This window comes from Xenopus tropicalis, chromosome 5 (genome assembly GCF_000004195.4).
Source record: "Xenopus tropicalis strain Nigerian chromosome 5, UCB_Xtro_10.0, whole genome shotgun sequence".
NCBI lineage: Eukaryota > Metazoa > Chordata > Amphibia > Anura > Pipidae > Xenopus > Xenopus tropicalis.
This window is the reverse complement of record NC_030681.2, coordinates 46,701,737-46,845,915: the sequence shown is the minus strand read 5'-3', so window position 1 is coordinate 46,845,915 and position 144,179 is coordinate 46,701,737. Positions and strand designations below refer to the sequence as shown.

The 144,179-nt window shown below is 39.2% G+C and overlaps 3 protein-coding genes and 2 long non-coding RNA genes across 8 annotated transcripts; 2 read left to right on the top strand and 3 right to left on the bottom strand.

Annotated features, from left to right (window-relative positions):
• Positions 1-11,128: 11,128 nt before the first annotated feature.
• LOC116410879 lies at positions 11,129-12,873 on the bottom strand. Its single transcript, XR_004222703.1, has 2 exons — positions 11,853-12,873; positions 11,129-11,742 (listed from the first exon to the last, which is right to left on the bottom strand). It is a non-coding gene; the product is annotated as an uncharacterized LOC116410879 (long non-coding RNA).
• Positions 12,874-13,085: 212 nt separating this feature from the next.
• On the top strand, positions 13,086-22,956 carry LOC100488558 (family with sequence similarity 98 member A). The gene is made up of 8 exons (XM_004914667.4): positions 13,086-13,361; positions 16,146-16,294; positions 17,129-17,263; positions 17,699-17,883; positions 18,104-18,184; positions 19,041-19,157; positions 20,008-20,175; positions 20,750-22,956. Exons 1-8 carry the CDS (start codon positions 13,309-13,311, stop codon positions 21,506-21,508), a joined length of 1,647 nt encoding a protein of 548 aa, XP_004914724.1. The 5' UTR covers positions 13,086-13,308; the 3' UTR covers positions 21,509-22,956.
• Positions 22,957-28,482: 5,526 nt separating this feature from the next.
• On the bottom strand, positions 28,483-80,128 carry rasgrp3 (RAS guanyl releasing protein 3). Of its 2 annotated transcripts, XM_031902401.1 has the most exons (18): positions 80,031-80,128; positions 64,494-64,662; positions 62,503-62,605; positions 61,754-61,816; positions 60,706-60,837; positions 56,834-56,981; positions 55,642-55,815; positions 53,625-53,741; positions 52,471-52,746; positions 48,645-48,722; positions 44,327-44,440; positions 43,612-43,727; positions 41,163-41,310; positions 40,152-40,188; positions 36,498-36,623; positions 34,425-34,795; positions 33,814-33,882; positions 28,483-33,193 (listed from the first exon to the last, which is right to left on the bottom strand). In XM_031902401.1, the coding sequence occupies exons 2-18, from the start codon at positions 64,561-64,563 to the stop codon at positions 33,185-33,187; spliced, it is 2,151 nt and encodes a 716-aa protein (XP_031758261.1). In that variant the 5' UTR covers positions 64,564-64,662; positions 80,031-80,128; the 3' UTR covers positions 28,483-33,184. The 2 variants fall into 2 exon arrangements, with proteins under 2 accessions (XP_031758261.1, XP_012819250.1); XM_012963796.2 differs by lacking the exon at positions 33,814-33,882.
• LOC116410890 lies at positions 78,268-101,044 on the top strand. The gene is made up of 3 exons (XR_004222714.1): positions 78,268-78,560; positions 93,537-93,696; positions 99,494-101,044. It is a non-coding gene; the product is annotated as an uncharacterized LOC116410890 (long non-coding RNA).
• An 8,417-nt stretch (positions 101,045-109,461) lies between these two features.
• Positions 109,462-143,591, bottom strand: heatr5b (HEAT repeat containing 5B). Of its 3 annotated transcripts, none has more exons than XM_012962529.3 (36): positions 143,460-143,591; positions 141,537-141,686; positions 139,954-140,165; positions 139,671-139,779; positions 138,608-138,757; positions 136,478-136,649; positions 135,579-135,736; positions 134,487-134,736; positions 134,048-134,203; positions 133,319-133,569; positions 132,556-132,667; positions 132,280-132,432; positions 131,993-132,092; positions 129,555-129,664; positions 129,222-129,385; positions 128,252-128,427; positions 124,725-124,830; positions 123,793-123,983; positions 123,192-123,351; positions 122,857-123,046; positions 122,557-122,726; positions 121,360-121,504; positions 120,924-121,103; positions 119,645-119,896; positions 119,307-119,488; positions 118,294-118,362; positions 118,032-118,211; positions 116,673-116,910; positions 116,307-116,561; positions 115,664-115,791; positions 114,842-114,986; positions 114,317-114,589; positions 113,730-113,954; positions 111,461-111,612; positions 111,121-111,334; positions 109,462-110,589 (listed from the first exon to the last, which is right to left on the bottom strand). In XM_012962529.3, exons 2-36 carry the CDS (start codon positions 141,660-141,662, stop codon positions 110,285-110,287), a joined length of 6,159 nt encoding a protein of 2,052 aa, XP_012817983.1. In that variant the 5' UTR covers positions 141,663-141,686; positions 143,460-143,591; the 3' UTR covers positions 109,462-110,284. The 3 variants fall into 3 exon arrangements, with proteins under 3 accessions (XP_012817983.1, XP_031757270.1, NP_001090701.1); XM_031901410.1 differs by lacking the exon at positions 143,460-143,591 and adding an exon at positions 143,104-143,378; NM_001097232.1 differs by having other exon boundaries at positions 109,483-110,589; positions 141,537-141,683; positions 143,460-143,540.
• Between the last annotated feature and the right edge of the window lie 588 nt (positions 143,592-144,179).

Sequence of the window (144,179 nt, the reverse complement as noted above, 5' to 3'; positions counted from 1 at the left end):
TTTGGGAATGGGGTGCTATGACTTTTCTAGGGGGTGGGCGGTTAATTGCCCCAGCAGGGGGCAATTAACCGCCCATAGACTTAACATTGAGACCAACTTTGACTGAGTCCCGCACCGTTTTTCGTATACCCATGAATGAGGTGTCAAACCGTGCGGCTTATTCGGGAATGGGGTGATATGACTTTTCTAAGGGGTGGGTGGTTAATTGCCCCAACAGGGGGCAATTAACCACCGTTTGTCGTAGACCCATGAATGAGGTGTCAAACTGTGCGGCTTATTCGGAAATAGGGTGCTATGACTTTTTGTGAGGGGTGGGCAGTTAATTGCCCCAGCAGGGGGCAATTATCCACCCATAGACTTAACATTGAGACCAACTTTGACTGAGTCCCGCACCGTTTGTCGTAGACCCATGAATGAGGTGTCAAACCGTGCGGCTTTTTCGGGAATAGGGTGCTATGACTTTTCTGAGGGGTGGGCGGTTAATTGCCCCAGCAGGGGCATGAGTTTTGCCACGGCAAGCACCACTCACATTTTCTTCAGGAAATGTACCTCTCTAGTTATTATTATTAACATTTATTTATAAAGCGCCAACATATCCCGCAGCGCTGTACAATAAGTGGGTTTCATACATTGGACATACAGAGTAACAAATAAAGCAATCAATAACCGATACAAGAGGTGAAGAGGGTTCTGCCCAAAAGAGCTTACAGTCTACAAGGAGAAAGGGTTGAGACACAAGGTGTGGGAATGGGCATGACCAGAGTTGTGAGAGTTGTGGCACATATACCCGCAGGGGGTAACAGCGCTCAGAGGATATCTCCTGTATTATATACCAGCTGGGCACTTACTGTCAAACCGCCCATAGACTTAACATTGAGACCAACTTTGAGTCCCGCACCGTTTGTCGTAGACCCATGAATGAGGTTTCAAACCGTGCAACTTTTTCGGGAATGGGGTGCTATGACTTTTCTAAAGGGGTGGGCGGTTATTGCCCCAGCAGGGGCACGAATTTTGCCACGGCAATAATAATAACTAGATAGGTACATTTCCTGGCGAAAATGTGAGTGGTGCTTGCCGTGGCAAAACTCGTGCCCCTGCTGGGGCAATTAACCGCCCACCCCTCAGAAAAGTCATAGCACCCCATTCCCGAAAAAGTCGCACGGTTTGAAACCTCATTCATGGGTCTACGACAAACGATGCGGGACTCAGTCAAAGTTGGTCTCAATGTTAAGTCTATGGGTGGATAATTGCCCCCTGCTGGGGCAATTAACTGCCCACACCTCAGAAAAGTCATAGCATCCTATTCCCGAATAAGCCGCACAGTTTGACACCTCATTCATGTGTCTATGACAAACGGTGGTTAATTGCCCCCTGCTGGGGGCAATTAACTGCCCACCCCTCAGAAAAGTCATAGCACCCTATTCCCGAATAAGCCGCACAATTTGACACCTCATTCATGGGTCTACGACAAATGGTGGTTAATTGCCCCCTGCTGGGGCAATTAACTGCCCACCCCTCAGAAAATTCATAGCACCCTATTCCTGAATAAGCCGCACAGTTTGACACCTCCTTCATGGGTTTACGACAAACGGTGGTTAATTGCCCCCTGCTGGGGCAATTAACTGCCCACGCCTCACAAAAGTCATAGCACCCTATTCCCAAATAAGAAGCACGGTTTGAAACCTTATTCATGGGTCTACGACAAACGTTGGTTAATTGCCCCCTGCTGGGGCAATTAACTGCCCACCCCCTAGAAAAGTCATAGCACCCCATTCCCGAAAAAGCCGCACAGTTTGACACCTCATTCATGGGTATATTAACTGCCCACCCCTCACAAAAGTCATAGCACCCTTTTCCCGAATAAGCCGCACGGTTTGACACCTCATTCATGGGTCTACGACAAACAGTGGTTAATTGCTCCCTGCTGGGGCAATTAACTGCCCACCGCTAACAAAAGTCATAGCACCCTATTCCCGAATAAGCCGTACGGTTTGACACCTCATTCATGGGTCTACGACAAACGGTAAATAATTGCCCCCTGCTGGGGCAATTAACCGCCCACCCCCTAGAAAAGGCATAGCACCCCATTCCCGAATAAGCCGCACAGTTTGACACCTCATTCATGGGTCTACGACAAACGGTGGTTAATTGCCCCCTGCTGGGGCAATTAACCGGCCACCCCCTAGAAAAGTCATAGCACCCCATTCCCGAATAAGCCGCACAGTTTGACACCTCATTCATGGGTCTACGACAAACGGTGGTTCATTGCCCCCTGCTGGGGCAATTAACTGCCCACCCCTCACAAAAGTCATAGCACCCTATTCCCAAATAAGCCGCACAGTTTGAAACCTTATTCATGGGTCTACGACAAACGTTGGTTAATTGCCCCCTGCTGGGGCAATTAACTGCCCACCCCCTAGAAAAGTCATAGCACCCCATTCCCGAAAAAGCCGCACAGTTTGACACCTCATTCATGGGTATATTAACTGCCCACCCCTCACAAAAGTCATAGCACCCTTTTCCCGAATAAGCCGCACGGTTTGACACCTCATTCATGGGTCTATGACAAACGGTGGTTAATTGCTCCCTGCTGGGGCAATTAACTGCCCACCGCTCACAAAAGTCATAGCACCCTATTCCCGAATAAGCCGTACGGTTTGACACCTCATTCATGGGTCTACGACAAACGGTGGTTAATTGCTCCCTGCTGGGGCAATTAACCGCCCACCCCCTAGAAAAGTCATAGCACCCCATTCCCGAATAAGCCGCACAGTTTGACACCTCATTCATGGGTATACGACAAACGGTGGTTAATTGCCCCCTGCTGGGGCAATTAACTGCCCACCCCTCACAAAAGTCATAGCACCCTATTCCCAAATAAGCCGCACAGTTTGACACCTCATTCATGGGTATACGACAAACAGTGGTTAATTGCCCCCTGCTGGGGCAATTAACCTCCCACCCCTCAGAAAAGTCATAGCACCCCATTCCCGAATATGCCGCACAGTTTGACACCTCATTCATGGGTCTACGACAAACGGTGGTTAATTGCCCCCTGCTGGGGCAATTAACCGCCCACCCCCTAGAAAAGTAAAAGCACCCCATTCCCGAATAAGCCGCACAGTTTGACACCTCATTTATGGGTGTATGACAAACGGTGGTTAATTGCCCCCTGCTGGGGCAATTAACCTCCCACCCCTCAGAAAAGTCATAGCACCCCATTCCCGAATATGCCGCACAGTTTGACACCTCATTCATGGGTCTACGACAAACGGTGGTTAATTGCCCCCTGCTGGGGCAATTAACCGCCCACCCCCTAGAAAAGTCATAGCACCCTATTCCCGAATAAGCCGCACAGTTTGACACCTCATTCATGGGTCTACGACATACGGTGGTTAATTGCCCCCTGCTGGGGCAATTAACTGCCCACCCCTCACAAAAGTCATAGCACCCTATTCCCGAATAAGCCACACGGTTTGACACCTCATTCATGGGTCTACGACAAACGGTGGTTAATTGCTCCCTGCTGGGGCAATTAACTGCCCACCCCCCACAAAAGTCATTTCACCCTATTCCCGAATAAGCTGCACGGTTTGACACCTCATTCATGGGTCTACGACAAACGGTGGTTAATTGCTCCCTGCTGGGGCAATTAACTGCCCACCCCCCACAAAAGTCATTTCACCCTATTCCCGAATAAGCTGCACGGTTTGACACCTCATTCATGGGTCTACGACAAACGGTGGTTAATTGCTCCCTGCTGGGGCAATTAACTGCCCACCCCCTAGAAAAGTAAAAGCACCCCATTCCCCCCTACTATAACAGCCCCCCTAGTTATATAGGGCTTGGGGCAAGCAGCAGGCTCTAACCCTGAGTGTTTCAGTCAGTCGGTTAGGATACACCAACCGCCAATATGCAGAAGACAAGATTACGAAAAAACATGTTACAAGTGGAAGGAGGAAGGATAGCGAAGTGGTAGAGCGCACGCCCATACATCGCCGGGTGTGGAGTTCGATTCCTGCCCCGTTGGGTTTGGAGTTCGATTCCTACCCCGTAAGGTTTGGAGTTCGAGTCCCGCCCTGGCAGCTGAGCTTCCTTGGGTCTCAAAGCTGATGCCTTAGGTAGGGCATGTATCAGAAATGGTATCAGCATTGAGCCCCATTGATAGAGGCAGACGCCTAAGGGAATTGAACTATGAAGGACCATTGATGGCCACAGGCGCATCCTGGCCTCCTCCTTTTTGTATTTTCAAGGGCAGCTCATGATTTATGATGCCAGCTATTAACCCTTTTACTGCCAGCTGTTTTGGTCAAAGCGGAACTTGTATTGCCAGACAGTTTTTGAACATTTTGCACTGTTTCACTTTAGGGGCCTTTCCTCGGGGGGACTTTTAGTTTACCCAGGAAAACAATATATTGTTTTTTTCAGAACAACCTAAGCTTTCAAAATATGGTAGAATTTTTGTGTAATTCCAATTCTGTAACAAGATATAGGCTTCTAAATGTCTAAAAATGCAAAAAAAATCTAATTTTCCATAATATAAACACACATACTAGAAACAAAAATTATTTTATGCACGAATATACAACTGATTTGGAAAGTCCCATGTCTCCTGAACGTGCCAATACCAAATATATATAGTTTTATGGAGATTTCTCAAAAACTCCCAGCAGTACATTACCAAATTTCCAAAGCACTGCTCCAGAAAGCGGCATACCTTAGATTTCAAGGACAAAATTTCCACTAACAGAAGGTTTATCCCAGAAAATTGTACATTTTTGGAAAGAACAGATTCTGGGGAATACAGAATAGGCAGAACTGTCTGTCTACTCCAAACTATCAAGTTGCAATGATTTCCTAAAGTTATTGGTTTTTATCAAAATTTGTGATTTTTTTTTTTAAAAATTGCTTCAAAACTTCCAGTCTATAGTATCTTATCTCCTACAGGTCATAAAGTAACCAAATAAAATACCCTAAATATGAACGCCAGGGGTCCCCTGAACAGTTTGATGCCCAATATGTATAGGTTTAGCTAAGTATGTGGTATTTAGGGGCCCCAATGGGAACATACCCCCATATGATGTATCATTTCAGCTCCTGCAAAATCAACACATTTACATCCTTTATGTGGGATAATGCTACAAAAAAAGTACGCTCACCCCAGAAAGCCATATATTTTGGGAAAGTACACATCCCCCCGAATCTATAATGGGTAAACATTTCTTTTTGCTCCAAAGTACCAAGCTGTAAAGCTTTCCTAAGTTTGCAGATTTATATGACATTTAGAAAATCGCATAAAAATGTTGCAATTTGCCGCATTTATCTCTCACAATTTCTTGATAAAGATCAGATAAAGGCAAATCACCCCAAATAGGAACACCAGAGGCCTACTGAACAGTTTGATGCCCAATATGCATAGATATACCAAAGTCTGCGGTATGTACTGACCCCGAAATGAAAATAGCGCATAAGGATTTCTCGCCTGCCAGCTCAGCTTTTGCACACAGAGCCCCCTGTCAGTGTATTATGTGCCGAAACTTCCCCTAACTATACACAGACCCCCACAAAACCATATATTTTTGGAAAGTACACATTCTGACAAATCCAACAAGGGTAAAGAGTCGTTTCTACACCAAAGTACCAATCTGCAAAGCTTTCCTAAAGTTATTGGTTTTTATGACAGTTCAGAAAATCGCCTAAAAATGTTGCAATTTGCCGCATTTATCTCACACAATTTCTTGCGTACAAAGGCAAGTCACCCCAAATAGGAACACCAGAGGCCTACTGAACAGTTTGATGCCCAATATGCATAGATATACCAAAGTCTGCGGTGTGTACTGACCCCAAAATGAAAATAGCGCATAAGGATTTCCGCCTGCCAACTCAGCTTTTGCACACAGAGCCCCCTGACAGCGTATTATGTGCAGTAACCTCCCCCCTAACTATACAGAGACCCCCAGGAAACCATATATTTTTGGAAAGTACACATTCTGATGAATTCAAAATAGGCAAAGTTATTTTTGTACACCAAAGTTACACCTGGCAAAGCTACGCTAAAAACAGATTAGGAACACTTATACAGGGATAAAATGCGATAAAATCACAAAAATTGTGCAAATCAGTGAAACAACAAAATAAGTCACATGACAGTGTAATTAGTGGTCAGAATATCTGATCCAATAGTCACGCTGTCAAAATAAACAGTTTTTGGGTAAAAGAAACTAAAAACAAAGTGGCAAAATGAAAAAAAAAACAAAACAAAACAAAAAAAAACCCAAAGTGTTTGTGTATACATGTGTGTACATGTGTAAAAGTTGTGTTATAGTGTGTAAGTGTGTATATGAGTGTAAATAAGTGTATAAATGAAAAAAAAAAACTGCTAAAATGTGTGCTGTAGGTGTGTGTAAATGTATGTAAGTGTGTATAAATGTATGTAAGTGTGTGTGTAAATGAAAAAAAAAAAAAAGTTCTTACCTGTCCTGAAGACCCGATCGCCTCCTCTTCAGTGGGCCGGCCGGCAGGGGGGAAGGAGGAAGCAGCAGACGCCATGCTGCAGAGAGCTGCCCATAAATGCCAACGACGTATGGGACACGTCATTGGCATTTAAGCCCTTTTACTGCCACGACGTATGCCATACGTCGTTGGCAGTAAAAGAGTTAAAACACTAGTGCACTTGGTCTGTCTGATGCTGCCATTCCAACCATGGAAAATGGGGGTGTTGTGTAATGTGGGTGTGGTCAGAGGGGCGTGGTCAAAAAATATTGCATCACTTAGCGCGGCATATACTTTTGTCCCTCTTTTTAATTTTTAAATGTTGGGAGGTATGGTGTGGTGCAGTGTTGGGTGTCAGTGTTGCCTACAGGGCGTAAGAAACTCACTGGGTTCAGTACAGATAGGTTGTCCCAAGTTGTGGAAAGATATATTTCTTAACTATTGATAATGTCTGCTTTATTTATCATTTATACTTGTCCAAAGCTGCTGTCGCTGCCTGTGGCCTTAACCTTAATAACTATAAATGAAAAACATGGCTGTAATAATCTCTTATGTATTAAAAGGGATATTGGAGGCATTCTGTGATAAAGGTACAAAGCTGCAGGCCTCGTATATTATAAGGGATAATGTACCCCCTACTGTAAATGATAAGGATATTAGCAGTCACTGAGGGGCTCTGTGACCATATAAAGGCACAAGGCTGCAGGCAGAGTTATACAGGGAACTCTGAGCATCACTCATGTATGATAAGGGATAATGTACCCCCTACTGTAAATGATAAGGATATTAGAAGTCACTGAGGGGTTCTGTGCCCATATAAAGGCACAAGGCTGCAGGCTGAGTTATACAGGGAACTCTGAGCATCACTCATGTATTATAAGGGATAATGTACCCCCTACTGTAAATGATAAGGATTTTAGAAGTCACTGAGGGGTTCTGTGCCCATATAAAGGCACAAGGCTGCAGGCTGAGTTATACAGGGAACTCTGAGTATCACTCATGTATTATAAGGGATAATGTACCCCCTACTGTAAATGATAAGGATTTTAAAAGTCACTGAGGGGTTCTGTGGCCATATTAAGCACAAGGCTGCAGGCTGAGTTATACAGGGAACTCTGAGTATCACTCATGTATTATAAGGGATAATGTACCCCCTACTGTAAATGATAAGGATTTTAGAAGTCACTGAGGGGTTCTGTGGCCATATAAAGCACAAGGCTGCAGGCTGAGTTATACAAATGGCCCTCTCTCAAAACCATCCTAAAAAAAAACCAGTATAAAATACAGGTACTATTTTATTATTACAGAGAAAAGGGAATCATTTAAGCATGAAATAAACCCAATAGGGCTGTTCTGCCCCAATAAGGGGTAATTATATCTTAGTTGGGATCAATTACAGGTACTGTTTTATTATTACAGAGAAAAGGGAATCATTTAACCATTAAATAAACCCAATAGGGCTGTTCTGCCCCCAATAAGGGGTAATTATATCTTAGTTGGGATCAAGTACAGGTACTGTTTTATTACTACAGAGAAAAGGGAACTTATTTATTGTCTGGGCCCATTCTTTGCAGGGATCTGGGAACTCTAATAGTTAAATGATTGAGGAAAACAAAATTGCATAATGTGAAAAGAGGAGGGAAAAATGCCAAACTACAGTATTAAAAATATATGATTATGCGCCTGATATACGTTGTACCAACTGGATTTGCCCAGAAACAGCCCAGTGTGTAATTACCCACAGGAGAGACTAGTGCTCTATTTGCTTTTACCAGGGGGTAATCTTAATCACTCTTAGCACTTCCCACATTCCAGAAAAAAGATAAGGCTGGAGAAGTCTGGTGTCAAAATGGACCCCCTACTGTGCACGTTCATGTTACTTTCCAGGCACCACCTGCTGTCTGAAAACAGAATAACAGCCTAAGAAGGCTTTTTTCCCCTGACACAGCAGGGAGATGGCACGAGATAACACAACAGGATAGCCTGTGTTATCTTGTAACTAGTTAAGTTTTGGGAAAACCTGTGCTTCATCTGGACATGGGCTTCTCCTGTAGGGATTCCTGCCTGGAAGCAAAACCAGTGTCAGTGAGCCCCTCAGTGGCTGCCCCTCCGAAAACACACTTGGGCTTCTTCTGTAGGCATACTCGTTGATCTGGGAGCAGAAATAGTGCCAGTGAGTGCCTCAGTGGTTGCCCCTTCGTTAAAATGGGCTTTGCTTGGTTTGTCACCAAGGCCAGAAAGCAGAATCCATGCCAGGTGGATTCCCAGCGGTTGCCCCCACACATTCCAAAGCCTGCCAACCACCATATGGAGCCCGCATTGCCACCTCTCCTTTGCGGATCAGTTTTTGATGCTTGTGGTGACTAGGTAATTCTATACTTGGGAGGCAGGGTGGGTTGGAGAAAAATCACAGGTTAGTTATGATCCCTCTCTGCGTGCTACTTTTAAGTCCCCGTACACCTATTCCCACCCCCCTAGTTTTCCCCTCCTCTATAGCAGTCCATTGTTTCCAGAGAAACCCCTAACTGGCTCCACTGTCCATTGTTTTTCAATTAACAAACCTCCCAGACTGATTTCATTGCCATTCCCATCATCCATTTTGTATCAATTAATCGCCCCAGACTGATTTCATTGCCATTCTCATCACCCATTGTTTATCAATAAATAAACCCCCAGACTGATTTCATCCGGCCTACTACCCACACAGCCCTTATGGGGTTCTTTTGTATTCCCTGCACTCAGCCTCTTCTTTACATGTGCCTGAGCACAGGCACATACCAAATAAATGTATTTTTTACCAGGGATGCACCAAATCCCAGATTCGGGATGAATCCAGCCTTTTTTTTTTTTTTTTGAAGGATTCGGTTTCCCAGCCAAACCAAATCCAAATTAGCATAAATTAGCATATGCTAATTAGCATTTGGAAGGCTTAAATGGCGGGGGGGATTTCGGCAGCGGCCATGACAATTTTTAACCCTTCCCCATACTCATTTGCATATGCTAATTAGTATTCGGTTCGGAATTCGGCAGAATCCGTTGGGGTGGGTTCGGTACATCCCTACGTTTTTCATTTAAGGTAAGTCCATATGGTGGCACTTCCCTGCATGACTGGAAAAAGTGTCTTCTGACCAAGGCATTGGTTTCACAGGGCTTGATCTTCCCCCACCTTTAACTTTTACAGGAGACAGATTGCCCTGACTAAAGTATTGGTTTCACAGGCTTAATGTTCCTCCACATGCAGCTTTTAAGGGAGACAGATTGCCCAGACCAACCCGATTTTTAAATGCTTAAAACCTGCAAAGCCCAAAAAGTCGCTCACAGCTTCCAAAATTGTGTAATTAGGGGGCACCGTTTAGACCGGTTCGGCAACTTAACAGCCCCTGTATGGGCACTAACGATGGGCCTGCCCGACTTACATCTGGCCTGAAATCGGCCGCTCATTGATGCGGTCCTTAAACCGATGGACGCCTATACCTGTCGTTCTACCGAATTAGCCCGACATCGCCCACCCATAGGTGGGGATATTGGGAGAAGATCTGCTGCTTGGCGACTTCGCCGAGCGAGCAAATTTTAGCGTGTATGGCCATCTTAAGATGTAGTAATGGCAGCATCTTTATAGGTAAGAGATGTGGTGTATAAGCAAAAGTGTAGTATGTGGACTTGAGAGTAGGCTGCAAAAAAATGTTAAAAATAAAACATCTCTCCAGATGAAACAATTGAATGCAAATCTGGCGGCGGAGTTGGGGGGCGAGGGTGAAGAGTTCCGAGCACAGGTGGTACCGGACCTAAAAACATGTCTGACTTTGTGGCAACAGTTTGGAGAAGGCCCTCTCCTGATTTAGTACAATAATTCCCATCAAACACAAAGTGAGGTAAGTGCCTTGACCTTTACCCAACTGAAAACCTGTGGACATCAGGCAGGCCTGCAGGCTCAACATCAGTGCAAAACCTCACTTGTAACTGAATGTAAGCAAACACTAACAGTGTTCAAGCATCTAATTGAATTTCATCCTAGAAGAGAAAAGGATTTTACAACAGTAAAGGTACAACAACAATGTACTTATTGTACATTTGAAAATGATCATTTATGTGTTTCTTCCCACTTCCTCCTCCTACAGGACCTTATCTTCCTGTTGTTCTCAAAGGATAAAGTAAGTTACATCATTTTTATTGCTCTTGGACACTTCATTTAAGGAACTGCAGTATCCAAGTTGGTGTCCATGATGAAAGCTGAGAAGGATACGAAAAGATTTTGGCCTGGTACATTTTGTTTTGTGGAAAAAAACCCACACAGCCCCAAAATATTCTATAGGACTAAATAAACCCACAGGAATTTTTGTCTACACTGGTCACTAGTGGCATGCTCGTTCAAACATTATGGCGAGTGGTCATTTAGAAAGTGCCTTAGTCTACAATTAATAGTAGAACATTGGGCTCTCACTTTTTCCTTCGGTGCCCAGTAGTCATCAGTTAGTGCAGAGGGGAATTGCAGGGAACACAGTCACTGGAGCATACTGAGCCACCCATTTTATCCATGTGTGGAATAGAGCACTATAAGCATTAATATGAGTGCTGGTTTTAATTGTACAGTATAAGCCATCCCTCAATACATATACAATACACACCAAAGAAAAAGCAGTTTGCATTAGAATGTTTTTATTGACAAAAAAACTACCACAACACAGCAAATCCATATACAGTAGTGCTGATCAGTAATTAATTTGATAAGTTTATGTGGCTGCATAGAAAAAAGTGCATCAAGTCTGCTGCCTCAGGCAGTGAATAAAACATTAGAGATCCCGCATTGCAGAACTTTATTGACTGTAATAAAAATAGCCATGTCATGTTGAATCACGTTGTATCAGCTGTGGCATTGCAGCCTATCCATTTGGTAATATGCAATTAGTAAAGGACAAGGAGAATCATTTTGGCATTTTACTGCCAATAGATTTGCCACATTAGTGCCACCTAGTACAATATATTTATTCTGCAGAAACCATTTACATACCTGAGTAAACAGCTTTAGAAGCTTTCTCTGTTTGCTTAAGATAACAGCTGCCATTTTAAGCAGCTTCCTTCCTGCAGTCTTTAGCCGTTATAGCTGAGATCATACATTCCAAAGGGAGGGGGGAGGGAGTTCTTAGCATTCTGGTGGGAGGGGGGAGCTGGAGAGGGGAGAGAACTGCGCAGACTCTGGCCCCTGGAATTCAGGCTGTTTCTGAGAGAGGAAGTCAGACACTGGAACATAACCTTTACAAAAATAGAAACAAGAAATCCTGTGTTACTTTTGATAGCATTACTGTGAGTGCTTATTGCTGTATTAACATAGACCTTTCTGATAAAGCTTACTTAGTTTTTACCTTTCCTTCTCTTTTAAATATCATATGTGAAGAAAACTGGTCAATACAGAATCTTTACCCCTCCAGCCAGACCCTGAGTGGTATCATCTTCCTTCGGAGGGTGTGCACATAAAACATACAGATTACACACAAATTGCGATTGATACAGTAGGTTGAGACCTGCTCATTAGAGTTTACAATATATTAAAAGAAACACTGCATAGTACACATATTTCAGTTTCAGAAAAACATGTCACACACAGCAGAGATATTATTTATGGAGTGGGCAATACAAACAATAACTTCTTACAGAAGCAGATACACAATATTGCATTGCGCAGTTTTTGATAATAGGGGCTTCAGACTAGGTTCCCAGGGCCCACCAGTAAGCCTTACATTACATTCCCACGCTTCCCCTTATTATCCCCCTTAGTCAGCTTTTTTATGGTCCTACTCCCATATTTATACATACTACACTTCCCTCGTTGCCCACTTTCCCCGTATGGTTAATAATCAATATATAGAAATCCAAGGCTAATGGTTGGGCGGGTAGATGGCCCACTGACGTCTGGTCCGTCGGCCTATCCAGCATTGAATAGGGGACTCTATAAATATAGCTTTCCGACCAAAGGCATTAGGGTTACAGTAATTATCTAGGCTCAAACTGGGCATATGGCATCTGTCTCCGTAGTATTGGCTTGTACAGTATACTATAGCTCCAGAGTTGTAGAACTTAGCACATATAACGTCTATTTTAAACCCTTTTGAAAAACTTATTTGGAGAACTGCATCCACATATCCTGCAGAATATATTCCGTATGACATTGCGAGGAACCCCTCGCGTCCCACAGGATAAAACACTTTGCTGTTCCAAATAAAACTGAATTGGGCTCTTGCCATTGCTCCCCGGCGCCTTCAATAACTCTAATTCTGACAGCTACCCGACACGCCGGCCACGTGACCCCGCCGCTTCCTCTCCACATGGACTGCATTCGCTGGGGTCCTTCGCACAAATGGCTGTACCGTGATATTGCCGTACTTTTTTGCTGCTTTCATCTCCGCTTTGCATCAACTTATTTCTGTCAGATAACTTTGCAACATATATCAACTCCTGCCATGTAATCGCCGCCTCTTTATGAAAAGATTAACAAAAATAAAATACTGGATTGGGCAAGTTGAATAATCAGGCACCTAAATAGACAGTCCGATGACGGCAAAGAACAAGAGAAGGGAGGAGTTGGGGTCCTAGGGAATGCCAGCCGGGCAGCGTCTGGCAGCTGCTGAGGGAGGGGAGTCTCTGGGCAGGAGAGTGAGACCGTTCACACGTGGTCTCCGGTATCGGAAGAGCTGCCGCCTACGGCACCGAGTGACTGCTCTCCCCTCCCCAAGGCCGCCATTCCCCCCACCGGTCCTTTATCTGTGTTAGTGCGCGGTGTCGTCTTTGTGCAGCAGGTGTCACCACAGCATCGCTGACGTCATGGACTGCGACATCATGGAGAATGACATCTTGGAGGCTCTGGAGGATCTTGGGTATGGGATTTTTTTGAATGCTTAAACATTGCCTCCTGTTCTGTAATGGTCACTTTGTATTCTCCATCTCTGTAGCATGACAAACGTGTATATCTCTGGCTAGTAATCCGCAAGCATTTATTGGACCATGTTAAACAGCAGTGACAGCTCTTTGCCATACATTGGACTCTTACTTATACATATCTGATGACTGTATAGTATTGCACTCACATGTCATATCAGAAAAACTTTATGATCAAAATCTTTTTCACCTGATGACAACAGCAGCACAGGGCTGAATAAGCATAGGCTAATCCTAGCAGGCAGCAGCATATTTCTGCACATTTTTTAATGAGTTTCTTTAATTCAGAGCAACCACTTTTTTACTGATTTTTTTTTGAAACCACAGCTAGATTGGCATGATGTATAGGATGATTGCTCGCCTACATTTATTGATTACTCATAATTGCAAATTCTAAACAACCAGCTATGTGACTGCCAGGATTATGTTTTATAAAAGATGACTTGTTTTAAATTGGGTTTTGGAGTTTAGGCTTCTGTTTTAGATAAGAACTAACATTTTTGAACACAGATGGTTTTTTAACTGTTTAATATAAGAAAGTCAGTTGTAACTGATGTTATATTTGGGATGGAATTTATAATAATGTATCCCCTCTTTTGTCAAATAAAAAGGGCATTACATCCATAATCACTTAGGCCCAATGTTGCAGCCAAATGCTTTTATACAGGTCGCAGAACTCTTGAGATGACTTCTATAGTATTTTTTAACAAGGGGCATATTTATTTTTACAATGTAAAGGTGTGTTATGTAACAAGATTGAGGTCATAAGACTTTGTTTCACCAGAAATATAATTAACTTGGTGAATATAGATGAAAAGGTCCCGCTAAGCCTTGCAAGCCTTTCACTGTCGGAGGGTGCTGTGAATTTAAGCTGAAGAACAGAAAGAGTGCTATCTCATTTTAGAAATAATCCCAAGGAGTACATTATTCTTGCTAATATCAATGATATCACTGATATAATATAGTGAAATAGGTGTGTTGTGAGCCAAGGCCATATACATACATTTAATTTTAAGGTCTAAAAAAGCCATTGAGAATATACTGTATGTTTAGCAACCATAGGTAGTAAAAGGCACATTTGCCCAGGTGCCGTTACTCATAGCAACCAATAGAATGTTTGCTTTAAAACAGGTGACCAGTAAAAGCTACTTGCTGATTGGTTGCTATTAGTGACAAGCCAAATAGAAAACTTTGCACCTTTTATTATATAACCTGTTTGTTCTTTGGAGAATGCAGTCTTAATTTCTCTTATTGGTTTAATTTAAAGCTTTTAATAAGTTTAGTAACTGTGCCCATTACTGTGAGTCATCCAAAGAAACTTGTTTTCTATGTTTATGTGCTTCATGCTAAGACAAATCAACAAAGTGGATACTTCTTATTAGCTTGTATATTATTATCACTTGATTTGCTGTTTGGTATAGGGCATAGGGGAAATCAATTCAACAATCAAACTGCTGTGCAATATATAACATCATTGGTATATATTTATTTTGTATTAGATATCATACCACTAGTCTTAATGTCTTTATCTGTGGCCTGTAACCTTTTTCTCATTTTATTTTTACTCGATATATAGAGAGGTTAAGATTTCCCTATATATCTATTAGAAGCAAGCAGAATGCTTCTCTTTACTTGGCAATAGTGAAGTCCTTTTGTCTTTTTCTTTCTTAATCAGGGCCAGACATTTCCCTGAAGTAGGCAAGTAAATGGTTAAGGACCAGTAACACTAAATAAATGTAAAGGGTTTTCTGTTCATATTAAAATAATGTACTTTTCCCCTGCACTGATGCAAGTTATGTACCTGCGCCACAAACTATATTTTAGCCATGGGGCATTCAAGCTAAAATATGGCAAGGTAAAATGTTTACAAAGTAAATATTAAGTAAGCAGTGTAGAATACAATAGTTTAATTGTTAAGCAGTATGTTGAATTAATCATATTGGATTCTACAGACCTATAGAATGAAAGGTGTTTAAAAAAAAATGCCTGATGAATAGATAAAAACTAGTTATCCATCACATGAAAATTGTTTCCCCCATCTGAGGTGCAGAATAACAGAGCCTGCATTCCTGATAGGGGAAACAATAGTAGTTGTTTTGTTTTTTTTTTTTTTTTTGAAAAGCAGCCAAGCACCTTGGTCTACATATCCCCCAGTCCTATATCACATGTACTTGCAGATTATGCATATGCCCCTACAAGCATGCACAGCCCATTTCATATTCCCTTACAGCATTGTGATGGGATTAAGATCTATGCTTTGACTTGGCCATTCCTTGGTGCAGGCCCAAACTATAACATTTCCACCACCACGCTTTACGATTGGTATCAGGGACTTCTGGTGAAATGCTGTCTTTGGTTTTCACCAAACATGCCTTCTGGTACTGTGCCAAATAACTCTTAACGTTGCCTTGTCTCCCCAGAGCAAACACTGATTGATTTTTTTTCTGGACAGCAAAAGTTTTCCATGTAGCTATTTCTAGGTGCAGACTCATTCACTTAGTCGGGTGAGTTACTTATAGGTCCCATGATGAAATTCTGGCACTTCTTCCAGCACTGTGGACTACACAACATAAATGGTGCAGGATATTTGTTGTATCACCTTTATCGGTATTGTTGACAAGAATATCAAATATCTGTAGGTTGGAAAAGGACTCTTCTTGACTGAGCATATTTGTTTTATTTGACTGGTGCACACATTTTTAAAACCTTTTTGTTCTCAATAGGTATAAAGGATCTTTAATGGATGATGGAGCTTTAAACCAAGCAGTCTGCCAGGGTGCCCTTTCCCCGGAATATACTAAGCTGTGTGCCTGGCTGGTGTCAGAGTTAAAAAGGTTCTGTAAATTAGAAGAAAATGTGGAGGCTACCAACAGTAAGTATAACGTAATAATGGTACAGTGGTGCAGCATAATATGCACCTTAGATGTTTGACTTTACTTTTGTATGTTGAATTGCATATTTTATACCACTTAGCGTCACTGTGATCACAAGTCGCTTTGCTTCGGCATTAAGACTAAGCCAACGTAATTTGTTGAATTACCCTTTCTGTTGAATTTACCTTTCTGGCTGCCCCTGTTTATGTCTGCTCCCATATTCCAGTCATACCTTGTATTGAAAGCACACCTCTATACTCCAGCTAATGCCTTTAAGTAATTTATTTCTGCAGAAATCCAGCACCACCTTTCCCCCAAAAGATTATGCTACACTTCTGCTGAAATAAATGACTTAAAGGCATTTGTACCTTTTTTATATCAGGTAGTAGTAATTGGTGGTGCCCACCTCTACTAACTATACAAAACAATGTTTTATGCTCTTTGCAGAGGTTTCCTTTAGGATCCCCAAAGTAACAGATAAAACTTACTAGACTACCCCTTAGTTCATAACAAGGTTAAAGATAATGGCACATCAGTCAAACTTAGTTCTAAGAATATGTGACAGCAAGTAAGAGGCAGCTGAATTTTCCTTACTATCCTTGAGGCCAACGACACATTATGTGACAATATTACAGACCTTCACACTCGCCTTCTCTCTTTTTCACCCCCTTAATCCAAATAAAATTTTTCCAGCACCTTATATTTGCATTTTATTTTCTTTCAATTAATTGAGACAGCTATGCTCTAAAAATTGTTTTGGGCTCAGTCTGCTGTGCTTGCATTTCTTAAGAAAAAGGTAAAAATCTAAAAGTAATCATGCTTGTTTCTTACAGGTCCAGATGAATCAGAAGGTTTCCAGCTGGAAATGAGTGGCCTTCTGACAGAAATGATTTGTCCATATGTATGTTTGACATCTGGAGATGTGACTAAACGCCTACTTGAAAAAGAAAACTGCCTCCTTCTCTTAAGTGAGTTCTATATTGTGGGGTTAAATATTAAATGTTTGTTTTACCTTCTAGTTACCCATTTCAGATATTTGGTTGTAAATCACTTAGCAATGAGAATATGTGATGAACAATGAAAATGATACAGAAAGGATTCTTCTCCATATTCTTTTCCCAACAAATGTGTCGTTTATTTCACCAATACGCACAACAGGAAGAAAAATAATTCTTTTGGGAATTCTACTGAATGTCACGCTGTGAATTCTCTCAGAATATTGGGCATAATTTTCATACACCACAGAGCACTATAGGTTGCAGAAAAGCATGGCTGGGAATTGGGACAATTGTTTTAGACTAATCATTGATTACTCAAGTGGTGTAGCCAAAATTATTTCCCTGTTGAAGGACATTTGAGACTCGAGCAAATATCTTAAATGTTTTTGTGTTTTTTTTGCATAGCATATCTTCTATCTGAGCTCGAAGCTGTACGAATGTTGGCTGTGAGCATCCCAGGAAAAAAATCAGAAGATGGTGAAGGCAGTGAGGTGTTTAAGGAATTGAAGTGTATTTGTATGACACTTGGAATGTCAAAACCTCCAGCCAGTATAACAATGTTCCAGTTCTTCAGTGGAATTGAAAAGAAGGTATGTTTTATTTTATGTTTTAAGCAAATATTAGTAACATGGAGATGAGTACACTTTCTCCGTGTATTACCTGTTTAATCCTAATAGGACTGAATGTGGTAGTGAGCTCTAATTTCACAGTGATAGCAGGAAGCAAAGCACTGTTAGTTTAATCTTAACGCATTTACACAAGTACACGGTATATTTCCACAAGTAGAAATAAATCATCTTTTTTTTTCAGTTGAAGGAAACGTTATCAAAAGTGCCACCTAATCATATAGGAAAGCCTCTGCTAAGCAAGCCCCTTGGGCCATCTCATTGGGTAAGTGAGTTTAATTAGATTTTTCTTTTGTGTTCTCATGGAATATGTTTTAGCTATCCAAGCTGTGGGAAGCCTACAAATTGCTTTGAGGTTTTCTCCATGATTAAACATTCTAAATCAAATATACTTTGACTTATTCATTGTCCAGTTCATATGCTATTCATTACAAAATGTGTGCAATGGAATTCTATACAAATATAATGGAACTAGGCCATGGATTGAATATTTTACACAGAGCATGGGACTTCTACCTTTAACATCAACACATGCAATATTTTCATATTAAGCATTAGGTTTAGCATATTGTACAATCTGCATGGCTTGCACTCAAGTGACAAAATACCAGCATCATGGGTTCTGCATTTACAGGTTTTTTTATTCAGTAATAATGTTGACTAGCTCCCAAATAGTTACATTTGGGGTAATTATGTGAAAAGCAGTGGCTATGTACTTTGTATATTTAAATATTTATATGTATGCATTTATAGATATGTATGCATGAATCAGCATTTGTAACAAAACAAACAAAAAAATCATTTTGGGCTAAATTATTTTTAGTAGACTTAAGGTATTATGATCCAGACTACAGAAAAAACTGTATCCCAAGTCCCAAACATTCTGAATATATTAGATCCTATACCCGTGTGTGTATATTTACATACACATCTACATAAATATAAGCAACACCCTTGTGTATTTTATGCCGTTGAAGAAATGTGACTGTGAAAAATGATTAATTCTCATTCAGTTTTACAAAGTACACTTGGTTTTATCCATATATCCTTGCTATTTCGTACCAGAGTTATAATTTACAGTGACTGTTTAAGTGATCAAAAACTGCCCTTTTTCTACTTAGGAAAAGATTGAAGCAATTAATCAAGCCATAGCAAATGAATATGACGTCCGGAGGAAAATGTTGGTAAAGCGACTAGATGTTACTGTGCAGTCGTTTGGTTGGTCAGACAGAGCAAAGGTAAATGTGAAGAAAGCACTGTATTTTATGTTAAATAGTGTTTTGTGTGCATTAAAAATGATGTACTGTTACCTTACACTGGAAAACAGTGCCTGCTTCAAAAACAGAAGTTTTGTAACCATAGGATCCACCATCAAAGCTTGTATCTGACTACAGGGCACACTTTTATATGGCTAGCTATACAGATAAGCTATATAGAGTGCAATAGTATCACAGTGACAGATAAACAGGGGTCAAAAGTCGAGACCTTCCTTGCCAAGAAATGGTTTATGTGAAGGTTTTTGAGGATTACATAGAAGCTCAAATTGTAAAAAATATATAAACGTTATTGCCTTCTTTTGGTTTTCTTAATGTACAAATAGACATAGGGTATTTCACACTAGGAACAGATGCTCATTTTATTGTTGTCTTTTATAATATCTGTATTTACTGATTATAATAACTGATTATGTGCATGTGTTAAGCAATCATTACTTTTTCAACTACTTACTGTATCTCCCTAACCATGAAAAAACCTTCTCACATGTCAGTATAAAGCATGCTATATTTAATATCTATAATCTGTTTTCATTCCTTTGAAGAAGACACCAGATTATAATGCTACACTATAAAGTTAGGAGCAGGTTTATTATCATTCCTATTCGGTTGAATTGTAAGAAAGCATGAGAGATCTTAATCTTAACCGTTTTATTTTATTTATTGACTAACTCACTCTAGGACATTAGCCTAAAAATAAACAGTGACTCCTTTTGTTACATATTTTAGTTTGATGTTTTGTAAGTTGTGAAATAATTGGTGTTAATGGATCACAATATGCTATATTGATAGGATTGTCTCTGTCTTTAATTAGAGTCAGTCTGAGAAACTTGGGAAAGTGTATCAGCCCAAACGTGCAGCTTTACCCGTAAAAGGTGCTATTTCTGTTGCCCACCTTTTGGCTGCCCGGCAGGATTTGTCAAAAATTCTAAGAACTAGCAGTGGGTCTATCCGGGAAAAAACAGCCTGTGCTATAAATAAGGTAAGGAATTCTCTGTTATCTTTCTTTAGGTTTTCTTTTGTACTGCTATTCTGGCATTTAGAATGGCAGTTTGTGCAGTTTAAGCCCCTCTACTTTGTCTAATTTGAGTGCAATTCATCATAGCAGGCTGAGCCTGCACATTCACAGTCAGCAAGGTGTAACGTGCACCTAAGGGCACAAATACCATTAAAATTAAAAGCACGCACATTTTTTATGCATTGTTAATGTTGATAAATGTAAGTTTATGCACTTAAGATTTAAAAGTATGCAGGCTGCATGTAATGTTAATGGAAGTAAATCCATAATAGGGAAGCTCCCAGGAGTACTTATGGGTAATAAACTTAGCGTAAATGAACGACTTTTACATTGATCTTCAATATTTATTATGATGTATTATCAATTCAGTTTTTTGTTAATAGAAGAAATATGTAAAAAAGCACAAGTTCCAGCTCATATTTAAGCATTTAGGTATGTGTTTTAAATGGGAGATGGTGTCCTTTCCCATTGTAAAGTTTGGTGTGGTTAATTCATTATGTTCATCAGACATTTCACCTCTTGTCAAATTTTATTTCAGGTGTTGATGGGAAGAGTTCCTGACCGAGGCGGCAGACCCAACGAGATTGAGCCCCCTCCTCCAGAGATGCCTCCCTGGCAGAAAAGACAAGATGGTCCCCCACAAGGTGGAGGTGGCAGTAGAGGTGGAGGAAGAGGAGGCTATGAGCAGTCATATGGAGGACGAGGAGGCTATGAACAAGGAGGTGGACGAGGCGGAGGAGGAGGCCGTGGAAGTTATGACTATGGTGGCAGAGGAGGTAGAGGAGGCAAAGTTCATGGTGGCTGGACAGACTCTAGTAGTAACTATCAAGACAGTGGCTATCGTGATAGTGGATTTCAATCTAGTGGCTACCAAGGCAGCGGAGGAGGATACCAAAGTGGTGGAGGGGGTGGATATCAAGGAGGAGGTGGATATCAGGGCACAGGTGGTGGTTACCAAGGTGGAGGAGGATATCAGGGAGGTGGTGGGTACCAAGGTGGAGGAGGCTATGGAAATTACCAAGGATCGTCCTATTCTGGAAGTGGATACCAGAGTGGTGGCTATCAGCAAGATAACAGATATCAAGATGGTGGCTCCCACAGTGATCGAGGTGGTAGTCGTGGAGGCGGAAGAGGAGGACGAGGCAGTCGGGGTGGAAGAGGAAACCAAGGTGGTGGATGGGGTGGTCGAGGTGCACAAAACTATAACCAGGGTGGGCAGTTTGAGCAGCACTTTCAGCATGGAGGTTATCAGTATAATCAGTCTGGGTTTGGACAAGGAAGACACTACACAAGTTGAGTTTATTGAGAGTTCAGCTTACAATAGAGCTCAGGTAATAGAATCGACCTGCTCAGATGAGTGCTGTATTAAGAGAATACATGCAGGCTTCTTTATACAATTTTTGCGTGAAAAACTAAAACCTGAAACATGCATGGACCTTACAAATAAGGGTGTGCTCCTACAGTTGGTTTTTCTCAGAAGTGCAATTTGCCATGATTACAACTAGAACGCATGCACACCTTTCATACAGCCCAATACCGGATCTGATTTTATGGCTGAAGTGCCGTAGCTTTCTTGAATAGTGATGACTGGCCACCAGTGCTGTGATAGAGGTGAATGCACACATTTACAACACTTGCACAAGACAGGTATACTTAAGGTAATAAACACAATAACTGACTGTATGTTCAGTGCTGCAGTACATACATCTTCCAAGTTTTCTTCATCATAAATGTTCGATTTGCAAAGTAACCTTTATTGCCTAGGACTGTTTCTGACAGGCACATTTTTATTACATGAGCTCTATTCCTTTCTATACAGCATAGCACGGGTTGATACTACACCTCAAGGGCTGTAAAAAGGCCAGGGTTGAAAGAATAGATGGACACAGGAGGCTGAAAAAACAGTGACAACATCAGTTTTGGTGGAGCATCTCTATTAAAAATTGTCTACAATTGGCGCCATGCACTCTTCTGTAATTAATTGAATTGTTCTTCCTTTCTGGCCTGGATTTGTACTCGGCAACATCTACCACATTCATCTCCCAGCAGGTCAATACCACTCAACAGGCAGTGTAAATTCTCACATAGATGACTCCATGAATGCTAAGGGAAGTTACCACACACCAGTAATAATTTTACTTTCCAGCTAACTGAGAAAAAACAAAAATTACTTGAATATAGTGTTGAGACTTAATTTTCTTCATTTTGTTTGTTTGCAAATTTATACCACTGACTAAAAGTGGGGTTTTCCTTTTCCATCCTCTGTGAAGAAGTGCACTACTTTGGGCAACCGTTTATGCCCAGCAAAGTCCCTTATTAATGCTGCGAAAGGCACAGCCTTACTGAGTTGTGATCTTTATAATTAAAGGCTATGGTACATGCAGTAGTTTGAGCACTACTTTTGGGCAGTAATAACAAGCTGATACTCGCCTGGGGTTGTCTCTTACCCACTTTAAGAGGAAGAACCATGGGTCTTCTGGGAGCAACAGTCAGAAATATGCATTAGGGTAGTTTGCCCGCTGGAATTATATTCAGGTGAATGGGAACTGACCCCAGGTAGGTAATGGCAATCAAAGTGCTGCATGCACCATAAGCTTATGCCTTTACCAACAGCCACATACTTTTTTTTTTTACTAAGTTTACTTTGTAAATAAGCATTGTCAAGCTGTGAAAGAAAACAGTAGAAGGTGTGCTGATTGTATGAAAGGTGAGCAATAAAGATTCCTTATGGGTTCTGTCTATATACATATTTCTTTTTATTTCAAAAATGTACATAGAATTGATGACAAATGCAATGTTTCCCTTGCAGAGAGAAAATATATCTCATAATTCAGCGTTTGTAAGGAGAAATGAATCAATGTCTGTTCTGCTGAGTTAGTCAGCACTGTATTGTTATGGGCTGGGCATGGATGGCCTTAAAGGTTCCCTTCACCCATCCTCTAACTTGTACAGCAGGTGGCACAGCCAGTAACAGGATCTTGTTTTGTTTTTTTGTATGTTTGTTTTTTTTTAACCACCTATCCTAAGGCCTCATGATGCTGTGCTCTGCTCCTCATGCTGGATTTTCACTTAAAGCAGAGCTTACCCTGGGATGCAAGTGCTTTCTAAATAAGTAGTAATGGGCAAATTACCTCTGCAGTGTATCAGAAATTGGCTCTCTTTTAGCCAAGACTCCAGTTCTGCACAATGCCTTGTTGGAGGGGAGCAGAGTATGAAAACAGTGTTCTGAGGGTAAGGGTAGTCGGGGAGAGTAGATAAGGGAATAACTAGAGACAGAAACTGCTTTCAATAGCAATTGCACTTGGCATATGTAACCACATTGTAGTGTGAGGTTTTATATTTTCTTTTATTGTGTAAAACTTGCACAGCCAACTTATGGCTTGCTTGGCTAAAGGAAGAAACCTCACAAACTGAGTTGGGGTACTGATTGTTTAGACAGACGCTGCACTGAAAACAATGCTAATGTTTGAGGAACAGATACTGGTATGAAAGACAGAGGGAAGGGCTTAGCTTTGACCTGCTGTAACTGAAAGTAGATTTTCCTTTACAGGGCTGTGTACAGACCGGAAAGTCATGTTCCCAGCAGGCAGTGCTTTTTACCTTACCATAAAATTATCACACATTTTGATTTTGCCATTTACTTTTGCACTTACAGAGCAATATATGCCCCCCCCCCCCAGTAACTGCTGCATTCTCCTGTAATTACACTGTTTTATGGTTGCAAGCAGAAACTGACTATAATACAGCATGAGCTGTATGCTCTGAACTAGGCTGAAATACATTTATTAAAATATCAAATCAGTTTCTTTATATTTAACTTCAAAATTGAGACATTGAGCAAGTCATTACTCTGAGCTACCTGATTCCTTTAGGTGCCTAACTTGGCTTTGATAAACTGCATTCTCTATTTACTGTTGTTCTGCAAAGTAATATCACCCCCCCCCCCCCACCTGATAGGTAACAAAATAGTTCCCCCTGACACCTCTCCTGCATATTTCTATGCTGGTACCACTGGCCAGCGTTGGGCTAATAGCATGCGTTAGAAGAAAAATTGGAAACATTGCCCTGTGTGTGTCACTCGGGGTACAGTTCATTTAATAATTATGAGGAGTGGTTCCAGCCATTTTATCTTGTGCTTACTGCTGGAGAAGAAATTGCCTTGCTTAATATATCACTAATGAAAACTCCTTAACACTGTTAGTACAGGTGCCTATTAAAATGCTCTAATGTAAGCTTTCAGCATAATAACCACCTGTTAGGCATGTGTGACATCAGTAGGAAGCAACATCAGTGGTTTCAGTCACTTTCTGCCACCTGAAATACATTGTTAAAAAACTGCCCTCACTATGTGCTATTAGCTTCAGACTTTCTGAGTAAGCTTGTGCATTGGGCCCTGACACACTAGCCCCATCTCCCCTCTTACCCTTCCAAAAGGTTATCTAACATCTTTTCATCTCTGCATCCATGCTCCACCTAGTGGCAAATGTGAAAATAGCACTAAGCTGGCAATAAAGAAAAAATTTTGTCCGAATTGCCAAGGAGACATGAATTTAATATCTGCCTGAATAGACTTCAGGAACATGCATACTAAAACTGAGATGGCTTTCCACACACCAAAGTAGAATGACTTTTTTTGTTTTTTGCAAGGCATTATATAATATATAGTACATGTATGGGATCCCTTATCCGAAAACCCATTATCCAGAAAGTTCTGAATTACAGAAAGCCCATCTCCCATAGACTCCATTTTAATCAAGTAATGCAGAATTTTAAAACTGATTTCCCTTTTCTCTGTAATAATAATAAAGTGCCTTGTACTTGATCCCAACTAAGATATTATTAATCCTTATTGGAGGCGAAAGAATCCTATTGGGTTTAATTAATGTTTTATTGATTTTTTAGTAGACTTAAGGTATGGAGATCCCAATTACGGAAAGACCCCCTATCCGGAATACCCTTGGTCCCGAGCATTCTGGATAATGGGTCCCATGCCTGTATTAAAAACTACACGATTAGCCTATACTGGTCTGAACTGACACTAATACAGGCCATTAGTTTAAATTGTATGTTTGTTCACAGAATTCTGCTTTGTAAAGTGTTAATTACATTTTTAACTTTTACAGGAGCAGGCCAGTATTACTTTTAAAAGCTTCTTGGCCCTAAAGACTTTCCTTTTTGCAGGTTTCCAACACCTTCACAGTCATGTGTGCTATAGCAGTTGTGCAGGCAGAACACCTGAAAAGCTCATTGTTACATTCTGTTTACTGACCATCAGCAATTGCCTCCCAATCCTTCTCTGATCTGATTAAGGTGCCCCTCTATAACTACTGAAAAAGAAGCTCCCTCTGGGAAGAAACCTGTCAACCTACATATAAATGAAAATGTACGTATACCATTAAAGGGGTTGTTCACCTTTGTGAAAACGTTGATTATGATGTAGAAAGTAATATTCTAAGACAACTTGCAATTGGTCTTCATTTTTTTTATTTGTGTTTTTTAAAATATTTAACTTTTTGTTCAGCAACTCTCTACTGCAATTTCAGTAGTTATCTGGTTGCTAGTTGCAAATTATCCTAGCAAACAGGGAGTGGTATATTAATAGAAGAGGAGCAAAATTGAAAAATAAGTAATAAAACGTAACCATAAGAATGCAATTGTAGTTGCACAAAGCAATAGAATTTTGGCTGCCAGGGTCAGTGACCCCCTTTGGAAAGTTGGAAAGAAGGGAAATAAATAATAACTGTAAACCAAAAATAATAAGGATAAGTGAGTGAACATATGTAATATGCATTTTGTTCACCTCAAGTGTAAAAAAGAATTACAATAAAAACAAAGTTAAAAAAAGATAAATAATGATCTATTGAAAACTTACTTAGAACTGACCATTCTATAACATATGAAAAGTCAACTTAAAGGTGAACGACCCCTTTAAATAGTTGGTATTATCCATTTGTGCCTATAAGACATGCACTGTGTGGAGAATATCAGCTGTGGCAGAAGTAGGTGGGTGTCAGTGTACCTTCTAAGGTGTTTCTCTTTTATGTGTCCATTTGCTGGACATGCTAATCAGAGGGCAGTGTAGCACTCTGGGTGGGAACAGCTTCTCTATCATTTGTGCAGATCCTGGCGGTGGGGCTTCAAGCTGTGCTGCTCAGGGAGGTGACCTGGGATGCAGAGGTTAGCAGCAGTGACACACTGACTTACAGTGTAATGGAGCCTCACCACCCCAGCACTAGGTACATTTTCTACACCATTATATTATACAATATGCTCCTCTTACAGAAGATAAATTGTAGCATTGCCCACAACAACTGTTTCATTTTAGCATGGTCTGCTCCTGAGGGACAAAGCTCTGTAACAGAATTCCAGGACTCTCACAATCTGTTTCTGTGCCCAGGCCCTGGACTGGCAATCTGTTGTTTCTGGCAAATGCCAGAGGAGCTGCTGTATGATGCATATTGGGTTAGTGGGGAGGCTGTGCACTTGAAATACCTGACTGCCAGCTACTAGAGAGTACTTCTGTCTATTGATATTCTTCTAGACCAGTGCTGTCCAACTTCTGTGGTACTGAGGACCAGAATTTTTCTGGCCTACATGGTGGAGGGCCGATAATGGAAGCCAGTTTTGGCCACTCCACTTTTTTAAACCGCACCCATGTAATCACAAGAGCTTTCAAGGCCATACCGATTAAATTATGTCATATCTATTACTTAACGTTACCAAAGATAGCATTGATTTTTCAATCGCACTTAAAGGAACAGTAACACCAAAAAATGAAAGTGTATAAAAGTAACTAAAATATCATGTGCTGCTGCCCTGCACTGGTAAAAGTTGTGTGTTTACTTCAGAAGTCTACTATAATTTATATAAATAAGCTGCTATGTAGGAGAAAAGGCACAGGCACATAGCAGATAACAGATAAAATACTATTGTATTCTACAGAGCTTATCTGTTATCTGCTATGTAACCTGTGCCTTTTCTCATTTTTTCCAGCTTGAATGGCTGCCCCTGTGGCTACACAGCAGCTTATTATATAAATTATAGCAGTGTAACTGTAGCAAACACACCAGTTTTACCAGTGCAGGGCAACAGTGCATTCTATTTTTATTACTTTAAAGATCTATCATTTTTTGGTGTTACCGTTCCTTTAATCAAACATTTTTCATGGCCATTAGCATATTTATAAAAAAAAACTTCTATAGAAGCTCACCAGGTTTTAGTTGCTGAATGTTCTAGGTTTTTATTTTCTATTCTTTTTGGAAAACTCAAATTCAAAAGTTCCAACTGTGTTTGAGTGTGGTACACATGTGCCCCTATCCTGACTTAGTGTGTTCTCTGCATTTTTGGATCACTCATTTTGACAGTGTTTCTGAAATTGTAAGGCTCTACTTCCAAACCTGGTGAGGCCTGAGGGACCCCTTGTATCTCATATGTGACGATAGCTGCAGCTTCTTCAACATAGAGCCTAACAGGAGTGTGAGGACCCCAATCCACTGTTTTGCTTACATTTTATTTCTTTTCTTTGTGAGTTCTCTGCATTTTGTATCCTGGTGCCCTTTCCTTTTTGCTTTAACTAGAAGTGTTAAGGACTCGTGAGAAGCTCTTGAAAATCTCAGTAGGGTGGTTGGGAGGTTACTAGTGAATGGTCTATTCTGCATTTGGGGAGTGGGAGGGGGCTAGAGAATGACTATACTGCAGGGAAGCTGCTAAAAATATATAGGAAGCTATTTCTGTAACAGGAAATGTGTCATTATACAAGGAGGGATCAGCTTCTTATATTGTATTGATAAAAATGTGCAAAGTAGAGTTTTTTTCTGATTTAGCATTATTCTCATACCATGAATCCTGAATGTCAGATCAGACTAAACACTGTATACAATGAGCAACATACTAATAGTATTTCCTGCAGTGCCAGGTGGCAGTTCTATGGAATATGGGAAATGTTGTTCAGTCTGTTTATATCCTGGATCCCTTTTCTTTAGCTTGCACTTCCACACTGCTAATCATTGCACCACCAAACTGCCCACAGCTAATAGGGCCCTGACCAATGGCTGAATATCCAAGGGGAGTATAAACTGAAATGTCCAACAACCACTGGGCAACAGGGTATTTCTAGTATGTACTATTCTCTATAAGGAAGCAGTCACTGGCAGTAAACTCAGTTTTCTATTCTTCTTAAATCCTTTGCATAAAGTTGTCTCTTTTGCATAGCGTATTGCTACAGGAACTGTTTCTTGGTTTCCAAGTGGATATCAGAGACAACAAAAAGGATTTCACAAAAAATACATGACTTCTTTATTTATTATATTACATTATGAGCACTACTCAATAGTATACAGTAGGACAGTCATCCAACCAGCGGCCTGCAAAGGTTTTTGGCAATCCAATTACAGTATCTATAAACATAAACTTACTATAAATAAAGGCAAGGTGAATTCCAACTAATCATTTGCCAGTCTTTCTGAAATTGTGAGGCCAGCCTCACTTGTTAAGTCTCTACTTACAAACCTGGTGAGGCCTGAGGGACCCCTTGTTTCTCATATGTGCCAACAGCCACTGCTTCTCCAAAGTAGAGCCTATCAGGAATGCCATGACCCCAATCCACTGTTCTGCTTATATTTTTATTTCTTTTATGTGGAGGAACTTCAAACATTGTGAACCTAACAATAACTGCAGTGTTAAAGGTGACCTGTCACTCTAAGAAATAATTGAGCAAAAAACTTTACTTACACTATATAAATTATTTAAATTATCTTTTCCTTCGGGCTTAGAATTTACAATCACAGCAAGCAGGCAGGTGCCATTTAGAGGACACTGTTATTTGTAGTTTTGTATCACTCCAAAATCTTGTGTATGTGCCAGAATGGGGGACCTAATGCCTATGCCCAGACTACTGAAAGCATGAGGAGGAAGGATGAATAAGAGAAGGGCAGTGAACTCAAGGAAGTGCTAAATGGAAGGTGACAGTAATGCCTGCCTCTACAGTATGCCTTAGGCATAGAGATGGGACAGGCAAAATATGATTGACAGCTGACATTTTTAAATACAATTATAACAGGTATGGATGTTTTAATAAAAAAAAAAGAATTCAGTTTGGCCTTGACATGAAAGCCTTACAAACAAAACTTGATCCACAAGCTTCTAAAAACAAACTTTAGCTGAATTCCTCTTTCTTATGGCTACTTGACTAGGTCGGGAAAACAAATTATAGGAAAAAATCAAACATTCTGCTCTCTGCATTCCATGCAGAGTAGCATTAAAAGGTCTGCCACAGGGGAGCAGGCAGTAAGGGCAGGGCCTCAATGCAGGTTGCAGCTTTTATAGCTCTGTACCTTGAAACACTGAATGGCATGCAAGGTGGAGGGCAGGAGGGGGAACGACTACATGCCTCCCCCCACCTCCCCTTAAATTGAGTTCTGCCTAACAAATGTACCCTTTTTTATCTTTGCACACTGTATGGGGCATTATAAAGTGACCCCTAAGGGGGGTCTACAAAAATGAGGCAAGGGACAAAAAGACATGTTTTTTGCACTTTTGCCACAATTAAATTTGCAACTACTGGGGGCGCCTCTCCCTCTGTGCAGCACTGCATGTGCTTAGCAGCACTGCATACTCACTTGTGCATTATTCAGAACATGCAAACTGGGTAGTTTTAGGATAGCCTGGCATTCTACACCTTTAATTTGGGACAGGAAGGATGCCACAGTTGTAATGCTAGGAACAACTGATAAGTGCACTAAGGGCTTTAAGGCTAATGGCAGAAGGGGCTGATGCCTACACTGACATCAGCCTTTGCCTGTGCCTCACCCAGATCCGAAGTAGGTGCATTTAGGAACTGAAACCTGCTCCATGTGCCTGCATCCGGGCCGAAGCAATGGCTCCAGGTGCAGGCACAGGCAAAATGCTGATTCCAGCATAGGGGCTGATTGAGGGGCAGATAAATGCAGGCCGAAAATCAGTCCTCTCTGGCATTAGTCTAAGGGCCCATAAATGTGCTAACTGACCAAAAAGAGGTGTATATATTTGTACAGGTAGATGGAAGAATCATGTAAAATCTACACCCTAACATAACTATGGAGTAAATATATAACATATTATTGTGCTAGGGCTGTTAACTCAAATACACTAATTTGTAAATGCTCCTAAATCAAAACAACATAGAGAGACACTATCATGTTTGTTTTATTCACTGATATTTTTTTTTTATATTATTTGCAGTTATTTTTGTTTATTTAACCAAATAAATAATTCAGTAGTAATAACTGTGCATAAACAACCCCTTTGTTGTGACGCTTTTAAGGAGAGGAGAAGTCCATTGTGTAGGTTTGGTTTTTATGTGCGCTGGTAATCTAATTATCTGCCTTGCAAGGAAGTTAGAAACATCTGTTTGCTCTGTTTAGGTCTAGAAATCACAAAAAACATACATGTTTCTGTACTCATCTTAGACAAGGGGGTGTACAACATGTAATAAAGTAGTCTATGGAACAAGAATGCAGTTAAAGACCTAGTTGCCATTTTATAGACCACAAGGCTGTTGCCTAGACAAGCCACCTCAAGAAAATACACATTTTTAATCAAAATATGAACATCTTAAAGGAAAAGGAAAGTCTATTGCCCATTATTCTGAAATAAGTAACATATGCTTGCAGTGCTACTGTGAGCCATGCTCCCTGCAATGTTACCATCTCTGCAAATAGAATCAGATACCTGTATCCAAAAACAGCCCTGCTACCTTTCCTTCCCCACAAGCAATGGCCTAGAGCCTAGGGCCATTGAATGCGCAATAACATCTTGCATAATTATGTGTGATGCGCATAGGTCCCCAAGCACCACCTCCACAACTACCCACTCTAATTGAATGTAATCATAACGGATCATAAAGGTTTGCAAGATAACTATTTAAAGGGGTAGTTCACCTTCAGTTTAACTTTCAGTCTTAGCAACTTTTCAAATGCTATTTATTTTTTTATAGTTTTTTTTAATTATTTTCCTTCCTCTTCTGACTCTTTCCAGCTGTCAAATGGGGGTCACTGTACCTGGCAGCCAAAACTTCCTCTGTTAGGCTACTGCTGCACAAAAAGCTAAATGACTGAAAAACGGCATTTATTTAAAAAATAATGCAATGACACATAAATGCAATGACATCTAGGAAGAGCTGAATGAAAAAGTGAAAGTAATTGCCTGCCGGGGGCATAGCAGCGGGGTAGACAATCTATGATCGACAGATCAACTTTTTAAATACATTTATAACAGGTATGAATGTTTAAATAAAAAAAAGAATTTGGATTTCATGTTTAATTTTTTTATACACTATTTATGTCTTGGTGACAGGTCCCCTTTAAAGGTGAACAACCCCTTTAAAGCCCTGCACATCTCAGCTCTGCATTTAGATGGCTGCTATAGAGAAAGAATGTACCAAGCACATCGATAACAACCTCTTTTGCTGACTCCAGCACCTCTGCATTCCTTTACAAATGCACCGAAATATTTACATTTTTCTCTGGAATGCGTCAGAGAAGAATGATGTTCTCTGGGTCAGTGGTGGAAATAAAAATTCCCGCATGCACATTGTGTGCCACTGGTGGAGGAATTGACAAAGAGATGGGGATCAACAGACAACATTTTAAATAAGGCATAGAATTTGAAATAACTAATATAGCAATCCAGTTGGAGCAAAGTAACTTAACATTTGGACTTAGGGGCAGATTTATCAAATTTCAAGTGCATTCTTTTCATGATTTGGAAAAAAAAAGCGCAGTGAAAAAATGAAAACACCGTCCTATACTTAAGAAAATTCTTAGGAACCACAAATAGTGGGTGTTAAAGAAAAAATCATATACATTGCCAGAAAAAAACTCGGCACGGTTCAATAGAAGTCAATGGGAATTGTCTCTAACAACTTGATTTATTTATTTCCCAGTTTACTAAAACATTTAAGTTATTTAGCCTTATTGTAAATGAATGGAACACTGTGATTCTCGCCAGCATGCGACTCTTTTTCTGAGCCAAAGCACACGCGGGAATATTCTGTGGCATTTTTTTTTAAATGAGCTAATGTTCCAGAAGAAAGGTCGCACAAGATTTTGTTGCAGTTATTTTTTTCGCATCCACTCGGGTGCCTTCAACAGCGGGCGAGCAAAATCTTTTGTCCCACCCGATCGACAAGACGACCAATATCCGACGCTTCTGCAATAACGACAGTGTTGCTGATCCGCCGTACATACGCCACATATCGTACAGAACTAGGTTTCGTACGATAATATCTGTGCGTGTATGGCCACATTATAGGTGTTTTTTACATTCCTTCCCTTCTCCTTTAATGTATGTTTATATATCCCGTACTTGAGGCATTTAAAACATTGATAGTGCCCCTTTAAATGGCCACCATTGCCACAACGGCTTGTACTTTAATATATGGGTTAAATAAACTGTTATGCCTCCTAACATGAACTGTTCCAAAAACCCTCAGCTAGTACTTTATATTTATTGACCCGCTAATGACTTTTATGTTGTGGCATAATTCCAAAAACCCATGTGCTTCCTCTCCGCAATATCTGCTATTATTGATTCAGTATTTATCATTATTGAGGTTTCTTGAGCTCACGACTATAACAAGTGAATTAAAAATAAAAACAGTCCTTTGTGGCAGTTTCTGCTTCCCGTGCTCTCAGAAAAATAAATATCATTCATATCTTTACATAGAGTTACAGTTAAAAATGGAATGTAGTGTGAGGAAAATCAGAGAAAGATGAATATTTTCTTTGAGATTCATTAAACTTCTGTTCAGGTTCCTCCAGTGGTTGAAGGAGAGACAGGCAGTCATGTTCCTGGTTCTACAGAAGAAATAGTGCATCTTTACAGTCATGGAGGCAACAGAATATTGCCAAGAAGGGTTCAGTTCATTCCACACAGTTGCTTATATCTTCTTCCAGCCAAAGGTGTTTACAGGACATCCATGGAATAAACGAGCGAATCAACTATCCTGTAAGTAGATACACACAATTGTTAGAGAATTAATGTGCCAAGTCAGTATTGGTAGTCGTGTATTCGCAGTCTTGACCTGGCATGTAGAATGCCTGGAAAGATGAGGAAAGAGGATGGTGCCCATCTTTTCTAAGAAAAGCTACCTGGTCAGACTGGGGCACCCACCAGGCACTTAAGTCAAGGGCCTGCCACCTAGCCCCTGGGCCCCTAACCACCTCCTCTACTTGCTTACTTTAGGCCACAACACCAGGGAAAACAATTAAATCTTTAATTTTATTTGAATCTTTACAAAGTTGGGGCTGGGGACCAACTTGTGAGCAGGTGGCAGGGCCCAACAGGCTTTTTTCCCGGTATCCCTGTAGGCCAGTCCAACCCTGGGCACAATTATTAAAGAAGAGGAGGACAAGCCCAGGGCATTAGGTAAGCGATTAAGGGAAACCACAGACAAGAATCTTCACCATCTTATAGAGTAATAAAACTAGTGCATACCCACCTAATAAGCTTTCCAAATATGCCCAATTACCTCTGCAGTGCTATAATTTAGCTATTATCACCAACTTAGGTGGCATCACATCCTGCTAATGTGAGCACTTCTGAGTTAGATTAGCATATACGCACATCAGTCATCCAAAAAACTGTGTGTGACATCAGTGGTGACATCAGTGGATCCAGCATGGTGGACGTGATCTTTAAAGACAGAGTGAAATTCACCTGTTATATGTGTGTTATATAAAATTAAGGGGTTTGAGGCAATTAAAATATAGCATGGTGGGGCACAGGGCTCTAGTGGACTGTGGTTTGGCAATGTTTGAGCTTTGGGGGTTTTCTTGTCCTTTTGGGACCTCCCAGTGATATTTGCTTTTCCTTGTACTTTAAAGCCCCAAGAAGATGTTTACTATGGGGCTCAGGAGTACCTAACAACAACTGTTGCTCCTTCATGTAAGTAAGGGTAGTAAGAAGGAATACCTATGCCCCATCCATGAGCACCCAATTCTGTGTACAGGCAGACAGCATGGCATAGCTTTTGCTCTCCATTCTGGAGGCACAAATATCAGGGCCAACTGACTACTTTTCACATTGCCCTCATGAAGGTTCTAGCCTCATATGGGGCAAGGTGTGCATACTGAAGACATTTTAACTTCAAAGCCTTGTGTATAAGAAAATAATACCAAATAATGATAAATTAATATTTTTTTGCATTAATTATTTTAACAGAAATGCAATATTACCTCATTATACTTTTGTATCTTCTCCTTGGTTTCTGTTTCAGACTGCCCTGGGGAATTTTCAGTACTGTTTACTTCAATAATGTCCATGTTGCTTTCCATGCTTGAATTTTCATTTTCCCATTTTGCAAATGCTTTATTTTTTGTAGATTTTCCATAGAACTTGCATTTCATTTTTGGAAATGTATGAGATCCACTGTCATTCCAGGCAGAATCAGGCCACACCGGATCAGTTTGGGTTGCCTGGCTTGTGGTGGAACGTTGAAGGCGCACGGAAATCTTTCTGGCAGAGCCAGTAACCAGAGTAATAGCTCTTCCATCTAAGTCATGATTATCCCTTCCACTTGACGGGAATTCAAAAACTTCATCTTGAGCTAAGGATGAAAAATACATATATAATGCACTGATGTTAAAAAATATTATATGATAGTAAGCCTTGATATAACCCAAATATGTATTGTGGATCAATTCAAGGTTTTATTTAGGCTAGAACCTTATGTGGCTTTATCTGATCTTGTGTGTGAATGAGGAGCAAATCACTGTAGGATGGATGGTCAAATGGTCAGATTTTCCCCAGCACAATACTGTCACATTAGTGAGCTATGTGTCTCTAGCTGTAGGATTGTGCATTCTATTGGCTATAAATAATGAATTATCCCTATAGCAAAAACTTAAAGCTAAAATTAATTTTGTATTCATTTTCATGATCTAAGCCAAGTGTGGCTTTAATCTTCATAGAAAAAAGGCACCAAAGCTGCTATACAGGGGGCATAACAAACATATACAAATATATACAAGTTCAGTATACTATAATGTATTGTAAAATCTAACAAATGTTTTCCTTTCATGCGGTTAAGGCATCTGCTGACAATGGAGGAAAGGAAAAGCATGCTGTAGTAAAGGATTGTTTGTAGTAAGGAAAGTATAGTAATGAATTTCCTACAAAGACATTGAGTGATTTCTTGGTTCAAAAGAGGTAGGTTACCTCTCTGGCACAAAGGAACATATATAATTTTATTTGTTCAACAATCATGATCATTCATCCTGGCTGCTATTTTGAGGTTAGGAAGGATTTTCTCCCCTCTTATGCTGCATTGTTAGCTGGCCTCTTAAGGAGGAGGGGTTTCCTGAAATATTATTCATAGATTTCAATAAAACAATGATCCCAGTGGCAATATTGACTTTCAGGAAAGTGTCATAAAGAACTGATAGACGTAACAATGTATTTCATGCTTTCTGAGCCAGTGCTTCAGAATGTGTTCCACTTCCAACGTTATGAGTAGTAGTACACCATTCTGTTCTATGGGGTTTGGGCAGGGCAGAGCCCACAAGATTAACAAGCATTGCATTAAAATTCATGTAGTGCAACTTGGAGGAGTGGAGGAATAGTTATTAGGAAAGGTCCTTTTCAATGCAGGGACAAAAGAAGAGCTTGGTAAGACTTTCTCCCAATCTCTCTGCCTTCAAGAGATCTCTAAAAACACATTTATTTAGAGAAGCTTAGCCTAATCTAGTTTAACATAACCTCAGTGTGCTGAGCAATACCCTTTGCCACACCTCTCACAACTCATGCCCATTCCCACACCTTGTGTCACAACCCTTTCTCCTTGTAGATTGTAAGCTCTTTTGGGCAGGGCCCTCTTCACCTCTTGTATCGGTTATTGATTGCTTTATATGTTACTCTGTATGTCCAATGTATGTAACCCACTTATTGTACAGCGCTGCGGAATATGTTGGCGCTTTATAAATAAATAATAATAATAATTAATTAATAATAATAATAATATGTTCATAAATTTTCCCTGTGATTGCTCATTAAGAAAATTCAATATTGACAGCACCTGTATATATTTTAGTGAATAAGATTTATAGTTCACAGTACTTCTCTTTACATAGGACTAGGAGTAATGATTTATTATTGACTGTTTATCAGGCTAACCCAAAACAGCAAAATTTAGGACAAAAAAAGTTTGTTGCCTTTCTTAAATAACAACAACAGCTGTGAAGAGTTTCGTTAGTGGCAGTATGTTAAAGGTGGTGTTTTAATATAAAGAATATGTATTATATATTCCTTACCTGGGGCGAGTGATGGACTGCTTGGCAGAGAGCCATTATTCCGGGTAGTTGAGGCTCCTCTGGAATGCTTCCGACATGCTAATACTAACAGGTCTTTGCATTGCTTGTGACAATTTGCTCCACAATCTATAAACCGCAAAGAAAATATATTACATATGTGTGTGTTAATACAGGTATGGGATGTTTTATCCAGAAACCCATTATCCAGTTCTGAATTATGGGAAAGGCCATCTCCCATAGAGTCCATTATAAGCAAATAATTACATTTTTTTAAGACCGATTTCTATGTAATAAAACAGTGGCTTGTACTTAATCCCAACAAATCCTCATTGGAGGCAAAACAATCCTTTTAGGTTTACTTAATATTTAAATCATTTTTAGCAGACTTAAGGTTTGGTGATCCAAAACAATAACTGTCCCATTATCGATTAAAAATTAGGTTTAAAAGTGTTGCAAGTTTCCCTCAGTGATCCCATAATAGGAGATGGTGTCTCTAGAGATTTGTCATTGACTCTGTCATTGACTTTCAATGTGTCAGTGTGGGGGGAGCTGAATGACTCCAGGAAGCCATAAGTATAGTGACATACAGTGGTGTGAAAAACTATTTGCCCCCTTCCTGATTTCTTATTCTTTTGCATGTTTGTCACACTTAAATGTTTCTGCTCATCAAAAACCGTTAACTATTAGTCAAAGATAACATAATTGAACACAAAATGCAGTTTTTAAATGAAGGTTTACGTTATTAAGGGAGAAAAAAAACTCCAAATCTACATGGCCCTGTGTGAAAAAGTGATTGCCCCCCTTGTTCAATTTCTGTAGTCACCCCCAGGCCTGATTACTGCCACACCTGTTTCAATCAAGAAATCACTTAAATAGGAGCTACCTGACACAGAGAAGTAGACCAAAAGCACCTCAAAAGCTAGACATCATGCCAAGATCCAAAGAAATTCAGGAACAAATGAGAACAAAAGTAATTGAGATCTATCAGTCTGGTAAAGGTTATAAAGCCATTTCTAAAGCTTTGGGACTCCAGCGAACCACAGTGAGAGCCATTATCCACAAATGGCAAAAACATGGAACAGTGGTGAACCTTCCCAGGACTGGCCGGCCGACCAAAATTACCCCAAGAGCGCAGAGACAACTCATCCGAGAGGCCACAAAAGACCCCAGGACAACATCTAAATAACTGCAGGCCTCACTTGCCTCAATTAAGGTCAGTGTTCACTACTCCACCATAAGAAAGAGACTGGGCAAAAACGGCCTGCATGGCAGATTTCCAAGGCGCAAACCACTTTTAAGCAAAAAGAACATTATGGCTCGTCTCAATTTTGCTAAAAAACATCTCAATGATTGCCAAGACTTTTGGGAAAATACCTCGTGGACCGACGAGACAAAAGTTGAACTTTTTGGAAGGTGCGTGTCCCGTTACATCTGGCGTAAAAGTAACACAGCATTTCAGAAAAAGAACATCATACCAACAGTAAAATATGGTGGTGGTAGTGTGATGGTCTGGGGTTGTTTTGCTGCTTCAGGACCTGGAAGGCTTGCTGTGATAGATGGAACCATGAATTCTACTGTCTACCAAAAAATCCTGAAGGAGAATGTCCGGCCATCTGTTCGACAACTCAAGCTGAAGCGATCTTGGGTGCTGCAGCAGGACAATGACCCAAAACACACCAGCAAATCCACCTCTGAATGGCTGAAGAAAAACAAAATGAAGACTTTGGAGTGGCCTAGTCAAAGTCCTGACCTGAATCCTATTGAGATGTTGTGGCATGACCTTAAAAAGGCGGTTCATGCTAGAAAACCCTCAAATAAAGCTGAATTACAACAATTCTGCAAAGATGAGTGGGCCAAAATTCCTCCAGAGCGCTGTAAAAGACTCGTTGCAAGTTATCGCAAACGCTTGATTGCAGTTATTGCTGCTAAGGGTGGCCCAACCAGTTATTAGGTTCAGGGGGCAATTACTTTTTCACACAGGGCCATGTAGGTTTGGATTTTTTTTCTCCCTAAATAATAAAAACCCTCATTTAAAAACTGCATTTTGTGTTTACTTGTGTTATCTTTGACTAATAGTTAAATGTGTTTGATGAGCAGAAACATTTAAGTGTGACAAACATGCAAAAGAATAAGAAATCAGGAAGGGGGCAAATAGTTTTTCACACCACTGTAAATGCTAAGTATGAGGATGGGTATGAAGGATATCATAAGCTATGAGTTAATATTTCAGCTTAAGGAGCATATATATATATACAGCATTTTAGCTCAATATTTTGTTTTCTTGACCTAATACACAGCTGGATGCCCACCTACCTACGTGCTCAGGTCTAATGCCCATGGGGAAGGCATACTAATCTGAACCTTTAGGCACTAACCAATGGAGTTAATAACAAGTAAGCCTGGCTTTTTAGAATTCATTTAATCATATCTGTTCATTTGTTTTAGAGCAGCAGTGAAATAGCGGGGCTCCTAAATACTTCACAGAGCTCAGCCAGCTGTAAGCAGGTATAATGATTTTACCATTAATTTAGTGAGTATTCTGCTCTATTGCACACCATGATAAATATGCAATGACTATTCCTAGAATAGATTTCTTATCAGAAGGCAAGCAAACTGTAAACTGAGCTGCGTTGTTTCAATACTGTAAGAAGTTTGCCAAAAACTTAGTTGTTTAGATTTATATTTGAATATGTCATTAGCAATATGGGCCTTGATAAATCATACTGGGAGTTGACAGTACATTTTTGCCATGGTCTAAACACAACATAAGCCTCAGGGTAAACAGTACAGTAAGGGGGTGATTTATCAACGGTCGAGTTCTATAGAAGTCAATGGGAGTTGCTCTGGGCAAATAATTTACGAGTTTTATTTCAAATTTGAAACTTGTATATTCGAGTACAGGTATGGGACCTGTTATCCAGAATGCTCAGGACCTGGGGTTTTCCAGATAAAGGATCTTTCCATAATTTGGATCTCCATAACTTAAGTCTATTTAAATATTAAATAAGTCCAATAGGATTGTTTTGCCTCCAATAAGGATTCATTATACCTTAGTTAGGATCAAGTACAAGGTACTGTTTTATTATTACAGAGAAAAAGGAAAAATGTGAATTATTTGATTAAAATAGAGTCTATGGCAGATGTCCTTTCCGTAATTCAGAACTTTCTGGATAATGGGTTTCCTGAAAAGGAATCCCATACCTGCATTTGAGTTTTTTTTATTCAGACAAGTTAACCACTTAACTACTTAACCACTAAAATAAGCGAGCATACGATATCTGAAAATTGATAAATAAGCCCCTTATTTTTTATCCATGTCTTGGGCTTGTATGTGACCACCTAGCGCATTGTATGTGACCACCTAGCGCATAACTGTCTTAAAATAAATAAATGGATAGCTATTTTTATATAAAAAGTGTGTATTTTATTATGTTGGATTCTACAGAATCTATATTAGAATCTTATCAATCTTACAATGACACTTTATTTTAAGGGGATGGGTGAATTTCCTAGATAAGTAATATCAATGACTGAGCCAATGTTTTAGTGTTCTGCACTACTGTCAACAGAAACATGGAAATTGTATCCCAAGGGATCCAGCTGCATTTAAGACATATGTTCCAGGAACTGTAAAAATCACCATTTGATATTTACCTTTGCACTTGAATCCTTGTTTGATTATACCCCACAGCTGCAATGGAAGAGAGAATAGCTTAATGCAAGTGAAGAAGTAAGCCAGAAGCAAAGTCAGGTCATAAGGAAGGATATACCAAGAGTCATACTAACATAAACAGGATATAACTAAACGTAACATTCTTCCTGACAGAAGCCACTCTGTTAAGGCATCATTGCATTCAGTCAGCTAGAGGGACATAAGCTGCAGCTTGGCAAAATTGTTTCGGAAAAAAAAGCATGTATAGAAGCAACTAGCTTTACTGATTCAAAAAGAAAGCAAAACATGGGTCTACTTCTCTTTGCTGTTCTTGGCATTCATTATATTATTTTTTCAAGGTGTTTTTTTAGATATGTACCCTAGAATTATGCTAGGGCACGTAGTTTGCCTTTGGCCATATAGTAAGCACCCAACTGCAGATTTCTATGTGCCTTTCTATGTGCCCCATCTAAGGAAATGTGCACTAGGGTGTCCAAGGAGCAACCACTGAGAGCAAGTAACAGTCTGCGTGCTATCTACTTTTGGGAAAAATCACCCAGATACTTTGTCATTAGAGGGCACTGGCGCTTTTATATTTTAGCACAGAATCTTTTACCCTCCTAAAATAGTTAAATAGTTCTGGCACAAAGCATTTTATTATTTAGTTTAAAAATAAAAACCCTTATCCAGTTCCTCCATTAGTGGTTTGTCAGTTCTTGTTTTAGTGGGTTGCTTAGTTTGTTTTAGGCAACGGTATCCATGTCAGTCATGAAAGGATATTTTTAAGGAATGTAATCATCCTCAGATGTTTAACATTGCTCCTCCTGCAATCGGTATAGTTAAAGTCTATAACCCAAATTTCATTTTATACTTTATTTTTTGAAGAATCGTTGATCCAACTACTACAGAGTAGGGCATGCTGGCATGCTTAGTAGTCAATAGCCAAAGGTTTTATTTTCCTGCACAATGCTTTGTAAATGGCAAGCACTTGAAAGGCAATAAAATAAACTTACAAATCCTGCACAGTGTTCACAGAATGTTGGCTTTAAATAAGTCATCTCTTGGAAGTTGTGAATAAATCCAGGCCCCAGTTTACAATGAAACTGGGATTTAGCCCGCAGAAAATATGCCATCATTTCAGACTTGCTGATTCGTCCATCTCTAATAAAAGGGAAAAGAGGGGTAAACATCACTAGGATTATTTCTTAAAGCATATAACTGTAAACTTGAATGCAACAGGAAATCATATAATACATCAGATTGTTTAACTTATGTATTTACTAATGTGATTAGTGTTTATTGCATTTGCACAATTCCATCTTTATGTCCATAACATAAACTTGTACATAAACATAATGAGCACTTTCGACTGCAGGAGTTCCTGTGCCTACTCCTGTTTGGTTGCTATGGGTCACTGAAATAATCATAACTTGACAGCATTCATTGCTTCACTTTTTAATAGTGTTTGATAAATGTCTCATGTCTGGGACTTGGTAATTTACTGTAACCCTATATTGGCCTAAAAGTGCCCTTTCCAGCTTATTTTTATGGTCATAGATGCCGTTGGTATTAGTGTTGTCCCGCCATTTATAATATGGTTGCCTATAATTAACTGTATAAAGAAAAACATGTGAAAGAAGCCATGGGACAGATGTATAAGTCAAATTGTTTTTTTCTAGTAAAAAGTTGCATTCTTCCTAAAATTTGTTATATTGTTCATTCTAATAACTTCTCGTGGCATTCTGAAAACTTTTGCCAGCAATCTGAAGTTTTTTCTGATTTTTTTTCTCATTTTTGAAGGCTGTAGAAAATTCATGCAAATTATTTTTTTACTATCTTCTCACACAGGAAAAAAAATGCTAGTGAACATTGGTAAATATAAGTAAAGTCCTAAAATTTTGAATATTTTTTAATTAGTGATACATTTTGAAAAAAAATCATAAATCTACGCCATATTCAAGTGCATTTCAAAATAAAGCTTGGGGTAAGGAGGAAATGTTGGAATGTTACTAAAGATTCTTTCTATTGTAATAATTACAATAGTTATTTGAGTGCTGCAGATGGCATATTTGCCTCCAATGTATACAACAGCTAGAAAAGACAAGAACTGTACACTATGTTCTTTCCTGTTTCCTCCTAATAATATACACAATTTATACACATTCTATTTGCTAAAGAATAGTAGAATTACCTATTGCATGTGGGAGTATTTTTGCAGTTATGTTAGAACATTCCCAGGATCCTAATTATTGCAGTGTTATTAGTTATACTGTTATGATTTCTTAGAGCTCCAACACAAGTTCTAAGTTACAGGGGTAAAGTCAGTAGGCTAGTGTAGTATTAAACTGCAGCCTAAAAGGAGAGTTTTTGGTTTATCTAAATGCTGCTTCAAGAAGTTTGTGAGCCCCTACTAACTGGGTCCACTAAATATTAGCCGAGCCCTAAGTAGTTACTACCTTGGACCGATTCGGCAGCTAATCGGCCCGTGTATGGGGAGAGCAGAGCGGCCTGGCCGACCGATATCTGGCCTGAAATTGGCCAGATCTCGATCGGCCAGGTTAGAAAATCTAGTCGGATCGGGGACCGCATCGACTCGTTGATGTGGTCCCCGATCCGACTGCCCCATTGCCGCCCACATAATCCGATCGTTTGGCCCCAGGGCCAAACGATCGGATTATTTTTTTTTTTACCTAAATGCTCCCCGATATCGCCCACCCGTAGGTGGGGATATCGGGGGAAGATCCGCTCGCTTGGCGACATTGCCAAGCGAGCGGATCTGCTCGTGTATGGCCACCTTAAGTCTGTCACACTTATTGGTATGTCCTGTTTAAATACTTTGCAAAAGACTCAAGAAATGCATGGGTGTTCCTTCATGTTCATAGCCATACAGGTTGGTGTTAGCAGGAATAGTTCCACTTCTCCACTGCAGCTTTTTTCAGCTACACTGATGGTTTAGTGCAATTTATTGGTTGATGGCCAGCTTGTTATTTTGTGAGGGAAGGCCATCTCCAATTAAGTCAATAGAATCAAATGATTCTAATTTTCAAAAATAATTTTCTTATTCTCTGTAATAATAAAACAGTATCTTGTAATTGATGGCAACTAAGCTGCATGAACCCATATTGGTGGCAAGACAATCCTTTTGTGTTTATTTAACATTTAAATTATTTTTAGAAGACCTAAGGTATAGTGATTCAAATGATAGTTTTCTAGAGAAAACACATTCATTCTCAAAATAAGACATTGTGGTAAATGGCAGTGCCATCTTTCAAAATTTTCTGAATAACTAATTTATGTATAATAAGTGCCCTGCCTGTATAATATGGCAGAGGTCAATGTCTTTTATAGAAATACAAGATTAATAAAGTCACATTTGAATTTGCCGTTAGCCTAAACACCAGTCTGCCGTAAGTTTACAGCATGTAAGACAACAACAATCTTTAGTCACACGTGATAACTTACTGGTCTTTGTCTAAAACACAGAAGGAGTCCAGAAAAGGAAAGTTGGCAGCTATGCTCTCAAAGTCCTCTTGGGAAATGTATCCATCATGATCGTGGTCATAATTTCGGAAAACAGACTATAAAATATAATTTTATATATCAAGTTGTTTATCATCCATGCAAACAATTTCAGTTTTGCATGATATTTCTCTATTGCTTTCTTTTAAAGGCATTTAAACCCTTCTATAAATCTGTCCCACTTTGTTTCCTAGCTCTCAAATGTAGGTAGCTAAATCTTATTTACAGACATCAGTGGATTCACAAATGAGAATCGTACTTAACAATACCACATAGGCCATCTTGCTGTTGTGTGGCTCATAGAGTTTACCACGCAGAATGAAAATGAGCAAGGAAAGCCTTGTGCCTGCCAACACTGCATTCTGCAAAAAAAGGCACTTTTTTGCTTAGTCATTTTGTATTTTGAAACTATTAGCTCTTTAAAGCTATCTCATAGCTCTCCAAAGTAGGCATCCCATATGTAATACGGTTGTACTATTCGTAAAGGATATATCAAAGCTGATTTTTTGTTTGATCTTGTCTCATGGAATACCCAACTTCTCCTTACCTGCTACACTTTTAAGTTTAAATATTTGTATACTTGAAAAAGAGTTTGTTTTGTTTCATTATGGAAAAGTATATAAAATAAAAGTATAAAAAATAATTGTGAATAACTTACTTCAACAAGTTTGCGGATGTGCTTGCTGATAATGTTTGGATCAGGCTTTGTAGTCACTACTGCTGCCCAATCAAGTGGTACAACAGGCTTGTTCGGAGTTGTTGGGGAAGTTGGCTGTTGAGGTATAAATACATTTTTAATGTATATTATTTAAAAACAGCAATTCAGTTTTGGAGCATATGTAACTCAATGGCAAAGGCTTAGTCAAGAGCAGCCAAGGCCAACCTATTGGCATAAGTCCTATAATATAAACTCCAGTTAAGATTCAGTGATCATAGGTTAAATATATTTTACTTATACAGATCCAGAATCAAAAACTTAGCTCACAATTGCAATTCCAGGACTGTGCACAAAACCATTGTACACATTATATTTTCTGCTCTTTTTCTACTCATTTAAAAAATGTTAGGATTCCAAGATTTTTCTCTATCTTGGTCATAGTGTTTATTAATTTAAGAAAAAATGTGAAGTGCAGATGAGGTTTGTCAGATGTAGAATGTCAGTGATTATTTATTGACTTCTAAGTAAAGGTCATTAAAAGAAGTGGAGCTGAAAAAGGTCATTGAACTCTGAAGTGCTTACAGTACTTTATCGACATATTGCAAATAACTGACATCTTCTATAAAAGCTGATTTAACAGTGAAGAGTAAACCTCAAGCACTTGAGAGAAATTGTCATTTGAAAATTCATTTTTGTACTGCTTTGTACCCTCTTTTATATTAGTGTATGCCTTTCCTCAGATTGGGCTTGGTGAATTGTATTATTATTATTTATATAGCGCCATCAATTTACGCAGCACTTTACAGAATAGAGGGGTACAAAAGACATAACATGAACAAATAAACAATACACAAAATGGTTTGCAGTTACACTGGATGAGGATAGGAGACACTAGGGGAAGCCTTGCTCGCAAGAGCTTACATTCTAAAAGAGAGGGCTGAGACATAAGGTCAGGGTAACTAGCATGGTGTTGGAGTTCATGTAGGTGTGTAAAGTGACAGTAAGGGGTATATTTATCACACTGTAAAAAGTGGAGTAAAACATTACTGGTGATGGTGTTCATAACAGCCAATCAGATGCTTTGCATTGGTTTTCTAACTGTTGAATTCTAATTGCTGATTGTTTGCCCTGGGCAACATCACCTGTGATGTTTCACTCCACTTTTTACACAGCATGATAAATATACCCCTAAGTGCGGAGTGAGAGGAAGAATCCAGTGGTTAGTGAATGTTTGGGGGGTTTAGGCTATAGGCTTGAGTGAAAAGGTGAGTTTTAAGAGACTGTTTAAAGGCTTGGAGAGTCTGGCAGTGCCTAATGGGACGGGGAAGAGCGCTCCAGAGGGTGGGTGCAGCGTGTGAGAAGTCCTGGATGCGAGAGTGAGAGGAGGTGATGAGTGAGGAGGAGAGAAGGAGGTCATGAGTAGAGCAGTACTGTGCATGTTAATGGCTCTGGCTTATATTTAAAGATCAAGAGGTTTACAAATCTGATCAAAAGAATATTTTCAGTGCGCTGCATGTATATATATATTTCTTTATTTTAGTCTAACATAGATGACGGCAAAATACTGTTTAACAAACATAAGGTACTTTAAGCTTAAAAAACTTTCCATGCCTTGATTAAAGTTGAGATAGGTGTTACTGCTATGGTTTTACTATAGTAGATTGTATCCTTCTGAACAGGAAGTGGCAAGTGAAAATGTAAACTTAGTAAAGCACGACTTGATCTCTATCTGAGCCCCACCCCAATTCCATTTCGCCAGGCAACCTAAATATACATTGTGTGGGAAGCCTCTTTCCTTTAAGTTAAGTAAGGCCCTGCACCAACGCTGTCATTTTAGAGAACAAAAATACTATACTAAAATCATGGTTCTTTGATATTTCTATCTACAATTTGTTTCATTGTGATTTTTTAATATATAATAAATGTTTACAAAAATAGAAATATGCTGGCTGCATTAGTATATAATCTCTCCATTGAGGAATCTTTGCACAGGACAAACACAACTGGCTTACAATGTGCCACATTTACTACATAATTAGTGAGCTTGTGGGTCTCGTGAATAAATGAGAATCATTCTAAAGGGATAAAGTAAAAAAGTGCATGCATTGGGAAATTGGGAAATAACTACTTATTGTAATTTAACATGAAAGCACATCTGTAGTTTGCCAAAAAGTAAAAGAGTTAGGTGAGATCTTTTTGGTCAAAGTTCAAAGTAATATGTGTGGCACAAATCTTACACTGCATATGTTACATGAAGAGGCTTTTTGGCACTGATGTTGCATGTGCTAGAGGCAAGAAAGAGTTTTGGGCCAGATGAAGGATGGAACTAATTATGAAATTTTGTACATTACATTACATTAACATTTATTTATAAAGCGCCAACATATTCCGCAGCGCTGTACAATAAGTGGGTTACATACATTGGACATACAGAGTAACATATAAAGCAATCAATAACCGATACAAGGTGAAGAGAGCCCTGCCCAAAAGAGCTTACAATCTACAAGGAGAAAGGGTTGAGACACGAGGTGTGGGAATGGGCATGACCAGAGTTGTGAGAGGTGTGGCACAGGGTATTGCTAAACTAGATTAGGGTAAGCTTCTCTGAATAAATGTGTTTTTAGAGATCTCTTGAAGGCAGAGAGATTGGGAGAAAGTCTGACAGTTTGTGGGAGCGAATTCCAGAGAAGGGGGGCAGCCCTTGCAAAGTCTTGAATGCGAGCGTGTGAGGAGGGAATGAGAGAGGAGTTGAGGAGCAGGTCAGTAGAGGAGCGTAACAAGCGGGTTGGATGGTACCTAGAGATGAGTTCAGAGATGTAGGGTGGGGCAGAGTTATGAACTGCTTTGAATGTGAGAGTCATTAGTTTGAATTTTATCCTGGATGGTAGGGGAAGCCAGTGCAGGGATTGGTAGAGCGGCATGGCAGAGGAGAAGCGGTTGGAGGGGTGTGTGAGCCGGGCAGCAGTATTCATTATGGACTGGAGAGGGGACAGTCTTTGGAGGGGAAGGCCAATTAATAGGGAAGGCTTGCTCAGTAACACCCTTACTAGTCTGCTGAAATGACTGCTGCGCTGCACTTCTCTATAATGCTAAACTGTTACGCTATCTATAAATGTCTATAAGGTAACATACATAATGTCCTCCTTGCATAGTTTATATCTGCACAGTAATACTTGAATTTCTCTACTTCATTCAATTCATTACTAACATCCCTCTTAACCCCCTGTAATTATCATTTAAGTTTCTTAACACGCTTTGTATTCTCCTGTGGATAGAAGTGCTAAATTGAAAAAAAAAATATCCTTAAACAAATCTAACACTTACCTAACTGTCAATAATATCCTCACATAGAATAACATTGCTTTCACATGCATTTATATGTTTAAAAACAAAACAAAACTGTAGTTTCAGCTAATCCCCTGTAATATATATGGATCATATGGATCTGTCCACTTGTCACTGCCCATCTGTTAACATGCTTCTTGCATCAAGCAACTAGAGAGCCACTGTGTGGCATGAACAGCCCTCTGCATCTCTAATACTAGTCCTCTGCCCCCCCATGCACCTTCAATCAGCTGAATTGTATAGTATATTTCAAATCAAACACATTTGGCCTGTACCATCATGCTTTTATGAGGAAAAATAGCATTTTTTTAAGTTACATTTTACTGGCAAGTAACTTCCCAATACAGTTTGCTTCTGAAGATGTGTAGAGAGATAATCCTGGACATTTTTGTACCCTTTTACATGCCACAGCCAGTGTCAAACATGGTGTCCCAGGGCCCACCAGAGAATCTGACACACTGACCCCCTCTGTAACAGCAGTTAGATATACTGTTACTAAATGGTAAAGGGTTTTTATATAGACCCATAGAAAAAGGATGGACTGATAAGAATTCTTCTATGTTGGGGCAAAATAGGGCCTGAGCCTACCGGGAGATCCTGTGGCCAGTCCAACCATGACAACAAATTACAAGCATAACAGCATATTTGAAACCATTCCTATTTACAAACCTGTGCTATATTGCTAATTGTACATTTGTGGTGGAAAAAGAAGTGCTTGGTTGAAAAAAAGCAACATAAAAACTTAATGCCACCATTTTTACACAGCATTTACACAGTTTTCAAATTTGTTCCATTGACTTCAAGGTCTGCAGTGGTGTAAAATAATGAGGATACCAATAAAACTTTATAAATGCTATTTTTTAATACCCACCTTTTTTTTTGCTATACAAAAAAATGCATTATACAGCTTTATAAATATGCCACATAATCACCACTCAGTATTTGCAATAGATATTAGAAATGGGTATCGTACCGATTTAGGATTCCGCGGCTCAAGCACCAAGGAAAGCTTGTAAATATCATCTTCAGTGTGATACAAATCCAGTGACAACTAAAAATTGCAAAAAGTGTTTTTTTTAGTAAATTGTGCACTCATTTTAGCAAACATTTGTGAAACGGTTTATCATAGTGTGTCTAACACCTCCAAATTCTGTTCCTTAAAGGACAAAGGAAAGGATTGAAGACCGGGGGGGAGGGGTGCAATTAATTAGGCATCCACAATGAATAGAATTTTAACCTCAGACCCTGGGCCAAGCTTCTGAACAAGCTTGGGGTATTTTACTTTAGCGCTGTGCTGCCATCCCAGAGATGCCTTGTGGCTGGCCTTGGCCTTGTGCATGCACAGTAAGGTCAAAGTTTGTATATTATTCTAAAGGTCATGATTTTACATTGCTGGGCCCAGGATAGCCAGGAGGAATTTCTGGGACAAGAAGGAACATGGCGGTGTGGCACTAGAATATTACCTGGGGCCAGTGCTTTTCATGAAACCAAATAACTTACCAGGGGATTTGGGGTATGTGAATTACTTGGGCGTGCTTAACCCTTTCCTTGTCCTTTTAAAGGTTTAATCTACGCTCCCTTGAGCATTTATATGCAATTATATTGCATTTCCCCCCCTAGTATTTATAGAAGTTTTCTCGCAGCCTTCATGTGTATAAGATTCTCCAATTAGAATCCTGCACGCTGTGGGGCTGGTTTACTAATGCTCAATTCCAATCTATCCTTTAAGATTAGTGGTATTTATTACCCAACAATCAATCCTATAATTGTTCAGATTAATTTGTACGGATCAATCACATCTAGCATGTTCAGAACAGTGATTGTGATGAATATCAATACTGATCTAATCCACTTGAGAACTAAGACTTAACATTGCCCAGAGCATTCTGTAGGGTTCATCAAACCAGTCATTATTTTGACTAATTTTGGATAATGAATCCTGAAAAACCAGTGTATGATAATAATATCATAACCTGATACTGGTTCAAACAAGGGAAGACTGCAGTTCAGAAGCACTTTTTGTCTGTGCACTAAGATACTGAAACAGTTATAGATCACTTGTCATTGAGTTGTTTACTTATTTTATTTGGTAAGAATCAAGCTTGGCTTCTGAAGACATGGTTTTTACTTATTAATTACAGTTAATATAATGCAAACATGTGACAATAATACAATATATGTGCCAAATTATCCACACTATACTGTACCTTGATAGGGCTTGATTGCATAAACTGCTTTTCAGCAGCCTGGGGGAAGCTATTTCCCTTTGCACTGTTGCTTCTTGGTCAGGAGGTTGTAGTCCACTAAGGCAAGAAACAACAGAAAGTGAGGTCTGCAAAGGAAAATGTCTTCCTTCAGCCTGCCATAAACAGCACATGCAATGTAATTATTGTATTTCATCTTATAGAAATATTCCCTTTATTTATATTTTATGATAAATAAAATATCTATGTATGTTATTCTTGATTTTACTGACACCAATACAAGGGTGGTGTTTGTGTGTGCTGTGAAATTCCATCCCTATAAAAATAAGGGCAATGATGACTAATTCTGTAGTCAGGGAAAAACTCTTGAAACACCCCCATAAATTGTATGGCAGATGCTTTGAAGTGTGAATACATTTGCTTGTCAAGTGATTGTTGCTCAAAAGCACCAACTGCCAATGTTCTAACTAACTGGCAACTTTCTGGAGATTAACAACACAAATTTACAAGCGATAAGGATGATTTTTATAAAGGGCATGTGAGACTGTGGTTACAAAGAAGGAACACAGAAATCCAGAGAAAGAGGGAGCTATAGTGTTACAAGAGGAATTCTTCAAGAAGCAATACAGTTTTTTAAAGAAAGGTTATCTAAATGATCAGAAGTCACACACATATTGGTCGCCACCACTTTTGGTCAGCAGAAGGAGAAACAGAGAAAAAGAAAATTGGGAGAAACTGTTTAGGGAACAAAAAGGAAATGTAGAAACAGTCACAGTAAAATAATGGGAGAATAGGGGGAATACGGCTCACAACAGATTTGCACATTTACAGATAAGCACCCAGAAATCAACATGAGAAAAAGAGGAAACATATTAGGGAAGAAGATACAAAAGGTGGAGGGAAGGAGGACAGGGAAGTAGGGATTTTTAATTCACGCCATAAAAAATGAATGAGCAATAAATAGAAAGTTTTATGGAAAGACCGGTCATTTGCCCATGCGAAACTTCAACATGTTTATTGATGTAGAAAAACGCATTATAGAACTGAGGAAACAATCTGTGCTAATCCAGACATAATTGATAGGTGCCCCTTGAAACAAGAAATAAATGGAAAAAAACCTCAAGACATACATAGAGGATTAAAAGTGAAATCAAACTATAGTCTTACTCAGGAAAAAGGTAATTATATTAGATGATATAAGGGAATTTTCAAAAAATTACTGAAATGACCAAACAGACCTTGCGTCAACCCTAATTTCATTGTTACCTCATAAAATCCATCATTCGGTAAAGATAACAATGCGCCAAACATTTGCAAATCCAAGCTAGCAATCTGAAGAAATCTGTCAATATATTTTTTTCCATTATGTCACTCTCTTTCTTGGTTTGTCTCTGGCTTTTACTATCCTGAACAGCAGACATGTGCACTAATAGCCTGCAATCCTTTGAACATGAGCATTAAAAGCATTAATGGTGCTCTTCTTGTCCTTGACTAAAATGTGCCACACAGAAAGTGTATGCAAATGTTATGTGTGCTCAGGTGTCAGGGGGTGGTTTAGGTGTAGTCTTAAGGTCCCCATACACTATAAGATCCGCTTGCTTGGCGATGTCGCCAAGCGAGCTGATCTTTACCCGATATCCCCACCTACGTGTGGGTGATATCGGGTAGGAAGTTGCTTTAAAAAAAAATAATCCGATCGTTTGGCCCTGGGGCCAAACGATCGGATTACAGTTGCGGCCATGGGGCAGTCGGTTCGGGGACCGCATCAACGAGCCAATGCGGTCCCCGATCCGACTGGATTTTCTAACCTGGCCGATCGATATCTGGCCAATTTCAGACCAGATATCGGTTGGCCAGGCCACTCGTTTCTTCCCATACACGGGCCGATTAGCTGCCGAATCGGTCCAAGGGACCAATATCGGCAGCTTCTATCGGCCCGTGTATGGGGGCCTTTAGGTCTTGAAATGTATTATACAGAAGGGGAACCAGTTTACAGTATTTTAAAAGATTTGCAAAGTAAATCCTACCTGCTAAATGTTTATCGTAGGTAACAAGATCAGGTGTAAACTTTGTTAAGTCATAATAGTAGGATATGTGGCCCAAAATAAAGTAAACTTTGTAACAAATAGCTCTTGATAATGTTTGCTTTTAGAATCCACTTTTTGTGCATTCAAGGAAGATAACTAGAGAATGAATTATTCTCATTGATAAATTATTCTTTATAAACCTTTTGAAAATGTGAAACTCAAAGGTTTACAATTAAGCATCCCTATAAAAGCTAGAGAATTGCGCCAATATATTATGGCTCATGCAAATATTTAGCAACATGGCTGCAAATAGAAAGGAATTGGTGATTGAAGTAAAAGACTGAATTATTTCCTGGTTAAGGGGGGAAATAGCTATTATTTATATACCTGTTAAGTTAAAATGATATAAATTTTAATAATCAAGATAGCCTTCTTTACATCTTTTGCCTTTTTGACAATTTTACAAGAAGACACAGACATGAAACAGCTTACATTCACATCTAAAACTGCATATAAAATGAATGTGTTGTCAGACAAAATGACAGGCATACATTAATGAAAGGCATACCGTTAATAGATTGATCAAATCCATGCTGGTCTCTAGGTGGTGAGAAGCACTCTGAAGGGAAACCAGTTCATTAAGGGTTACATACAGCTGCTGCATTTTAGCAATGTTCACTTTATTGTCATCTATCCAGTCAGGGAAAATGACATGCACAGCAATTAAGTCTTTCAGGTGAACCCCCAAAATAGGAATTTTAAATCCTTCGCATTCGGCAAATGCTTTTCGATAGTTGCAGTAGTTTCCATTAGATGAGACGAGCTCAGTCATTTCATTCCAGACCTGCAAACACCAAGACAAAATGGTGATAACTGATATATTCAGGTTTCATTGGTTGGCTTTTTTAAATTACGTTTCAACAGTGGAGAATTGTGAAATATTGGGAGCAGTGAATAGAGGAAGCTGACCTGCGGACAGGGGGGCCCAGACCATGGGGTCTACTTTCTTTATTGTTGCATAAAAACAGCGCAGGGGTGAATAAGGGGGGTGGGCCAGGAATGGTTGGCTACTCCGTGCCATGCCCCTCCAAATATATTTTTGGTTGGGTGGCCCGGTGCAAAGTAGTTAAACCACTGATTGGGAGAGCACTATTATTATATATAAAGTTTAGCAGAGGCAGTTCTCAGTATTGTATAGTAGCAATGATAAGTAGCTCCATGTGTGTTCAGCCTTAGAGATTTAGCCTCCCAAATCTTCAGAATTATCTGCCTATGAATTGAAAGTAAGATTCTAAAAAAGGTACCATTTTTCAAAAAGAAATGGTATTGATATCCCTCAAACATCTTCACTTTAAAGCCAATGAATGTTGTGAAAATCCAAAATATGTATTAAAGGAAGTGAAATAAAGCCAACAATTAAGTTCTGGTGTAAAATTTTACTATAAATACATTGATTAGCTGTCTACAATGAATGATTCCTGCAACCATAAAACATGGTGCTAATTCAAGCATAGGAATTAAAACTATATACATACATATTTAGAGTAATTAGAGTAAATGTCTGCATTTGTTTGGAAGAAGATTTAGGTGTTGCTCTGAGGTTTTTTTTCAATAGTATTAAATACTGAAGTTATTAATATGGTGAATCCTCTGTTCAGTTGGATAACCAATGCAATGGCCGAATGTAACTAATGCACATACACCCAGTTACATGTTCTTTACCTTTGTGACATCTGCACAGAGATGGGCGTGAGTATCCTTGAGACGTGATATGGAACTGTGGCTTAGTCCACCGACCACAGACATCAGTGTATTGAAATTCTGGAGCTGAAGTAATTTCTGAAATGCAACCAAAAATATGTTGAGTAAATCACACATTAACGTGAATCACAAATGAGTTTTGTTTAAAGATTAGAATGTACTGTATTGTTCTGATTAAAGAGTTTATTAGAGGAGGATTTGCTCTTGTTGGTATTATTGATCCAAACTTGGGCATTTAATCACTTAGGCCTTTATCATAGTATAATATATATTGCACAATGCACAAAATGTTTCCCAGGTTTGTGCAATGCTGTGGGCAGGGTTTGATCATAGATCATAGAATTTATCAATATGTTGTCCATTCATAGGGTGTATGCTGCACAATATTAGGGGGCTGCCATTTTGATGAAATCTTTATGAGCAAACAGATGAAAACATAGTAATTTCCCATAAATTGATTTAAATATAACTATACAAACATTGTACTGTTAGCATTCTTTTTTCATCAGATACTACACTGTTTTAATGCAAATTTTAGAGTGTGAGAGAAAACTCACACAGATACAAGCAGAACATATAAACTCTTTGCAGATCATGTCCAAGCTGGAATGAAATGCAAAACTATAGCACTTATAAAGTTGGAACCCATAGCTGGTATGCTCCCAGCCAGGGACCAGGGCAGGCCTTTGCTATGAGACATGGGCATGACTACAGTATGGGGCCCATTCATGAAAGCACAGATTTTGTGTGGTTAAAAGCACCATTGCGAAAATTGCATGAAAATTCTTTTCACAAAAATTTTGTGGTTGCAATCCGAAAGTCACGAAAATTTCGGATCCAAACAATCGCAAATGGCACGATAACCTTTCTGGCTTTGAAACTTAAATGTATGATTTTGGAAGCCTTCCATAGGACTCAATGGCACTCTACAGATCCAACCTCTGGACAAAAGATACCATGATACAAGGTCACGATACCAAAGCTTGAATGAATTTCAAAATGGCCGTAGTCTTTGCGAAAAATACGACTTTTTTGGGGAAGTTAACGAAAACCACTAAAAAGTTGTGTAATTTTAACAATATTATTGTGGTCATTACTAAAAGTTCTATAAATTAGAAAAAATTCAATTTTTTCTGAAAAAAATGTGTGCTTTCATGAATGGGCCCCCTAAATGTTCTTTCTCTCTGTCTCTCAGTACAAGCCTCCAATACCCCTTTCATATGCAGAGGCACTGGCAGAGTGTTGTTAATAGTTGTGGGGAATCTCCTCTGTACACAACTCTCCCTCACCCCTCTGTCATGTTCATATACAGTGTATGAGCTTCTCTCAGCTATCTCACAACTGCTTATCAGGTTCTCACTAACCTGTCCACTCACTCCAATTCCCTAACTGACGCACACTGACTTGGGGCCTCTTCCCCAAAAACTCACTCCTCGTTTGGACACAGGCTGTCCTTGCTAGCTCTCCTATTTATCTTTCACTACTAAAGTGAGCTGATCAAAATCTCCTCTCTATATTCCACTTGGTCTGGTCTCAGTATTGTCTGCCTCCTTGTAGATGCCTAGCTGAGGCGCCTCTTTATAGGCTCCTGAAGATGAATCCCCTCCTACAGGTCAACCTTATGGGTTGGTGCTACCTCGGGGACAAACTAACACTTGAAATAATTTATATTTCACCTCCTTACACGTTGAAAGGTAGAAGTTCTCCCCACTGAGCCACTATGCTACCCTGAATTCAAGTAGTGGCATTAAATGCTTAATATCCATATTTTTCACTCATATCCATATTTCTGGACTCAACATAGTATAATATAAAATAATGTAAATTAGCCATAAGTTTAACTTCTTAAGCAGTAGCAGTCAGCCATTTAAGTGACTAAATCAAGAAGTGCTTTGGTTAATTTGTAACAGATATAGTTATATTAGAAATATACTTGGAACAGAAAATAGGAGCTTCTTGGGGAAAGATTATTGTTTACCTGTGCAATATAAATATATTTGGTTATAACTTGTGCTCTTTGCTGTGGGCTTTGTTTGCTGAGTACCATAAGTTGCACCCATTTAGAGATCCCATTAAATAAAGCGATCGATCTTTCCAAGGTTGGATTGTCCTCTAGGCACCCATGGATGACGTAGCTTTGGTAATCTGTAAACTGGTTAATATAGTAAAACTGTAACATTGTAAAGAAGGCTGAAAAAGCAACATCAGTCTATCACGTTTGAGGACAAATATAGAACCTGACACCTTTCTCACTATTTATCAAAAGGTGTTGTGCATTGCAAGTCAGTTTTTTCCATGCTAACAGTGAATAAACAGCTGTATTCTGTGTGTGGGAGAGTGATACTTGCACCTTCTATAATAAATAAATAAATACCTAGATAGGGGTTATAATACAATGACTACGTTTTGTTTAGCAAAAAAGAAAATATATGATAAGGCTGATGCCACACAGGGCTGAGAATCACCATGTCTCCATCTTTGTTGAATTTCCCAAGGCTCTTTACAGTCATTTAGACTTGGAGCGCACTTTGGGAAAACAGAAAATTTTACATTGGCGCATGCGAGAATGCAAAGCCAAAAAATGTGCAAGGGAGCCTTGGTAAATACTACAAATGGCAGCACAGTGCTTAGTGAGTACAAATGAAGACTGGTGGGCTTGTTCAGTTAAAAAGTGCACCACATCTGGGGTTTACTCACTAAGCACTACACCATGCTTGTAGTATTTTGCAAGACTCCTTTGCATTGTTTGTGTGCAAGCATATGAGCACTTTTGTAAAAGTTAGCTATATTATACATTGGGGGTGCCTAACATATTGGCAGCTAACAGTGTATTAACTTTTCCTTTAAATAATGCCACTCTCTTATAGTTTACTTTCAATTAAAGGGATATAGCACTCCCTTGCTTTAAAACTAAAGCAATAGTAGAGAATGTGTACTTCAGACATCAGCTGGTTCTTGGGAAAAGCAGTTAAGCAAAAAACAGATGGACACACAGGAGTTTAGTCTTAGATTATACATTGAAGCACTGGGCATTATGTGAGATTATATTATCTTATGTTTAACAAATAGAATGGTTGGTTAAGTAATTTAAATATCATGTTCATGTATCATGTTCATACAATAAAAGCAGATCATCATTTTTTTTTCCAGAAGAACACACATTTACTTACAGATATCCTTCTAAAGGCCTTATATTCTAGAAATGTTAGGTGCTCTGCCAACTCAATGGGCTCCAGATGGTCAAACAGAAGACAAACCTTTCCCTTCTTTGATGTTTTTTTCCTCTGTGTGACTCTTCTCATCCAGTCATATGATGGGCTGTAACAAAGGAGACAGCATTCACTGGCACCACATCTTGCTGGACTTGTCTAGTAATTTATAAATGTGCATTTGTTTCTTTAAACAGTTCCTACCCTTGTCATGGATCTTGAAGCAATAGATGTAAACAGCAGAAAGAAGAATGAAAAAATTGTTTATTGCTAATGCAAAATATAATTGCGCAGGTATAGTCGGTAATGGCTTATACAGTGGTGTGAAAAACTATTTGCCCCCTTCCTGATTTCTTATTCTTTTGCATGTTTGTCACACAAAATGTTTCTGCTCATCAAACACATTTAACTATTAGTCAAAGATAACATAATTGAACACAAAATGCAGTTTTTAAATGAAGGTTTACGTTATTAAGGGAGAAAAAAAACTCCAAATCTACATGGCCCTGTGTGAAAAAGTGATTGCCCCCCTTGTTAAACAATAACGTAACTGTGGTTTATCACACTTGAGTTCCATTTTGTGTAGTCACCCCCAGGCCTGATTACTGCCACACCTGTTTCAATCAAGAAATCACTTAAGTAGGAGCTACCTGACACAGAGAAGTAGACCAAAAGCACCTCAAAAGCTAGACATCATGCCAAGATCCAAAGAAATTCAGGAACAAATGAGAACAAAAGTAATTGAGATCTATCAGTCTGGTAAAGGTTATAAAGCCATTTCTAAAGCTTTGGGACTTCAGCGAACCACAGTGAGAGCCATTATCCACAAATGGCAAAAACATGGAACAGTGGTGAACCTTCCCAGGAGTGGCCGGCCGACCAAAATTACCCCAAGAGCGCAGAGACAACTCATCCAAGAGGCCACAAAAGACCCCAGGACAACATCTAAAGAACTGCAGGCCTCACTTGCCTCAGTTAAGGTCAGTGTTCACGACTCCACCATAAGAAAGAGACTGGGCAAAAACGGCCTGCATGGCAGATTTCCAAGGCGCAAACCACTTTTAAGCAAAAAGAACATTAAGGCTCATCTCAATTTTGCTAAAAAAACATCTCAATGATTGCCAAGACTTTTGGGAAAATACCTTGTGGACCGACGAGACAAAAGTTGAACTTTTTGGAAGGTGCGTGTCCCGTTACATCTGGCGTAAAAGTAACACAGCATTTCAGAAAAAGAACATCATACCAACAGTAAAATATGGTGGTGGTAGCGTGATGGTCTGGGGTTGTTTTGCTGCTTCAGGACCTGGAAGGCTTGCTGTGATAGATGGAACCATGAATTCTACTGTCTACCAAAAAATCCTGAAGGAGAATGTCCGGCCATCTGTTCGTCAACTCAAGCTGAATCGATCTTGGGTGCTGCAGCAGGACAATGACCCAAAACACACCAGCAAATCCACCTCTGAATGGCTGAAGAAAAACAAAATGAAGACTTTGGAGTGGCCTAGTCAAAGTCCTGACCTGAATCCTATTGAGATGTTGTGGCATGACCTTAAAAAGGCGGTTCATGCTAGAAAACCCTCAAATAAAGCTGAATTACAACAATTCTGCAAAGATGAGTGGGCCAAAATTCCTCCAGAGCGCTGTAAAAGACTTGTTGCAAGTTATCGCAAACGCTTGATTGCAGTTATTGCTGCTAAGGGTGGCCCAACCAGTTATTAGGTTCAGGGGGCAATTACTTTTTCACACAGGGCCATGTAGGTTTGGATTTTTTTTCTCCCTAAATAATAAAAACCCTCATTTAAAAACTGCATTTTGTGTTTACTTGTGTTATCTTTGACTAATAGTTAAATGTGTTTGATGATCAGAAACATTTTGTGTGACAAACATGCAAAAGAATAAGAAATCAGGAAGGGGGCAAATAGTTTTTCACACCACTGTATATAAATTACCATTGGGATGCAAGGCTGTGTATTAACGCCATTCATTAAAAGTAGTTACATCCAAAAATGCTCCTTACACTTCCACACTGTTACGCTAAGCAAGCCTAATGACACTGGGGAACCCCAGAGCCACCTTGAATGTGGTTGTATCTCCAGGGGTCTCTTGGCCTTAATTATGTTTGCATTGTGCCAGAAAAAAAACCCTGCATTATGGGTAAAAAAACATCTGAATCCAAAATTGCACTTACTGCACTACGCTTGTGGTCGTAAATGAACCCTCTTATTCTCTTGGTCACAACAATGATAAATTAAAGGGCCAGAAAACTACCTTGTTCAATATGAGTTCAGTGAATACGGTTTGTGCTGAACATACTTTTTGCCTATTGTTTTATCATCATGAAAAATCTATGCTTTCTTTTGTTTCTTGAACTAAACAGGGAGACTGACACTACTCCATGTGAGGCAGATAATTAGATTACTGGTGAATTGTACTACACAAAGGTCTGAGCCTTGGGCAGAAAAGGTTGAGGGGAAGCAAGCCACCCACTGGCTACATCTCCACTTGGGAACTAGGTGGGAGGTTATGACAGCCGTTTGAATCTCTCACCCATCCAGTCCCAAGTGGAAGTGATCAGGCCGAACAGCAGGTTGGTGAGAGGATTGCGAGTGGCGGAGGGAAGGCAGGGGTAGGGGTGCGAGTGTGGGGGGCAGGTTCAAGCGGTGGGGCCTAGGGGTGCAAAATCTTTAAATCCAGACCTGATTATCTTGCAAGGACCAATCATGGAGCGCTTCTATTTCCATGTTTAGCTCAAGAAATTACAAAACCATAGATTTTTCATAATAATAGGCAAAAAGTATCTTCAGCACAAGCCCTATTCATAGAACATATGATAAACAAGGGAGCAAAAAGATAGTTTTACTAAGTGAGATGTTTTTCCATCTCTCTTCCCCATGTTGCACTTATCAAATGAGCTGATTAAGTGGTTGCCACTGTACAAACACATTCATGCAATGTCACCAAACAAGAAGAAATCAGTTCCCCAGTTTAACGGCACTGCTAAGTACAAAGCACACATCCGTGCAGTTAAATTGACCTTGTACTCATCAATGGTTTTCTAAAAATAAACAGAGAAGTGCTGACGGGACATCTTGTGAAATGCACTGCTGGCAAGATCCCACAACAGGCCACTGTAGGTTTCACTTTATTAACGCCACATTCGCTTATTAAAACCACATTAAAGCAACGAAAAACACTGGCATCTGTAAGAATTTGCTGATGAAAGTTAGAAAAGTTGTAACTATTTTCAGTATTTTCTTTTTTAAATGTTCTGGATTTATAGCTTTCTGCACATGCAGAGGACCAGACAAGTTGACTGCACGCACTTCTTTTCATATAAAGGCTGGTATAGCCCCCACCAGCATGTGTGCCTAACTTTACATTTCATACATTGATTGGTGGTGCACTTTACATCACTCAATAATAAACTTTTATATGAATCACTGCAGAATGATAAAATCTAATACAAGTATGGGATGCCTTATCCAGAAACATGTTATCCAGAAAGCTCCAAATTACAGAGGCCATCTTCTTTAGACTCCATTTTAAGCAAATAAATCTAATTTTTAAATATAATTTTCTCTTTCTTTTTAATAATAAAACAGTGCCCTATACTTGATTCCAACTAAAATTAAACTAATACTTATTAGAGGCAAAACAGTCTTATTGGGTTTATTTCATGTTAAAATTATTTTATAGTATGGAGATCCAAATTACAGGAAGATCCCTTATCCAGAATATCCCTGGTTTTGAGCATTCTGGATAACAGGTCCCATACCTGTAATATATAGGAAAAGCAGAAGTCAGTAAAAAGAAACAGTATGCGATTGACTCACATGGTAGAGATGTCTATTAGACTGATATGTTCTTCATTTCCCAGTTTGCATGCTAGCTCTCTGAACTCTTCCATCAGTCGAATCAAGCCCAAATCCAAATTGAATTCTGCAGGGAACTCTAAAATCCAGTATCTAAAATGGTCATTAGCAAGGCAACAAATTTCAGTAAGAAAAGTAAAAGAATTAGACTGACATGTTGATTAAACAATTCAACCCTAATATAGGAACTAGTGATGAGCCATCTGTCCTGTTTCTCTCCCACCAAAAGAGCACAACTTTTTTAATGCGACCGCAACCTTTTTGGTCCAGTTGTGACTTTTTTACCATGACCTTACTTGGCAAATTTTCTAATTTTTGATGCAGCAAACTTTTTGGCGGCAGTTTGTGTTGCCTAGGGCACCCAGCGTGCTTGGCCCAGCACTGTGTAGGATCTCATGCTAGAAACACTGGTTGAATTCCCTTTGGCAACTCCTTGTGGACTTGGTCCACTTGGTGTCCGACCTTGCTTAGTGGACCTATAATGGCTATGATCCCACACCCTACCCCACCTAAAAAGCCTCTATATACATTTTTTTTGACTTCCTGTGGTGACCCAGTATAGAAAAAAATTAAATAATTGAGCATCTTTGATTCTGGAAGTAGTTCTTATTCATTTAACATCTGTGATGATTTCTGGTACTAACTATGTTTACTTGTCAGCTAACTTGCACTAAAAAATAGGACCCAGCACCATTAAATATTTTCTATTAAATGGCTAGTGGTAGATCAATGTTGTGCTTAAGCTCACAGGTCAAAGGTACCTTCTGTATGTACAGGTGCCAATTACATAATTGGGCCCCCCTTAGAAAGAAGATGAACTGAGAGATATGGGAATTATTTTTCCACAGGGAATTGAATTGATACAATCACTCTGCACTCTAAATCTAAGAATCAAAATCATTGCTGTCAGGGCTTTAGTTGGTGATAATGATAAATAATTACTGATAATTACTTAAAACATAAATATTGTTAAATAATGCATATTTAATAATATATGTACAGAAATTACCTTATGAAATAGCATGTCTTCAAACGATGTTCATTGCAGTGCTCTCCACTGGCATTGCGATAGGTATAAACAGAGTTAAAGAAATGTTGCAAACTTTCCCCCATATGTAATAAAAGGTTTGCCCAATAAGATGCTTGTTTTGAAACAGATGACCAGTAAAGGCTACATACTATCTGATTGCTACAGGTAATTAGATCAGTAGCTTTCATTTACTTTTCATCCATCTTTACCTTCCACTATTTTGTCTTAGTGGCAAAAAGCTGTTTTTTTGTGAACTTTGGGTAACTTTTCTTTTGCTTCATTTCCTGCTGGTAATCTGTTTGCCAACTTGCACTGATATAATGGACATGTCCCTGTATATTCCCTTAACCAATATTGTAATTATTTATGGTGCCCAGGGAATAGCATAACATGCAGTGCAGAACTCATATATGTATGGTACAGGAATCATAATGTTTTAAATGAAATCTCATCATCAACAAGCCCAACATGGTCCTCAACCAATAACATTTGTCAGTTAATATCTGCCATAGATAATATACCCCCCCCCCAAAAACAAACTTACATACAGGTAAATATAGAGCAGTGGAATTTAACTCTGCTAAGCTCTTTTTTATCTTTTGATATATTTGCCTCATTGATGGGATAATTTATAAAAAAGTAAATAAAACCTTTAAGTACTGTATCTTTTATCAATATTTAATAAAATGCTGATTTAGTTAGAATGAACATGCTTGCACAAAGGATATATTGAAAGAAGTTTTCCAGCAAGTTCAGTAGAAGGCAAATACCATCGGTGCATTAACAAGACAATGCGGGGTAACTGGTTGCTGTCAACATTCCCTTTCTCATCTGAAAAAAAAAATAGGTATCATATTATTATCACTGATTTATAGATCCCCAGCAAGTTGTGTAGTGAAGAACAATAGCATTATAACAAATCTGCAAGCGGATTTAAACACACTTGCATAAAAAGATTATAGAATTAAGATGGAGCTGCAAAACACTGCTCATTAAAGCTTTTACAGCAAAACCTTCTTTTTATATCCCCTGATTTTCAGTTTTCCCTCTTTTACACCATTTTTGCAGCCCTAATGCAAAATGTATTTCTCTGATTTGATATTTCCACTGAAAATGTGAAATCAAATGGCAGAGGTGGGGGTCAACTGTACACCTAGGGGCCCATTCATTAAAAAATCGCGGTCATCGTGCTTTAATGAATGGGCCCCTAGGTGTACAGTCGACCCCCTCCCCCCATTTGATTTTACATTTTCAGTGGTTTAGAACTTTTCGTAATGACCACGAAAATATTGTTAAAATTACGCAACTTTTTCACATTTTGCATTAATTTGCACAAAAAAAGCCGTATTTTTCGCAATGACTACGAATATTTCAGAATTTCAGCCAGGTTGGAGCCTCAGAGTGCCATTGAGTCCTATGGAAGGCTTCCAAAATCATGCACTGAAGTTTAAAAGTCGGAAAGGTTTCTTTCTCGATCGTTCGGATACGAAAATTTCATAACTTTCGGATCGCAACCACAATATTTTCGTACGACCACGACTAGAATTTTCTCACAATTTACGCACATCAGAAATTATCGTGGTTGCTACAAAATTTTTCCAATCATGCTTTTAACAATCCGAATTTCGTGCTTTAATGAATGGGCCCCATAATATGTTGAAAATTGTAAAGTATTACCCTGTTTGTTCAATTATGTCAACTAATGCATGCTGAGCTATATGCCTCTAAACTAATGGCTGTCTTAGGGAAAGTATACCAGCCATTGTGAGTGTATAGCAAAATTTTTATAATTAACCTACCTCACCATAACCATACTGATTGATATATCAATAATTCAGTCTTAGGTTGTCTTCCCAAAAATAATTAAAAAAAAATAATTAATAAACAAGCTGACAAGATTTTGAAATATGACTATAGTAAACACTTAAACATATATCTGAAATATTTCAAAATATGTTTTTTGATTATATGAATGTTTTTTTTAAGATATTAATACCTGCAATTTAGAATAAATCAATGTCTATTCTTAATAAGGTAATTGATGTTTCTTAGGGCAGCTGGAATATTAAGAACCATGTTTTTAAGAACAATCTATATGATATTGATGACCACAATTCAAAATAAATCCATTTCTTGAGGTTATTTATAAGGTTTCATTAGGTTAGGCTCAAGGGAAATTCGCATATCAGAAATGATAAGACATAAAAAGAACCCCATATGGACCAAAGCCTTTTGGAATTGTGCCATTGACTTTCATATAATTGCTGCCCCATCCTGATACGAAAAAGAATTTAAAAAATTTAATATGAGAAAGTAATATGGAGAGGCCAATTTAGCAAAATTTTAATAAGGGAAAAAGAAACAAAGTGTCACACATACACCAAAAGAATAGGGCCAGGGTTGGACTGGGGGGTGAAGAGCCCACCAGGGCTGCTGCTCCAGGGGCTCCACACCCACCAAGGTGCCCCCTCCAGCCTGGGCCACAGGGACCCACCGGGTTTTTTCCCAGGGCCCCACCAGCCCAGTCCGACCCTAAATAGGGTGCACACACCACTTGCACGCTGAACACCGGAAATGACGCCAGACAGACTTGGAAAATATTCTGGCAATTTTTCAAATTTTTTTCTTCAATAGATACCAACTATACAAGATGTGTGTGAGAAATGCTTGAGCCTGATTTATGATAAATAACCCAATCCAAAAATTATGAAAAACATACCAAATATTCCAATACATGTGTATAGAAGTTCATCCAGCGAAGCTGCCTTTTTGAAAGTAGCGGATCCCATTTTTGTTCCTTCATCAATGATTTATGTTTGCTCTCCAAAATATCATAGCGGAGAAAAATACGTCTTTGTGTAGGACTTGCAATTTAAGCAAAATAGGTGCTGTGAAGAAAGAAAGTGGCATTAGTGAGGATTTATAAAGCTCTTCTTTTTATATTGTATGTAGAAATATTATTTGGATATTATTGGATTGGAATGAAATACTATTGGATGAAAAATACTATAATGAAATACTATTGGATGATCACTTTTCAGGGTCAGATATTGATTTGAAAAAATGCAGCTACTGAACAATAAGATGGAGAAGATTTCTTTAAAATATTTGTCAGGCACAGCAAAACTATTGTTTCCATTAAACAAAATGAAGTGTGTACATGTGCGTTATGAAAGATCTGGTCCATTTGTAATATACCAAAGGGGTTTTTAAATCCTTTTAGTTCAGGGGATCTCCATAGATTTTACATTCCAGTCAGCTCATTGATCTATGCCCCACTGACCCTCAGGTTAGAGATGGAAATTTCTCTTTTTTTAAAAAATGGAAAAGTTAAGGATGGGGAAGAACTGTGGAAACTCTATGGGGCAGATTTATCAAATCACGAGTTCGAATCCCGACTGGGAAAAATTCGGATGGGAAAAGAAAATTTCTGAAGATCGCAAATATCACGAAAATGCTTACGAAAAAATCGTATTAGTCACGATAATATCGTATTGGCGATCCGAAAGTCACGAAATTTTCCTACTGAACAATTGTAAACAGTGGTAAAACCTTTCTGATTTTTTCGTGCAAGCGTAAGAAAAAGTCGTGCGGACACCCGAGAAATTCGGTGAAAATACGCTCGGAGCGTTCGTGCCTTTGTAAATGTGCCCCTATGTTTTGCTTTCCATGCTAACATAAACAACATACATGATCATACATATAATCACAACATATAATTCATACATGAAAAGAGAAAATGATGAAGAAATATCTGTTCACATATTGCTATTAAAACTTTAGGGGTCATTTATGACACCAGGTGCAGTGCTAATGCCAGGGCTGCCATCAGAAATCATGGGGCCCTGCAACAACAACAATATTATCAGCTTCCCCCCCCAGGAGCCTAGTGCATAACCAAAACACATATTGGTGGCCAGGAGCCCTAATGGTCCCAGGTTCACCATTAAAGAAAGAAACCTATCTCTAATATACATTAAAAATCCATACTGTATTTATATAAAAAACTCAATTGCTTGCCTGTAATTCCTCGTTTCACTCCACTAGCTCTGATTACCACAAAAAGCTAGCTGAATTACTCTGAAACCATCACCACTAACCAAATTCTGGTTGTTTCTGACCAAGTTTAGCTTTAGTGAGAAGCAAAGGCTGAAACAACCCCATGCGCTGCAGCACTGATCGATTCACTGTAGTACAGCCAGCAGCCGCCTAGGGATTTGTGCGATCAGTATCAGAGCTAGTGGAGCGAAGGGGGAAATCGCAGGCAAAGATTTTTATTTTTTTTAAAAAATATATTATAAAAAATGTATATTAGAAATAGTTGTCTTTTTTTTCAAAATGTTTTATTGTTTTTCCAAATAATAAATTAAAAATAATGAAATTGACAAGGCTAGCAAAGATCGGCTGTTGTAGTGTTGTTACATTATTTTAAGCATCATTTTGTCATTACAGCTAGTAACAAGCAATGTCGTAGCATTGGCAAATAAGAAAGCATCACAACTTGTCAGTAGCACATAAAATAAGACCAATAAATATAAAAATGAAGAATGGAGAACCTGGAACCATAAGGGTTCTTAGATTTAGACTTTACTTTCCCTTTAAATAATGTTCTGCAACTCCCACTCTCTAATCACTTGGGGCCCTGCAGTGCAGTACTCGGATTAACCAGGCCCCCCCCCTGCTGTCAATGAGCTGCAGACTTGGGAAGGGAGCGGGAGGGCAGGAGCTCTGGTGCCGGCATGTTTTTCCCCTACTCAGCTTTTCCTACTGCAAATTTGTCACAGAAGTTTTAGTCCTGGAAGAGCTGCACAGGGATTGGATGGGTGAAGTTTGAACTTCCCCTCCAGTCCATCCAATCCCTGTGTGGCTTTACTTGGACCTAACTTCACTGACAAATGAGTGTGGTGAAAGCTGTGTAGGAGAAAGAAGACCCATGGGGTCTGGGACAACTGCCCCCCCCCCACCCCGATGGGGGTCCTGGCTAGAGCATTAAAAGGGGGGCACTTATATACCCCCTGATGGCTGCGCTTTGTCCTGTCTTAAGATAATGTGCAAGTCTGCAGGTACTTGTTCTCTGAAACAGAGCACAGAGGCCTGTGGCTGTTTGTAGAATGCCCCATGCAGTGACCAAAGGTCATTTGCGCAGTGCCCGGGGTATTGTAAATGAGCCCTCTTATATCCTAGAGCAGAGCTGGACGCAGTGGAATAGATTTGGCCCTTAAAGGGGATATAAAGGCAAAAACCAATATTGCATGTACTGCTTGTAAATCTAAAAAGGAGCATATTTGCAAAATAGTTCAATTAGAATCCTTTCATGGCTGGCCAGCCAGAAACAAACAGCGCTCCTCTGCATTCTGAAGGGCAGGGAAGCACAGCAGGGTTGTTTAATCTGTTTATTGTTGAGGCTAATCTCAGTGAGAAACAACCCTGCTCTGCTTACCTGCCCTTCGGAATGCAGAGCTGCGCTGTTCGATTCTGGCCAGCCGGCCATGAAAGGATTCCTTTGCGAGGCTTCAGGAGACTTTTCCCCCACACTGTGACGGGATGTACAGTGAACAGTGAAGTGGACAAAGCAGTTGCAGAGGTTCACGTCCCTAAGATTTATTAACCAGGGCATGATACCTAGGGGCCCATTCACTAAAGGCCGAATTTATGGTGCTTAAAATCACAATATGGAAAAAATTAACCACAATCATTTCTGATGTTCTAAAATGTCACGAAAATGGTTTTAGCGGTCATACGAAAATATTGTAATTGCCTTCTGAAAGTCACAAAATTTTCGGATCCGAAAGTTCATAAACGGCACAAAAGCCTTTCTGGCTTTGAAACCTTCAATGTATGATTTTGGAAGCCTTCCATAGGACTCAATGGCACTCAACAGATCCAACCTGAGAAAAGATAGTCACGATACCAAAGCTTGAATGAATTCCGAAACGTTCATCGTCTTCGCGAAAAGTACAACTTTTTTGTGTAAGTTAAAGAAAACCACGAATAGTTGAGGAATTTTAACGAAATTATCACGGACAAAATAGGAATTTATCTCATAAATACTTAATCGGGGTTTAGTAAATGGCCCCCTAGTGTTAAGTATTGTTTTCATTGCTAGCACTTAAATGTCTTTATTAAGGCTTACCATTTCTATGCAGCCAGGTATAAGAGCTAGGGATACAATTGTTAGGGTGACTCCCAGGTGTACATTAGGGGCAAAATTCTGCATTTTGTTATTTGCAAATATTTTTGTAAAACTGCTGAAAACATTTGCAGTGAAACAAATGACCACAGACTCCAATGTATTCTATACAGAAAAGGTCCCTGTGGAAAAAGTTGCTACGATAAACATCCATAGTCTCAAATGTAATTACAATAAAACAGCCATTAAAGGAGAAGGAAAGACATTTTGCCATTTTACTGCCAATAGATTTGCCACATTAGTGCCACCTAGAATGCTATATTTATTCTGCAGAAAACTTTATCATACCTGAGTAAAGAGCCCTAGAAGCTTTCTCTGATTGCAGCTGCCATTTTAGCTTGGTCTTCATAGCTTCCTGTTTGCAGCTTAGCCCTTATAGCTCAGATTACACATTCCTAAAGGTAGGGTAAGTGAATTTTATAAATTCTTATTGGAGGGGGGAGCAGGAGAAGGGAGAGAGGAGAGAACTGCGCAGACTCTGGCCCTGGGAATGAAGGATTTTTCTAAGAGAGGAAGTCAGATACCCTTAGAGCATGTTTAAAAAAAGGAAACAAGAAATCCTGTGTTTCTTTTGATATTTGGTATTTACATAGACCTTTCTGATAAAGCTTACTTAGTTTTTACCTTTCCTTCTCCTTTAACTTAAATTTGTCTATCAAATTTTCACCATTTCGGGAATTTTCTTACAGCTTCACTAATTTTTCAATAAAATGGGACAAAATTGGAAGCTTATCACTAAAAAAGATAAAAACTATACCCCACAAATTTTAATTCTGTAATGTATTTGAAAGGGTATAGCCACAAGACTGGTATACATAAGCATTGTCTTCCTTTTGGATTGCCAGGCCACATGCTGTTATAGTCTGCTTTTTGCACCCATAGGTTAATTAACATGGATTCTTAACCTATAGATCCCCATTCAGTGAGACTAATAAGGCCTGTATCCAGTGCCCTAGATACTGTAATGTTCTGTATAAATATATCCATGTTGCAGTGGCGGGTAGGAATAAGGGGAAGTGCTAAAACATTAAAAATAACTTTGCCACATTCCTGTGATAGCATTACATAAAATAAAAATAGCTGGATAGCAGGTTATTCAGTTTTCCTTATTAGTAGATGCAGCAGTAGTTATCCCACATGATTTTACAGGATATGCCAGACAGATTTTCTAAGATGAATGAATAAAATTGAATAAATTGTTGTAGTTGAGGTGGTTTTGAGACAAATTCATGTTGTTTAGCCCTCTTAATCAAATTTGCCACTAATCATTTTATAATATATGTCTGGATTATTCAGAAAGTATAATTTGGGATAGATACGTAATATTTCAAATGACATTGCTGGGATTCTTCATTTGACAGTTAACACATTTGGAGGTCATGTTTAAAGGAGAACTAAATCCCCCTGGGTAGAAGAGCCCCACTCAACTACCTCCATTGCCCCCCTCACCTCTCCCACAATCTATTTAATAGAAAAGTGCCCCTATTTGAACAACTGAAATAAAAATGCAGCGCAGGACAGCGGAGATTGCAGGCACCATTTTCACTCCCTTTCGATCTTCTTTGTGTCTCTTCGCTGACACGGAGCCTGAAGATATATGGGCAGTTGGAGCTAGTGCAGAATCAGCTTTAACCTTGGCCTTGGCTGTTGGAGTAGCAGTACACAGTTCAACATTACTTGGTAAAACAAACATTTTGTATGGTAAAATCAAAGAGAAATGATATATATATCCTGGTGGGCCCCAGTGCAGGATCTGCAGGGAGGATGACTACATGGCCGGAGGTACACAGAAAGTATGTGCGCAGGAGGGGTGGCACTGGATCATGATGGGGGGTTACAGACCTCAGTAGCAGGTTTTTGGGGCCCTGTGCTATGCATTTGCACTGGGTATGGGGAACCTTGACAGAAGGGGAGGGGTTGTTGAGATAAGGTTTCAGTGGGCCCAGAAATACTGATAATGGTTATTAGCACCTTAAGCCTGACATATGGGGGGGGCAATTATGAAGACCCCCATACTGATGTGCAAGAGTCCTGGGTCTGGCTGTGCTCTGCACCTCATGCTAAAAGTGATGAGTACAGCATTGGGGACCCATGCCAGCCCTCTTCTAACAGCACTGCTACAAACATGGCGCAGCTGGAAAACTACATTTTTCCTATAAAAAAGACATATGCAATGCCACAAGTGGTGTAAAATAGTGGCAGAATTACATAATGTATAAAATACGCCATAAATAAGCCATTTTTTTTACAAAGCTATATAAATATGGCCCTGAAGGTACAGTTTAACATTTTGACAAATCTTATTGTACAAATTATAATACTCTGACACACTGCTGCCAGGAGAAAGGTTCCAAGGATAAAATAGTACAAGGAGCTTTTTTACCAAGCCTAAGAAAGGAGAATTGTAACCGCTATTCTGCAGGCATACAATCTTAGTACAATTGCTTTATGTAAAATATTTAGCTTATGTCATTAGAAGGGATTTGGCCGGTCGCCTACGTCTTTCCATGTTTAATGTTCTCCGGTTAATACCTAAGTTGCACTTTTGTTTTTGTTTTTGTCCAAGCTGAAAGAGCTTCAAGTTAGTGGTTTCCTGTTTTTGTAGCATTATGCAGATTACATTTATTTTTAGATAAGTAGTATCCCAGCTTGACGTTTTACAAATCCATTATTTCAGGTGCACACTATTAAAGGAGAACTAAACCCAAAAAATGAATATGGTTAAAAATGCCATATTTTATATACTAAACAGACTGCACTAGCCAAAAGTCTCAGCACCTCTGTAGCAGTGATGATATAGGTCTTTACAGTTGTCACAGAAGCTCCTCATCTTGGATTCTGTTAGAACATTTCACATGCTCAGTGAGCTCCAAGCAGCTGTGGAGAAGCTAAACTTAGGGGTTGTTGCAAACTATCAGAGCTGCCATGTTATGTGAATCCTAATGAATCTAATGAACTAATCATCCTTATACTGTTATATTTATATTCTATATATACAGTATATTGTGAGTGGGTCCCTAAGCTCAGTAAGTGACAGCAGCACAGAGCATGTGCAGTGAATCAGCAGAAAAGAAGATGGGGAGCTACTGCCCATCTTTGGAGGGCTGTGGTTGCCTTGGGCTGGTACAGAAGCCCAAAACATAATGTACAACACGTCAAGCCTATTCTTTAGTTAAGCTTTAGTTCTCCTTTAAAGGTCTAAAATATTTTTTTAAAGGAGAGCTAAAGCCTAACTAAAGAAGTAGGTTAGAAATGTTGTACATTAGGTTTTAGCTTCTGTACAAGCCCAAGGCAACCGCAGCCCTTTACCAGGGAAGATCTGTGCCCCCAAAGATGCCCCAGTAGCTCCTCATCTTCTTTTCTGCTGATTCCCTGCACATGCTCTGTGCTGCTGTCACTTACTGAGCTTAGGGACTGACTCACAATATACGGCATATATAGGATATAAATATCACAGTATAAGGCTGATTACTGCATGGCAGCTCTGAAACCAGTGCAATTAGAATCAGACCTTAATCATCAGCCCGTTAGGATCAGCTTATATGACAGACAAACATAATTTCCTTTGCTTGATAATTTCCGACGATCCCTAAGCTCAGCTTCTCAACAGCTGCTCAGATCGCACTGAGCATGTGAGTGTCACAGACACTTCTAACAGAAGTGTCCAGTAGGTTCAATATGGTCACCCCCTGTGACAACTTTAAAGAACTGGATTATTACTACTAAAGAGATGTTGAACCTTTAGGCTGGTTCAAGTTAATTATATAAAATATGGCATGTCTAGCCATATTCATTTTTAGGGTTTAGTTCTCCTTTAAGTTCTGACTAGCTATATAGAGTGAGAGATAGAAACTATAAATATTAAACGAACTATATTGCCCAAATAACCATTCTCTGGGAGCATTAGCTTTCAGCCTGACCTGTAACAATTGACTACAATTGCAAATAGTAATAACAATACAAGTGGATGTTGTCTATTTGCAAAAGCAATTACTCAATAAATTCCACTTGGCAATTCCATTAAAAATAAGTGCTGCATTTGGAGGAATGTCATGTGCAGGTTGACCATGAAAGATACCATGTTGTAAAGCGCTGCGTAAGTTGATGGCGCTATATAAATAATTATAATAATAATAATCATTTTAACCTTTATCAACCTGTTGTGTGAGTTGCCATGTATTCAGGCTATACTTACAGTAGCTTCATTTCAACTCCTCTCCATTACTACAGGCATGCCAATGTCTGAGATCAAACTCAATACATTCAAATCTCAGCATTAGCATTGCTCCCAACAATCTCAGCATGCTGTACTTCAAAGGATGTGTTCCAATCTATTAGGTTATTCATGCTGCTCATCAATATATTAGAAGGCACTAGGACTATCCCATGATCCTTTGCTGTGATCTTAACTAACAAGATCTCAACCCTGCCCTTGGTAAAAGAACGTAGTGCATTACAATTTTTACATATCAAAAAATACTAAACATTTAACATTTTCTCAATATGTTTATTAATAATAATAATGAATGTACTTAATGTTAAAATGCATTTTGTGCTTATAAGTCTTATCCTTATTCAGATGTCACTTACATGTTGTTATACATTATCACTTTATTTTCTAAATTGCTTTGGGATATGTTACATATACTATAATAAATAAATGTGTATATAGTTACATAAACAGCTCTGGAACCTTTAACATAGAGAAAATCTTCTCTCGTTCCTCCAAGCTACAAAATAATGTTGTGTATCAATGTGCCAATGTTATAGTGCGAGGGCCTGAATATCTGCCATCAGTACCCACTGAATCTCATATAATGTCCACTGCATATAATGTGCTTGCTTTGTAACTATAGACTGCATTCCACTGTATATATATCGTGCCTGGGATGTCAGTGCCCACTGCCTCCTATAAAACTAATTTAAACACATTTAAGCTAACTGATCACAAACACAAATGGATGGAGAACCCCTCACATAAGTGCATGTATGAATACTTTAAGTGCATGTAAGGATACTTTTTAATCCTTCATTTTTACTCAAGCAGCGAATTCACTAAGTCTCACATTAGCTTTAGGTCAGTCTGTGTATGGCCCATCTTTAGCCTCCCCAAACAAAAAAGTCACCCTCCTCCTATCCATAAAAGCTTCAACATACTATATCTTTATTTATTAATACTTGTTTCCTCTTCACATAAACTTTATTGCCAAACACCCATATTAACCTCAAATTCATGGAAAGACCAGACAATGAATAAAGCATATGATACACACTGTGATGCTATGCATGCTACTGATTGGCTGCATAATATAGGGGGGTGGGGTCTGTTAGTCACGTTGATTGGACAGGAACACATTAGATGTCACCCACTGACTTTTTGTGGATTAGATAGTGGAATAAATAAAACAAATACATATACAAATAATGAAATAACATACCTTGGGCAAGTAATTTAATGTACTTACAACTAACTGCAAGGTCTACTGGGCAGGCACTTATTGTCGCTAAGTTCTGTGTACAGTTCTCTAATTAGAAGGGTTGGCTATAGTGGACAGAATAGATTTAACAATGTGCATGAAAGAAAATAATTCTGCCATAAATAAAATGATTTATGGTGTTTATGGAGTATATATGTATAAACATTGCAAACACCATAAATAATATTTAAAACACACAGTAAAAAGAGGGGAAAAATTGAACTACTGGTACAAGCTGCAGTCTGTACCAAAGGGGTGGTACTACATAGTGACTTACTATGGTATCCACACTATGCACAAGATGCAGTGAATATTTTCTTTCTTTCTCTGTGTTGTAAAATTTGTAAAATAAAATGTAATTGTGCATAAACATCTACAAATATGATTTTTTTTTTTAAATAAAAACAGGAAATTGTTGGCAAATGGGAAAAAGATTGAACTTATGCCCCATAAATCTGTCCCATGTGAGTGTTTCTTACTACTACTGATTGTACTGAGTATAAAGAAAGTGTTGTTATTGTACAAAATTGTACCTATATTAGTAAAAAAAGGACACCATAAATAAAGGTCTGAGAGCAGCCACTGCAAGATAAGGTTACTTTACATAATTTGACTATTTATAGGCATTGCCACATTGTCCATAAACTGATAAACTGTAACAACATCTTAAAAAGCTATTTCTGCAACAACTTCTTTTTGACAGCACATTAAACATAAGAGGGCCATGTACACTTTTGTTCTCAAATTTGTAATCACACAGAAAATGTCAAGTTAGAGTAGCATTAAAGATATTTTGGAATAAAACATATGTTTGAGATTGAGAATTTATCCATACCATATAATTGCTAATTGTCATCAAGGGTATTTTTAAACCTGAAACAGAAATGAGGTTGCCCAGATATCATCCAAACAGTCTTAAAATATTTTTCAACAAGTACAACCCTACTTATTTTAGTGTATCCTTAGGGGCACATTTACTAATCCACGAATCCGAATGGGAAAAATTCGAATTGGAAACAAACATTTTGCGACTTTTTCGTATTCTTTGCGATTTTTTCGTCGCCGTTATGACTTTTTCGTAAATTGTCGCGACTTTTTCGTAGCCGTTACGACTTGCGCGAATTGTCGAGACTTTTTCTTAGCCGTCATGATTTGCTCGTATATTGTCGCGACTTTTTCGTATTGAGCGCTCATAAACGGCGGGCAAACCTTTCAGACTTTGCATGATTTTGGAAGCCTCCCATAGGACTCAATGGCACTCTGCAGCTCCAACCTGCCCAAGGAAAGTCTCCCATAGGGCTCAATGGCACTCTGCAGCTCCAACCCGGCCCAAGGAAAGCCTCCCATAGGGCTCAATGGCACTCTGCAGCTCCAACCTGGCCCAAGGAAAGTCTCCCATAGGGCTCAATGGCACTCTGCAGCTCCAACCCGGCCCAAGGAAAGTCTCCCATAGGGCTCAATGGCACTCTGCAGCTCCAACCTGGCCCAAGGAAAGTCTCCCATAGGGCTCAATGGCACTCTGCAGCTCCAACCCGGCCCAAGGAAAGTCTCCCATAGGGCTCAATGGCACTCTGCAGCTCCAACCTGGCCCAAGGAAAGTCTCCCATAGGGCTCAATGGCACTCTGCAGCTCCAACCTGGCCCAAGGAAAGTCTCCCATAGGGCTCAATGGCACTCTGCAGCTCCAACCTGGCCCAAGGAAAGTCTCCCATAGGGCTCAATGGCATTCTGCAGCTCCAACCTGGCCCAAGGCAAGTCTCCCATAGGGCTCAATGGCACTCTGCAGCTCCAACCTGGCCCAAGGAAAGTCTCCCATAGGGCTCAATGGCACTCTGCAGCTCCAACCTGGCCCAAGGAAAGTCTCCCATAGGGCTCAATGGCACTCTGCAGCTCCAACCTGGCCCAAGGAAAGTCTCCCATAGGACTCAATGGCACTCTGCAGCTCCAACCCGGCCCAAGGAAAGTCTCCCATAGGGCTCAATGGCACTCTGCAGCTCCAACCCGGCCCAAGGAAAGTCTCCCATAGGGCTCAATGGCACTCTGCAGCTCCAACCTGGCCCAAGGAAAGTCTCCCATAGGACTCAATGGCGCTCTGCAGCTCCAACCTGCCCAAAGAAAGTCTCCCATAGGACTCAATGGCACTCTGCAGCTCCAACCTGGCCCAAGGAAAGTCAAGATACTGAAGCTTGAATGAATCCGAAACTTTCATACTCGGCGCAACGGCTCCGAAAAAGTCGCGACAATTCACGCAAGTCGTAACGCTACGAAAAAGTCCCGACAATTTACGAAAAAGTCGTAACGGCTATGAAAAAGTCGCGACAATTTACGAAAAAATCGCAAAATACCGATCATTACGAAAAAAACGCATTCGGATGCTTTTCGGACGTTCATGGATTAGTAAATGTGCCCCTTAGTATCACATGCCCTTAAAAATACAGTGAAAGTTAATGCACATAGTAATTCTCATGTTACCAACACTGGGTGCAGACCAAGCAGCCAGGCCACCCACCTTCCCCCCAGATGCAATTTTCACCGTGGATTTGCAGTGGAGTGAGCATCCAGAGGGCCCCGAGCTATGTTTAAGATTTTAACAGTCTTTAAGGCTAATGTACCATGGGACAATGTGATAGATCTCTGCTACCACGGGCAACTAACTGCTCCAAAATGCACAGTTATGCCACCAGCAACAAGAGGAATCGCCAGTGGAAAACCCTACGCATCGCTTCGGTTTTCCAAAGTCGCCTGTAGGGAGAGCAGGAGTTGTTAGGAGCTGAAGGAGATCCTAGCCAAATGTTGGTTCCAAAGAGGTTACTGAACCTGAAAGGATCTGAAATCCACTGCCTATAGGGAATGTCTATAGGGAATGATCTTTGCATGGTTTAGCCCCAAAAACATTTTTGCCAATAATAGTATGAATCAGGAACACAAACTTGGTTTTACTTGTGAGGACACAGTGAAACTTTATTTTTTCCTGTTATTAAATATGCACATTTGATAATAAATTATGACAGAAGGTGCAAAATAATATATGTTACTTTCCCAGTATACCAACCCCTTAGATCAGGGACCCCCTTTTATACCCATGAACCACATTCAATTGTAAAAAAATGTTGAAGAGCAACACAAACATGCAAAAAGTTCCTGGGCTGGGGGTGCCAATTATGGTCTGTTATTGACTATTGGTAGCCTCTATGTGGACTGACAGCCTACAGGAGGTTCAGTTTGTCAGTACACCTGAATTTTATGCAACTAAAAATTCTCTCCAAGCCAGGAGTTTAAAAATAAGTACCTACTTGAAGGCCATGGGGTTGGTGAGCAACATGTTGCTGGCTAACCACTGCTTGGGGATCACTGCCTTAGATATAAGCTTTAATTTGTATTGGCAGCTGTAGGTTCTGAGCTGTTTTCTGTGTCACAGACTGGAGTTTTCACTTCATTGCCTGTTCCCTTTTATGAAGGTATTTGATTTCCTGATTAAAAACACCATAGTTTTCGATAAATGGGTTGGAGCGCATGTGGTTTCAGAATTCCCAAGTGAATATACCCTAAGGAATTTGTATTTGTGTTTGTTAATTACATTTGTTGTCTGGCGTGTTGTCTTTTCATTGTATCTTCTTCACCTTTGTATGCAGAGCCATGCAGCTAAGTGATTGCTTTGGGATTTGTGGTTGTATTTTGCCTTCTTCCCACAAATCTTTAATGATATGAGGGAAGAATAGAGAAAAAAAACACAAAACGTTGGCGGATTGTTTCACGAAATGGTGCAAAAATTTGCCATAGAAAAATTGGCTTTTTTTTTTTTTGCTGCACGCAACAATTTTTTTTGACACGAGTCATTTTACACCTTTCACTAATTTTGAGCCTTTTCGTGAAAACTTTGAAAAGATTTGTGAAACAGTCAAAAATTAGTGAAATGCGTAAAATGATGCATGTCAAAAAAATTGTTACACACGTCAAAAAAATGGCGAATTTTTCCACGGCAGATTTTTCCATCCCTTTCACAATTCAGATTCGCCGTCACTACCGGTGAGGCAAGATCTGTACTTGCTACTACTAGCCTTAAATTCTACAAACTCTTCCACAACAGCTGCAACAGGTGGATGTAACACTATTGCTTAACCATATTTTGCTTGGCTGCAAATCCCAGCATACTTTAACAAGGGTTAAATCTTGGCGGTTGCTGAAATCCAACATCATCAGGTTTGTATTCTTAATCATCACGAAATAAAACTTGTCTCCAGCTCTCCAGGGCCAGTGACCCAGTGAAAGCAAAAGAATCCTCTAATGCGAATCCCACCTAATCTTTTTAAATCTGTCTCCATGTTCTTTGTTCCTGCAATTGCAGCTGAAAGTAATGAATGGTACTATTCTAGACCGGAACAAAAGCACTATGTTTTCCCTTGTGGTGTTTGACTACAATGTAATATCCAGAAGCCACAATTTGCACAGTATAATCCTTTGTTTATATAGCAATGGCATATACTTTACAGAGGTTATACGCCACTCACCTCAGTCCCTGCCCCAGTGGAGCATACAATCTAAATCTTATGACATACATAAACTATGGTCAGTTTGAGGGAAATGATATAAGGAATTATTTACATGTAATAAGCAAAGTGAACTTTTGGATGCAAATCCCCTTAATGCAGCATTCTTTCCCATTATTCAAACCTAACTTTCCATGCCCACAGTTGTACTTGATGCTTTAAAGTATGCATTTTTTTCAAATCAGACGCAAGTTGCGGTCAAGATTCTCAGTCTGGATTGCATCATATCCAGCTGTCACACTAGTGTGTAATTCTTGTGGCACGTCTGCTGTGCAATTGAAGCAGCCCACAGTCCAAACCTGGAATTACTGCCACATTTAGGGTGGTGGTAGCTAGCATCAGTAAGCACACTTGTGCTCTATCCATCAGAATAGAGTATATGGAGAGTGAGTCTAGGTGCAAGCACCTTTTGACATTTTCGTCATTTCATTTGTGTCTGCATTCGTTAACAAGCCCTAAACGCCTTCAGATAGTGCCCTGGCTGGAATCTTACCTAGGACCCTAGTGCTGCAAAGGAACAATACTAACCACTGCACCACCATAATAATGCCAAGAACCACTGGTATTTATGAGGTATGGATGAGTTCTTAATCTTAAATAATGTTTTTTTTTATGCCAAATGCTATGCTAAAAACATGACATTTATTGGTTGGTTCCAAACAATTGCACAATGTGCTGTTGAATAGAACTCTTGGCAGAATATCTTTGTAAGATGTTGTTTCAGTTATCAGTGTGGACAATGTGGGGATGCCTTTAAATATTCCAATGATGTAAAGCAACTTTATCTTGCAATTATCTTGCAGTGATACTTTCTTTATACTCAGTATAATGAGGTATAAAGCTGTATCATGACCTATATTCGTAAATAAATGCTGGTGGACACACTCGCATGGGACTGATTTATCATGGGACATAAGTTTAATCTTTATCCCATCTGTATAGGTGCAAGCACCTTTTAACATTTTCGTCATATTATTTGTTTGTGTTCGTTAACAAGCCCTAAATGCCTTCGGATAGTGCCCTGGCTGGGATCTAACTTAGAACCCCAGTGTAGCAATACTAACCACTGCACCACCATAATATCTGTATGACAACAAGGTGAAATAATACTATATGCAGGATTCTGATTGGGGAATGCTCTTGCATCTGTAATTAAGTTTGGGCCACCTACTTTAAAATACCTGTCAGCAGTGGAAAATTGTCTTACCTTGATTAAACTGAATTACAATCAAATACAGCAATACTGGAATTTACGCTAAAATACCATCAAATACCGAAAAGCATTTATTTTAAATTCACTAATCTTCTAAAAATCAATTTTCCCTGATTATTAATACGTGCCCTTCCTTATAAACTGCATTTTACCTTTTTTGTTCAATTGCCTCCCAACCAATTACACAGACTTGCTATTCTGAAAGCTTAGTGCATTGAAATATAGCAGCAGCTGATCTGTTTCCATTCGCAGGCACAATACACATATTTTTGCTTTCATGGTAAGCACAATCATGAGACAGTCCCAAGCATTACAAGCCAGCATCACGATACAAGCCACCACAAAACTCATATGACTTGGCAAGAATGTTCACAGTGTTTGTAGAAGCCTAGAGGTACTGAGAGCATTCCTTCATCATCACCATCATCAGCAGCCGCAGCAGCAGCACAGATCTGACTTTGTAAATTAGTCTCATATTCATTAATCAAGCATTAGCCGTGTCTGTGTAAACAATGACATTACAAAGCATAACGTTCAGCACAAACTTGGTACATGTTGTCTAAAAATAGATACGGATCCTGCTAAAAATATTTCTGTGGTTACAAAACTGCATCTTTCTGCTTTTCTTTTTTTAACTATGCACTAGCCAAGTATGCAGAAATACAGCAAGAATTGGGTAACTTGGAGATCTCACTCCTGTTACATGAAGAACAGGAGTTAACAGTGCTAAGGCAGCATCTCCTTGCTGTACAAATACTCAAAGAATGATTTAAGGATCAGCCTTAAACATCAGGGCTGAGAAGAGAAGAAAATAGGAACTTGTTACTTACTGTGTTTCTCTACAGGGGTATTCCACAAACATCCCCACGCCGTGTGTAGTGGCTAAGTGTCAAAGCATGAAATGAGCAGCTGTTTCCTCTGAGCGAGTGCTCTATCTCACCAAGTCACATGCCCCTCCTCTGATAGACCCAGCGTAGACTTTGCCAGGAGCTCACCATATTAACATTCTTTATTTTCTAATGGGGGGGGGGCTATGTTATAAAAGTCAGAAATTAAGTAAAAATGACATTGCAGATTTTAACTGTGCATAATACATGACTTAGTGCATGCAAAATAACTTTATAAGATGTATTATTGCCTGAACTGTGCACTGGTGCAAACCACAAAAGTCCACTAGGTGAATTTTATTCAATTCCTCCAAAGATTTTTGAACGCAATTTTATATTCATCATCATTTATTTATAAAGAGCCAACAAGTTACACACGTGACAATGATTTATAGCAGAGGTAACAAAGGTATTATAATAAAAGGACATACTGGGGTTGCAGATGAAGATAAGATCAGGGCCCTGATCACAAGAGTTTACTGGGGATCATTTATACAATTTGTGCAGTGCATATTTATTTGTGTATAGTTGTTTTGCATGTTTTTCCCTAAACACTTTTTCCCTAAATGAATAAAGCACCAATTTTCATTTAGTGAATATATATTCTTTTTACTCTACATAAATATTTTTTCCGCCACAAAAGTTGTGGTGGAACTCGGGCACATAGAATCTTGTCCAGCTTTATATGAATATAAACAAAGGCAGGCTGAATATGTTCACTGTGTGAATCATTCTGCACTGTGCAAAGTTTATAAATAAGCCCCACTGAGTGTTTGGGGAATTACGCACCAATAAATAATACAGTGCAACAATATCCTGGAGCTGATTTTTCTGCTAGGTTTATTGGCTAACTGTTATAAAAATAGAACCTACCAGTAGTATTTTCGACTATGCATGTGCTTATAGACCATGGGTAAGTTAGTAAATGTTTTCCTACAGTGACAGAACAGTAACTTGTCACACAGCCCGAGTGAGAGGCAAGAGAACTTTGAGACACAGCGCTACTGTTATTTTCGAAAGATTTTTTTGAGTCAGTACAAAGACCATTGTAATAAATACTGTTTTATTGTTACATGAGACAGAATGAAGAGAGTTCCCTTCCCTATGTGTTACAGTAAAACCCTTTGATTCAGGTGGCACTAGGGTAAAGCAAGCACTGTGCCAAACCTAATCTCATTGCCTTGCTACTAATGTAATACATATGATACTATATTCCATTAAAGGGGTGGTTCACCTTTCAGTTAACTTTAACAAATGGCCAATTCTAAGCAACTTTTCAATTGGTCTTTGCAGCTTTCAAATAGGGGTCACTGCCACAGCAGCCAAAAAAGTATTTCTTTGTGAGATTACATTTGTATAATTATTGTTACTTTTCATAACTTTTTTTTTCTATCCAGGTCCTCTATTATTCATATACCAGTCTCTCATTTAAAGCACTCCCTGGTTGCTAAGGTAATTTGAACCCTAGCCACCACCTGCTGAAACTCCAAACTGGAGAGCTTCTAAAAAAAAGTGAAGCAATTAAAAAAATAAAAATACAAAATGAAGAATATTACTCCCTACATAATACTAAAAGTTAACTCAAAGGTGAACAACCCCTTGTGATTATACACAGTTTAAAGGAAATATATTGTGTGAAAAACAAGAATATACACATGCATTACACTAAGGGGCACATTTACTTACTCACGAACGGGCCAAATGCGTCCGATTGCGTTTTTTTCGTAATGAACGGTATTTGGCAATTTTTCGGAAAATTGTCGCAACTTTTTCGTTGCCTTTCCGAATGTTGCGCAAAATTTGGCGATTTTTTCGTAGCGTTACTACTTGCACGAAAAGTCGCGACTTTTTCGTAGCCTTCGCGCCGAGTACGAAAGATTCAGATTCATTCAAGCTTCAGTATGGTGACTTTTCTTGGGCCAGGTTGGAGCTGCAGAGTGCCATTGAGCCCTATGGGAGACTTTCCTTGGGCCGGGTTGGAGCTGCAGAGTGCCATTGAGCCCTATGGGAGACTTTCCTTGGGCCGGGTTGGAGCTGCAGAGTGCCATTGAGTCCTATGGGAGACTTTCCTTGGGCCGGGTTGGAGCTGCAGAGTGCCATTGAGCCCTATGGGAGACTTTCCTTGGGCCGGGTTGGAGCTGCAGAGTGCCATTGAGCCCTATGGGAGACTTTCCTTGGGCCGGGTTGGAGCTGCAGAGTGCCATTGAGCCCTATGGGAGACTTTCCTTGGGCCGGGTTGGAGCTGCAGAGTGCCATTGAGCCCTATGGGAGACTTTCCTTGGGCCGGGTTGGAGCTGCAGAGTGCCATTGTGCCCTATGGGAGACTTTCCTTGGGCCGGGTTGGAGCTGCAGAGTGTCATTGAGTCCTATGGGAGACTTTCCTTGGGCCAGGTTGGAGCTGCAGAGTGCCATTGAGCCCTATGGGAGACTTTCCTTGGGTCAGGTTGGAGCTGCAGAGTGCCATTGAGCCCTATGGGAGACTTTCCTTGGGCCAGGTTGGAGCTGCAGAGTGCCATTGAGCCCTATGGGAGACTTTCCTTGGGCCAGGTTGGAGCTGCAGAGTGCCATTGATCCCTATGGGAGACTTTCCTTGGGCCAGGTTGGAGCTGCAGAGTGCCATTGATCCCTATGGGAGACTTTCCTTGGGCCAGGTTGGAGCTGCAGAGTGCCATTGATCCCTATGGGAGACTTTCCTTGGTGCCGGGTTGGAGCTGCAGAGTGTCATTGAGCCCTATGGGAGACTTTCCTTGGGCCAGGTTGGAGCTGCAGAGTGCCATTGAGCCCTATGGGAGACTTTCCTTGGGCCAGGTTGGAGCTGCAGGGTGCCATTGAGTCCTATGGGAGGCTTCAAAAATCATGCTAAGTATGAAAGTTTCGCCCGCCGCTTACGAACGCTCAATACGAAAAAGTCGCGACAAGATACGAGCGCATCGTAATGACTACGAAAAACTCGCGTTTTTTCGCGCAAATCGTATTGGTAACGAAAAAGTCGCGACAATTTCCGAAAAGTTGTAAAGGCGCCGAAAAAATCGCAAGAAATACGAAAAAGTTGCAAAATGTTCGTTTTCCAATCTCAATTTTTCCAATTCAGATTCGTGGGTTAGTAAATGTGCCCCTAAATATAGAAGGAATGTGCTTTAAAAAAGTTGTGTTTTGAACTGATTTATTTAGAAAACCCTACTAGCCCTGCCCAACTTTTCCATAAAAGTATTATTTCTTAGTGATATTCTTTTTCAAAATTTCAATGATACTGCTTCTTCCACCCATATTCAGGCGGTACAAAGATTTGCACTCTGGAATATATGCATTTACATGCAAGGTAAGTAGTAAAACATGGGTGAGACATAAGACCCTTTAATTGTGTGCAAAGTGGTGCAACCCTTTGTGCACTCAGTGGACACAACATGCAAAGGCAGTTGTACACTTAATACAAATATAAATACAAATATAATTTTTTCCCACTGTGAAGTGGCATTTGAAGTCCCTTTGCTTTCCATAGTGGGTGTTGCACAGATTGCCTACAAATCAGAGGGCCTGCAAGGAGGGATAGGGGAACGGGGGGTGGGGGCTTGGGGGTGCATTAGCGCAGGTGTAGGGGAGAGGTGGCCGACCGGGTTGCCTAGAGCGCCCGTTCGGCTCGGCCCGCCCCTGTGTGGAGTCAAGTATATCTGTGTGAAAAATACATTTATATTTATTTCTGAAAGTTTAGATGGTATTTATGCACCTTTCTGTCAAACAGAAACAGGCAGATGGAATTCTTAATGCCTTGTCCCTCAGTGCTATTGTAGCCACAACCCACAAATTAGTTCAGGGCACTCCTATAGTCATGCTTTGTGTTTATGGTGTTTAAATGGATGCAGTTTTGTACCTATTTTTACTACTTGAAACTGATAGCGCATTTTTTTCAATGTTGCTGAATTTGAAATGGAATCATTGCTACCATGCCTGGTAACCGTCAGGATATGCAAAGTGCAATTTTCACGTGCAAAGTGCTGTGTTTTTTTCCCACAATGCAGCATTGCTTGTGCACTTGTTCACAAATTGGATGCAAGTTGTAGCCACGATTGCATCACTTATAGGCTAAGTGTTAAAATTGCATTAGTGTATGATTCTTTTTGCCTTGTCTACTGATGCAACCTGCAGTGGGACCTTGGATTACTGCAACATTGAGGGTGGCTGTAGCCCCAGGGCTCCCCAGTGCCAATAGGAGCAAAGAAAGGGAGGAAACTCACAGTGGTGTTCAGCAGTATAGTAATCCCAGCTGTGAGGAGTAGTAGAAATCGTTCAGAGAATGGGCCTTAGCATATCAGTAAAATAAACACAAAATGGAGCACGCAAGGTACTTGCTCCTATCACTTAAGAGCGCCCGCCCTGCCTGCTGTGATGCATGTTGTGCAAGTGCACATACTGACACTTGAGAGCCCTGGACTTGCCTTCAGACTGGACATGGCACTAGTTTTATGGTTTCAATAGTGGGTCCCATCAATAGGTTCTACTGACTTGTACCAAGCAAATCATGCATTAAAGAAGTTATTAATGCTGTGTGTGTGCATTAATCTACCGGGCGTGATATCACCCCCGCTCTGAAAATATTTGCTTCAACTAAAGAGTATTGGTGCATCATGTACAATAGCAGCTACAGTTTAGCACTTACTCTTACATAATGTTTACACTGGCATCCTGGGGGAAAATACTGTATGTGTAAATACTGTGTGTACAAAATAAGCTGTCATTTTACTAACTTTGTAATAGAACTACTTAAGTAAGTGTTTTATTACCTTTTTAATACTACAAGCATTTGTGGCACATCAAGTCAACACTTTATGAATGTGCAAAGCCAACAGCCAAAGGCAACACAAGACAGCAAAATGACTCCATACCAATTCTAATTTGCCATTACAGGTATGTTCATACAAGAGAGCAGCCATCCATCTGGAATCCCAAATCATAGATCCAGCTTGTCAAAATCCTAGGTAGCCCTGGGTAGCTGAATGTTAAGCTTCGGAAATCTATGCAGTGGTACCAAAGCACTTCTTACGCTGAAGGTGTAAGTTAAACTGTCATGAAAGATCCTATAAGTATCCATGTAACCTAACTAAATATAACTAATCTCTGTACATTGAAATGGTATTCTGTATGTCAACAATATTGTCAGCTGCTTTCCCTGCCGGTCATTTTTGTATCAGTGACAATGTGCCAACAAAACTAAATAACACATTTCCAAGTTCCCACCTTTGATGTTTAAGCAAACACTTTAAAATGTTATTTATAGCATTATTGTGATCCAGTTTTAATCAAGGTGATATTCACATGAAGTAGGAAGGAAATAAAAATACCCTTTTTGTTTGTTTGTTTCTAAAATAAAGGAAGAGAAGGCTGAGATAGATAGATATGTGATTTTATGTGTGAAGTTAAAGAATTATATCCTGCTTATAACTCAAATTTATTATCAATACAATTCTCTTCCATTGAAATTAAAGCCTGAGGGCACGTCTGATTCTGTATGCTGATTGTGTACAGGTCAATTGACACTTGTAGATTTGTTTTAAAATTGCATCATTTTCTTGTTTTTAAAAAAGCATTATATTTGCCCAAGCTTAAGGAAGCAGTATATCCCACTTATGGATAGGTACTTCTGTTTGTATTATTATTATTACTAATTCTTTCTCCCAGTGTGTTAATACAATTAGTTTTCAGTCTCAATGTTTATTTGGTGCACAAAACAATCATAGATTTATCCAAAATTCAAAAAAATTAACTATACCAAAAAGACAGAGGTACCTCAGTGCTCCATGGTTCCTAAATTCCTCCCTCCTAACGTGTTTTGCCTCATTGGACACTTTATTAATGTGTTGCTCTGCAATACCTTTTTAATACTACAAGCATTTGTGGCACATCAAGCCAACATTTTATGAATGTGCAAAGCCAGCAGCCAAAGGTAACACTGCAGACACATACTGTAGGTTAAAAAGCAGCAAAATGGCTCCATGTCACTTCTAATTTGCCATTACAGGTATGCTTATACTAGAGAGCAGCCATCCATCTGGAATCCCAAATCATAGATCCAGCTTGTCAAAATCCTAGGTAGGGAGCTGTTCAGCTTCAGACATCTATGCAGTGGTACCAAAGCACTTCTCACGCTGAAGGTGTAAGTAAAACTGTCATGAAAGATCCTATAAGTATCCATGTAACCTAACTAAATATAACTAATCTCTGTACCTTGAAATGGTATTCTGAATGTCAGCAATATTGTCAGCTGCTCTGCCTGCCGGTCATTTTTGTATCAGTGACAATGTGCCAACAAAACTAAATAACACATTTCCAAGTTCCCACAATTGATGTTTAAGCAAACACTTTAAAATGTTATTTATAGCATTATTGTGAACCAGTTTTAAGCAAGGTGATATTCACATGAAGTAGGAAGGAAATAAAAATACCCTTTTTTGTTTGTCTGTTGTTTCTAAAATAAAGGAAGAGAAGGCTGAGCTAGATAGATATAAATAGTGTAATGATTTTATGTAGTGATTATTATTTTATAAGTTAAAGAAGAATTATATGCTGTTTATAACTCAAATTTATTATCAATGCAATTCTCTTCCATTGCAATTGAAGCCTGAGGGCACATCTGATTCTGTATGCCGATTGTGTACAGGTCAATTGACACTTTGTAAATGTGTCTTAAATTCTCATCTTTTCCTTGTTTTTAAAAAAAAAAAAAAAAGCATTATATTTTCCAAAGCTTAAATAAGCTGAATATCTCTGTATATCTATGGGTAGGTACTTTCTATTCCTTTCTCCTAGTGTGTTAATACAATTAGTAGTCAGTCTCAGATATGAAATATTTATTTGGTGCACTAAACAATTAAAAAATTAACTATAAAAAAAATACAGAGGTACCTCAGTGCTTCATGGTCCTTGATTTCTTCCCTCCTAACACGTTTTCGCGTCATTGGAAACTTTATTCGAGTGTTTCTCTGCAATACTATCTACAAAATCAGTCTTTCCAAGTAAAAGAATGGAACTCCCATGTATGAAAGATCGTTACTAGATGGTTAAATTTAAGCTCAGGGCTATTTATTACAAAGCGGCCACTGGAGAGCTCTGTTTATGGTGCCCCAAGGGCCAAGCATTGCATGTTCCATCTGAATAAGGAATAATTTGCAATTGACAGGGCAGGGTCTAAGGTGCCAAAAACAGCCCAAGCTGTCATTTTTTTTTTACTTTGCACCCTGCCCAACATGAGCCTTTATACTTCCCTCATATCTAATTTTTCTGATTAAAATTAAAATACAATGAACTTATTACTAAATTCAGTATAGCTTGGATAACAGATCTTTAGCATTTTTTAGGTATCTTTTTGCACCTCTGCGGTCATGCCTTAGAAGTCATGTCCTGAGTTTCACTGTATATTATAATCAACCTCTTTAATTCCTTTCAAGTTTGCATTTACAAAAGTAGTAAAAAAAACCCAAACACTTTTTAATGGTTTGCACTTTGCTGTACACATATACAGTATATATATAGCTTATCAGTTCAGCACAGACCTGGCAACTCTGCATTCATGTCTCCTTTACAAGCTGCACTGCCTTTGTTGGATTGTGATTGCATTAATGGCGCATCTGAGAGATTCGGGTTTGGTTTACAAATCATCTCTGTCCTGTGCTGCTGCTGATAACTAGTACTAACATAGCTGTTCCTTTATGTACATTTAGTGACAGGAAAGAATGTATAAACCCATGCTGATTCCATTCAACACCACAGGTTTTACATATATGTGTGTATTTTACTTACAAACATGACTTTTATTAACAAAAACTTGCATTGAAATGAGGCCTATCAAGGCCATAATGCTGACGTCATTGGAAATGAATAGTAAATAGTAAAATCTAATTCGGAGAGAACAGGACTATATACATGTAATATTGTACTGACCTATTCAGCCAACAAAATCTGATCATGTATTGTGTAATTGCGTTTACTTATCCAACATTTCTAGAGCCAGCAGCCAATGTGCCACATTGGCATGGTATAGAATCTAAAGATCTAAAGATCAAAGAGACAACCAGAAATTTAGTCCTGGCTCACTATGATCCTTTACAGCCAGCAAAGTAGATTCTATGATTTACAGGCCTAGTGGGATTAACCCACCTTTGCTTGTTGTAAAAGTAACTGAAAATCATCATCTTTCAGGGAACCAAATAGTGGTGATATCTTACCAAGCCATAGCATTCCCTGACCACACTTTGTTTTTGTTGTATCTTATGGCTCTATGGCAGTGATTCCCAACTGCGGAGTTGTCTCCTCTATGGGATCCAGAACCTTAGATAGGGGTGCAGCGTGAAGGACAGTTAAGGTGAGGGGTTGACATATTATGGTGCTATAGCAATGTTTTAATATCTATGGGGGGGCTTTAGTCATATATTAGACTTGGACCAAAAATGACTACAAAAACACAAACTTTGAGACCAAATTTTGATTGGCCAGAAGTTTCGGTGGCAAAAATAGACATTATGTAGACATTATGTGAATACTTCAGACAGCATCAACAAGAATGAATTATAAGGAAACGGTGAATTATTATGAATCTGTTATGTGTGGTGGGGTGACCAGTGGGAACCAACACCTGGGGCCCATTTATCAAAGTACGATTACGAATAAAAAAAAAAAGTATTTTTTCTAAGTTTTTGTACTGTGTGTATTTTCACGGATTTTTTCTCTTATTTATGCTACTTTTTTGTACTGTGCACCAAAAATTACACAACAAAATCATATTGTTGCAACGAGTACAAAAGTTTCGGATTCATTCAAGCTTTTTTATCGTGACTTTCCTTGGGTCAGGTTGGAGCTGCAGAGTGCCATTGAGCCCTATGGGAGACTTTCCTTGGGCCAGGTTGGAGCTGCAGAGTGCCATTGAGCCCTATGGGAGACTTTCCTTGGGCCGGGTTGGAGCTGCAGAGTGCCATTGAGCCCTATGGGAGACTTTCCTTGGGGCAGGTTGGAGCTGCAGAGTGCCATTGAGCCCTATGGGAGACTTTCCTTGGGCCAGGTTGGAGCTGCAGAGTGCCATTGATCCCTATGGGAGACTTTCCTTGGGCCGGGTTGGAGCTGCAGAGTGCCATTGAGCCCTGGCCATCACCTGTTAATGCATATGGTAGAACAGGCAGGGCACATAGTTGTTGCAGCCAAGAAGGGACAGGATTACATAGGGGCTTTTTTTTTTTTTAAAGTACTTAAAAGCAAAGTTTTTCATTTGAGGAAGAAAAGTTTGTTTATATCCTTGTCACTTCTTGTTTTGCGGAATTCTCTGGCTCTAAAATAGCATGACTCAAAGAGACCTTTCCCCCGCAGCCAGTTAAATCTGCATATCTGTAAAAATTCCACTGAATTTGTTATTAGTTCCTTCTTGTGCTTATACATTAGGTTCGCACTAATGCTAGGTGCTAATTATAATTACTGGTATGGGACCTGTTATCCAGAATGCTCGGGACCTGGGTTTTCCGGATAAGGGATCTTTCTGTAATTTAGATATCCATAAATTACGTCGGCTAAAAAAACATTTAAAAATTGAATAGGCTTGTTTTGTCTCCAATAAGGATTAATTATATCTTAGTTGGGATCAAGTACAAGGTACTGTTTTATTATTACAAAGAAAACGGAAATCATTTTTGAAAATTAGAATTATTTGCTTAGAATGAAATTTATGGGAGATGGTCCTTCCGTAATTCGGAACTTTCTGGATAATGGGTTTCCAGATAAGAGATCCCATACCTGTATTACAAAATGAAATAAAACATCACCACCTATAGATCTTATGCAGATATTTATTGAGATATAATTGGGTTTATTTACTCCCTACAAGTGCAAAAAAAATGAGCTAAAAATATTTTTTTTCCTATAATGCATCCTTATCCCAAAATTCCAGCGTCATTGTGTTCACAGTGGGGGGATGTGCTTGTGGCAAATGTGCTGCTCCTATGGAAGTTGCATGCAATTTGCCAAAATGAACGCATCTGTGTTTTGTCACAAATCAGAAACAATTGCTCAGTAGTTCATCTGGTGTCATTTTCAGTGTTTAGTGTGTGAATGATGTTTTCGGACAATTATTTAGGTGCAAGGGTGCTGCCCCTATTGAATTGGGAGTAATAGGAACCTGGAAGCTGCTGGGTGGTCAGAAGGTGGCAGTAGTTCTAGGGTTCCCCTGCATCAGTAGGTGCAGCAGCACTCAATTACAAACAGAAGGCAGGAAAAACTCAGTGACACTTAGGGGCATATTTATCACACTGTATAAGCCAACATCACTTGTGAAGATGCCCATAGCAACCAATCAGCAATTAGAATTTAACTTGTCACTTACAAGTTAGAAAACAAAAGCAAAGATCTCATTGTTCCCTATGGGCAACATCAAGGGTGATATTGGCTTACACACATAATAAATGTGTCATCAAGTGCAAGGAGCACATTTTGACACACAGATGGGCCAATTCAGCTGGGTGCCCTAGGCGACGAAGCCGGCCACCTCGCCCCCCCACCACTGCTTCCCTGTTCTCCCTCCCGCACACGTGCACAAATGCAAGCATGCGTGTCATTGAGGAAGGAGCGCAGCACTAAAGCATGCTGAGGGGGGAGCAATCAGGGAATCAGCGGTGGAGTTAAGAGATCCCAGACTAGGGGTTGGCAACAGATACCTGCCTAGCGCCCCCTCACTGTTGCGCCCTGGGCAGGTGCCTATGCTGCCTACCCCTAGTTCCAGCCCTGTTCTGACATGAGTACCTGTAATTAACTGTTTTACGTGCAACTGACTGCAGGTTCCCATTTCCACATAATACATCCCATAACAGTATAAAGTTAACATACATAAGCATGAATATTGCATTATCGTTTTTCTTCCCCTCCAGTAAGATTTCTGTAACTGGGAGGCTGTTAGTACAAGAAAGTGTGCACTGCAAGTATATATAGAAAAAAGGTACACATTTCTACAGTACATTATGTACATTATGTATTTTGTATATGTCTTGGAATTATAAGTAAAATACAGTTATAAAATAAATAAAAAGCATTTGCTTAGTTTCACTCTATTTCTGTTCTTATTGTGTGTAATAATTTTGGCACTTATTTATAAATGCTGGGCAAATTTACACCTGGGCAGTAGCTCATGGCAACCAATCAGATGTTTGCTTTCAACCTGCAGCTGGCTTAAACTGGCTAATTACTGATTGGTCGCTATGGGTTACTACCCAGGGGCAAATTTGCCCAGTTTTTATAAAGAAACACCCAATATTTTCCAATATTCATCCTGCACACTTCGTTCAACTGCAGCTGCACTATCAGCCTTTTTTGTTTGTCAAATTTTCCACTCCATTAAAGGGGACATGTAAGTGCTCATTTGCAAGCACAAGTTTTACCATTTTGAATGCAATTTGCCATATTCTTTTTACCAACCATGCATTATGCATCCCTACGATTCCAGCATGATTTAAGATCAAAGGGGCAGTTGTGGCCAATGAATCAAAATGTGCACAGTTGGACATTTGTGTCTGTTCTGGTGTATTGCGTTAGAATGATGTGTACACACGCACAAGCCTGCTCATTGATGCTTTCTGCAGTCACAGGTCTTCCATTACCATTAACATAAAAGATTATGTACCAGCCCAAGGCAACCACAGCCCTTTCGCAGGGAAGATCTGTGCCTACAAAGATGCCCCAGTAGCTCCCTATCTTCTTTTCTGCTGATTCCCTGCACATGCTCTGTCCTGCCATCACTTACTGAGCTTAGGGGCCAACTCACAATGTACTATATATATATATATGTAGAATATATATGTCACAATACAAATTCAAAATTTCTATACAATTCAAATTCTCATTACATGGCAGCTTGGAAACCAGTGCAATTTGCATCATCAGCTCATATGTCACATGGACCTTATTTTCTACATGATAATTTGCAATCACCCCTACATAGTTACATAGTTACATAGGGTTGAAAAAAGACCATTGTCCATCAAGTTCAACCCATCCGAGTAAACCCAGCACACAACCTATACTAACCAATCTATACACTCACATACATAAAGTATATAAACAACCAGTAATACTAACTGTAGATATTAGTATCACAATAGCCTTGGATATTCTGATTGATCAAGAACTCATCCAGGCCCCTCTTAAAGGCATTAACAGAGTCTGCCATTACCACATCTCTAGGAAGGGCATTCCCCCAACCTCACTGCCCTCACCGTGAAAAACCACCTACGCTGCTTCAAATGGAAGCTCCATTCCTCTAATCTATAGGGGTGACCTCTGGTGCATTGATTGTTTTTATGGGAAAAAGAACATCCCCCAACTGCCAAAAATCCCTTCTAATGTACTTGAACAGAGTAATCATGTCCCCTCGCAAGCGCCTCTTTTCCAGAGAAAACAACCCCAACCTCGACAGTCTAACCTCATAGTTTAACTCTTCCATCCCCTTAACCAGTTTAGTTGCAGTCTCTGCACTCTCTCCAGCTCATTAATATCCTTCTTAAGGACTGAAGCCCAAAACTGCACTGCATACTCAAGGTGAGGCCTTACCAGGGACCTATAAAGGGGCAAAAATATGTTTTCATCCCTTGAGTCAATGCCCTTTTTTATACAAGACAGCACTTTATTTGCTTTAGTAGCCACAGAATGACACTGCCTAGAATTAGACAACTTGTGATCTACAAAAACCCCTAGATCCTTCTCCATTAAGGATACCCCCAACACACTACCATTCAGTAAGCTTAGCTTCTCAACAGCTGCCCAGAGCACACTGAGCATGTGTGTGTCACTGACACTCCTAACAAAATCCAAGATGGTGAATCCCTGTGCAGTATATAAAACACAGCATTTCTGCCCCTATTTATTTTTAGGGATTAGTTCTTCTCTAAGACATATGCAAACTAAGGTTTGAGCCAAGACTGCAAGGCATAATGTTTAAACAGTTGATGTATTTTGAAATGTGATCTGAAATCACATGTGAGTCACTAAGGGAAAATATGAACATTGTAAGTGATTCTTCCAACCGTTGATTCATTCCCTCTGGCTAAGAAAAATATAGAGAAAGTCTGTCACTTCAGGCAGGCACTGACAGAATCCAGTCTACTGTATATGTCACTCCCTTTCCTGCCTGACAATAGTGGCTTTCAAATTACAGATAACAATTAGAAAACTTGGCAAACAGTTTATCAGGCCTCAGTTACTGGCGAGTCATTCATTTGCCTATAAATATGTCTTGCCTAATTCACTTACAACTCTCACTAAAAGCTATAAACATATTTAGCAAAAGAAATGTAAAACTCTTGAAAAACACACAGGGCAATAATTAACATGTCTAAAGTCTCCTGTAAAAAACTATTAGTGTGTTGTGGATGAAGTAGCTTAGTCAGCTATGTGATTTTTATTTTATGTGTTTTTTTTCTTTTATTCCAGAATTAAGTTACAACCCCAACTGGAGATTTAAAGAAATGTCTAAAAACTGAAAAAAACACAACTGAAAAAAGTTTTGAAGATTGTTATTGAAGGGGCCCAGCTGGAGTACCAAGGGCCAGATATGTCCACCATGCAGTGGCCCCCAAAATGCTATGGACAGGTATGGGATCCCTTATCCAGTAACCCAAAATCCTGAAATCTACAAATAACAGGAAGGCCACCCCCCTCAGAGTCCAATATAAGCAATCATTTTTTGAAAACATGATTTCCTTTTTCTCTGTAATAATAAAACAGCACCTTGTACCTGATCCCAACCAAGCAGCATGAATCCATACTGGTGGCAAAACATTCAAACTGGGTTTATTTCTCCCAGGAGCAATTCTATCCCTTGAGCCGCCTTGAAGTGGCTCCTGCGATACAGTTCCGACCTCACCCCCCAGCACTTACCTTTCCTGCACTTGATGGGATCCAGGCGATAGTGCTGAGAGTGCAATTGGACTCTCTGCGCTAATAGAGCCAAATTTCTTTTTTACAAATTTGTTTCAGAAAGTTACAAGGCGTAGCTTTTAGGAACCCCTGGTAACTTGTTTGGGGCGATTATCTCAACTCATGTCAACAGTGCCCCTTATTGTTCCATTGTTTTTAGTAGACAAAGGGGCTATTATTAGGGCTGTGATAGACAGGGAGATTAGTCGCGGGTGACTAATCTCCCCGAAATGCCATCCCACTGGCTAGAATGTAAATCACCAGTGGATGGCATATGCGGCGCGGTGATTTCCCCGAAATCTGCAAAGTTGCCTTTAGAGGAAACTTCGGCAATTTCGGCACCGCATATGCCATCCCACCGGCGATTTACATTCTAGCCGGTGGGATGGCATTTTGGGGAGATTAGTTGCCCGCGACAAGGGAGATTTGTTGCGTGGCGACTAATCTCCCCGTCTACCATGGCCCTTATGCTGTGTAAAAAACAGCAATAAAATTTGCCACACATCATCAAGCTTCACTGCTTAAAAAAAGGCATAATTTTTTTAAGCAGTTTTTTCTCACACCAGAACTTATGTAAAATTACGGCATAAAACCTGGTGTTCAGATATTTGCCATTTATTTTGCACAACTTTTTACACTGTATTTTCACAAACTTTCATTTTACACAGCATAATAAATAGGCCCCTTAAAGTTTGGGATTAAAATGATAGAATAGGGGGTATGTAACCTGTTATCCGGAAACCCTTTATCCAGAAAACCTCAAATTACAGAAAGGCTATCTTCCAAAGACGGTAAAAACTAAGTAAGCTTTATCAGAAAGGTCTATGTAAATACAGCCATAAGCACTCACATAAACACTGAACTGACTTCTCTGTCAAAAGATTTGTTGTGTCTGTTTTCCTCTGCCAGAGACATGCAGCTCTCTCCTCTCTGCTGCTCTCCCTCCCTCAAGAATGCTAAGAACTCACCCCCCCCCCCTTAGGAATGTGGATCTGAGCCAATCAGCAGGAAGCTTCCTCATGGTCTTACTAACTGCGCATGTACGCTGGTCTGGGTGTCTGTGCAGGAGTGAGGCATTAGGGGAACTTTCTTTACACAGCTCAGCGTTTTTTCTTACTGATTGGCTTCTGATCATCTGAACAGGAGAAATATGGGGAGACTTAAGGGCACTATTGAGGGAACTGAAGGTATGCCTGCAGCTTGGGATTAACTCTTTATTAGCCTTTCCTTCTCCTTTAAGGTATGGAGGTCCAAATTACAGAAAGATCCATTATCCAAAAACTCCCGGTCCTTAGTACTCAGAATAATAGATCCTATACCTGTATATACCCTATACGAATTAGGAAACAGATGGACCATACTGCTCTACATAATGCTATAAAGTAAATTAACCTCTGTGATACATCAGTTAATCAGTTATGGATGTTTAATACATCAGTTGAACATACAATTTATTACTTAATGTATTATAGATAGCAATCTAATCTTCCCTGCTGCAAGCAACTCATACATGCTTTGTCCCAGACAGGCAGACAAATGGAGCAATCGATATTACTACAACAAAAATGTTTAGATGAGCAAAATAGGTCAGATAGAAAGTTAATAGTGAAACAGGTTTAAGATACAGCACTACAGTTTGGTTTATATTTTAGTGACAGTTACCCTTTAATAAATACCACATGGAAGGTAAAGTGAGTGATATTTCTTAAACTGATGTGGTTTGCAATCAGAAATTACCTTTGACTGAAGAAGCAAGAACAGAGGGCTGTCTCTTGGGGAAAGCTTAATATGCTCATAAATAAGTATATGGTTGAGAGGACTGCATATTAATTGATTTTACATACACATTGATGGATTGACAATAAGGGACTCAGGATATGCATCTTGTAGTAATCAAATAGAAAAGCATTAGTGGAATGCTTGTTGACACAGCAGGACATCACTATGCCAGAGATTTGTGGTTGGTTTCTGTTTGACTTTATTAATAACTGTAAATATGTATGTATATTTTATTAATCAAGCTTGTGCACATTATTATTGTACAGTAATAGTACAGATGGGGAACATTGCAATAAACAAATATAAACAGTTGAAGTGGCCATACATGTTAAGAGCTGCTCGTTTGGTGACCTCGCCAAATGAATGGATCTTTCTCTCGATATGCCCCCCTAACGTGGGTGATATTGGACTAATTCAGTCATTTGACCATTTTCAAATGGTTGGAATAAAATGTCAGGTATAGGAGCTGTTGGAGCAAGGACTGCATCAATAGGCCCATGCGATCCCTGAGGGGAAAATCAAACCTGCCTGATCAACATCTGCTTTTTGGCCATATATTGGTTGAGTAGGCCTGTTAGGTGTCCCCATACAGATAAGCTACTGAATCAGTTAGACTGATCAGTCAGCAGCTGTGTATGGTCACCTTTACTGTACACTTATTAATTACCATTTGTTCAGACACAGGCGCAGGTGGATAACTTACAGGCACAAATAGGAGGGTAATTAGTGTTGCTATTCACTATTGTGGGCAAGTGTCAATACTGTGCATTTAACAGTTAAGGTGGCCATACACGGGCATATTTAAGCTGCTGATTTGGGTCCTTTAGGCTAATTGGGCAGCTAATTTGGCCATATATAGGGCCCTCTGCCAATCAATATCTGGCGAAAATTTACTTTTACATTACTTTTACATTAAGAAAAAGTAATACATTGTATGTTAAACTGATTTATTAATCACCCATAACTGATGCATTATACATTTTACACAGTATGATCACTATATATATATATATATACTGTATAGTATATTTACAATCAATCCCTATTTTGTTTAAAAGTAAGGGGATTGCCTAGTAGCTTAGTGCACAGAATATCTTAATGTCCTATATATATTCATAATAGGTGAGTGCAGAGGATCTCTTGTTTCTGTTTATATGAATTTTGTGGTTACAGCCACATTGCAAACCACCCCCATCCTTAATGGTTTAAAATGTAGTGCTGAGTACAACCATTTTTTGCTATAGCACAGTGCAAGGCTGGTTCCAGCCCCCTAAAGAGTCCAGAACAAATAGGATAGGGCACAGGTAGACAACTGGGTTTGCACACTTGTTGGTATATGAACACATGGCCTATGCATTAAACCTTTAAAGCGGGTTATTCTATTCTACAACAGGGACACCTGACTTTAAAAGGGTTAACCACTATAACTGAACATTCATAAGCAACATATCTTTAATTAAAATTCTGTCAACAGAATTAGATTTCTCAGGGTATATTTTATGTATCTGCCTAAGGCTACCAAGGCTTAAGAATGTAACAAGGGTGAGCCCACACCTTCACTTTGTCTTTGTACCATATTTCCCTCACCTTTGTCCCTGTATTTCACTGTGTAATCATAATTAGATGTACTCAAATTCTGAGGCTGGTCCCACAAGGGACAAAGAGATAGTATAGGGAAAGAAAAATAATATCATTATTGACTTACTTTAGTCTTTGTGTTTGGAAGCTTCAAAGTCCATTTTACCTCTACCTTGTTATTCTGCAGAGTGAAACCAGCACCATATATTATTCATTATTGTCTACTACACGATTGCAGGGATTTCACTTATCCTATGTGACAACTGCAAGATCCGAGGCAAATGAAAATGTCTGCAGTTGAATCAGTTAAATCAGATATTTATTGTGTCACAACTAGTCAATTAGTTTATCTTTAGAAAAGTTTATACAAATATTATATATTTAAAAGCAGAGAATAGCAAAGGGGCAGAAAGACAATGATCTCAAAAGCTATTACCTTTACAAATACATTTAATATCTGTAATGAATGTATATTAGAATGTTGCTTAGCATTATATATATATTACATTTCATTAAGCCAGGGATGTCCACACTTTGCTATTGTATTTAATCTGAATTATAGGAAATGCTCAGAGGGGTAACCTAGAGTGAATAGAGTTGTTTGTGGCAATGCTGGGCAGCTGTAATCACCAGCATATATACTGGTAAATCCTTATTTTCCGTTTGGAGATCCTTCAACCACTGTAAGGCTGATGCCACACGTGGCGTTTTTACGCTGCGTTTTTTCTCAGCCTCAAAACGCCGCACAAGCCACACAGCCCCAGCCTAGTAATGGTGACGTAGCAAATCCCGTTTCCATGGTGCTAATAGCGCCACATATTTCTGCTAGGTCTGGCAGCTGCCTTTGTGTATACATAGGAATAGCTTGCTGTGCAAATACTGGCGTATTTCGGCCAACGCTTGAAAAATCCGTGCTAAGGCGTTTTCTAGCGTATTTCCGCATTGTGTGGTTTGCTTCGAGTCTTTTCAAGTTATTTCTATGGATGATGATATCGGGCGTTTTTCAGCCGCTGAAAAAATTAGAAAATACGCAGCGTTAAAAACGCCACGTGTGGCATCAGCCTAAGACAACTTGGCTTTCATAGCAGGTGTAACAATTCTCTCACAGATGCTTACATATTAATGCTTATAAATGTACCAAGGTGGAGATTCCAATATACCCTTGCTGGCAGATTTTCCTATAAATGCCTTTAATTCCAGGCTATTATGTAGTTGTTCTTTTTATGCACTGCAAAAATAATAAAAATAATTGGATCTACAACTTTAAGTCAAATGTTTCAGATTGCGGTGCAGTTAATTTGAGATCTGTATAGTAACCTGTAACTGTAAATGCTAAGTTTATTTCAAACCAGTGTGCACAATCCTGACTGAAACCCAACTTTATAGCTCACTATTGTGCTGGATATCTCTGTTTGCAATGGTTTATAAATAACCTGGCTTGATGTTTAGAACAATATTTACTGCAAGGAGTTTATTTATAGCTCTTGGCATCCATATCACATGACATAGCATGAATAGTAAGTATCTGGAACATCTCACATTTTTCATTGGGGTTATGCAAACACAAATTCAACACTGAGTTCACACATTAAACAGAGGAACCATCCTGTTTCAAATGTAATTAGTAACGTATTATGTATAGGTCCAGAACAGTTGCCTGCGGAATTTCTGTACCAATGCAAAATAAATGCACAGGTATAGGGCTTCAAATTATGGGAATCGCCCATAGACTCCATTTTAATCAAATAATTTACATTTTTAAAAGTAATTTCCTTTTTCTCTGTAATAATAAAACAGTACCTTGTACTTGATCCTAAGAATTAATTAATTCTCAGTGGAGGCCAAACAATCTTATTGGGTTTATTTAATGATTAAATTATTTTTTAGAAGATAAAGTATGGAGATCCAAATTATGGAAAGATGCCTTATCCGTAAAACCCCAGGTCCCGAGCATTCTGGATAACAGGTTCCATACCTGTATTTTATTCTTTACTATTAAGGCTGTTTGGGTGGTGTACTGGGTCACAGCCAGCATTATAACATGTTGCTTGACCTTTTGGTGCTATTATAAATGACTTATTGGGTTTTTTTGTCTTTTATTTTTTAACTTGCAGTTAAAATAACCCAGGAAAAGGCCATGGGTAGGACACTTTGAGTTGTCTCCTCTTCACTTGGGAAAATAGATATCCCTCTTGTCCCAGGTATGAGTTTAAATGACATAAGGAAGATGCCCTCAAAAACCAAGGCAGTATTTAGCTCCAGTGCCACCCTAGGCACCGCACCTATCTGTGCCCCTACATTGCAGAAGTGATGTCACGCGTACAGGTAAGCATGACATCACTCACCAGCTCTGTGGATCACCTTGGGAACCCTCCCTCCCCCCCACTCCACTGCCCGTATTTGCCCAGGTAGTACCTTGTGCTTTTTTTTGGGGTGCACTTTTTCCACTGATGAAGAGGGCGAGAAGCCATTGAAACATTTGGTCTGTATGTGCACTCTGCAATAAACAAGTTGGAGGTATTTTTTACACCAGCTAAAATCGTTTTGCGTGCCTTTCCTCTCCTTTTTCTTTTGCTATACACACTTTGGAGCCAGGTGCACCTGAAGGATTTGCACCAACAGACAATTAATTGAATTTAACAAAGGGGAACAGCGAGTGTATGGACTTTCATTGTTTGCTACAGGTAGTACCTTGCGGAGGCATGCAAAGTATGCATTGATTTACCAAAGTATGTGATATGAATATGCATATACACACATTTACACAGACATACATGCATTTACAAGTCGCAGAATGTGCGTGGATGGGGGCAGGGGGGCTGTAAGCGGAAGCACTGACAGCAGACATGTGGACGATCATGTCTGCTGTTAGAAATGGGTCGGGGGCAAAAGCCGCCAATGCAGAGAGAAAACCTTTACCGCAAAGAATGTAGGTACTACTTTCTTGGTAAGTAAACCCTCTCCTGTAGTTTCCACGTTCTTGACAGGTAAGGGGTTAAAGAGAAGCTTTAGCGAAAATGCCAATTTAATGTGAGCTTCATCTCATGGGAAAAATCAACATTATAAACACAATCAGATACAAATGATGCACTATTTCCACATACAATGAAACAAGTTATTCTTCACTATCCCTTTCTCAACAACTTGTCTCTCTACATTCAGCTTTCGTTATTTTGAAAGACACTTTGCAAAATAGGCAAAGAAAGATAATTTTTTTTTCTAGTTCCCCTTTAAATGTATCTGTGCTTTCTAGTTTAGTCAGTGAGACTGTAGGGCTTTGTTCTAAGCACTGAAAGGTATAGGCCCTGAACCTTTAGAGGTGTTCCAACCAAATCTCTTAAGATATTCTGCCATATATTGGTTGAGTTAATGTACTCCATTGCACACATTATTATGAATAAGAAATCTTAAAGCGGTCGGTAAGTTTTTAGTATGATGTACGAGTGACATTTTGAGACACTTTACTATTGGTCTTCATTTTTTTTATTCATAGTTTTTTAGGTATTTCATGTTCAGTTCAGCAGCTCTCCAGTTTGGAGTTTCAGCAGCTATTTCGTTACTAGGGTCCAAGTTGCCTTAGCGATAATGTATAATTTACCAATAACAGTAAAACTGCAGCCTCACAGAGCAACTGTTTTTTTTTCACTTCTGGGGCCAGTGACCCCCATTTGAAAGCTGCAAAGAAGAGTTAGAAGAAGAAGGCAAATAATTTAAAAACACTTAAAAAAAAAAATAATGAAGACCAATTGGAAAGTTGATTAGAAATGGCCATTATAAAACATACTAATGGTTAAGTGAAAGGTGAACCACCCTTTTAACTTTATTTATAAAATGAACTGCTTTTTCTTTCCATGTACTGACTCGCAGTATCACAGAGGTCAAAAAGTTTACGCAATGCTGGGAACTAAAATAGACTGAAAAGGGGACACAATGGCTTTTACAATGACAGGAAATTTATTGACGATGTTGTCTCTAAAGATGCGGGAGCAGATGTTAAAATGCCAAATAGTAAGAAGATCAGATGTGGATCAGTGGTGATCTCCAGCATATTTCTCAAAGATTTTCGTTTTGCTGTTTTTATGTATTTGTGGCCCAGTTGACGTACAAACTGTGACTGTAAGAGTGTATCTTTACAGGGCAGGAATGATGGTGTTAGTCTGTGCTTTTGCATTTCCATTCCCAAGCTAATGCAAATACATCTGATGTTTGAATGTAAGCTAACATGGTGTTGTTTTCTCTACTTAATCTCTGGTTTTAATGATCAGCTGAAGCGATTAACAAGCAGAAGGAATTGTGGGAAAGACCTGCAGGTAAACAAAAATATTCAGGCTCAGAATATTTGTATAAGGAAGCACACACATAGATGTCCCAAATCCTCCCACTGGAAAAAAAACAAGAATGTATTTAAGTATGTTATGTATGTTAGTAATGGCAACCTATCATTTGTTGATGGAATGTTTTAAAGGAAAACTAAAGCTAAAACTAAAGAAGTAGGTTAGAAGGCAACCACAGCCCTTTAGCAGGAAGATCTGTGCCCCTAAAGAGGCCCCAGTAGCTCCCATCTTCTTATCTGCTGATTCACTGCACATTCTCTGTGCTGAGTTACTGAGCTTAGGGACTGATGCACAATATACTGTATATATAGAATATAAATGTCATGATGTATGGCAGATAAGTAATTTATTCATGTTCACATTATATGGCAGCTATGAAACCAGTGCAATTAGTATCATAATTTAATAATCATCCCTGTATCATCAGCTTATATGACAGGCCAACCTCATTTTCTGCTGGATAATTTGCGACATGCCCTAAGGTTCGCTTCTCTACAGCTGCCCAGAGCCCACTGAGCAAGTGAGTGTCGCTCTCTAAGATGGGGAGCTCCTGTGACAACTGTAAAGACCTGGATCATTCATGCTATTGACATGTGGAAACTTTGGGCTGGTGCAGTAGTTCAGTATATAAAATATAGTGTTTTTAGCTATATTTATTTTTTCGTATTTATTTTAGCCTTTTATTATCTTAAGTCATGATGTTTCAACCTCATGTCCACCTTTATTTCATCATTTGTTTAGTTGTAAAGAAGGTAGCAACACTCTGGACGAAAAACACTGCCTTGATGAAGTAATTAATAGATTTTAGTTCCTTCCCATTGTTGTGCATCTCAGCAGATTCACCTTATAGTCTAGAATTAGAACCCTAGTTCTTCATTATAGGTTTTACTAAATAAATCTCCAAGACCTAAAAGTAACAACTTATTTGAATCAAGGCCAAGACATGATAATTAGGAAGTATCTTAGGGTGGTGGATGTTAACAGGTGTTGTAGTGGGTATTTTCATTTAAATTTCCTCTTATCCAGCTATTCTGGCACGAGCACACCCAATGTGCCCCTGCCCTGCTCTTACCTCTTCTACAGTTAAGGAGGGAAGATGTAATCCAGACCCTAGATTTGGCACACAGGCACCATAGGCCTGCTCTATGCTGCCTGTGTGTGCCATATTCTGCCTGCCCTATGCTGCCTGTGTGTGCCATACTCTGCCTGCCCTATGCTGCCTGTGTGTGCCATACTCTGCCTGCCCTATGCTGCCTGTGTGTGCCACACTCTGCCTACCCTATGCTGCCTGTGTGTGCCATATTCTGCCTGCCCTATGCTGCCTGTGTGTGTCATAATCTGCCTGCCCTATGCTGCCTGTGTGTGCCGTACTCTGCCTGCCCTATGCTGCCTGTGTGTGCCATATTGTGCCTGCCCTATGCTGCCTATGTGTGCCATATTGTGCCTGCCCTATGCTGCCTGTGTGTGCCATACTCTGCCTACCCTATGCCTTCTGTGTGTGCCATATTTATATATATATATATATATATATATATATATATATATATATATATAAATTTAGAAAATCTGAATTTAGGAATTTTATAGGTTTTTTTCAGTTTGAATAAACTCGAAATGTTACCAAACTGGAAAAAGCTATACTGAATAAAACCATGAAAACAACTCCAATGCCTCAAATTTGTCTTCTATTTATAATTTATAAAGTCTTACAAACTCTTGAAAAATTATAACATTTGGAAAACGTAAAAAACTTAAACCTAATATTTTCCCATTGTGACATGAATTTACAAGCTTTTAGATGCCATTTCAAGTTTTCCTGTTTTTTGTAGCTTAATTATTGAACATTTGTGTTCTGAAACCCAACTTTGAATTCATGAGAAAAAACAAATCCCAGTAAAAATTTGTATTCAAATGTTGATAAATCAGCCCCATAGACTTCAAGCTCTTCATTTCTGAAATCTACAGATTTTTCATGGATTTCCAACAATTTTAGCTGAAATTATTTAGCATTTATGGTGTTCTGAATTCCTGTCTAAGTATAAAATACCCTAAACCTCATTGTAGTGCAGAAGGCAGCCATGCAGGGCTGTGGGGCACATTGTGCATAACAGATAACTTATTTACAATCTAGGTTTTATTATTAATTGTGTTATTATTATATTATTTATAACGTCCCAACATATCCCTCAGTGCTGTACGTACAGATTACATACAAAAAACAACCAGTAACCCATAGAAGAGGTAGAGACGCCCCTGCCCACAAGAGCTTACAATCTGCTAACAAAGGGATACATTTTCATTCACGGATCTAGTCATAAATACAGGATGAAAGTCTTTTGCTATTTTAAAGGCAAATAAACAGAGAAAAAGACGTATAGAAAAGCAGGCTGTGGATTGGTACAGTAGATAAATATCTATTTATGAAGAATTGCTGTTGATGATGAATTTAAAATAGAAATAAGCTAAATATATTTTATAGGCAGCTCCGGCTCTTTTGTTTTGCTTTCACAGTAAGTGAATGAAACAACTTCACACAAACAGAACTTGGAATGAAAGCCTCCCATTTTAGCTTTCTTTGCAGAGAATCATGTGTCTCTCTGTCAGCAGCACCAGTTATAAATGAGATATATATATATATATCTCCATAGCATTAGTGTGTTCTGTTAAAGGGCAAGGGCTTTAATCTAAAGCTTCTTTTATTCAGCATGTGACTCTATACAAATACAACACTGAAAAAAAAAAAAAAGTACCTTAACATTTCAAGTTCAGTTGTTCTCTCCCTTCTTTATATTCACACTGGTTTATATGGGAATTCCACGCTTCTGCCAGTGCCTTAAATGATGGGACTAGAAGGCCCTTTGCTTTGGAAAAGGAGTCCGGTTTCCTCCTTGCAGGTCTGAATATAAAAGTAGAATAAGGATCTTTAAAGTTCTGGATGTCTCCGCTGAGTAACAAGCACACTTCCTCCAATTCTTTCTTGGGTTACTTTTCCTGCCACAAGTCAAGATTTTTTTTGTTCTTCTTAATGTGACTATAAATAGAAAGTACAACCGTGGCTCAGAGACCCCAACAACATGCGAAATATGTGCAAACAAGGTGCAATGATTAGTAATGGCAATTTTCTACAGCAAAAGGAAGTATATACTGTATATATTTATATATATATATATATATATATTTTTTTTTTTTTTAGCCTAGATAGGCTGTTAAGAATGAATGTGTGACTAAATGTTTATTATTCAAGATATTACTGACCCTGAAAGCAATTTTACCGTTTCTGTAAGGGTCATTGCTCCCAGAAATCCCTGCACTGGCGTGCCCACATGCAGCTATGCGCGGGTACAACTGCGTTACCACGAAGTCCTTGGTGCCCTGGAATTTGTACTAATCGTTTAAAATGCAAATGCCGCAAATGTGGTAATTAGACAAGTTTATCAGATAAATGCTTTTATATTTGCTTACAATTCAAACCTTAATATAAGAGATTGGGAGATGATATCTCATTTAAATTGCCAATTCAATTAAAGTATTATTTAAAGCAATCATTATAAAAGCATCTGCAGCTTTTAAAGATCTGTATTTTTATTTATTAGATTTATTTGGGAGCTGAGTGGTTATAAATGAATAATCTTTGTGCATTTCTAAAACAGGAATGGGACCTGTAATCCAGAATTCTTGGGACCTGGTGTTTTCTGAATAAGGGATCTATTGTTGTCATTTCTATCTCAATACCTTAAGTCTACTAAAAATCATTTACACATTCAATAACCCCAACTTGCTGTTACATCTTTACTATAACTACAATACAGTAAGTAGCTCATATAAATAGTTCCATTAAGAAAATGTTCTAAGTCACTGTGGGGTCAGTGGAGTTTGCCCTAAATTTAACCCCTTCACACCTACCTGCCCCTGGCACACTGCCTTGTCATTGCTCATTATGTAAATTTTAATGTAGATTACACAATTTATGTGATTTGGAGTTACGTGGCCAGGCACAAGTTTGGTCCACAATTTCACCAGGTCAGGAACAGAAGAAATATGTATAAAGATGTATCTGCTATTTCTTATTTCTATTTCCCATTTGTTATTGTTCCCCCTCCCCACATGTGCTATTCTGTCCCTACCCTCCATGTGCCATTGTGTCCCTAAACCCCTGTGCTATTCTGTCCCTACCCTCTATGTGCCATTGTGTCCCCTAAACCCCTGTGCTATTCTGTCCCTACCCTCCATGTGCCATTGTGTCCCCTAAACCCCTGTGCTATTCTGTCCCTACCCTCCATGTGCCATTGTGTCCCCTAAACCCCTGTGCTATTCTGTCCCTACCCTCCATGTGCCATTGTGTCCCCTAAACCCCTGTGCTATTCTGTCCCTACCCTCCATGTGCCATTGTGTCCCCTAAACCCCTGTGCTATTCTGTCCCTACCCTCTATGTGCCATTGTGTCCCCTAAACCCCTATGCTATTCTGTCCCTACCCTCCATGTGCCATTGTGTCCCTAAACCCCTGTGCTATTCTGTCCCTACCCTCTATGTGCCATTGTGTCCCCTAAACCCCTGTGCTATTCTGTCCCTACCCTCCATGTGCCATTGTGTCCCTAAACCCCTGTGCTATTCTGTCCCTACCCTCTATGTGCCATTGTGTCCCCTAAACCCCTGTGCTATTCTGTCCCTACCCTCCATGTGCCATTGTGTCCCTAAACCCCTGTGCTATTCTGTCCCTCCCCCCCATGTGCCATTGTGCCCCTAAACCCCTGTGCTATTCTGACCCTCCCCCCCATGTGCCATTGTGCCCCTAAACCCCTGTGCTATTCTGACCCTCCCCCCCATGTGCCATTGTGTCCCTAAACCCCTGTGCTATTCTGACCCTCCCCCCCATGTGCTGTTCTCTCCACCTTTCTGCCACTGTGTTGGTAGCTCTTTGAATTAAAAAAAAAATATGAACTAAAGCTCTGTAACCTCATTCCAAGCCTGCTGCCCACAGATAGTTTTCCCCTCAGTATAAGTCCTTGTACATCTGCACAGGGATTGGATAAACTGCCGGGTGAATCCCTTGAGCCCATCCAATCCACCTATGGCTGCACTGAAACTTTACCTGTGAGAAGAAAACTATCAGTAATGCTGGAATCAGTAAATGCAGGCAGCAGGCTTGAAACAAGGTAACAGTGCTTTAGTTAATGATGAAATGCAGCGTTATTACATGATTTTAAGCCTGCTGCCTGTACATACTGCTCCCTTTCCCTCAGTTTAAGTTTCTGTACAGCTTTGCAGTGATTGGATAGGCTGCAGGCTAAATCCCTCTAGCTTGTCCAATCCATGGGCAGCTGTACTGGGACTTACTGCCCCCCACCCTTTTTGTGGACACCCATGTCTGCCATGGCCCAGTCAAAGCCCTGATATCAATTCATTTTCACAATCGTCATTCAACCAACCTAAATAATAAAATCTCAGCATCGGATTTTGTTAATCATTATAATCAGACAACTGGTGGAAATCATTTTACCCCCTTAGAAACACTGCAGAATATGTTGGTGCTTAAAGGAACAGTAAGAAATTAAACTATAATGTACTGCTGCCCCGCACTGGTAAAAATTTTTATATAAACCCTGGTGTGTAGCCATGGGGCAGCCATTCAAAAGAAGAAAAGGCACAGGTTATATAGCAGCTAACAGATAAACACTGTAGAATACAATAGTGTCTTATCCGTTATCTGCTATGTAACCTGTGCCTTTTCTCCTTTTTTTCCAGCTTGAATGGCTGCCCCCAGGGCTACACAGCAGCTTATGATATAAATTATTGTAGTGTTCCTGAATCAAACACCCCAGTGCAGGGCCACAGTACATTATATTTCAATTACTTTAAAACACTTTAATTTTTTGGTGTTACTGTTCCTTTAAGAAATATCCATTAAATATACAGCATGTGAACAATATGAATGAATGTGCATTGGATGAGCCATTTTTGGATGGCCCCTTTTATTTGAACAGGTAGAAAAATGTGACTATGTATAGCAAGCAGGGTTGGCCGTTGGGCAGGGAGCTGGTGAGTAACATACATGATGCACACAGCATGCCAACGTGCGTAACTAGAACTTCCTGGCCAGCCATTGTCTGACATCTTCCCTCTTACTGACAATGCCTTCTCAGCTTGTTTGATTCTAATTTCGGCCCCTCATTTTGCACATTAAGAAACCTGGATAGGCAGAAAACAAACCAGAAAAAAATGTTTTGTCTTTTTTTCTATTTTTAATTTTTTTCAAGTTTCCTTATTAGCAGCTTTTCCTGTAGCATTTCATCGCTTCCAGTACATTACTGACATCCCGTGAGGCACAGAAATGGAACAAATGCATGCACTTCTAACTCTGCTGCCTCCCAAGTTCTAGTGCTACTTTTATTAGACAGAAACCTATAGGACTGGCACTTTCAGATGTTGTGTGTTGCAGCCAATCAAATGTGTTAGGGCCATTTTATTCTCCCCATTTGCACAACTGGTGGACAGGAATGTAGCCCCCCCCCCCGACTCTGCTGCCACATTACAGCATTACAGCAAGTATCCAGTGACAGGGCTGGCCTGCTGCCCTAAACCTGGCACCCTAGGCACTGGCACACTGGTGTCTATATGGCAAATACACCCCTGTGCCACAATAGGCATCAGCTCCTGAATTACATGACAGTTGTTTATTATTCACCATGGGCTGCACCTACATTCAGCACTGTTTTTCTACTATTTTTTACATTCATGCTAATATTTTACCACTAGATAGATTTTACTGCATCAATTAGTAACTGGGAGCTGCATGAGGCTGCAGTTGTTATTCAATTTACAGTAATCTCTTAATTGCATGTTAGCCTTCATTTCCCCCCTATGGCCCCTCTAATGCTGGTGAGCCAGTTCAAATGCCCTTTCTACCCTTATGCCTGATGGTTAAACCTATCAGTAGCCTGATGGCAGGGTGTCCACTGATCACGGATAGGGAATGCATTACGCTACTGAGCTACTTACTAATAATGTGGTTTACCTCTTTACCTCTTATATGTAATATGTTGGCGCTTTATAAATAAATGTGAATAATAATAATGTGGTTAGTTAATATGATATTTAATCTGACAATAGTGAGGAGTTGTGATAATTTGCTTGTTGCTCATCACTACCATCTAGTGGTGGTTTAGACCATTACAAAATCATGTGCTCTTAAATACAGAACGAGTCTGATTCCATATACTTTTTAAAGCTAGTTAAGCATATTGAGGTGGAATTTTAGGGAACTGTTTTGCTTTGGCTTAATGTTTTGCTTAATGTCATAATAAGACACAAATGAGTATGCTTGCCTGCATATTTTATCTTATCACTATAATACATGCCTAGGTTGTAATTTCAGTGCTAAGACTATATAGCTAAACTTGCCATGCTACTTGCACGTTATGCTCATACTACACAAGTGCACACCGACATGATTGTTGCCTAAATATGTGGATGTCTGTGTTCGGGGAACAAGTGTACCGATGTGTCATGCGTGAGGCAATTCTAGCTGTCTGGGATCAAAAGCAATTGCCAATGTTTCGGCGCATGTTGCTGCTTTATTGGAGAAAAGCCATAGCCAAAAATTCTTACCAATCAGCTGGTATGTTATAAAGTGCTTTCTGTACAATAGAGTTGGGTGACTGTACAGATATTGCAGGGAGCTGCCTTGTTACATTCAGGCACTCATATAAGAATAAATATAAGAATGAATTATAAATGACACGGAACTCTCCATAAGCACAAACACAATGACTGCTATTTATTTATCTTTATACACAAATCAGCAAATTGCTAATAAATTACTTAAAAGTACTTTTAAAACACATACAGTACTTAGGGATTAAAATGAAACAAGGAAAGGAATGACAAAAAAAGAAACCAAATGCACAATGTTACTAATATAACTCTAAATACTGCCTCACTCCTTCCATTCTTTAAGACTCTGAGCTATACATTAATTTATTAAGAGAAAAAGTACAGTACCTAATGCTTTTGAAATTATTCCCAATATAACTTCATATTTGTAACTTACTTGACCCCCATCCCTTACTAGGCAGAAGAGCTGGTATTTAAAAAAACAATTTGACAGCTATTTACACATTTTAACACAGACCCAATCCATATAAATAAAGCAAGCAGTAACAAAGAACACAAGCCACAATGAAGACATTGCCTTACTGCCAATCTAAAATTGCTTAGCTCTCTGTGACTAGATGATTTATAAAATGAAACAGTTGTTTCTACATTCTGTTCGATGTTGAAGTGCAAATGAGCTCACAGCATGCCTGAGTATATCAGTGGGATATGAAGCTTTTTATAAAATAGCTACGAATTGAAGGCAGGATGCATAACCTTTAGTCCATCTACTGATAACTAGTGTGAGTCTGGAAAGGAATTTTTAATCTCCCAATACTTGAATATTTCCCTGTGCCAAAACGTTGTGTCCCTTCACCATCACATTGTGTCCCTCCACCATCAATGATCCAAGCAAAGGTGTAAAGTGGCTTTTTGCAGTATTAGTCCATGTTAAAACTTAATGCAGCACCAATGCAGATTTAAAAAAAGCTTGTTTTGAGTTTAATAGTTGGTGCACTTTGTATAACTGGTGCTTGCTGTCGTGAGGCTGCTTTGGCTTTGCTTGCCTGGCTTGCTCGGATGGCTGTTTCCAGACGTGCTTTTAGCTCTGGTGCTGCACCTATGACAGTCTTGAATGCCTGGGGGTAAAGAGGACCAATGCGCATGAGATCCTGGAGTGCAAATTCGTGTAGGTCCTTTGATGGTTGGGAGGCTGAGCTGAACGTGTTCACATCCAGCAAGTAAGAAATGAGCGTTGGTACAAGAAGAGCAAGCAGCTGGACTCCTAGAAGGAAAATGAATGCAGTTAAAATGATGCAAACATGTAATGAACTGTAGCATCCTCGTGTGTTGGCACTGCCACCATATGCCTGCGAGTCCTTCATGCACAGAGCCACTGGCCAGAGGTGATAATAACTAGCTACTGTGCAAATGCACTGGGCAGCACTGGGAAATAAAGTCCCGGCAGAGTTTACATTCCAACTCCCTATCACATTCACAGACTATGTGGTCAATTTTATTAGGAGCTGATTAACCTGCCTGTATTTGAGGAAGGGAATAACCAGAGTACCCCTAAGGAAACCCACGGGAAGAACATACAAACTCACTGATAGTTCCCTGGCTGGAATCAAAGATAATACCTAAGTGGCACAGACAGCAGTGCTAACATTGTGCCGCCATGCTCATGCTAAAGTCACCAGGACACTTGCCAGGAAATACTCTTAGAGGCTTGAAAACTCTTATGTCCCTTTAAATAACCACTACTCATTGAAAGGAACCAAGTTTATAAAAGGGGAGGAGGACTAACAACACTTACTATTTTGTTCTTCTCCCAAGGCAACCAATGTCTCTATGACTTTGATGCCTTCCTGGACAGCCAAAACCTCTGTGTTAATTTTCGGTTTCTTCCTCTCCACAGCTTTCAAATTTTCAACCATGATAGGTGCCAAGGAATGTATATAAGGTGTAGAAAGTGCTCTGTTGGAATGCTGGAATACGGAGAGCAGGAGCTGGTAACACTTGGCTTGAACCTACAAAATACAAGATGAAGCACTAGTTGATTTTCAGGTCCAAGCTATAAGATGTGTAGATAACATGACAATGCTGCATAGATCGCAAGTCTTAAGCACATTTTATTCTTTTGCTCTCTCTCTCACCCAGGGGTCGCTGGAGTTCAGTGCAGCTTTGAACTTGCTGATGCAGCCATTCTGTAGTGATTCCACGCCAATAATCTCTGCACTTGCAGACCAAAGGAATAGCACAATCGCTGTCAGTATGCTTACTTCATCAACAGTATGTTTGGAATCAGCTATGGAAATAAAAATAAAATAAAAATAAGCAATTGAGTATATTAAGTTACAAAATGTGCCCACTATAAGCTGCTAGATATTGGACACTACTCATTTATACCCTACTGTTCTCCCAGATCCCTGTTTCACCCAGAATAAACCTTCCTGCGGACTACAGCAGTTTTAATATTAAAGGGAAACTATAGTGAAAATTTCATCACACCGAAATAAAACATTTTCCAAATAATTCAAATTAAAAATTGTGACCTGGTTTAATCAAGTGTATCTGCACTATTCTCCTCTCAGCATCTGTCTGTTTTCATGCAGGAGCTGGGAGTCTAATTTTGAATGACAGTAAGGTGTGATACAGCCTTTCCTAGAAGATGTATTAGAGCTCACTCTTGTAAAATCACCAGTAATTATGTCTCTCTACATGCAGGATTTGTGCCAAAGTCAGTTATTTTGTTAGGTAGTTGTGTTTGTGCTGGAATCAGTTATTTTACATCTGCTAGGAAAGGGAGCCCGTTCCAAGGATATTTTGGATCTGTCAATCAAAATCAGATTGCTGACTCCCGCATGAAGAGGATGAAGGGAGACAAATCCCGAGATGGAGGACAGTGAAGATAAACTTATTTTGGAAATGGGTCAGAATTTTTAATTGATTTTATTTAGAAAATGTATTTTTACCGTATGATAAAGGTTATATTCAATTTTCATTTTTGCACTAGTATCCTTTTAAGCATAATCAGAGCCAGCAGTGCAAGGAATAGCAAAGGCCAGGTACTGCTTTCAATCGCAAATAGATACACAAATAATCAGTGATGACTGAAAACGTGAACTGGAAAACTGCTGTCAATTATATTCTTTGTTTGCAACAATGTATATTTATAACCCACTTATTTTTATAATATTATATTATATTACATTGCCAACCTCCTTTCTATTTTACAAGCTAACATAAAAGCTGAAATCTTTATTGCACCCCGTGGTGTAACTGTGTAAGAGCCACAGATAGTGCTTCTTTGGTGGATAAATGTCTTTAGCTGTAAATATATATGAATACAAGTGTGGTCATGTTTTATCCTGTTACTTTTTTATACAACTGTACTGACTGCTTTTATTTCCTATTGCTGCTGTGTTCAGTAGATTCTGGCAACAGAACTAAATTAGTAAGCATAACAGGATATCAGCATCAGTTCCTACATTCAGTCCAAGTAAGGCAAATTTTACATGCCATGTTTTCTTGAGGTTGGATTTTGTGACAGGAAATGCTTGTTTGTTACCGCGCCCCCCATGTACTCAGTGATAGGCACTTGCAGTTAAAGTCACTGGCTGGAACAGTATTGACTCCAGCCATTTCAATTAGGAAAAAATCACCAAAAGAATGGAAATGTGGAGACAAATCTGAGGGAAAATGTGTGTAAATTATAATTTATCTTTTCAATGTAGCATCCTAGTATATGGGGGAAAAAAAGAAGCAACAGCTCCTCTTCACTTCTTGCTGTACCAATCATTTGGATAACCTGAATGAACAGACTGGGGGCTGATCAGTTGGCAACCTTAAAGAGATACTGACACCAGAAATGAAACCTTCTTACATCTGTCATAACATTGCCTTTGCATGCTATTTATAATTTTGCCATAAAAGTATTTGTCCAAGCTTTTACATTCCCTATCTGATCCCCCCATGTTCCTCTATGAGGGGGCGGCCATATTTGTCCAGCAGGAGGCCATTAGCATTAGAAGCTGTAACTGACAGGCTGAGAAGGGACAGTCAGGTTGGCAAAACAGTCAGGTTTAGGGATTTCAAGTAACAATTACTAACAAAAGCAGCCCTATCAGCAAAAAATGATCAACATGACCTATAGGTAACTTTTTATGTAGATTCATATTTTAAAAAGTTGTTTTTTCGTGTCAGTATCACTTTAAGGCTAATGGCACTCTTGACAAAACAGTGCATCTCTGTCTGCATTTACATCTTATTCCATTAAATAGATGAGAACTGCACACCAATGCTTGTCCTAAAAGAACTGAAGTAAAATACAAATTGTTAATTAAATTCTCCAGTATGTTTCCTTGTTGAGTCAGCTGCCAGGGCATTCTATCCAAACTCAAGAATGTATTAATCATTTGTTACCTGGCAGTGGACTCTCCAGAACAGATGCTAAAGTGCTTCTGATAAGATCTGTCCACTTCTTTTGTGTCTTTTCTGTCTTGGCCAATGAAGAGGTGACAATTGTTTTTATCCCTTGCAATGCAGCACTAACAGGCAATGGAACGTGGTTGTCTGCAGTCTTTATTGCCGTCTCCTTTAGAACTTTTGTAATCAGGAAAAGAATTGTTGGCAATATTGTCATACATCCTAAGCAAAAGATAGAAAATGGTTAAATAAGGGGAGTAAAACATCTCTCTTAACTCATTATGTGTATGTAAGTTTTAGAAATATCTCAAGAATAAGGGCAGTGTCACACACAGCAATTCTGGTCTCCCACAGAAACAACACACTTAGTAATAATGCCCACTGGTATGACCAGCAACGCCTGGACTTACAGGTGCAACCACATATCAGGCAAACGTTGTTTTGAAACAGTGACTGCCATCAGCCACATACATGTATTATTGCCCAAAAAGGAAATGGCTTTAAAACGTCATACTTTATATTATCTTGATAACATCAGGGCAGACATCACAAAACACTGGTACAAGACACTAAAGCCTAATTACCTGCTGGAGAGCAAAGTGAGGGAAGCTCGGAGAGGATAGTTACTGTGGATGCCACAAGGCGCATGCTTTCCTCTGAAAGTTGCTGTGATTTGCTGACAATGTGGCTCGGAGAGTCTGACAACTTGGAGCTGAGCTGGGGCATGTGTCGAACTAAGATGAACATCAGTAACTCCATAGAAGCAAAAACCAGAGATTTGCCAGGTATCAGCCCACCACTTTCCTCTCCTTCCCCTAACAGTACCTGTGTTTCTTTTTCACTTGTGTCATCTTTATCTGAGAAGAAAATACAATATTAGTTTTAAAAAACACACAAAGAGTAAAAGAGGTACAATTTATGTACAATAAAGAGCATAATTAACTACCTGCTGTTATAAAATGATTAGCCTCTGGGGCCAATGACATTTCAGAAATACTTAATGACTTGCTATCAATGGAACTTACAGCTAAAATATGCTTACAGCTAAAATATGTGCATATACAGAATTGATAATTCAAAGGAGATGCACAGATGCTCATTTCACTTACTTTGAGCGTTTCTTTGCTCCTGTATATTGTGTTGAGCAGCCCTCACAATCTGTTGAACTACAGTAGTCACCCGCAGTTGCACAGAAGAGGTATCCCAAGTTAGGAGCAGACGATGAAGGACATTCAAAAGCTCCACTCCAATGACCTTTAACGAAATCGGGTTGGCTTAATGCAGAATAAAACCTAACGGGTCTAATTTATCGAAACTGGGCACATTTTCCTTTGGCCAGTTACCCATAGCAATCAAGAAACAACTTTTTATCCTGCTACAGGTAAACAATGAATGTAACAATTTGATTACTTGCCACAGGTTACCACTCAGGGTAAATTTGCCTTAGTGAGATTTTTCAGCCTCTGGTAAAATAAATTTTAGTAATGGCCAAATGGACAGTAAATGAATTGTTATATTGTGTTTGCATTCTTTGCTTAGTGTACTTTTTCTCAAGTTACACCTTGGTGAAAGACCAAGTTCCTGGAATTCAATTTATCTGGACTTTAAACTTATGGGGCCAGGCTGCCACTTATAAGCCCTGGAGCAGTAACCCCTCATCTGAGCTGAACCAATAATAATAAAATACTTTACTCTAGGTTATTCCCTTCCTTAAATACATTAAAAATTGTAACAATCCCTTGCCTTTACCAGTCATATAGGGCTAAATCACATACGGTGTCCTGATACCAAATGTGCATTCTGTTGTTCCACAGCTCTTGCACATGGAAATTATGGAAATACTGTACGCACAGCAAAAAAGAAAGGATTCAGTTGTTAATTTGCAGCACATAACTTCCCCAATACACTGGTTATCATACAGAAACATCTACCTGGTCTTCTGCAATGTGATTTCTGGCAAATGGAGACTCCAGGAGTATATGTAAAGCCTGAAGACATGCTGTCACATGTTCAATAGGCTCCTCCGGTCGTGGTGCACAGAAGAACTGAATGCTGATGCCTGCAGACAAATACATCCAAATGTAATCCTTTGTGTTTTTTTTCCCATGTGGCCGACATAACAACGTTAGCACTAAAAATAGCTTAAAAAAATCACAAATAGCTAGAATACAATTCAACATCTGCTTGCAGAGCAATCGTGACTGCTTCCAGTTGTATGAATGAACACAAACATGCAGAATAACTGAGCTCCAGTGCAGACTAACGAGAGAGAAGCAAGCTGTACCATTACAGGCCCTACGAAATGGAAACAATAACATGAGCACCCTCTGACCGATATGTAAATCCTGCTAGTCTGCACCCACAGAGACACACAAACAGTATTCAGGATTTGTCTGTTAGTGTGGGTACAGACCTATACATATAAATTGGTCAAAGATAAAATATCCCAGTGGTGCTAAACTGACGAGTAAGCAGTGGGAAATATAATTTAGGGTGGCTATATTTCTTTTAGAAGTAAATACAGACTACATACAGGTTCTCAAGGTGATATTCAAATGTGCATTTTACACATACCTAAAATCAGATGCATTCTGTTTTTGTTGACTTCCATAAGAGACTTTGTGCCCTGTGGAGTGCTGGCTGGCTGGTTCAGTGTTGCAGAAGCTGTACGTTTTTGAGAGCCTGCAACTGCACCATCCTCTGCTGTATCTGAGTTACTGAAACCTGTACAATTGAGCCAGAGAGCCACTGCATGCAGGATTGGTGCCCAGGAGTTTCGGTAATGCAGCCTGGCTGTATCAATTGTTTCGGGGGTATAAAATGCACCGCCTATTTAAACAAACAGAGAGCAGGCATTTAAAATAACTTTATATGGAGTATTATTAATTACTATAGGAATACTGTATAAGGAAACCACATTTAAAAGGACTAAAAACTTACCATCAGGAGGAAGCTGACTGGCAAACTCAGGGGGAAGGGTAAGCAGAGCATAATCTTTGAGTGCAGCTAGCCAGAGTCGGCTAAGTGTGGGGAGCTCAGGCTCCACTAGTGTGATTAGACAATCCGGAGGAAGCTCATCTGTGGTGCTGTAATCATCCTCATCTTCATCACTTGTCTTGAGAGCCTTTTTAGGATTGTTTTCTGCCTCTTTTTTGATGTTCATAGCCACAGCATAAACCTTTAAATTGAAAGCAAAGATAAGTGGCACTGCCAGCTATTACTGGCTGATACAAAATAGCTGACCTGATGCTTAGGGGCATCTCATGAAACCAAAGATTTTCAGAAATTACCAGTGTGTCTCCCTCTCTTTCTCATTGCAAATATGGACTATATCATTTAAAACACCCCTGTACCATAGCCTTAAACATACCACAGTTCCAGGTCCATATCAGTTGATAATACCATGGGCACCACTGGCTGGTCTCTCTTTTTAATTCTGTCCCCTTATGCAATCTTAACACAGAAACAAATAAATGTGGCCATACATAAACAGATTTAAGCTGCCAATTTGAGTCTTTCAGATCAATTTGTCAGCTTATAAGCCCCTGTATGGTGAACACCCCGACAGGCCTACTTGACCGATATCTGGCCTAAAACTGGCCAGATGTCAATTTGCAGGTTTGATTTCCCCATCTGATTGGGGACTGCATGGGCTCATTGATGTGGCCCTCGCTGTGACAGGTCCTATTTCTGTTGTTGTAATTCGATTGTTTGGCCCAAGGGCCAAACAACTGGTTACTCCGATATTACCCTTTTATATACAGGTATGGGATCCGTTATACGGAAACCCGTTATCCAGAAAGCTCCATCTTTCATAGACTCCATTTTAATCAAATAATTCAAATTTTTTACAATTATTTCCTTTTTAATAATAATAATAATAATAATAATAATTAATAAATAATAACAATAATAAAACCATGTACTTGATACCAACTAAGATATACGTAATTTGTTTTAGAGGGAAAACAATCCTGTTGGGTTTAAATAATGTTTAAATGATTTTTTTGTAGACTTAAGGTATGGAGATCCAAATTACAGAAAGACCCCATATCTGGAAAACCACAGGACCTAAGCATTCTGGATAATAGGTCCTATACCTGTACTGTTGGTAGAATTACAACAGCACATCCTTCACTGAATACAGTACTAAGCTGAAATGTTCTCCCGAATTTGTATTTTGTAACAATATTAATATAAAGATGCATACATCGCATAGCAAAATAAGGCATATTTAATAACTAAAGCAGAAAGAATTTTATACCATGAAAAGGGAAAAAAGGAGGGTGCTGGCAATACCTCAGCCCATGCTTTCAGCACAGACAGCTTTTCCATTGTCATGGCGCTTTCCCGGTACAGCTGGCTAGAGGCTCCTTTGCCTTTCTGTATTTTATCCAGAGAGGAGACTAACAGATTATGCACGCGACGCAGGTCATTCAGGTCACTTACTACTCTGCTTCCTATCCAGGTGCTGCACACCTAAAAAGTGACACCCACAGTCAAGATACAAGCACTGGCACTTTGCATGAGGTTCTGTACTTTTAGAGGAAGTTTGAATTACCTGGCAAGCTTTTGCAGTTATATCCGAGGGTGTATCTTGTGAAAAGGCTGGTCTCAATGCAGCACTAACCTGTTTGTATAAAAAAAGAGAGAGGTTAACTCACAAATGTTATAAGTACACTAAGGGGCAGATTTACTAAAACTAGAAATTTTCTGGCCTTGAAGCATGTATAAACTCGAATAAAAACATGATCATTCTTGCATTTATTAAATGTCACGATAATGGTAGGGTTGAACTAAAATATTGAGTTTATTATTCAAAAATCACAAACATTTAAATGGCCATTCATTTCCAAAAATCCTCTTTATTTTTTCCAAACAGGAATTGCTCCAGCTGCCATTTTAGGAGAATTGGTGCTCATTCATGGAAAACAATAATGTGTTTAAATTTCATTGAAAGTGGTTGAAATAGAAAACAATGATGGGATTAACTTCCCCTTGAAAATGTGTCAATGAGAGGCTGTCACTGACTATTCTATCTCTCTACTCTACTAAGCCCCCATAGGACCCAATGGCTTTTTAATGTCAGCAAGAATAAGGTAGATTCTAATAATGGTTTAGATGGCTCATCCTGTAATCTTCCAAGGCTACCTAGGTACTGAAATAATTCAGATTCTATGGGGATGATGTAATAATAGGCACTAAGTTTTCCCTGGTGAAGTTACCTATAGCAACCAATCAGCAGGTGAGCATGTACTGGTCAGCTGTATATTGGTTGCTATGGGTTACTGCTACTGGGAAAACGTAGTGCCTTTTATTACATACATACATATATATATATATATATATATATATATATATATATATATATATATATATATACACTGGCTAACAACATTTTGATTGCAGAGAAATATGATAATTCTTATATATTCTGACTGTGCTCAAATTGTCTTACTGAGAAAGAGCTAGAAATGCTACCCTCAGTCCTAATGCATTTATGAACAAAGATATTCCTTGAGGAGCAGAGAGGCCTTGCAGCTTGTAACAATGCCACACTCTTGTTTTTCTTACATTAGCTTGGTATTGTTCCAGAATGACATGTCCAGGGAATTCAGGCTCAGGAACAGAAGCAAACTTTTTAATTATGTCCTCCAAGGCTTGGAGTCCAGCCATCCGAAGCTGATTGCTGTGGTCAGTGGCGGCCATGAAAGCCATTCGGATAAGGTCAGAGAGGTGAAGGACCAAAAGATCATCTGTGAAGTAGACAAGTTGTAGATTTAGGAAAACCACTATTAATGAACAATACACATACATAGTAATACTATATGCAGTTACAAGTTGTAATGTGTTCCAGCTAAATAATATAGATATAACATGTAATGAAACACAGCATGACAGTTTTCTCTTACTTTTAGGATTTTTTAGTCTAGCTGCACGAGCCTGAGCAAGGTCAAAATGGACTTTGTCTGAGTTTTCACACAGCAAGATGATGCGACAGAGACAGTCAGCTGCAAACACACGCGTAGCCCACCGGGGTGCCACAAACGGTTTTGATTTATCATCGTCTCCAAGAGTAGTAAACATGGTGTCATCATCCATTTCATCCTTCTTCTCTGATTCGTCGTCCTTTCCTCCAGACACTGGGCCTGTTGTGCCCACATCTATAAATGCCAATACAATACACAATATAGTCTGATAACTATTAAGAATTTATGAATTACTTATGCACAAAAGCTTTTTAATGGCACAAAAGTCACACTGATCTTTCCTTTTGTGCATTTGCCCAACAACAATTGGCATTACAAGTAATGGACCAGTTATCCAAAATGCTAAAAAATCATTTAAACACGAAATAAACCCAATAAGATTGTTTTCCCACCAATATGGATCTATGCAGCTTAAAACAAGGTACTGTTTTATTATTACAAAAAAAAAAGAAATAATTTTTAAAAATGTGAATTATTTCATGGAGTCTACAGGACATGGCCTTCATATAATTTTGAGCTTTCTGGATAATGGATCTCATACTTGTATTTGAAGCTCTCACTGTTCTTTTAAAAATCACACAAGTAACAGACACACACCATACCTTTGACAAAGGATTAATACATATAATTTATAAACAAAAAGGGGGAGATTTATTAAGACACGAATGCTCCGAGCGTATTTTCGCCGTTCTTTTAATTCGGAAAGGTTCTGCCACTGTTGACAATCGTTCAGTACGAAAATGTTGTGACTTTCGGATCACCAATACGATATTATCATGACTAATACGGTTTTTTCGTAAGCATTTTCGTGATATTTGCGATCTTCAGAAATTATCGTATCCAATCCGAATTTTTCCCATTCAGGATTCCCGACTCGTCTTTTAATGAATCGGCCCCAAAGTGTCAGTTGCATATATGCTCCCTTCATAATGCATAATGGAATCATATAAACATACATATTTCTAAGATAAATAAATAACTTTTTGGGAAAAAAAAGTATATTTTTGTGCCATACTATTTTTTGCTATAAAATAAATGTCGCCATATATTTTTTCTTCAAAAATTGCTGATGGTTTTCAAGAAGTATTAGTAAGTGGCACCCTTTAATACTTATTTGACATGCAACGGATACTCTTGTCTTTGGAGGTGGATTAGGGAACCACTGTTTACACAGTTACAGTCTAGATGAACTTCCACCTACCGCTTGATGCTGCTAGAACATCCTTGCATAGTTGCAACCAATGAGACAGCTTTTCCACAGCTAATGAGGAGAGCATGTGTCCAAGAGTATCGTGAATATCAGAGCACAGTTTGCGGTCTGTCTCTCTGTCCAACATCCCAAACAGGACTCCTTCCAAGCCAGTGTCTGTAATGTTTATATCTGTAAAGCAATAAAGAAAAGATAAATATTCCAATCCGTTATGCCAATACCAGAACATCGCCGGTCTTCTTTTCTCTACATCTACTTGGAACACAAAGTGCACTGAAGATGGAAATAATTTTATAGTGTACATGCTTATTGCCATACATATATCATACAAGTATATATGGGTACAACCTAAAAGCAAGTATGCCTAAAAGAAAAGCAGTAGGATATATGATAGGCAACATTAGTGATGGTGAAAAAAATCCCTTACTTAAGCCACTGCTTTCCTTGTCTCCTGCATTCTTTGCCAAGTTCATGGCATATTCACAAACTTCTGCTGCTTCCCTCTGTGCGAGCTGCCTGAGACAAGCCACAGCTGCCCGTCGCAGCAACAGGTGAGAACTGCCCAAGTGAACCTGTAACCAAAAAAAAATGAAGTAAACAATGAATGTCACAAAAAGTGCTGCCCTCATAATCCAAACATAGAATAAGGCCACAGATTTGGATCAAATTAGTTCATACCACAATCTGTAGACTAAAAAAGTTCAGATAAGTCTGAAATTTTACAGTAGAAAGAATATAATATTTAGGCTCAAATGAGAACAGGCAATATTACTTAGTAAAACATATTGCTCACTCTTTTAAGCATAGGTAAATCTTTAAAATACATAAAAAAATATTGTACATAAAAATACTGAGAGTGCTATCATTTTTCAAGATATTAAGACAAATGTGTACTGTTAATATGCATGAATTTTGAAACAGCAGCACCACCTGCTGGTCAGTTTGCAACCAGGATCTATTCAAGGAACTTGCCAGGGGAAAGAAGAAGGGCTGGTCTAATGTTCCTCTCTTTAGGAAAGACTTGAGACGAGTTATGAGGTTTTTAATGTTTTCCAAACCAGAGGAAGATCAAACCAGCCTTCTTTCTTTCTCTTGACATGTTCCTTGTCTGTAACACTAGATAAGTCCCTTAACCATCACTAGATCACAGTCAGAAAGTGACCAGTAAGTGGTGCTGTTGTAACAAAATGTATTCATATGAACAGTACACATTCCCCTTAATATCTTGGAATCTTAAAAAAAAAAAAATGAATGGAAATTGCAAAAGTCCTTAGAATAGCACTCGTATCAATTCTGACATTTTCTTATTTTAAAGGTTTACTTACCCATGGTATAAGGTGCAAGAGGGAATTATACTAAATGACAGTTAAATTAAAAACAAAATTAAGGCTGTCTTTTCAACTGGTTTGTTTCTCGATGCCGGTTTTTAAAGAAATGGCTAACATAGCTATAATCTGTATATAAGAAATGACTGATTTAAAAGTTTAGGCAATGTTTGCTACTTCTTTCAATGCTGTGGTTTTATGGAGCACTAATGGTGAATGGACAAAAGGTATAGTTAATGTCGTCTATTGTATCTTTGGTGCATGTAAAGTGTAATTAAAAAAAAAAAAAGTGTGCTTACGCAGAGGCACGGAACAAGGCTGGATAAATTGACATGACGTGGTGCAAACATGTGAAGTTGCTGAAGGCAGGAGATGGCAGCTGCCTGCACCAATGAGTCTGAGTGATCCTGCATGATAGCACAACCCACCAGGCATGAAGAGCGAATTGTAGAAATAGTTGGGCCATTGCCTGTTACAAAAATAAAAGGAAAGATAAAACATTAAAACCAGCTATTCTATGTCTGCTTTTAAAAGCAATTGTAATATATCAAACCACACAGAAAAATGTGCATTGCTATTGAGATGTTGTTCATAGTTACCTTGAAGTTCTGGCCCTACAGTTGTTATGATAGCACCCAAGCACCGCCCTAGACACTGGTGAACTTCTGTGTGTGAAGGAGGAACAGTCAGCAAAAGAGTTAAAACTAAAGACAGGGTTGGTTCTACATAGCCGCGATACATTGGTCCACTTGAGTCTACAATCAGGGCGAGTGAGTGCAGAGACCAAGTCTACAAAAAAAAAAGAAAGGTCTATTATTATAGTGCCATTTTGTGCTTTAACAAATGAAAACTTTTACATCTGCAATTTTAATACAGAATCAATACACCTAGCAATGTGCTGGGTGTAGAACAACTTCATAATAATATTTCTCACCTGAACTTCTGGTGAAGTCCCATCCTGAGCTAAGGCCAAGAGAATGCTAACACTTGTCTTCAAATGCTGGCCAGACCCTATTCCTCCAACATAACGATGGAGACATCCAAGAGCCAGAGAGTGGCCTGTCCGTGAAACCACATCCCGGGCAGACTTCAGTCTGTAAGGAGCAAAAATTTACATGTTGCATATTTCTTTTTTTTTTAATTTTCATATATAATCTGTGGATGATGCCATTTAAGTGATAGCATATTGTACAAACACTATATAAACACATAATATATTAAACCCTATTAGTTAAAAGCAAATAAATCATTCTGGGTTACATTTGTCCAAATCCATTCTTGAATACACTAAATCCAGTGATCTTCCACATTTGGCTCTCTAGGTTTAGAAGAACTGTAGCTCCCCACATCTTAGCCATTGGATGTTACTAGAATACTGGAAATTGAAGTTCAGCAATATCTGGAAGAATACAGGCTAAAGAGCAATAGCCTAATTTTTAATGTATAATGTAGGATAAAAGTGGTATAAATTTCAGAACCTAGAAAACAGATATTTAAAATAGTCTTATTTATTACTGATTTAGTAAAAAACTTACTTGTCAAAACTGAATTGCGCCATCCTTGCAATGAAAGAAGCCTCTCCAACCACTTGGGCCATCCTGCCCAGAGCCTCTCCAGCAGCACATCTCAGGATGGGGTTGGGATTATCAAGAGCACCCATTACTAGTGTCAGGGCTGATTTACGTACTTCTTCTGGACCTAGAGAGCTCTTGTTTTCTGCCAGACCCTAAAAGAAGCACAGTACAGTGAGCTCTCATAAAGTAATGTAAATTTAATGTGGCTGCACCTAATTATTGGTATTAATCAGTTAAAGGACCCATCACAGTACTGAGCAGGGCTTGGGAGGCTGAAAGGTGCCTCCCTCCTTCGACTCCCTAATATAAACAATGGAGGGTATGTGTTGTTCTAAAACACAGTTACCTTGGATATACCACACACATGCATTCAAAAGAAATTAGTATTAATTATACATAAGTTAACACTTCACAGCAAAGTACTCCACTAACTATTCTAGCACTAGCTGCTTTGGGAATGACTTTATGCCTAATTGCAGAGCCCACTTCTCCTCTGCCATGCTCCATCTTCTGTTACATGAAAAAAACTGGTATTGCAAGTGACAGGAGAACTGAAGGGTTAAATTTACCTTCCAGGGGGAAAGAACAGCTGTAGTTCCTTATATACCTGTGCCTGCAAGGACCCATCTCTGATGTCACTTGAGGGGGTGGGATGGTGCAGGTGCAGGAATTGACAACAGATGAGTGGAAGAGGATTTCACTGATGGGCGGGGTCAGCCACTGACAATGTTTGCACTGAAATCCGCCCACTAGAAAAGTGAACCTACCCAACCCACAGGGTTCAGGCACTTTACTAAACAGGATCTATTTGGGTTCGGTTTACAATTATTGTTCAGGCTGAACTGCCCTCCCTCCCCAGAAAACATTCCATTCCTTTGATTCTTTCAGTATACCTTCAATGCACTGAGCACAGCTGTGAAAATATTCAGTTGTACAGCTTGCTGGCGAACACCTTTGGCTTGTTTGACACATTCAGCAAAATGATCCAGCATTTGCAGCCTAGAGGGCAAAAGTAAAAAAAAAATGAAATTTCACTACAATTGTGAAGAATGGTCAAATGCAAGCAAATATTAAGAGGAAGGGGAAAAAAAAAAGTCAGTATGTTGACATGACTACAAACATTTTAATACATTAAAGGAGAACTATACCGCCGGATGCAAAAAGACCCGAAGTTTCTTCAGATGTTACGAAGATGTCAGCCAGGTACGCGGCTGTGCTTCTCTGCATTTTTAGCTACGGGGTTAGCGATAGGGACAGAGTGTAAACTTACAAACTATTCGATAAGGTTAAGGGTGCTTTTTGGGCCCTGGGGTATAGTTCTCCTTTAACAGAAGGGATCTCATCTGCCAGCTTAAAAGAGAACTCCACACAAACACAAGTTAAGCTTTTTGAAAAGTAAATATAAATGCAAGCAATTTTGCAGAATACATCAACATACAGTTTTTTTTCATTATTTTTAATGTAACAACATGGTTTGGAGCAGCTACCTAAACCTGACCCTCTGTTCTCCTTCTGATCTGGCTAACAACTCTGAGACTCAAATAAATATAACATTAGTCATCTGCCCTCAGCCTGCATCCTCCAAATACCACAATTCCCTGCATACATGATGTCAATAAGGAAAGGAACATCACAGTGCAATGCATTGTGGGTTGGGTAGTTCCTGCATGCTGTCTGTAAGCTGTGAAGAAGTTGTAACAATTTGTAACATCAATGTTTTAGTCCCTCCTGCCCTGCCAGGATTTTAAATGATGCAGAAGAACTGTTTTGCAGTTGGATTTCAGCATATAAAATGGTATTTATTCATACTTTTTGAACAGATTAGTGATAGGTATATTAGGGGGGGCGTCGTTGTGTGGGGCTCTTTAACAAATTCTGGTTCAGAAGCCAGAAGAGTTCCCCTTTAAGACAAAATATATAAATAAATAAATAAATTCAGTTAAAAAAAAAAGATTGTAATGTTACAACTACTCTGCCACATTCTGATCAGACTGAGGAAAAAACAGCCTAAACAGCTCAGCTGAAAAATGTTGGAATGTCTAACACAAAGAAGGCAATATTTCCATAAAGAAAAGCTCTGTGTGCACCAAACAAATAAGCATTTAAAAAAAAAAATGTTTTTTACAAGAACACTGAGCGCCTTTCACGATATTTAAAAGGATAACTGCAACCTACCCTGAAACTAAGAAAACAGCAGTAAGACTGAAGGCGTATAGCACATGCTCCACATGATGGTGTTTCTGGGAAGGTCTTGTTGCCTTTTAGCAATGTATTTTATTGTAAGCTTCATTTATTTTTAATGTAAGCAACAAATAAATAGACTTTTAAAACCTAAAAAATGTACAGTTTTTCTTAACAGTTTCTAAGAGAGTTTTACAATTAAGGAAATAAGACTGGGACATAGGGACAAGTAAGCCGACGGAGTGAATACAGGCTTAGGCAAGATTCCTTGCATATGGTTAAAAGCACTATAAAACTGTAATGTTTAATGGCTGTCTCGGGGATTTAAACTGAATAAAAGGGTATGCAATTCATTTCATAGTTACATAGTTATATAGGGTTGAAAAAAGACCAGAGTCCATCAAGTTCAACCCATCCAAGTAAACCCAGCACACACAACCCACACCTACCTATCTATACACTCACATACATAAACTATAAATACAACCACTAGTACTATCTGTAGATATTAGTATCACAATAGCCTTGGATATTCTGATTGTTCAAGAACTCATCCAGGCCCCTCTTAAAGGCATTAACAGAATCTGCCATTACCACATCTCTAGGAAGGGCATTCCCCAACCTCACTGCCCTCACCGTGAAAAACCACCTATGCTGCTTCAAATGGAAACTCTGTTCCTCTAATCTAAAGGGGGGGCCTCTGGTGCGTTGATTGTTTTTATGGAAAAAAGAACATCCCCTATCTGCCTATAATCCCCTCTAATGTACTTGTACAGAGTAATCATGTCCCCTCGCAAGCGCCTCTTTTCCAGAGAAAACAACCCCAACCTCGACAGTCTAACCTCATAGTTTAAATCTTCCATCCCATTAACCAGTTTAGTTGCAGTCTCTGCACTCTCTCCAGCTCATTAATATCCTTCTTAAGGACTGGAGCCCAAAACTGCACTGCATACTCAAGGTGAGGCCTTACCAGGGACCTATAAAGGGGCAAAATTATGTTCTCATCCCTTGAGTCAATGCCCTTTTTTATACAAGACAGCACTTTATTTGCTTTAGTAGCCACAGAATGACACTGCCTAGAATTAGACAACTTGTTATCTACAAAAACCCCTAGATCCTTCTCCATTAAGGAAACCCCCAACACACTACCATTCAGTAGATAGTTCGCGTTTATATTATTCCTACCAAAGTGCATAACTTTGCACTTATCAACATTGAACCTCATTTTCCAGTTTGCTGCTCAGTTTCCCAATTTTGTCAAATCGCTCTGCAAAGCGGCAGCATCCTGCATGGAACTTATAGTTTTGCACAATTTTGTGTCATCAGCAAAAACAGAAACAGTACTGTCTATGCCCACCTCCAGGTCATTAATAAACAAGTTAAAAAGCAAAGGACCAAGGATTGACCCCTTGCGGTACTCCACTACTGGTCCAATTAGAAAATGTTCCATTTACCACCACTCTTTGTAATCTATCCTTCAGCCAGTTCTCTATCCAATTACAAATATTATGTTCTAGGCCAATATTCCTTAATTTGATCATTAACCTTCTGTGAGGTACTGTATCAAACAATTAGCAAAATCTAAGTAGATGACATCAACTGCCATTCCAGCATTGAGGTTCCTACTCACCTCCTCATAAAAGGCGACTAAATTAGTCTGGCAAGATCTGTTACGCATAAAACCATGCTGGCACAAACTAATAGTATTGTGAACTGCAATACACATTCGAATACACATTGGGGCTCATTTATCAACAATGGGCAAATTTGTCTGACAGTTGTAGGCAGTGAAGGCAATGAAGAGAACAATTTGATTGGTAGCCATGAGTTACTGGCCAAGGGCTAATTTGCCCAGTCATTGACCTTGGAGTTTTTGTGTCATCCAAGGAATAAGAGAGGAACATCTAAGTTATTTCTTTTGCTGGCCCAATGGCCACTCTAGCTTATGTTTGCTGAATAAACAGCATATCAATGCACATATTTATATGTAGAATTGTAGGCAGCATATCAATGCACATATTTATATGTAGAATTGTAGGCAGCATATCAATGCACATATTTATATGTAGAATTGTAGGCAGCATATCAATGCACATATTTATATGTAGAATTGTTGGCAGCAATAGGCTACAACGGTAACTACTGTGAGATTTATGTACTGATAGTTCAAAAGTTATCAAAACACCACACTGTATTGTCTAGTATTTCAAAACCTTCAGCCGCAAACTTGAATACATACCTGTGCTTAAAGGAGACATGTGGAAAGACAACACCAAAAAGAGCAACAGAGGCGTCGATTACAGACACTCCTAGTGGAAGTGGCCCAGGCACTGCTTCACCAGCTGGGATACGCAAGTATATTGAGGATGGGTCATGTTCAAGAGCTCCACTTCCTGATGCACTGTTAGGCTGGAGCTGCATAATAGGCAAACAATACAAAAGTGACACAGCGCATGACTAGTTAAATATATTTAATCACTCCAACACAGAGGTGCATTTCATAATGCCTATAAGCCTTCATGGATATACACAGGACAACCCCTTCTTTGCAAGACGTACCAAAGCACAATACATTTGCAATAGGGTTTTTACACTCTTCGTAAAATGTAAAAAATGGCCTTTACAATATGCTTTGCTGGGTTTTTGTTTAGTCATAAAATTAATTACATCACATCATTATAAAGTTAATTGGGTGGTGGTTGTTGAAGGAAATAAACTATTAAAATCAAGTAGAAAAAATCCATTACTTGTTTTGTCAAATAAACAAAAGGAATTCTGGGAATGAATTCCAAACAAGCTCCAAAAATATCCCATTTAAATGTGTTTATCCTATAGGCTAAAGCTCACCCACTGGGTTTTTAAAGCAGAAGCCAGGATAATAGCTGATCAGATTCCCAACTACAGAGCGGTTTCACCTTTGTTAAAGACACAAACTCTTAAGTAACCAACATGTATTTAATTCAATAAGTACAGTTTTATTCTAATGCAAGAATGCCTTGTTGCCTCTGGTATTTGCATTTGTGTGTGAGCTGCTACGTTTATGACCAATAGGGTTGCTCTCATTTGTAGTCTAAAAATAATGCAGTTCCAAGGATGCAGCAGCTCACACGATGCAAAAAACATGAAATACACAATAAGCTATGGCCTAAGGATTGTCTACATAAATGCAAGATAAATCCCATACTGTGATTTTGTATCCAATTCCTTACTTGATCTTCAATTGATTTGTGGTCTGTTTCCTGAAGCCAAGAGCCTAGCAGCACACTATCATCATAGTGACACAAAGAGCGCAGCAGTGATGTGGTGGTGTTTGAAGAGTTATCTGTCAGAGTAAACTCAGCCACTAGTTCACGAAGGAGAACATTAAAATTCCCTAGAAATAAAATTATTGCAAATATAAAAAGGATTTTTTTTATTACCTTAGCTAAAGCTGGACTTTTCTGTTTGTAATTACAAATCTTCTGATTCTTAAATTAAAAAGAAACAAACACAAAGAAATATCTTTCATAGATTTATGAAGTAAAATATGCATCATTTCTTACCTTCATATGTCTTAGGTGGTAACAATGCCAAAATGTCATAGAGTCTCAGTCGGACCATCGCAGCACTTGCCTTAAGGTGTGCCCCGTGGGCTTTTATTACAGAGAGAATGCTATTAGTAAAGAAAATAAGAACAAAATACAGTAAATGCAGGCATGGTGTAATTAAAAAGAGAAAAGTTTCAGTAACGTGCAATTATAAACATACACAAAAACAAAAGCAGGGATGGCTAATTTGACTGCGTTACTTAACATTCATGATGTAGAGAGTACCAAAATATAACGTGTAAAATGTTTAATAAGACAAAACATAATATCAGAGAAAATAATAATACATTCATGCTATAGCTTACTGGATGCTTTCCTCTATTTAAAATCAACTATTAGTATCAGTTTAAAGGGGTGGTTCACCTTCAAGTTAACATTGCTCTGTGAGGCCACAATTTTGTTATTGTTACTTTTTTTTATTAATTTTTTTATTCAGCTCCTCTTTTATTCATACACCAGACTCTCATTCAAGCCACTCCCTGGTTGCTAAGGTAATTTGAACCCTAGCAACCAGATAACCATGGAAATTCCAAACTGGAGAGTTGCTGAACAAAAAGTAAATTAATTAAAAAAACATGAATTATTAAAATTGAAGACAAACTGCAAATTGTCTTTGAATAATACACTTTACACCATACTAAAAGTTAACAGAAAGGTAAACAACCCCTTTAAATAATCAGAGCTCTTGCACAATTCTAAGGAGGAGGATGCAAAGATCTGATAGGCTGGAGATATTATTTATGTGGTACTCCAGCTATCTATGCAAAGCAGGAAACTAAAACTATTGGTTGGTGGAGAAAACACAAAAACCGAAATTGCCCTGTATGTTTGCACATTAACAAGTGTGAATTCTGTCTGCCAATGCATATACATATGGGCTGGTAGTGGGCCATATCTGCTGCTGGCAGAGAAAACAATGTGTAGAGTAAAGGTGCCCATACACCTTCAGATCCGCTTGCTTGGCGATGTTGCCAAGCGAGCGGATCTTCTCCTGATATCCCCCACCTACGGGTGGGCAATATCGGCAGAATTCAGGCTAATTATAACAACGGGTATAAGCAAAGTCGGTCCGGAGACCGCATCAACAAGCCGATGAGGTCCCCGATCCAACTAGATTTTTTAACCTGCCCGATTTCAGGCCAGATATCGGTCGGACAGCCCCGTCGGCAGTGCCCATACACGGGCCGATTAGCTGCCGAATCGGTCTAAGGGACAGATATCGGCAGCTAGAATCGGCCCGTGTATGGGGACCTTTAGGGTTTGGATTTACTGAAATAGAACAAAGCAGGGATTGCTTTTAACACTCATGGTGTGTGTTTTCAATGAAATACCAACAACAAAAATACAAGGTAACCATTGTACTGACACTAGATTTGGCTCATTTAGTCCAGAATGTAAGCAAGAGCTCACAGTTCTGCTGGCACATGTTTCAGTGGGCCCAAGCATCATGTCTGACATAGCGAGTGGTGCTCTAAAGCATGAAGGTTGGACAGATGTGCCACAGTAACCTGTAGCAACCAATCACATATTTGTTCTTATTGTCAACTTGTCAGTCAACTGGTCAAAGCTAATTGCTTATTCATTGCTATAGATTACTGTACAAAGTCCTAATTAGTCTTCGTTCATGTGCCCAAACTAATTCATTTTTATATCACAAAAGCCTTAAAAAGGATCAACAGCAAAACACTATTTTATAAGATGCATTAAAAATGTTCAAGGGTTTTAAAGTTATTTCTAAATGGGATTGCAATTTAAAGAAATATATGACTGTTTACACACTCTGTAATTATTTTTTAATCCGTAAAACAATGCAGCAGAAGCCAGCTTATTAACAGACCTGCAGGAAAATGGACTTCTGCTACATTAACAAATACTTTTACTTGCAAAGATATTTACAAATAACATGAAAGCCAGTGTTTTTCTTTGTAGAATTTCTTTCATCATGCAAAGTAAAACTGTTTTTCAGTGGATGTCTCCAATAAGGTGCCCAAAAAAACCCATTCTGAAGTATTCAACACAGGTAAAATAGGTCTTACTAAACAAAAATAAAAACTCTAAAGAAAAAATCCCCAGTAATACCCAACATACAGAGATGGCAGATAATCTTGTCTAGTACATGGTCACAGAATAATTTGTACCTATCACTTCAGAACCCTACCATACAGGGGTGTTGTTAGGATTACTATCTACTAAATAGTTCTCCACAAAACATATGGCCAAATCCTATGGCAGAATCCTATATTTAAACAAAATGGCATGGGCATAAACATACAAAGCATATTCACAAATCTCAAGATTGCTAAACCATGAACTGACTTCATATGTTACTGACCAGTTAGGCATTTGATGAAGCAAATATAAAATGGGCAATTAATCCAACTATTTCCACTTACTGTGACATCATAGTCATGGCACACTCAATGGGAGTCATTAACTTTCTAATCACATCCTCAGTCAGTAATTCTGGACAATAAGCAACAAAACTCCGCATGGCTAAATACAAAATAAAAAGTTGCATTAGAGTCATGAAACATCATTCCTATGTTGAAGCTGTAAGCATGTACATATGTGCAAACACAAGCCAAATCAGTATGAAAAGTTTGCATGATAAGAAAAATTATGGGCTATAAAAATTAAACACAAAACAATGAAGGCAAAAGGTATAATTTTTTTTTCTTACCACAAAGTGCTCCTGCACGACCTTCTAAGGTAACTTGCCAGGTAAAGGAGTCTCCTCTGGCTTTTTCTGCTTCCAGCTCCTTCAAGGAACGAGGAAACACATTTCTCCAAAGCAAAAGCATCTTAGGCAAATGGTATCGTACAACTGAGGGCCCTGTGAGCAAGCCATTAAATAATAAAGATACTGTCAGTATAGAAGCCACATTGGAGTTCCATGACCTGTATAAGAACGCTAATTGTTCAGTGAAAAACTCTAAAAGGTAAAAACTGCACATACCTAATGTCATCAAAGCACCCAGCAAAAGCCAACCTGCCTGAGTGCGCTGCAAAGAAAGTCTGCTGTTTTGGGCAGCTGTGCGTAACAGATCCTCAGCGATGCCGACAACCATCTAGGAGAGAAACAAGTCTTACATTTTCAGCTAAATTATCATTTTTTTCAAATGTTCAAAAAGTGGTATTTTAAATATTCTTTATACAGAGCAACCTACACATATGCATTTTCTTAAGGAAAAGTATACAGAGGATTAAGCTATTAGGGGTCATTTACATACATTTGGGACAGGTCTGGCTGTGTTCTGCACCTCATGTTGGGTAGAAAAAATCCTGCAGGTGTTGCAAAGTGCAAAATCTGTGGGCACAAGCCAGCTCTGCAATAGGGCAGACAGTAAGTATAGGGCCCCCTTTGTCCGAGTCTGTCACCAATCTCTTACTTGACCATTTAAATGATGTGCAATTTAAGGGACACAGCACTGTATTAATGGGGACAGCTGATGTGCTATGGAGCAATTTTTTAGACCAGGAATGCCATGTGCTGGCACACTAATTGTAAATTACCCCTATTACGAGCGAAGAAGCACTAGGACTACTCATAATTACTGGCATCATAAAGACTGCATTTAAGTTATGCTTGGAGACAAGCAATATAACAGGACGAAGACATTCTTGGTATTTCGGTAGATTTATTTTTATTCAATGTAGACATAAATACATGAAAAGTGCAGTCATTTAACAGAAAGAATGAGTAAAAGGTTTTTTTTTACCTTTCCTTTGGAGTGTGGAATCCCCAATGGGCACTGATGCACGCCACCAAGCAAAGCAGCCATGGCAAAGCTGTACCCACTAACTGCTTCAGGGGAATTCTTCAGGTTGTTCAGCCTTTCCGCACACCTATCCAGAAGTGGTGTTAACTGAAAGGGCAGTGCCACAGCAACACAACGGAGGCACCATGCAGCAGCCAGTCTAGCTGCCATGCTGGGGTGCAGTAAGACATTTGTCACAGTATCCAAGAGCCCTAGGAACAAGACAAAATACATAAAAATGTAAAAAGTGGCGAGCATAATAAAATACATTAACATATAATTTACATAGGTCAGTGCTATTTCTCAATGATATTTGAGAATCTCAGAACAAAAATCTTGATTAAAATGCATTTGCTTTTGAATGAAGTCATAGACAGATGCCTCTCAAAAGAATGACAAGAATAAGAGGTATTTCAGTCTACACGCAGCCCCAAAATGCTTAAATAAGATAGCAGAATAAGCCCCGAAATGACAACTTAAAGCTTTGTGTTCTACAAAGAATGGATCGTATAAGAGAAGATGAAGCCCAGTTGCAGCAGTGCCACAGATACAAGCATGTTTAGCCACATTCAATATGATCATGTCATGTCAAGTAATGCTAGGCTATTGCTGCAGCTGCCATAAATAGAGAAAAATAAAACAATATTGACATAAAAAAAAAGCAAGAAATATTTCACTTCATCTAGTTACCTATAGAAGGTTCCAGAATAAGTGGTGATGCTGTTGAGTTCAAACTTTGCACCAGACTCCCAAGCTCCTGCAGGGCACACACCATAACATGCTGACTCGCAGAAACATCTGCTGTGCCAGATTTATTGTCATTGTTGGCATCATTCACTACAGCTTCTGCAAACAAAAATACACCACAAAACTTCAATATTGATGTGAATATATAGATAAGTATGCATTTATGATCCAAAAGCTCAAACACCCCAAGCCGTCCTGATATGCCTTGGCTGTATATAGGTGGCTTGAGTAGGTCTCTGTCAACCATCTACACTTAAGAGTTTGGGCACATTTTTAAAGAATTAGCACAAAGCACGACAGAATGGTGAATGTGTTTCCAGATAATATATCAATAGTTTTGCTAAATTTGTTTTATTTGCCATTAATTAGACAGTGTTCTTACCCACAGATTTCATCTGCTTACTGATGGCTTGACAGATCTCTTTAGCAGCTGCATTTTGTGCTTTTTCTCCCAAAAGGCTGCCAACTGTAGCTCGCAAGATAAAAGACACACATCTCCGTGAGTACACAGCTTCCACATGTGTCTGGGTGGCCCGAGGGTGTGATACCAGATCAAGCACATGAGACAGAAATGTTGCAAAATTACGCTCCAACCATTTTCCTCCCAGAGCCGTCACAAAAACCACATATGCCTGAAACAAGGGAAAAGGTTAAGTCAGCAAGAACTTTGTGCTATACTTGTAAAATACTACTAGATGATCTAGATACAGTATATGTACTATGTAATGTATAGCAGTGCTTTGGTCATAAAATCGGGACAAACTGTTAAAGGAGAAGGAAAGGTAAAAACTAAGTAAGCTTTATCAGCAAGGTCTATATAAATACAGCCATAAGCACTCACAGAAACGCTGCACTTAGTCCTTTATCATCTTATTTTGTGTAAACATTTTCTTCAGTATCAAACTTCCTGCTCTCAGAACTATTCTTCTGCAGCTTGCTCCTCTTTCCCTCTCCTCCCCCCCTCCCATCAGAATTTTCTTCCCCCTCCCAAATCTGTGTAATCTGCGCTACCAGCACCCAGATCTGCAGCACAGAAGCTACCGAGACCAAGCTAAAATGGCAGCTGCAATCTTAAGATACAGAGGGAGAGGGAGTTTCTAGAGCTGTTTACTCAAGTATGGTAAAGCTTTCTGATGAATAAATATAGCATTCTAGCTTGCACTAATGTGGCTAATCTATTGGCAGTAAAATGCCAAAATGCCTTTCCTTCTCATTTAAGTAACACAAAAGAACTATGTAGGCAACAGCAAAATATTGGGTATTGGGATCCAATGAAAAAGCCATCATCAGCAGAAACAGTCAGACTACAATGCAAATTTAAGGTCCAAGTACAGAAATAATAAACTACATTTGCCTTTGCAAACAGCAATATTCAAGAATCTGCAGTATAATGCTTGCTGCCAATGAGGATATTTAGGTCTATTTCAACCACTAAGGAATAGTTATTAATGTTACTGTTCCATTTTAGACTAACCTGTGTCACACCAACTCTCACTTCTCGACTTATTGATCCTCCACCTTTTAGCATTTCTCCACCACTTTTGAGAAATCCAGAGCCTCCTCGCAAAAATCCTGTAGCCATCAGCTCCAACACTTCTTCTAAAGTGGCCTTCTTCACATTTTGTCGCATTACTGTTGTGGAAAGGTAAGCAATGTTCAATATTATTGGTCATTTGGAAGAAATATTCTACAGATAACTAAAGCCAGAGAATAATTTTTTTTTAAGTTAATCTATCTTTAATTCAATCCACGATACCAAAGACTAGCTATTTGGATGTTTTTTTTATTATTACTAGGATTTATTATATAAGAATATATAAAAAAAATTACTTGTTTTTAAACGGAAAGGGTGTAAATTGCGACCCCCTAAATAGAAAGGCCTCATGTCCCTGTAGCTGATTGCTGCAGTCTGTAATTTTCCTAAACGCTATTTTTCTTCTATTGCGTCCGCAATGTTGGATATTTAAATCATTCCAACATGGCACCGCTTCAGTTACTGCGCATATGCGAACCTTCTCCCCCCCCTAGATGCGAGCGCGACCTATTCTGCCCGAGCTCTCCTGCTTTATGAAATGGAAAGCGCGCTCACAGGGTATGTTAAATGCGTATGTGCTTCCTGAGAAGCTGCACAGTGTCTGTGCAGGAGCAATGCATTCTGGGAATCTTCTTTAAACAGCTCAGCATTTTTTCTTCCTGTTTGGCTTCTGATCATCTGAACGATTGAAATATGGGGAGACTTAAGAGCACTACTGAGACAACTGAAGGTATACCTGCAGCTTGAGATTAACTCTTTATTAGCCTTTCCTTCTCCTTTAAAGAGTTATGCAGAAGAGAAGGTTAAATTGAACTTCCCCTATTGTACTGTTAACCTACCCGTTGCTTGCTTTGGCATTAAAGCTGTAGCCATGACAGTTCCCAGCAGCTTTGAAACAGCAACTCTCACTCCATAGTTAGACCCTTCCAATGCTTTGAAACAAAGGGTTGCTACATTTTCTAGCTCAGCTGTCCACATAAATACTGCTTCACTTTGTAGCTCCAAGAGGCACTAAAATATGTCAAAAGGAGAATTATATCATTCATTTTTTTATTTGCAATCAAATATTAATACAAAATAAATCAATGCTTTTGTTGTAATACTTAGGGGCTGATTTACTTACCCACGAACGGGTCGAATGGAGTCCGATTGCGTTTTTTTCGTAATGATCGATACTTTGCGATTTTTTCGTATGTTTTGCGATTTTTTCGGATTCTTTACGAATTTTTCGGATCCAATACGATTTTTGCGTAAAAACGCGAGTTTTCCTATCCATTACGAAAGTTGCGTAAAAAGTTGCGCATTTTGCGTAGCGTTAAAACTTACGCGAAAAGTTGCGCATTTTTCGTAGCGTTAAGTTTTAACGCTACGAAAAATGCGCAACTTTTCGCGTAAGTTCTAACGCTACGCAAAATGCGCAACTTTTTACGCAACTTTCGTAATGGATACGAAAAACTCGCGTTTTTACGCAAAAATCGTATTGGATCCGAAAAATTCGTACAGAATCCGAAAAAATCGCAAAACAAACGAAAAAATCGCAAAATATTCGTTTTCAAGTCGGAACTTTTCCAATTCGGGTCGGATTCGTGGGTTAGTAAATCAGCCCCTAAATGCGGTAAAAGCTAACAAACAATTTAACTATTTTGCAATTTGTTGCTTCGCTGCTAAGCACAGTTATATATTCTTAATACTAGCTGCAACTATCCCAAACAGAGCTAGCCTCTATTAGGGGGGTACATGGGGTACTGCCATCAGGACCCCATGACAGAGAGGGCCACAATATACTTGAAAGTATAATTGGAGAGTCACAGAAAGGGGAGGAATGGGCTGGGGTCTGTGGTACATGGACAGAGTTTTGACATAATGGGGTGTCACCATGGTAGATCATGGTAGTGAGAGTGTATGCAGTCCATTTTTGTTGTTTTTTTTTTTTTTTTGCACTCGGGCCAGGTTCTACTTGTTTGCAGGGTCCTCAAGTCTACCGTGGAACCTTAAGCACGGTTTATTCACAGAAAGTCCCGACACCAAAAATTCAAATAAAAATAGGGTTAATGCTTGTGAAGTAGCCATGACATTAGCACTATCAGTCCTTAGCTTGAAACAGACCTAAGCACTGTTAGTTTGTGCAATACATTTACTGACATATCTCTGGCCTGACTGGAGCAAAACAGGAGGTATCCTCCAGCCACTTGGCCATTTAAATTAGATGTAGTTGTATGGCTTTCAGCTGCAAATATATTTATTTGCATAAAAAGCATTATTTTGAATATTAAAGGTTTAAAACCAAAAGCCCTAAATGACACACCTATTTATCAGGTATTATTACTAAGCCACTGTATTCTAAATGGCTTATCTACCATATGCTATGCATAGTAATCTATATGAAACACAGTCATGTGTTTTTGGAAGTTATGCTCTTTAAAAAAAACACCACAAAACTTTAGTATTTCATAACGATTTAAATTATTTTAGTTTCATTAAACAAGCAAGCAGGACACAAATGCTTTATTCATACATACATTTATATATCATGTTGGACATAGTTGTATATTGCCTTTTGCCCCTAAATTTACTGGGCTGCCTTACTGCAAATTATCTGCTGTTAGCTTTCACTAGTTAATACCAAATAATCTTTATTCAGAATTTAAATAACATTCTCTAAAGATTGTCTAACAAATTGGTTAGAGTTGATAATGTATACACGACAAACTCTTCCTTTTACAGAAACTTAGTCTTATACTTCTATGCTACTGAATGTTGATTAGAAAGTCAAATGAAACAGGAAACAAAGGGGCAGGGTTACCTGGGCAATTATAAATCAGACCCAAAGTTGTAAGAATATATTTTCTTCCTTCACTAAACTTATACACTTCCCACAGGGGTTGTCATAATATATAAAACAAACTTTGTGGAAAAAAAATTCTTAAAACAAAACAGAACATTTTAGATGACAGAAAATGCTCACAAACCTTTGCTGTAGCACATCGTACAGCCATGGACCTGTCAGTAAGAACAGATCGAGCGTTTTTGTAGATGTCCCTATGGGAAGAGGAAGCTGCACCTCCAAGGCCAGAAAGAACTTTCTGCAGGCTCATTAAGATTTCACTACGACCCTGCGACTGGAGAAGACAAAATAAGTGTCACATTAACACTCAGCATAAAATCCCATCCTTCAATAAGGCCATAAAAAATGGGGATGGAAGAAAACACTTTCTAATGCCTTACCAATTAAAGTTAAGCAGCATCATTTACAGAACTGGGAAAACACTTTATTTTATTTTATAGTTAAGCCTTTTATCCTTGAGGAGCACAGGAAACCACAGGAATTTTACTTTTACTTTAAAATCGGCTATTTCTATGGCAGACACACAGAGAACATTCAAACTTCTTGCAGATAGTGCCCTCGTTGGGACTGAACTCAGGACCCCAGCACTGAAAGGCAGAAGTGCTACTCACAGCCACCATTTCATTCTAAAACTTTTTTAGTTTCACATACTGACCCTAACAACCAGGCATTTGTACCATGACATGCTCTAATATCTATAAAACGGTACAATTTAAAAGCTGAATTGCAAATATGCAATATGCTCTCCCCTCTCCTGCTCCCCCTCCCATAAGAATGCTAAGAACTCCCTCCCCCCCTTAGGAATGTGGATCTGAGCTATACAGCAGAAAGCTTCCTCATAGCCTTACAAACTGAGCATGTACAAGGGTCTGGGTCTTGGTGCAGGAGTGTGGGAATTTTCTTTACACACCTCAGACCTTGTTTTTTCCTATGAGGCTTCTGATCATCTGAACAGGAGAAATATGGGGAGACTTAAGGGCACTATTGAGAGAACTGAAGGTATGCCTGTTGCTTGAGATTAACACTTTATTAGCCTTTCCTTCTCCTTTAATGATTTTGATATATCCCTACCATAGCAACAGCAATCTCAACTAAATTTAAACCAAAACTGGTGTTACTGTAACTTTTTATCACATCACACAAAGGACACTAACACTTAACAGTTCAGTAAAAGTGTAGTAACTTACCTCTGCACCTTTCAATGATTTCAACAGATTATTAACGGTTTCAGGAAAGGAGCTTCCTAACATTCTACCCATCTTTTCATAAAAAGCACCAACACAAGCCACAGCAGCCCTATTAAAGTAAATAATCAACAAAACATCACAATATACCACACATATATAGCAATAACTTAAAAAGCCTAAAGACCCATACTATTCATATAAATATGTTTAGAAATATCAGTATATGTTGTCCATTGCAAATTATGCTGAAGACGTCACATTATTAATACATTTTTATACTAACAGTTTGGTTGGAAGGTAGGCAGGTGTGTCATCTTTGTTTTTGATCATTTCATTGCACTTGTCCAGAGTCTGAAAGACTGTGAAAGTATCCCCAATGCTGTAAAGAGTAGCAAGGTTCTTAGCCAGTAGTTTGCGGGTTGGAGGTCCTGGGGAGCTACTTATGAGCCCTGTGAGCTGCTCAACAAGTTTCTTCTGGTTCTCTTTGATATCTGTCTGTGATTTAAATTTACTTTATTAATATAGAATGTGTATAAAGTACTCTGAAAACAATATTAAATATTTGTATAAGTGTATGTCAAATTTATATTAAAGCCTTCTTATAACAGGTCCCAAATCCTTCTACTCTATAGGGGAATGGTGGCCTTCCCAAACACCACAGCTCACCCAAGATAACTGGGAAGAGGTAACAGACACTATGTATAACTGGCTTATCTCCATCAGAGACAGGTTAATACAGTATAAAACCTTTCATTTTCTTTACATCACACCATTAAGGGCCCTACACACACTTCCTAACCCCTAAGTGCAAATTTGCCCCACACTTAAAACTTGATATGAATCTACTTCAATCTGCTTTTAACCTACTACGCCTGGTCTGCTGCCAGAACTAGAATTCCCAATGTTGTATTTGTCATCTTATTGCCTGTAACGAGTTTCAGAGATCCTGTCCCTTGCAGTTGTATAGCTCAACTTGGAACCAAACTACTTAAGTTTTATTTTATCTGATGTGTTGTTTTATGTGATACAGGTATGGGATCCATTATCCAGAAACCTGTTATCCAGAATCTCCAAATTACGGGAAAGGACATCTCCCATAGATTCCACTGTAAACAAATAATTCTTATTTTTAAAGATAATTTCTTTTTCTCTGTAATAATTAAACAGTACCTTGTACTTGATCCTAAGATATAATTAATCCGTATTGGAGGCAAAACAAAAAATTTGGGTTTAAATTATTTTTTTTTAGTAGACTTATAGTATGGAGATCCAAATTACGGAAAGACCCCTTATTCAGAATTAGCATTCTGAATTATGGGTCCCATACCTGTGTATAAGATAATAAAATGCACCTTCAAAAAACAAAATTCTCTGGAAACAAAAATAACACAGAAACCCTACTAGAAAAAATAACTCAAAAACTTCCCAGATAATGCTACAAATATCAATTTTAAAAGATTTGTGAGGGTTCAAGTTACTACTCAGAATGGAACAGGTTCTCCATTCATCAATACATTCCAAAATTTTAAGCGCCATCCCTAAAATCTCCTGAAAAACAATAAAAATATTAATCAATAACACTTTATACAATTATTCTTTGTGAAAATGGGCTATGGCTAGGTTACATAAAGTACAAGGTACTGTCTTGTTACCATTAATAAGGATCAGTGATTATGATATTGTTTATGAAAACAATACTTTGTAGGGAAAGGAACTGTTAGTTTTCAGTTCATCTTGGATAAGGGTTTTTAGAGATGCTATACCTGTTAGTGATGATGATCTTTCCTTATACACCTCAGCACTTGCAGTATAAATATATAACTGAGAAGCTGGAAACAGAGGTAAAAACAGCAGATTAAAATATACCTTATTTGCAGCAATAAGAACTTTGTCCAGGAAACGCAGCCATTCAAAAATGAAGACAGATTTCTTGGCTTCTGTGATCTGGGCCAAGGCATCTTCTTTCAGCAACAAGCTATGGGCCAACTCCATGATGGCTCTACTGTTCACCAACTGCTAGAAAAAAAGTATAATTTAGTAATACAGTAAAAGTTTAAAAGTCTTGTTTTGCTGTAGCATTTATTCTTACTGCCAACAAATAGTCACGACTGAAAAAATATATAGTTCTTTTTTATATCATAATTTCTAAATTACTGGCATTAATTCTAAAATTTCAGTTCCTGACTGCCAAACTGACTACAATCTTTAATCTGCATATTTTAAATACATAAATTATAGACCAACAGCAGGTCATCTTTTTCCCCACAGAAAGGATCAAGAACAAGGGGCAGGGCGGGAACTAGGGGTAGGCAGAAGAGGCACCTGCCTAGGGCGCAACAGTAAAGGGGATCTCTTACACCAACACTTCATTCCTTGGCGCTCCTTTCATTACCAGCGTCCCTGGGCGTGCACACGCAGGGGTGGGGGAGTTGGGGGAAGTGGTTGGGGCGAGGTGGCCAGACCGGTTGCCTAGGGTGCCCAGCTGACTTGGCCTGCCTCTGACCAGGGGCCACCCCATTAGACCAGAGAAGCAGAAAAACTGTGGAATGCCCTGCTGGTTTATGTTGCGATAGCAGATTCTTTTATTGTTAATTTTAATTACTTAGCGTTTTATTCGGTCTCCCACCTATTCATATTTCAGACTCTCATTTAACCCACTTGCCTGTTGCGAAGAAAAAACTGCTGAGATTGGAAAGCTGCTGAACAAAAAGCTAAATAACTAAGTCTGCAAATAATAAAAAATAATAAAGTACAGGTGTTTTAACCCACCTATAACAACATGGCGACCCAATTTTGTGTCCTTTACAATAGATTAAGAACCATAAGCTTCCTTAACCGTGAGATAAGATATCCATGTAGCCAAGCACTTATATTTGCCTATTTGTGTCTGTAAGTTACCCTCCCATATAGATTGTAAGCTCTACGGGGCAGGGACCTCCTTCCTCGTGTCCTCGACTCTTAACTTATTGCAGCTGTATTTATCTGTATTTATTGTTATACTTTGTATTTATCTATTATTATCTTATTAACCCCCTGTTTGTATTAATGTATTCTACTGTACAGCGCTGCGTACATAAGTAGCACTTTATAAATAAAGATATGCATACATACATACAGTACATATATACAAGACAAAACCTGAGAAGTACTGCAATAGCTGCCTATGACAGTAGATTTTATGCACTGATACAAGAATGCTGGGGTGATGGGTCCCCATTTATTGGTAAAGTCTGCATTGATCAAGTATATCCAACACACATATATGGAAAGGGGATAGTCAAAATGAAGGCAGAGAACACACTGACAGGGATCTAATGGACAACACAGACTAATTAAAAAGACACAACAGCCGGGCTTTAAATAAATGAGTACTAAAGGCTACCATTTTCCTTAACATACACGCAGAATTATGCCGAACACCCATCATGCCAACCTTCAGTTTATGCTAGAGAGGAATTGTGACAGGCGTAGGCTGCAGAAATGTCACTGTGCGGGGATACATTAGGCATCTGCAGGGGCCCATAAGTGGGACAGACGCCCTGGGCCCGGTGGGTTGTGGGTCTTGCTGCACCTCCCTGGATTACCGGGCCCGCTGCTGTCAGCGGCAAAACGAGCAGTACAGTAAGCCGAGTATGTGCAAGAGAATACAGGCACATACAGGTACCCAGCTTCCGCCCTTCCTGCCCACTCTGCAGCTCACTGACAGCAGAGGGGCGGCTAATACAAGTGGATATTGCCAGCACTCACACATTAACCTTACACAACCCGCACTCCCAGATCGCTACTTACACCTCCCGCAAAGCTGTCAAGTGCAAGCTCCTGGCCCCAGAGAATCCCGACGCCACTAGTCTCATCACGCGAGAATTCTGCCGTCACGACTACACGTAAAGCAGTGACGCGTCACGGAGCCGCCTTGTGGGAGGGGCGAGAAGAGAAGGCGGAACTCTGAGTTACTCAGTCTGAACCTGTCAGATAGTGGCTGTAGGGCTGCTTGTATTTTAACTGTGCTCCCTATAGAACGTCTATAGATTTGCTGTGCCAAGTAAAGAAGGTTGTTCAAACTGGGGCTGAGTGAAATATCCTTTTAGTTTTTTTGTACTTTTAGGGTCCCAGTATTTTTGTGCAAACAAGGGCTAATGTTGGAGAAGACACTGGGTGATATTGACCAAAAGGTCCCCATACACAGGCCAATTGTAGCTGCCGATATCGGTCCCTCGGCCCATGTAGGGGCAGAAAAGAGCGGCCTGCTTGACCGATATCTGGCCTGAAATTGGCCAGATATCGATTGGGCAGGTTAGAAAATTCAGTCGGATCGGGGGCCGCACTAAAATACTTCGATCATTTGGCCAAACGTTCAAATTATAGCCTACACGCTCCCCGATATCGCCCACGCATAGGTGGGGATAACGGGTGAAGATACGATTGCTTGGTGACCTCGGCAAGAGAGCGAATCTCAACGTGTATGGGGACCTTTAGTCTTTCTTTCCTGTAGCCCTAACTCTGATGTGT

What these genes read in the sequence shown, in the direction of transcription:
- LOC100488558 (XM_004914667.4), top strand. Translation starts at nt 13,309, where the DNA reads ATGGACTGCGACATCATGGAGAATGACATCTTGGAGGCTCTGGAGGAT. An exon ending in AAACTGCCTCCTTCTCTTAA is followed by an intron (nt 17,264 to 17,698) that starts GTGAGTTCTATA and finishes TTTTTTGCATAG; the next exon opens with CATATCTTCTATCTGAGCTC. An exon ending in CCCTTGGGCCATCTCATTGG is followed by an intron (nt 18,185 to 19,040) that starts GTAAGTGAGTTT and finishes TTTTCTACTTAG; the next exon opens with GAAAAGATTGAAGCAATTAA.
- rasgrp3 (XM_031902401.1), bottom strand. Translation starts at nt 64,563, where the DNA reads ATGGGATCCGCTACTTTCAAAAAGGCAGCTTCGCTGGATGAACTTCTA. An exon ending in AGCCGCGGAATCCTAAATCG is followed by an intron (nt 44,441 to 48,644) that starts GTACGATACCCA and finishes ATACCTCAACAG; the next exon opens with CCAACTTCCCCAACAACTCC. An exon ending in CAGTCCATCACTCGCCCCAG is followed by an intron (nt 34,796 to 36,497) that starts GTAAGGAATATA and finishes TTTCATCCTTAG; the next exon opens with CTCAAGATGAAGTTTTTGAA.
- heatr5b (XM_012962529.3), bottom strand. Translation starts at nt 141,662, where the DNA reads ATGGAGTTGGCCCATAGCTTGTTGCTGAAAGAAGATGCCTTGGCCCAG. An exon ending in TTCCACACTCCAAAGGAAAG is followed by an intron (nt 132,668 to 133,318) that starts GTAAAAAAAAAC and finishes TTTCTCTCCTAG; the next exon opens with ATGGTTGTCGGCATCGCTGA. An exon ending in TCTGGAGAGTCCACTGCCAG is followed by an intron (nt 111,613 to 113,729) that starts GTAACAAATGAT and finishes TTATTTCCATAG; the next exon opens with CTGATTCCAAACATACTGTT.